The 121896-nt window shown below is 51.8% G+C and overlaps 1 protein-coding gene across 6 annotated transcripts; it reads right to left on the reverse strand.

Annotated features, from left to right (window-relative positions):
- Positions 1-25504: 25504 nt before the first annotated feature.
- Positions 25505-121672, reverse strand: GFRA2 (GDNF family receptor alpha 2). 6 transcript variants are annotated; one of them, XM_032635654.1, is made up of 10 exons: positions 120711-120942; positions 119850-119942; positions 114452-114766; positions 108546-108629; positions 79679-80033; positions 40565-40674; positions 39718-39858; positions 37677-37849; positions 27754-27807; positions 25505-26849 (listed from the first exon to the last, which is right to left on the reverse strand). In XM_032635654.1, exons 2-10 carry the CDS (start codon positions 119887-119889, stop codon positions 26727-26729), a joined length of 1395 nt encoding a protein of 464 aa, XP_032491545.1. In that variant the 5' UTR covers positions 119890-119942; positions 120711-120942; the 3' UTR covers positions 25505-26726. The 6 variants fall into 6 exon arrangements, 5 of the variants coding, with proteins under 5 accessions (XP_032491545.1, XP_032491544.1, XP_032491542.1 ...); XM_032635653.1 differs by lacking the exon at positions 120711-120942 and adding an exon at positions 120393-120602; XM_032635651.1 differs by lacking the exon at positions 120711-120942 and adding an exon at positions 120369-120602.
- Positions 121673-121896: the final 224 nt, after the last annotated feature.

Below are 121896 nucleotides of genomic sequence, written 5' to 3' on the forward strand. Positions count from 1 at the left end.
ACCAGCCAGCCAGCTCCCCAGAGAGTTCTCTCCCAGGCAAGAGCAGCCTGACTGCATTTTCACCCAGGTTCTAGCCACAAGTCCCCCACCCCCCCCCCCACAGTATTCCTCATGTTAGACCCCTCCCCACTCCCACCAGGACTCATTCATCCCAACTGAGCCCTGTGTCTTGGCAGCCCCAGTGCCAATCTGCTGTCTCCACGAGCAAGAGCCACGCCTTGCCAACAGCCTGCCAATCAGCTGGCGCAGGCTTCCCATGGGTGCCATGACCTTAGCCACCCACGTCGTCCCACAAAGCGCATCGGGCAACCCATGATCCTGTCCAGGGAGCCCAGTCAAGCCCCCCAGGGGCTGCCCCGCCTCTCTCCGGACCTTATTGTGTAGCTCTAACTATCTAACAAGTGCGGTGTAATTACATTTCCCCCCCACCCCAACCCCTTCCAAGCTGCCTGCCTAGCAGCTACCAGGGAATTATGCGCTACTTAAGGGGAAAACGTCGCTAATAGAAAACAGTAGATGAACAAGAGCTGTTGCGGGCACCTCACTTCCCTTCCTTAATTTACAACAAACCTCTGTTTATTGAGCCAGTAACATATTTGAACACTGACTCATAAGAGGCCCTTCTCGCAGACACTGTATACGTGGCAAATAATTCCCCGGGACACTTAAGCCGCAGGCCAGACTGCTCGCAGCTGCGGGTGTGCCCGGCCCAGAGGATCCGCCCTGGAGCAGGGACTCCACTCCCCACCCACAGGCCACTCCGGAAGGCCCGCTGTTTTCCCGCTGGCGTAGGGAAGCAGGAGCAGAGGGTGCACCTGCCGTTTCTGTGGGACCATCTCGTTGCTAATGTTTCTGTGCCTGCTCTCTCCTTCCTTCCTCTACCAACTCCGTGAAGAAAGCCAGGCAGACGCTATCGCATCCATTTTACAGACGGGGAAACAGAGGCCCAGAAAGCAGAAATTGAGAGTGGCTCCAGTTCACATAGCTTTCCGTTCATCATCTGTTCCACGCCCCCAGGAGGACAGCCATAGCTCCCTTCTCCTGACAGGACAGGGAGGAAAGAAGGGGACAGCTGTGCCCCTCGCACTCCCTGCAGCTGGCAGGAGATGTAGCAAGGTGTCCATGGCTGGTCTCGAGAGAGACAACTGGCCATTAACGGTGAAGATGCAGCGACAAAAGGCATCTGATTGGTGTTAGAGTGAGTTATGACAGATAGGATTAGAAACCAGCTTCTCTCCACTGCTTTTGGTCTTCAAAGCCTTTGAAAAACAGATGGTACTTAAACCTCATTACGAGGGTAAAAGGACACCCTCCTCCCCAGCCCCACCCCCTCTACACACACACACACACACACACACACAGAGCTCTCCAGAGGAGAAACTAAAGGCTCCCAAGGTTGTCCCATGTTCAGGGATATGACTATGGGGCCCAGGCTAGCCCAAGGAGCGGCCTTGCTCACAGGTGTCTCCCAGAGTCAGCCCCAGTCACCCCCAAGCCACAGCATCCCAGGGAGGCAACAGGATGAAGCACAAAGAGTGTGGAACCAGAGTTCAAAGTCACTTGCTAACTTCATGACCTGGGTGAATTGTTTAAACTCTCTGAGCTTCAGTTTCCTCAACTCTAGAATGGAAAGCTTAGCAATCATACAGGTTTTTTTGAGGATTAGGTGACATATTAGACATTTGACCCAGTGCTGGGCATACAGTAGGTGCTTAATAACTGTTCAACTGCGTCTCCTTCCTCATCACTCTCCCTTCCTTTGCTAGCTCGTTATCTCCAGAAAGTTCCCCACCCCAAAGTCGAGCTCCCCAGAAACAGACCCTGATGTTTGCAGCCAAGATTCACATGGGAGTGACTTCCTAAGGAAGTGCTCCCCGGAGGAAGCTATAAAGGAGAGGGAGCATGAATGGGGCTTCAGGCCAAGTCCCAGGAAGGTAACCTCAGCAGATGCCTCCGGGCTCGGTTACACATCCGAGTTATCCTGATGGGGAGACCAGGAGCCAGAACGTACACTCCTGTATCCCAGGTCACAGACAGAACCAAGGTGGGGGGGGACAGTTCCCAGGCAGCTTCCGGACCCCAGGGTATCCTCCTCAGGGGCAAGTGTTGGAAGTAAAGCTCACTGGAGCCAGGAAGAGATTCCCAGAAGGGTTCACAGGAGGGGATCCGAAGGGATGTGGGCAGAGAGAGCCCCAGCTCCTATTCGGTTCCAACCTGCCGGATGGCTCGAGACCTGTGTTACAGAGCATACCAGGATGAGCAAGCCTGATCCTTAGCCTTCAGAGAGCACCTTGTCAAATGTTGGTAAAACACCCACACAGGCACTCTCTAATCCTCTCCCAGCAGCACTTCCGTGAAATAGGGCAGATAGCATTGTCTTCTTTTACAAAGAAAGTGGGGTCCAGAGATGCATGATGAATCAGCCCTGGTCACAAAGCTAATTAGTAGCAATCTAAATCCAGGCTTCTGCCCTCCCAGCGCCGGCCTCCTTCCAAAAATTGTATTCAAACACACGCACGCATACACACCATATGTTGATTGTCTATATGAGATTTTGGCCGCTTTTCAGAAGCAAGGTACAGGTTGAAGATTTGGAGAAAAAAAGGACAGTAGTCGAAGGCCAGAGGTCCTTCCCTGCAGGACACACAATTCTCGAGTTAGGTTAACAAGCTCCTTTGTGTGGGGTGGAAGTAATCCTGGAGAGAATGAATCCATTGATTTGCTCTCCTCCCAACTTCAGGACACTGTGGGAAGATGAGCTTGGTGGGAAAGGAGAGAATGGGTAGCCTTCCTGGACGCTATGGACTGTGTACAAAACCTGTGGCATTCATCGCTTTATTAATGGTCTTTTTTATTACTGAAGTATAGTTGATTTACAATGTTGTGGTAGTTTCTGGTGTACAGCAAAGTGATTCAGTTTTATACCGTATATTCAGTTATATATATACATATATGTGTGTGTGTGTGTGTATTTTTTTTTTCCAGATTTTTTCCGTTATAGGTTATTACAAAACATTGGCTATAGTTCCCTATGCTATACATTAGGTCCATGTTTATCTATTTTATACATAGTAGTGTGCGTCTGTCAATCCCAAACTTCTAATTCATCCCTCCCCCGCTTTCCCCTCCGGTAGCCTTAAGTTTGTTTTCTATGTCTGTGAGTCTATGTCTGTTTTGTAAATAAGTTCATTTGTATCATTTTTTTAGATTCCACATATAAGTGAGATCATATATTTGTCTTTCTCTGTCTGACTTACTCCACTTATAATAATCTCTAGGTCCATCCACGATGCTGTAAATGGCATCACTTCATTCTTTTTTACGGTAACAATTTTTTCCTCCACTTGACCATCAGCTCCTCAAAGGCAGCGTGCCTGCTCCTTCCTGGCTGTGTCCCCCTGGCACATAGAGGCACTCAGTCACCGTGCCTGGAAAGAATCAATGAGCACATGGCATTTGGGAGGAGGGCTCTGGCGGGGGTGGGGTGTGGTGCTCAGAAAACAGGGGGCTTACGTCAACAGGTGTGAGAGGTCAAGACGGTGTCAGAGAGAGAGAGGAGACCCTAAGAGGTTAGGAGAGGGACTCCAAGGAAAGTAGGAATGTTCCAAAGGCATCCTTCCTTGGCTGCCACGAGATCCTCCCTGTGAGCAGTTCCCTCCAAACAGCTTTCACGCGTGCCAGTCCATTTATGATCTCAGAACCTTCTGTGCCCCAGTAAATATGAGAACTTTCCCAACAGCTCCTACCTCTGTGGAGGCTCTCCAGACATCCCTCCCTGACCCACCGGAGCTCATAAAGCTGAAGGAAGGGAAGGGAAGAAGGGATGGACGTGGTGAGCCCCCTCCAAGGCAGGGCCCCTGGAGAGCAACTGCCCAGCTTGTCAGCCTGGATCCCCTCCCTCTAGTGCTTTGGCTTCAGTATCTGGGAGAACAGGCCAAGAGAGAGTGACAGGGTAGCAGGAAATGGGGCCTGAACTCCTGCCCCAATTTAAAGAAAAGAGAGCAGGAAAGAAGTCTGCTTCCAGATGGGGTTGTTTATTCTCCCTCTGAGTTGGGGGAGCAGAGCCTCAGGGAGAACAGACCCGTGGAGGGAGTGCTGGGACGGGTCTCCCTGCAAGCATTCCGCTGTCAGTCTGGGATGCTGGACCTTCCTCTTAGCCTCGCTGGCACCCATCTTTGCTCCGGCGATGCAAACAAAACCGCCTGGCACCACCATGGTAGCAAGTCCAGCAAAAGCTGCTCTGTCCTCTAGGGCAAGGGGCCAAGAGATGCTGCCTCTCAAACGGGGCTTCCCTTCACCCCAAATTCCCTGCAAAGAGGTGCCAGCACAGGGCAGGTGCCGGGCAGGAATGTCAGTTCCAGCTGGGAAGCGCTCTGGAGATGACCCGGAGCAGCCCCCTCCCCTGGCCCCATTTCACTGGGGAGGAAACAGAGGCCAGCAGAGGGGCACCCCCCTTCTCACAGTCACTTTCCCTCCTACGTGCAGCCAAGGGGGTGCGAGGGTCACAGGCGGATCCAGGCAGAGCGAGGTGTTGGGGACACGGGGGTGGGGATGCAGTGCTCCTGCCAGCACCTCCTACCCAGTACCTATCACAGGCCCCATCTAATCTCTGGCGCACAAGTCTTTGTTGTTAGCATAGCAAAGACCTCAAGTTTTTCCAAGATGTGCTTTCCTTAGTGCTTGGGGACTACAGTGAGAAACAGTAAGGAGACAGACATTTTCCTCCTGATGCCAAAAACTCCAAGCTAGAAAACAGTGGCCAGGAGAGGGTGGGATAAAGGACCAGGCTTCGGAGGGCCATGGCTGTCCTTGTGGGCGGCTGGCCACTGCCACTGAAAGCCCAGCTCTCAACATTTTGCCCCTATGGCTGTGGGACCACAGAGAGCCCAGCTGGAAGGCTACTCAGCCTGAGCCTTCCTGGGTCCTCCCAGCAGCATCTTCAGCAGGCTGAGGGATTTAAGGAGCCCACACTGCACACAGGTTCTCCACAAACATCTCCCTAACTTCCAGATAGCATCTCAGAGCCTCAGAACTGTCACCTGAGGACTAAGACCACGGTCCCGACTCCCCAGACTCTGTACCGCCTGCATGGTCACTAGTTGGGTTCCTCCTTTCTACTCCCCCATGAAGGTTAGCAGTAAACCCCCCAGAAGAAAAGGGCCTGTGTGCCTAGACCCAGAGTCAGCAAGGAAGTGAGGCAGTCAAGGTGGCCTGCCTATGAGACACACAGCCCGTGGGACAGGGAGGAGAGCTCCAGGAGAGAAAAGGGAGATGGCCGGGGGCCAAGAAATATCCCCAAGGCCACCTATCAGGACTGCGGTCTCCCTCTGCATTATCTCCTCTACCAAAGTGGAGAGAGTGGTTCCTGGAGGGAGAGAAAGGACCAGAGGGATATTTTTTAAGCATCTTCTGTCCGTTTTTCTTGAACAAGGTTTAGGAGATGGGTGAGGGACATCTCTGGCTGGGTAGATAGGAATATCCATCAGAGCTCTCAGAATTCCCTGGGGCACTGGGAAGGGTGGGGTGTAGTTTGAAAATGTATATTCAAGGGCATAATAATTTCATATTTTAAAACAAAAATAAATGCCTGTCATTTTCATAATGCAAACTGTGGAAAAGAAAATCCAACAACATGTTTTTGATTGTTGGACCCGGACATCAAAGTGTGCCATGATTCTCCACGGGATGGGAGGACCAGCCCTGTGGTGGAGGAGAGCAGGATCCCCAGGGGAAGGAGCGAGATTTTCATGCTCATCAGATTTGGACCTGGGTTTTCAAGTTTGAGAACGGTGGCACTGCGTCAGGACCTTCACGGGGACAGTTTCGTCTGATTGGCTCTTTGTGGCCAAGGATGAGATTCAGCACTTTCCCAAACCTCCCGCTCGAAGGAAAACCCAGGGCTAATGGGGAAACACACATTCCCGGTGCCCACCACAGACAGGGGCCTGGGATCTGAATTAATTTTAACAAGTAATCCATAGGATTCTTAAATCAAGCTGGATTAGGACATTCAGGCTTCCAGGACAAGTCAGGTAAATACACCTGTATTCATCAAAAGCCCTAGCTAAATAAAAGGATACACCCAGAGAAGGCTTTCTCCATACCTCCCCTATTTTCCACCACAGAGAGCACTTTGATTCCTTTCTCATTTATTTTTCCAGTGTTTCTTTATGTAAATATAAGCACAAATGAATATATATTTTCTTCTTTCCTCCCAGTGTTTCACAAAAGATATACTATTTACATGTTCAGTACCTAGCTTTTGTCACTTAACAAAAATATTCTGGAAATCTCTACATGTCTGTATATGGAGGTTTTCCTCTTTCTTTCTTACCACTGCATAGCTTTCCAATAGGTAGACGTACGAAAATTTATTCATCCAGTCCCCTGTGTCCAGTCTTTTGCTATCATAAACAATGCTGCAATAAGTAATTTTGTACATAGGTGATTCCATACTCACACAGGTGTATCTGTAGGAGAGATTTCCAGAAGTGGGATTGCTGTGACATTTGTAGACATTCCCAGTGTTCCTTGCATAGAATTACTCCACGTTACACTCTGCCAGCAATGGAGTGACTGCACGCTTCCCCACAACTTTGCCAACACTGTATTTTGTCAAGATTTCGGATTTTTGCTAAATCTGAGAGATGAGAAACGGCATCTCTCAGTGTAGTTTTAATTTGCAACTCTCTCTTTATGAACAGGTTGCTCATCTATTCAAAGGGCAAAGGACCTTTTGCATTTCTTTTTGTGAACTCAGTGTTCGTGTCCTTGCCCCATTTTCTCTTGGGTTATGGATCTTCTTGATTTCTAATTATTTTTACCTTAGAGGGCTTAGCTCTTTGGGATATGTATTACAAACAGTTTTTTCTCAGTTTGTCATTTGCCTTTTGATTCTGCATATGGTGTTTGGGGCATGTGTGTAAACTTTTTAATTTTTATGTAGTCAAACCTATCCACCTTTTCTTTGGCTTCTAGATTTTGAATCATGGTTAGGAAAGCTATCCCTATCAAAGCTGATCCCTGTGGTTCCTGAAAGCATTTTTATGTTTGTGTTTAACATTTAAATCTCTGCTCCATACACTTTCTTCTCAAGTGCACATGGAATATTCTCCAGGATAGATCACATCTTGGTTCACAAATCAAGCCTCGGTAAATTTAAGAAAATTGAAATTGTATCAAGCATCTTTTCCTACCATAATGCTATGAGACTAGATATCAATTATGGGGAAAAAACTGTAAAAAATACAAACACATAGAGGCTAAACAATACATTACTAAACAACTAAGATATCAAAGATGAAATCAAAAAATACCTAGAAACAAATGACAATGAAAACCCGACAACCCAAAACCAATGGGATGCAGCAAAAGGAGTTCTGATAGGTAAGTTTATAGCAGTACAATCCTACCTCAAGAAACAAGAAAAATCTCAAATAAACAACCGAACCTTACTCCTAAACCAATTAGAGAAACAAGAACCAAAAAACCCCGCAGTTAGCAGAAGGAAAGAAATCATAAAGATTAGATCAAAAATAAATGAAAAAGAAATAAAGGAAACAATCAATAAAATCAATAAAACTAAAAGTTGGTTCTTTGAGAAGACAAACAAAATTGATAAACCATTAGCCAGACTCATCAGGATAAAAACGGAGAATACTCGAATCAACAGAATTAGAAATGAAAAAGGAGATGTAACAACTGACATAGCAGAAATACAAGATCATGAGAGACTACTACAAGCAACTATATGCCAATAAAATGGACAACCTGGAAGAAATGGACAAATTCTTAGAAAAGTACAACCTTCCAAGACTGAACCAGGAAGAAAAAGAAAACATGAACAGATGAATTACAAGCACTGAAATTGAAACTGTGATTAAAAATCTTCCAACAAACAAAAGTCCAGGACCAGATGGCTTCACAGGAGAATTCTAATAAACATTTAGAGAAGTTCTAACACCTATCCTTCTCAAACTCTTCCAAGATGTAGCAGAGGGAGGAACACTCCCAAACTCATTCTATGAGGCCAGCATCACCTTGATACCAAAACCAGACAAAGATGTCACAAAAAAAGAAAATTACAGGCCAATATAACTGATGAACATAGATGCAAAAATCCTCAACAAAATACTAGCAGACAGAATCCAACAGCACAGTAAAAGGATCATACACCATGATCAAGTGGGTTTTAATCCCAGGAATGCAAGGATTTTTCAATATACGCAAATCAATCTATGTGATACACCATATGAACAAATTGAAGGATAAAAACTATATGATCATCTCAATAGATGCAGGGAAAGCTTTTGACAAAATTCAACACCCACTTATGAAAAAAACTCTCCAGAAAGTGGGCTAGAGGGAAACTACCTCAACATAATAAAGGCCATATACAACAAACCCACAGCAAACATCATTCTCAATGGTGAAAAACTGAAAGCATTTCCTCTAAGGAGCAAGACAAGGGTGCCCACTCTCACCACTATTATTCAACATAGTTTTGGAAGTTTTAGCCACAGCAATCAGAGAAGAAAAAGAAATAAAAGGAATTCAAACTGGAAAAGAAGAAGTAAAACTATCACTGTTTGTAGATGACATGACACTATACATAGAGAACCCTAAAGATGCCACCAGAACACTACCAGAGCTAATCAATGAATTTGGTAAAGTAGCAGGATACAAAATTAATGCACAGAAATCTCTTGCATTCCTATACACTAACAATGAAAACTCAGAAAGAGAAATTAAGGAAACACTCCCATTTACCACTGCAACAAAAAGAAAAAAATACCTAGGAATTAACCTATCTAAGGAGGCAAAAGACCTGTATGCAAAAACTATGACACTGATGAAAGAAATCAAAGACGATACAAGCAGATGGAAAGATATATCATGTTCTTGGATTGGAAGAGTCAACACTGTGAAAATGACTATACTACCCAAAGCAATCTACAGATTCAGTGCAATCCCTATCAAATTACCAATGGCATTTTTCACAGAACTAGGACAAAAATTTTTACAATTTGTATGGAAACACAAAAGACCCCAAATAGCAAAAGCAATCTTGAGAAAGAAAAATGGAGCTAGAGGAATCAGTCTCCCCGACTTCAGACTATACTACAAAGTGACAGTAATCAACACAATATGGTACTGGCACAAAAACAGAAATATAGATCAATGGAACAGAATAGAAAGCCCAGAGATAAACCCACACACATATGGTCACCTTATCTTTGACAAAGCAGGCAAAAATACACAATGGAGAAAAGACAGCCTCTTCAATAAGTGGTGCAGGGAAAATTGGACAGCTGTAAAAGAATGAAGTTAGAACACTTCCTAACACCCTACACAAAAACTCAAAATGGATCAAAGACCTAAATGTAAGGCTAGACACTATAAAACTCTTAGAGGAAAGCATAGGCAGAACACTCTTTGACATAAATCACAGAAAGATCCTTTTCGACCCACCTCCTAGAGTAATGGAAATAAAATCAAAAATAAACAAATGGGACCTAATGAAACTTAAAAGCATTTGCACAGCAAAGGAAACCATAAACAAGACGAAAAGAGAGCCCACAGAATGGGAGAAAATATTTGCAAACAAACCAACTGATAAAGGATTAATCTCCCAAATTTACAAGCAGCTCATGCAGCTCAATATCAGATTGGATATTTGCACAATCCAAAACTGGGCAGAAGACATAACTAGACATTTTCCCAATGTAGACATACAGATTGCCAACAAACACATGAAAAGATGCTCAACATCACTAATCGTTAGAGAAATGCAAATCAAAAGCACAATAAGGTATCACCTCACACCGGTCAGAATGGCCATCATCAAAAAAATCTACAAGCAATAAATGCTGGAGAGGGTGTGGAGAAAAGGGAACCCTCCTGCACTGTTGGTGGGAATGTAAATTGATACAGCCACTATGGAGAACAGTATGGAGGTTCCTTAAAATACTAAAAATAGAACGACCATATGACCCAGCAATCCCACTACTGGGCATATACCCTGAGAAAACCATAATTCAAAAAGATACATGTACCACAATGTTCATTGCAGCACTATTTACATTAGCCAGGTCATGGAAGCAACCTAAATGTCCATCGACTGATGAATGGATAAAGAAGATGTGGCATATATATATACAATGGAATATTACTCAGCCATAAAAAAGGATGAAATTGAGTTATTTGTAATGAGGTGGATGGACCTAGAGTCTGTCATACAGAGTGAAGTCAGTCAGAAAGAGAAAAAAAAATAACGTATGCTAATGCACAATTACGCTATCTAAAAAAAATGGTGCTGATGAACCTAGTGGCAGGGCAGGAATAAAGACGCAGACGTAGAGAACAGACTTGAGGACACAGTGGGGGAAGGGGAAGCCGGGACGAAGTGAGAGCCTAGCATGGACATATATACACGACCAAATGTAAAATAGATGGCTAGTGGGAAGCTGCTGCATAGCACAGGGAGGTCAGCTCGTTGCTTTATGACCACCTAGAGGGGTGGGATAGGGAAGGTTGGAGGGAGGCTCAAGAGGGAGGGGATATGAGGATATATGTATACATATAGCTGATTCACTTTGTTGTACAGCAGAAACTAACACAACATTGTCAAGTAATTATATTCCAATAAAGATATAAAAAAAAAAATCTCTGCTCCACTTGGAGATTTTTCCAATGCATGGAGTGAAGTACAGAGCCATATCTGTCTTTTCCCCAAAATGGCTATTCTGTTGTCCCAATATCCTTTAACTAAACTTCATCTCTACCATATTGATTTGAGATGCCACCTGTATCATTTACTAATTTCTTATGTATGTTCTGAGCTATCTTGGGACTGTTCTGTTTCGTTGGTCTGTATATCTCTTCCAGTGCCACACGGTTTTCATTACTGAAGCTGTGGAGTATTTTCAAATTCCCTGGTAGGGCTAATCTCTTATTGTTCTTTTTCTTTTTTAAGTTATTTCTCAGGTTTTTTTGTTTATTTATTTTTCTATATAAACTTTAGAGCACCTTGTCTAGTTCCAGGGGGAAAGAAAAATTTGCTGGTATATTATTGGGATTGTATTAAACATATAAATGAACCTAGGAACTATTGACCTATTCATGATATCGAATGTTCACGTCCAAGAGCCTGGCAGGGGCTGGGGTGAGGCGAGAGAATGAGTTCCAGCTGCAGGGTCTTGAGGCAGGTGTGTGATGGGTAATAAGCGTGGTGAGGGTCAAGTCTGAATTTACCGTGTTCCCCCAGCCATTCCTGCTGTGATAGTTTTGGAGCCAAAGTTCACCCCCATTGTTCCTAGTTCACTCCTATTACCTGAGATTTTATGAGAGGACATAAGAGGTACTGAAGAACTTTAGCAGGACACGATAAACATGTGATCTAATTTCAATCATCTCCTGAATATCCAATTTAGAATTGCTCAAGTGTCACTGTGGGGAGGAAAAACACAGGAAGACAAGTTACAAGATTAGTGGGTGCTTCCTACCTACTAAGACTGGGGAGTGGGCTTTACAAGGAGGGATAGGTTCCCAGACACCCCAGAGCATGCAGCTGTGTTCAACAGCTTGTAACTGCTTAATACAGGGGCTGGGGTCCTATGGCACTGACACCAAAGGGAACGTGCAATAGGGGTTTTAAGTTTTCAAGTTTAGAGAGAAGAGCCTTTATGGATAGTAGAGCGGGGCCTCAGCAAGACATTGAGATCCATGAAATTGCCCCTTGTCTTTCAGGTAGGCCCTTCCCTCCATCCATCTGAGACTTCCTGCAGACATATGAACCCCCTGCTGGTGTTGGGCAGGTCATATTCCAGCCACACCAAACAACGCAAAATGCTCAGAGGCAGCAATGGATCTCATCTCTCTGTGCCTCTGCACACGCTGTTTTTTCTCCTGGGTTACCCTTTTCCCCTTGGCTGCCTAGCATCTCTTGTCCATTCTTCCAGACTCAGCTCAAGCAACCCGTCACCTCCATGAGGCCACCCTGACCCTTTCCTGTACACCAACAGTCATTAATGCTCTGCCACCCTCCTGGGAGTGCTGTGTGCTCTGCACATCCTCTACTTGCTACGCTCAGTGGTATGCTTCCAAGAAGTCCTCCCCATTAGACCCTGAGCTTCACCAGGGTGAGGACTTCCTTCACATTTCAATGCTGGACACATAGAAAACAAACAATATCTGTTTGTGAAAATGGACAAGCTAACAAAGCAATAAGCAGGAGGCCCCGGGTTCAGATCCCAAGCCTCCACCACCACCACCTACCACAACTAAGTGACCTTGGGCAAGGTATTAAACCTCTGTTAACCTCAGTTTCCATGCCTGTAAAATGGAGCAAATAATAACACCTTCTCATAGGATTGTTATTAGGATTAAGGAAGATAACCCATGGAAAAAGCCTGAAAGGAGCATAACTAAAATTAGCCACTATCATTGCCGTTAATGAGATTTTAGTAAACAAGGTTTGAAGCTTGAGTTTAGTATTAAACAAGAGGATCCAGGGCCGGGCTCGGGGTCGCATTTCCTGTAGGAGAGCTCTTTCCAGCTCTTCCAATAAATGTTCCTGCTGCAGCTGAGGCCAGAGTCGGTGTGCTCGGCCCCGCCAACGCAGATGGACTCAGAGTTTCCCAGGTTGAGTGTCCTTCGGAGAGGCTGCCACAGTGACAGAGAGCTCCTGAGCTCACCACAAAGGCTGGGTTGGCGTCCCGGTGACACACGGGACCCAGCAGGGCGGAAGCACAATTATAGCTCCGTGGGCCTTCCGGAGCATTCAACAGAAATGCTTGCTGAACAGCAAATCCCAACTTTACATACAGTCCCATTGGAAAACCGCTGACAAAGGCGTGGTTATGTAACTGAGATAGCAAATAATTAGCACAAATGCTCCCCAGCAGAAGCAGAAGAAACATCCTCTAAGGCCCGAGTCATTCTCCAGAAGGAGACTGCAGAGAAAGTGGCTTGCCTGGCCCAAGTATTCGGAAAGGACTTTCCTCCCGAGAACAGACTTAATTGAAAACCTTTGGAGGACACCCTGCCGAACCGAAGGCCTGGGGATCTACCCGGGGTGGGTGGGGGAGAAGGGGTAACAAGTCTTTCTTCACTTCCTGGGAAGGTGTGGGGAGAGGACAGGGGACAGGAGTTTATGGGCACCAGGCACCCGCACACAGAAAGGGGACGCCCGTACTGCTGGCTGGCCCATCGGGCACTTTTTAAGGCAGGTCCTCCTTGGGCTCCCCGTGGTCAGCACATAGCTGGCTCTGGATAAATGGCGTAGAATGAATACATTTTTCCTGCGTCTCAGGCTCCAGGCCCTCAGGGATTTGCAGAGGACTAGGGGAAGATGTGGGTCATCAGGGCGGAGGGGAGGGTGGCAGGCAGACCGCCCCCCCCTACAAGGTCCCACCCGCCTCCTTGACTTAGTCACCACCCCTGGCTTCCTTTGTCTGAGTCCAGGAGATGTGTTTCTTCCAGCTAAGGGTTAACCCCCAGCTCTCAGCCATGTGGAGTGAGTTCCCGCACAGATTATAAATCGGTGAGAGCTTCATAAAAAGCTGCTGAATGAATAGGCTATGCTTTAAAGGCCCTTAAATGTGAATTTAATTTTATACTGCAATTCGCATTTGGAAATTTGCTAAATGCCAATCCGTGCATGTGTACAGGTGGCCGCCCTGAATGGATGCGTGCGTTGACATGATACAGCCTCAGGGCAAACTTCAGAGGCTTAACTGTGCACACGAGCCCCCATCCCCACCCTACCGCATTATTCATGCTGTCTTTGGCAACGCTGTCTGAGTGTTTGACTTTGAACCCAGCCCAGAGACGAATCAAGACCTTCAGAGTTAACCCCGGTCTGCTCCTGATGCCATCAGCCCATGTAAGCCACGAGCAAAAGAGGCCTCACTAAAAGGCCAGGCCCCCTCAGCTTCCACAGTCTGGATTGGTTGGGATTCAGGCTCTGACATTCTTCAGAGCAAACTTCAGGGACAGTGCCAACTGCTCAACACAGCCTCTGGCGCATTTCCACCAGGCACAGTGCAAAGAACAGTGACCCAGGCTCCCAGGCTACAGCTCCTATCCCAGCCCAGTTGCTCATGGGCTGAGAGATCCCCACCCCATCACTTAACCTCTCTGGCCATCAAGCTTCTCTCAGAGAATCCAGATGAAAACCACTGCCAGCCTACTTCACAGTCCTGAGACGATGAAACAAGATCACAGCTGTGAAATAGCACTTTGGAAACACAAAGCTACATGCCTGCACCTCGGGTAACTACTGCAGCTTCAAGACAGCGCCCCAAAGCCCCATGCTCAGAGGGCCCATAACCCCAGGCCAGGTGGAGCAACATGGTGACGGGGAAGGTGTCCTTGCCTGATGTCAGAAGCCCAGGGTGCCAGCCAGCCTGGCCACCCAGCACTTGCCTAGACCCCAATTTCTCACACTGCAAAATGAAAGTCAGACCATCTGGCCTCAAAGGCCCCTCCCAGATCTCTGTGCTAAAGACACATGGAACCAGACCAGTATTTGCCTGGACACTTTTTCTAATGGTGTCAGAAGTTTATTTGGGGATTTGCAGAGCCAGTGAGCCCAGTCCCGAGCCAGGTGGTCAAGATGACCCAAGAGGAGCATCAGGCAAAGCACCTGGCTCCAGGGGCTAAAAGTCAAGTTAGAACACAGGACACATGGGGCACATTATTCACAGTACCGGAGACTTTTCTGCACTCATAAAAATTTGCTGAGCGCTTCCATCGGGCCAAGTACTCTGTTACACACTTTACTTATGTGGTCTTGTTGCATCTTCCACAACCCCACGATGGAAATTCTATGACCTCCATTTTTATGAATCAGACAACAGAAGGTTAGATGCAAAGCAACTTGCCCAAGTTCACACAGCTGTTAAGGGACAGAGCCAGAAAATGCACTTCCTGCTTCTCTCCAAAATCTATGGTCCTGAGCACAAGGCACTTGCCGGCTGGGGTTGGCAAAGAAGGCTTTGTGGAAGAGGAATGTCATTGTTTATTTGTTCATTGATTTATACCCCTCACCCTATGTAACTCCAAAAAGTTTTAAAGTTGTGTTTGTAATAAAGGTGTGCAATAATTGTAAAAGATCAAACCCCAGAGAATAGAAAGAGAAGATGATTGTATCTGACATTTGAACTAAAATGTTCTATTTAATCATGTGTTCGTTCATTCATCTCTCCATTCTATGAGCATTTATTGAGTATCTTGTAAGGTCCAGATCCGGATCCTGTGCAGGGTATACTGAGCTGAAGGACACACTCTCTGACCTCAAGGAACTTAAAGGTGATGAATGTGTGTGTGTGTGTGTGTGTGTGTGTGTGTGTGTGTGTGTGTGTGTGCGCGTGTTGAGAGAAAGGAAATGAGACAGTCAGCCTGATAATGTTCTGTAGAAGGAAAGCACGAACACCAGGAACACTGAAGTCAGCCTCTTTCCCAGACTTGGGGAGTCAGAGAAGTTTTCCTAGAAGAATGTGTAAGAAAGGTTGGCTAGTCCAAGTATTTCAGACATTAGAGCTCCTAAGCACACAATTTAGTTGAGTTTTCTGGCAACCAAAGCAGAAAGGGGAACTACAATCCGTTCCACAGTAGTCTAACATCAAGGAAGCCTTTATTTCCCTGTACTCAAGTCTAAGGTCACATGTATCCATATTTCAGGCACATGGCCTATAATGGGCAGTGTCTTCCAGAATGGGTCTGCAGACAGTGCAAACCTCCATCAAGTGGCCGTGACTTACAGCAATCTCCCAAGAGAGCCGAGAGTAGGATGCTGGAACGTCACCTGCTGCACAGAGTTAAACAGGGAATCAAACGAATGCAGTGCCCCATGTGGCTTTCCAGTTCCCAAACTTGGTGCTGCAATTGAGCAGAAGAATGTAGGAGTAGGCAGTGAGAAAACCAGGAAAGGAGAAGGGAACCTGTTTTTTAAGAGCCTGCTACGTACCAGCCCCTGCACTAGGCATTTCGTCCAATATCTCCAACTCTTCAAAGTGGCTTCCCAAGGTCACAACGCTGGAGCTTACTGTTGAAGGCCTGGAAATTGAGCTGGGCCGGGTTGAGACAGCCCATCTTCTCAAGTTGGCCACCCACAGCTCTTACCCACTCCGTTCATTCTAGATTGCCTGACACCTGGTCCAAACCACTCACCTGATGGAAGAGGAAACTGGGGCCGACAGATGCAAGTGACCTAGACCAGGAGGAGGACCGCTTGCCTGACTCCCTTATACTTTTTCCTCCCAGCCTGGCTCATCCTGGCAGATCAGCCAGGCTAGAGCCCCCACTAACTGCTACTTCTCAGTGGTGAGGAACTTTTTAGGACCCCTCTGCCCTTTGCCTGCCCTCCATCTCAAAGGCATGGCCACTTCTTACAGCTCTGAGGGCCAGACACAGAATTCTCCAAAGAAAGAATACATCCAGGACTCTATCCAAAGGAATGCAGTGTCCCAAAATCCCATCCATCTTTTATTAGGAGACAATATCCACCCAGCGCAAGGAAGCCAAGAAAAGTGAAAGGGGAAATCCTTCCACCAGCCTGCTCTGTGGATGCTTCTCTCTTCCCATGCACACTTCCTCTGACTTCTCTCTGAATTCATGTGGAAATAGCTAATGACATTTTTAAAAGGCAAATGAGGGACTTAGCTAAATTCCTCACTAGTTGCAAATTATCGCAGGCAGAATACCTTCGTGGGGGCCATGGAGGGAAATGGCACTGGGCGGGAAGGCAGGCAGACAGACAGCAGGACCCACCGGCTGAGCGGGCTTCCTGCCAGCCACCGCTAGGACAAATCGTGGTCCCCGTGGTCACCTGAGACCACAGGGAGCTGCGTGGATGGAGGGCCAGGCCAAAGAGGCAGCGTTCATACAGTCGGGTCATTTCTCTGTCCACTTCCTGTGATTTGCTAGTCAGTCAGCTTCCCACGAAGGAACTCAGGGTTTGGTTCAGAGAACTGTATAAGAGGAAAATATTCCACCCACCCTCTGTGTTCTGCCAACAAGCAACTTCTACATGTGCGCATATACATATATACCCACTTGTGTACACATATCCCAGGGGCCCTCACTGCAGAACGAGAGCATCAGAAAGAGAAAACATGTGTGACCCCGCAGTCATGAAACCGACAGAGCTGATCCACTGTGCTCCACTAAGCATCCTTTTAAGTACAAGATCGTCAGCAAATTTAGAAAACTTAAGACCCAGGGCTGGCCATTCCTGGTCCCTCCCTTTTCCTTTGTCTTCAAAAGTCAGCATCTTAACACATATATATGGAATCTAAAAAAAAAAAAAAAATGGTTCTGAAGAACCTAGGGGCAGGACAGGAATAAAGACACAGACGTAGAGAAAGGACTTGAGGACACGGGGAGGGGGAAGGATTAGCTGGGACGAAGTAAGAGAGTGGCATGGACATATATACACTACCAAATGTAAAATAGATAGCTAGTGGGAAGCAGCCCCATAGCACAGGGAGATCAGCTCGGTGCTTTGTGTCCACCTAGAGGGGTGGGATGGGGGGATGGGAGGGATACGCAAGAGGGAGGAGATATGGGGATATATGTATAGCTGATTCACTTTGTTATAAAGCAGAAACTAACACACCCTTGTAAAGCAATTATACTCCAATAAAGTTGTTAAAAAAAAAAAGTTAGCATCTTTGTGACCCCTGACCAGAGGGAGGTGGAGGAACTTTGGCCTCTGACCCCAGCCCTGGACGCTGACCAATGTTCCTCACTCTCTATCACCATTGGCCAGGGGGATGATTATCCTATAGAGGCCCTCACCCAAATGGACTTCTCATGAAGTTGTGTTTGTCCACCAGAGCACATTGGAATCTTCCCATTTTACGGTTCTCCTGAGATTGTATGTTTCCTCCCCATTTCGAGAGGCAGCTGTCGGTCTCAGTTATAATGGCTTGGTGATTTTCAACAAGCTCCCTGTCCCTCGGCTAATAGCCTTTCTCAATCACACACCTGAACAAGCAAGACTGGGTTTCCCCTTTCCGTATCAGTAGTTCCCACTTAGTAAATAACAATCCCCCCCCCACCCCACTCCCCTTTCCTCCCTCTCTAACCAGCCTCCTCCTTAACACTTCCACTCTCAGGCACGTGCCCTGGGTTGATTTTTCCTTACTAACTTCCCAGCTGATTTACCAAGACATCTGGCCACAGTGCAGAGCAAGCATGCACTCTTGGTGCAAATTCAGAAAGAGACTTGTAGAAGCCTGGCTTTTCTGCATTGGAATGTCATTTTTTTTTCCCCCCAGGAGGTTGAGGCTGGGGAAACCAGGACATGAGGTTATTTAAAGGGACAGGATACAGAAATCCAGATGACAGTCGGCTTCATTATGAGATAAGCCTCCCGCAGAGGAACTCAGCTGAACTTGTTTAAACAGATGTCCGAGTCTCTCTCCGCTACCAAGAAACTCTCCCCACAGGGTTCCCTTCAACATCCTCCGCAATTCCGACCAGGCTGAGATCCACGGTGCTTTGATGGCTGAACCAAAATTCTCTCTATTCTACACAACAGAACAGAGTTTGCTGAGCAAATTAATTCTTTTAAATGAGATTTCAGGGTATGTATGTAACCACCTAAGAGAAGAAACCAAAGGAGGATCGTACTAGGAAATAGAGTCTGGATTTCTAGCCTCAGCCTTGTTGCTGAGGACACACTGTGTGGCCTAGGATACTATATAGTCTCTGGACTTGCTTCAGCAAGGGAAAAGTTGTCCCAGGCTAGCACTCTCTGGGCTTCTGCTTCAATATACTAATTCCAGATTTCTGTTCCTCATTTTTTCTCAGTGTTCCACCTGCACACTCTCCTAGGACCCACTGAAATTCCATATCTACTTTCTTTCAGTCAATCAACAAACACTTGCTGAAGTTCCTCTCTGCCAGGCACTGTAGTAGGTGCTAAGGACATGGTGCTGAAAACACAAAAGATGGAGATCCTGCCCTCTTGGAGTTTACATTGTAGTAGAAGGAAGTAGATAATAAATACCCAACACACACTCTGCACACATATGAACATATATGTGTATGTATGGTATAGTGGATCTGAAGGTGATACATGTGACAAGCTTTGGGAAAGTGAACAAACTTGAACAAACCACAGGAGCAGAGGAGGTTGCCTAACATACTGATGTCAACCTCATAGTTTCTGCTCTCAACTCCACTCCCTGCGAAAGGGAGAGTACCCTACAAAGGGGCTGGACCAGACAATGGGGAGATGCAGATGCAATGATGGCGACAGGGAGACCAGTTCAGGGACTTTGGGTGGATGGTCCCCCGAGATGCTGCCCAGTTGGATCCAGCCTCTGAGAGGAAGAGCAGCCTGACCTGAAGCAGAAGACTTGGAGGGAGAAAGCCGCACTTCTCCAGGGTCTGCAAATGCTGAACAAAAATGCCTGCACCAGAAGGTGACGAGGGAGAAAGCCAGCCAGGCAGAAGAAGGCTCAAAAGGAAGAGGATGAAAGACAGACTTCCTGGAAGAGAATGATTCCAAGTGTGCACCAAGCTGAATTCCTAACAGGGCACAGCCATGGGGAGTCAGCTAACCTCGGGGCAGAGCCAGGGCCGTACCCAGAGCCCACACCTGTGGTCTCAGAGCCCACCTGCCAAGGAGGCTCTGGAGTCGCTTCAACAGTAAGGGAAGGTGTCTGAGGCCACAGCCCCGGCCTGACAAAGAGGATGCGTGGGTGGGGGGTGGGGATGGCAAATTCTCTGGGAGAACAGCCCCCAGGGATAGAAGTCAGAGGTCATGCAGATGATGAACAGAACCTGAGCGGGTCCCCGGGAGCACCCATCTCCCACCGGAATCAGTCACGTGATCAGTTACAGTTATTCAGATGGAGCTGGCAACCCCAGTCCTCCCACTGTCCTGAGCGTATCAAATTTTATGCTGAGGTTGTGGATTCCTGAGTCCACATGGAGATGCCCAGGACGGGGCCAGGCTGAGCTGTCTCCCTGATGCGTGGGGAAGAAAGTCCCACCCTGCTCTCTGAGTGGGGTCCCTTTCCCCCCGCAGACTCGGGGCAGGTGATGGGGTGGAGTGGAGGAAGTCCCGCTAGCCGACGCCCAAAGAGGAATGCGGTCCCCAGCGCTAGCTCAGCCCCACCTCCACTCGCAGCAGGGAGGGACCCAGCAATCGTAGCTGCTCCCCAGATTGCCCAGGATTTTTCTAGGCCTGTCCTTCCACAGCTGCCCTGGGCTGGACAGAGAGATGCATGGGTTTGGGTGAGTTTGAGGGGCTAGTGAGGGGTCATCACCATCCCCTGGGATGACAGCATCTCTGGACCATTTCCAATCATCAAAAAAGTCAAGTCTCCTCCATTTGGGAGAGAAGGTGATTTCAGCAGCCCCCCAGGTAGAAATGGTATAACTATACTTCTGGGAGGCAGGCCTTTTCATCCTTCATGTCACTGTGGCCTCACGCTCACCCAGCTTTCTAACACAGTGAGAATTAAGAGTGATTTCAGGTTACTGGGGCCCCTGAAAAAAAAGGCATTTCATCTTCCACTGAGGATAAAAGTGAAGGATGGACTGGGCCAGTGGTGTTATCCCACAAGGATTTGTTTGGCCAACCAGGCCGGACTCTCGTTTTGAAATGGAGAAGAGTGAGAGCCGCGGCCTGTATTTTAAATTGTCAAGTTCCCGCGTGTGGGTGGGCGGGGGAGGAGAGGAGAGAGGTCAGTCCACCCGGCTCAGGAAAAATCAAGGGGGAGGTTCTCCTGGAAGCCTCTCTTCTGGCTGCAAGAGCTTCAGCACCCTGAATCATGCTCACGGTGGTAACTATGCAAACTCCTCCTACGGGGACGTTAGATGAGAATTAGTCACTTCTGCCTGGCTGGTCCCAGTGGAGGAGGCTCTGTGACCTCTGACTGCCCAGCAGGATCCAGGTCAAAGTGGTGACTAGAGAGCACCCTACCCAGGGAGGGAGGCCAGGGCCGGCTCGGTGGGTGCTCCATGTGGCCGATGGGTATGAACTTTTCAGGAAACACTGTTGTCTGAAAAGAGGAAATGGGGCAAAGCATGAGCGGCACTACCGTCCGCCATACCCAGAATGAGACCCAAGGCAGCAGCCTGCAGTTCTGCATAAGACGATTGGTGAAAAATTGGAACAGCCAAGCAGGGTGGTGGTGTTTATTGAAAGAGAGATGAATTCCGCCTCCTTCCAAGTTATTCTGTGCCAGGCTGGTGAGTTCAGAAATAGCCGGCAGTCATAGAATCACAGAATCCTACTGTGGACGGGAACCTTGGAGAGCAGCATCTCTGACCCTTCCCTTTGTAGACGAGGAAAGTGGGGGCCGGCCAGGTTAAGTGACTTGCCAACAGCCACGCGGGGGCTCTCAGAGCCCCACTGCCCTGCTGGACCTTCTCTGCATTCACGTGTGAACTTCTCCCCTCACACCCCTGGAGCGGCAGCTTCCCTTGCCCTGGACCACAGGTCCTTCTGATGCCCTCCTGCAGACCAGCGAATGGCACCCCCTCCTTAGGGCTCAGGTGGATACACGGATGGATGAGTTGAGAGCAGCTGAATTGTAACCTCACATGCCCTCCCGGCTCGATGCCCCTGTACCGAGGACAGCTTCAAAATCACCCGTGCAGCCCTCGTGCTCCAGACCACACCTATGTTTGTATGGCCCACAGGCTACCTGGATTCTCCCTCACAGCCCCTGCCCAATGTGGGGCTTCTCCTCCCAGCGTCCTCTTCCACCAGCATCTGCCTTTACCTCCCTGTCGCAATGGCAACCTGCCCTCTCTCTTCCTCCGACCTGTGGATGATTTCAGCCCCACCACCCGTCATCACTTCCTGCCACCAAAGCCCTATGGTCAGAGAGCCTGGGATTGAGAGCTTGGTCTCAGAGATCATCTAGAACAGGGGGGTCAACTCCAGCCTGGGTCTGTTTTTGTAAATCCAGTTTTATTGGAACACAGCCAGGTCCCATCACTTACGTATTGCCTCTGTTTTCGAGCTACAGTGGCCAAGTTGGTAGTTGCAACCAAGACGCCATGGCCCACGAAGCCTATCGTATTTATTACCTGGCCCTTGAAAAAAAATGTTTGCCAATCCCCAATCTAGAGCAACATTTCTGAGGCTCAGGGAAGTTCAGTGACTTAGCTAGGGTCGCTAGCTGATGGGTGGCCAACCCAGAGTTTGAGCCCAGGTCCCCTGACAGCCTCTCCAGGTATACCCCAGACTTCAGGAGGAGAGAATATGGACTTGAATATGTCCTCAGACTCCCGCCTCATTGCCAGCCTTTTTTTCTATAGGGAAGTCACAGGGGAGGCGGTTCTGCTCACAAAGCATCAAGATGACTCAGAACTCATTCCCAAAAGCTTGGGTTGCGGACCTGGGGCTCCCTCCCTGCAGGGAGTCTCAAAACCCCTGGGGGTGAAGCTGCTCTGGTCTTGCCTTGGGCCCCACCAGGGATGCCACGCCAGCCTGCCTGCCCCAGCTCCCATGGCCAGTCAATGCGTCCTGGTCTCAGTTTTGAGCTGGCGCACCCACGGCAAAGGCACACCTTCTGCCTTCCCGAGTGGAGAAGGGGTGGCCACTCAGACAGCGGACTCCAGGGAGTGTGACATTTGGATATTCTGTAGCCACTGTCCTCAGTGACTTGCAGATCACATCAACTCTGCTTTACATACGGGAGGAAGTTTCCTTTTTTCCCTCACCTCCCCCCGCCGCCCTCTTAACTCCACTTGGCAATACTTCCAAGAGCAGAGTCCAGGGGCCTGATCATGTCTTGTTTCTGCCACAGGGAATCCGTGAAAACATCTCAGGACACAGAGAGGAGGAGAAAGGAGGGGGAAGCTCCAAGGGCAGACCCCAGCACAGCTCCTCCCGCTGCCAGGAGGAGGAACCCTGGCCGGCCAGGCAGGAGCTAAGAATCTACAGAGGCCCAGCGTCATGTGGCCACTGGGCGAAGGGAGGGGCGTAGCTGAGTGCCAGGCACTTGGCAGGGTATCCCATTTAATCCCAACACCGTTCTCATGAGGCAGGGCTGCCGGCCCCTTTTCACAGATGAGAAGCTGAGGCTCAGATTGGACACGGTCACCCAGCTGGTGATCAGCAGATTCGGAATTCAACGCCAGGTCTGCCTCACCCCCAAATGTACCCTCTTTCCCGCCCTGGAGCTGCCACGGCAGGGCCCAGCTGGGGCCTGGGGATGAAATCCTTGGAAGGACTCATGAGAACAGCGTTGGGCAGTCCTGGGAAACCTGTGTTGCCAAACAGGGCCTGGGGTGCAGGGAACTGAGATAACAACTCTGTGTCTTATCTCAGAACAAGGCAGGGAACCAGCCGTGCGGCCCACACACCAGGGCCACCCAGGGCCAGGGAGCGGCCCGCTGGATGCCAAGTCCTCTGAGCTCCTGAACCAGCCTCTTTGGATCCCCCACTGCCGCTGGGGGTCTCTTCTAGGCCTTTAGCCCAGTCGAGTGGTCCCAGCTTCATTGAGAGGAGGGTGGTAGGGCAAGAGCCAGGCAGGAAGCTGATGTCTGGGTTCTGGGCAGAACCACAATTGCCCCAGGCTGGAAGCTTCTCCAGGGAGGGCAGAAGTATCCCCACAGGGTTTCAGTCTTGACAATATACTAGAGCTTAGAAAACAGGATAAGACAGCCTTGCAGACAGATGCATATCCCAGATCAGCAGTCCCCATGGGGCTGGTGGCAAAAAGAAAAAGCTCATTTTACAGACTGCTGACTCTACAGTAAAGGCACAGTGGGCCTATACTTCATGTGGACGACTCTTCCCGAAAGAACGCGAAAGTAATTTCAGATCTCCGGTAGCCCCTACCAATCTTGTCTCAATTCCTTTCCTGCTTCTCTCCACTTATCTGTCCCCCCAGCCTAACTTCAAAGTGTAGGCTCAAATGCCTAAATGTTACTAAGATTCATTCAAGCCATTAAACAATTAGCATTAAGATAGTGAAACTTTATTCTTCCCAGTTTTATTTACGTATATTGAGAGGATCATGGAGAACAGAAATCATCTCAACCAAAGGAATGAATATTTAATGGTAAAATTTCAGCTATGTGATACCTGGGTGGGGAGATGTTTTAAGGCAGAGTAAAGCTGCCCAGCCTCTATTCCTCCTTCATAATGGCACCTCCATTTCCTTTGGGGGAATTTTCTCTCCCCCATGATGCAAGCCAAGGGCTTATCTCCATTAGGGATGCCAGATGTGACATACAGCCTCCTCTCCCACCCAAGTGGGGCAGGAGGTAGGCACAAGGCCCCAGCTGAGCCAGCTGGATGACAATGGTTGGTTGTCGTTCATCACAGAGACAGTGGCACGCTGACCCTGTAGATTGTTCCTTCTGTCCCTTCAAATGTCCTTTGGTTCCTGCCCGAGCCTCCCTTGGTCCTCCCATCTCCCACTGACTCTATAAGCCAACTTCTCCCAAAGCCTTCTAAGTGAATCAGTCGTTGCTCTTTGCAAAGAACATGGATTGCCAGCTGACCGCCACAGCTGCTCTACCTTGCTCTACCCACGTAAGGCCATTGGTGGCTGGGGAAGAGGGCAGGCTGTCTCACTGTCCCTCCATCAGAGGCTGGAACATAGCACACCAACCTGATCACCACCAGGGATCAATGTTCCTAGTGCGTGTGCAGCCAGGAACAAGAGCCACTGGGGGGACCCAGGATTGGGAGAGAGAAGCATCTCATCTCCCAGGGGTGACAGGATGGGATCATGTGCAGCCCTGAAGGTCATGCTGACACAAGGAACATCCCTTCTCCTGGCAGTCTTCCCTCCTCCCTGCTGCTGTGCACGTACTCACACATGCCCTGAACACACACGAGCCCACACCCGCCAGCACGCGTGCGCGCACACACACACACACTCGGCCAGCAGGCATTCCCCTAGTATTCTCTGAAGGAGAGTCTCTCCAAGAGAATATGGCAGGCCCAATGTCCGGGCACAGCCTGGGTGGCAAACGGAGAAAAAGAGAAAAAGGATGGACTACAATTGTCTTCCTTCTCTGCTGCGACCCAAGAGGCCAGGTCTCTGCCTTCACAATCACATACCTTAAAAAAAAAACCGGAGTCCCAGCAGGAAGATACCACCCACCCTACATAAGACAAACTGTGCCTCCTCACAGGGCCACCCAGGCAGCCTTCTAACAAAAACATCTGCAAGATGTGACGTCAGGTTGTCTCCACACCCCCATCCCCACGGCTACTTTCATTCTCTTCCAGTTTGGGACCAACGGGCATCCATCGGTGCTGATTGGGAAGGGAGGGAGGCGATGACAGGTGAACAGCCCGCAGGCTCAGCACAGCTGGGACCTCAGCCCCACTGTCTCCTAACAGAGTTCTATCACCCACACCGAGGACACACGACAGACACACGTGTGCCCACGCGGACACACATGCCCTTCCAAGGCCCACCAGGAGCCCCCGGGGAAGCAGCCACGAGGTTGGCACTGGGCCAAGAACAAAATAGGGGCAAAGGCACACCCAGAGTGAGGCAGAAGGGCAGACTGCTTCCTAGTACGTTTATTGGAGCCTCTGCTAAGCGTGATATAGATCAGGAACCCTCTTCCACTGCCCAGTCAACCCGACTGGGGCGGGGACACAGGGAGCCAAACTCCTTCGTTTCCCGTCATAGACAACATTATTAAAAAAAATAAACTTTACAGTAATACATTTTCGATCATCTGTTAGGGTATTATTTCATTAGTTTCGTTCCTTCAAAAAAAGGAAAGGAGGGGGAACCACACGATATATGTATACGGATGTGTATATACATATATGTTGAGAAAGGAGCCGTGTAATGTACATACAGTGTGCATACGTCTGGGAAATGAGGAAAGAGAAGAGCGAGGCAGAGAGAAAAGAGTTGGAGAGAGCCGCAGAGACCAGAGTGTGGTGCAGGTAGACGGGCCCCGGTGGTCTTCTCTGCCCCTCTCAGCGCCAGCCCCTCCCTCCCAAGGGAGAACCACCAAATGGACCCAAGAGAAACCAAGGGAGTGGACAAAAAATCATTTCTCTTTGATTTCAAAACTCCCGCCACCAAGCAGGAAGAATCAGCCTTGAGGTGGTATCCAAGTTTTGCTCCCAACCCCCAACGGGATATCCCAGGCAGGCTGGGCTCCCAAGCCCCCTGGAACTGCCCAGCCTCCCAACCTGTGCTACAGTGGAGGTCAAGGGAGCTCAGCACCACACCCCTCCACAGGTCAGATCCAGCCCTCAGAGAAGGGAGGCGAAATAACCTCCCTCCTTGAAGCCAACTGGAGGTGCCGAAGGTACCCGGCTGGACCCCTCGCTGCTCTGCTGCCCGCCGTCCCCCGCCAGCCCCCGGCAGGTCCCCAGAATGGGGAGCTTGAGAAGAGTGGCAGCCATCCTGCCCCAGCCCACGTCCCTTAGGCGGTGGGGATGTCATCCTGTTCTCTCATGTCAGCAGGGTCCAGAGAGGAAAACACCAGGAGAAAGTGAAGGGCATCTCTAGACCCTTGTGCCCTCCTCAGCACTGGGCTTCGCCTGCCAGGGGACCTCTGGGCCAGCTCTTAGGCTGCCCGCCTGCTTGTCTGTTTGGTTTAGAAAAACTTCTCCAGAGAAGAAACCTGGGAGGAGACAGGTTCAGAGACAAGGTGGGAAAAGATTTTTTTTTTTTTTTGCAAGGTGTGTGTGTGTCTGTGTGTGTTTCCATTTTGCCAGGCGGGTGTTCTCGTCCGTGTAGCTTTCGGAAATCTCCCAGAGCCTACAAGGCCAGCTTCAGCATCAGGAAGGAGACAGCGGTCAAGGCAGCCGATGGTCTGGCTCTGCGGGGGCCTGAGTTAGGTTTGACCACCCTTTTATTCCCTGGGATGATACTGGTCGTGAGCTGTGGCCAGGCAGAAGCGGGAACAGAAGCAAAGAGAAGGACAAACAAGTCAGTAGGGCTGGGATCAGGCAAAAAAAAAAAAAAGAATAAAAGACTCTGGAAGTGGAGCACTAAGGCCCCTGCCCTCCTGGTCACCCAGGGGACCCTCTTCGCAGAGCCAGGCTTCCATGGAGCTGGGCTATGCCTCAGCTGACTACTCGGGGAACAAGGCAGCAGCCCCCAGGGCAACAGGCTGCTCTCCCTGCCTGGCTGATGCAGACCAGCGAGGACGGGGATGGTACAAAAATAAAGGAAGAAAGTCCCGGGGTCCACAGGACCTGCTGCTGGAGAGAGGAAGGGAGGGGAGGCAAGGGGTGAAGAGAGAAGCTCCGTTCTCCGGGTTCCTAAGTCTGTTGGAATCCCTCCTCCACGGAGCCTGCACTGCACACCCCTGTCTGAACTCTCTCTCCTTCTGCAGACTCTTTCACTAATTTTACTTCTCCTCTAAGTTATATATATGCTATACATATACATAGTCACAGATCTACTCCTGTGCTGGGGCTCCTTCAAGGAAGGGCCCACGTCCTGTGCCATCATTCCACCTCCTCAATGTCACGGAACCAGCACAGAGCAGGCTGCTGGGAACACCTGTCTTAAAGAGTCGGGAAGGCTTGCCAGGACCTCTGCTCAGAGCAGCCTCTCGCATCTCACCCAAGAGACCAGTAAGGGCCCTGGCTGCAACATCTACACCCACCCACCCTCACCCCCAACAGAGTGAGCACCTACCCAGGTCCAGGTGGGCCAGAAGCTCAGCCAGCCCAGTCCATGCAATGGAATCTGGGAGCTTCAAGTCCAAGGCACTCCTGGAAAACAACCCACTCTGGCCCAGCCCCCGGCACTCACCCCCACTCAGGCCCTCACTCACCTCTGTGAAGCACATGCTTAACTCTTTGGAGTTATTGGCCTTCAGCCCCTGCTCCTGTGGGAGAGAAGGCGCTAGTAAGGATGGATCACCGGGGCTGGGTCTCTGGCCGGGCTTTGTCCCGTGACTCAGATGAGACGACACATTCCGTGGCCCTGCCGTCCACCCTTGACATCACAGAGTACACGCAAAGAGCGCTAGCAGCACAGAGACCTTTGCCCTTCTCTGAGAGTCTCAGTGGTTAGGGCTCTTGAGGAAGGGAGTTCTAATTCTGCTCTCCAACTTACAGCCTAATAGAGTAATAAGCCACTCCCGGGTCTGTCTACCATACTCAGAGCTCCTCTTGATGAGGCAGGGACCATGTTTTCTCTCCTCATATAACAGCAGTTCAATAAATGTTATACTCAGTTACTGTTTGTTAACCATGTTTGTTAACCATCATTCATTAACATGTCTGTGAATGAATGAATGAATGCCACAGATCACAACTAGCATCCCAGTGCCAGCTCCAGAAAAATCATGAGTCCTCATTGGGCTCATGGGGAAGAGAGCTGTGATTGATTAGTGATGTCTGCCACTGGGGCAGGTTAGGCAGACATCTGGCCATGGTGCCAGGTGTTGGCTGTTCCATCCTAAACAGTTGTGTGGCACCTGGGAGCTCTGTGGTCCAGGTGAGGAATGAGGAAGGAAAGCTGGCTTGGTGATGACTCCAGGGTTTTCCACCCCTGGCACAACCACCTGGATGAGGACCAGAGGGTATGTGTGATAAGCAGCCCTTTGCTGTCTTCATCATAATAGTGATCCATGGGAACCAGCCGGGAGATGTGATGTTTCTAAACTGGCCTCAAGTGGCTCTGGCCACCAGAAGCAACTGGGAAGCCCAAGAAATTATGCCTAAACCACTGCTCTTGGCCAGGGGTATTAATGATGCCTTGAACATCACAGGCAATCTACCACCCAGGGCATCTGGTCAGCTAAACAAGGCCCCAGCTGTCACATAGAGGCCCCAGCCAAGAGCAGAGTCACTACCTAAGGTAGAAATGTGATCATGGGGACAATGAGTGCAGCCGAGACAGGATCAGGGACTCAACCAAGGAGGATCCTGTATGAGACCTCAGCACCAGTGACTCTGGGTGCCAAGATCTAGCCCAGCCAAGCCACCAACCTGCATCCCTGCAGAAGGGTGTGTGCTCGGAGGCCCTTGTGGACCCAAGGACTGGATTCCACTGCCCAGGACCAAGTGCAGCTCCAGATAGGGCTGTGGGAGGTCACTGTCTGATGGAGCCTGCCCACCCCACCTCAGAGACTGCGCTGTCACCATTAGCTTACACCTGACTGCCCCCCACCATCCTCACTCGGTCACCTCCCTGAGCAACTCCCAGCCCCAGCTAGGTCCCCACCTATGACATCCTGTAGCCTGTCAGGGTCTGTGCCACTCAGCCCAGCACCTATATTTCCTGGCAGCCTTTCCAGCTCTAACTGTTGCAGGTACAGCAGCCGTGTCTCTGCCCCCTCCAGGGTCCCTGTCTTCTCTCTGGCGCCCCCTCCCACAGTGCTCACTAAACAGGAGGCTGTGTGGAATCACAGGCAGAGAGCTGGGGACCCTGGTCCTCCCCACTACCTCAACCAAGAAGCTCCATTTTGACTTGTTTTATATGTTGGAGTGATATACAGAATTATTTTTAAAAATAGTCTGTGGCGGGCTTCCCTGGTGGCGCAGTGGTTGAGAGTCCGCCTGCCGATGCAGGGGACATGGGGTTGTGCCCCAGTCCGGGAAGATCCCACATGCTGCGGAGTGGCTGGGCCCGTGAGCCATGGCCGCTGAGCCCGCGCGTCCGGAGCCTGTGCTCCGCAACGGGAGAGGCCACAACAGTGAGAGGCCTGCGTACCACCAAAAAAAAAAAAAAGTCTGTGGCTTAAGAATAAATAAAGTTGAGAAAATAGCTAAACTAGATGACCTCTTGGCCTGAACTTCTGTGACAGGATGCCAGCTCTCAGGGAACCCCGGGTCCTGGACACAGACCTGGACACAACTTAGCCTGGTCAACCACACAGAGAGGAGCCGTGGGGGGAGGACGTGGGATCTGAACGCTCAGCTCTGGAGCCGCCTGGGACTTGAAAGTCTCCTCTGAAGAGGGAAGACACAGGACGGGGTGTTGGCAAATATTAGATAGGAAGCAAGAGGAAGAGGAGAAGGAGGAAAGGGATAGGAGTAAGAGGAAATGAGAGGAGGGATGAAGTAGAGAAAAAGGGAAAGACAGCACCCAAGGAGACAGGAGCACCAGGTAAGGAAAAGGGGGAGGAAGGGATCATCGGGGGAGGAGAAGGAACAGGAGAGGACCCCTCATCCCATCCTCTGACCCATATTATCGCGAGAGAGGGATGCCACCTCTCAGGACCAGGGCCAAAGGAATCCGACCCACTGTGTGGTCTCTGACAGGCCACAGGGACCTGGTGGGGGAAAAGGACTGGGCTCCATGAAGATCAGGACAGGACCCCTCCCCATGCCCCTTCAGCGACCCACCTTGGATCCATCATCCACAGCACTTGCCCAAGCGCTTCTGAACCAATGGCCTTTCCATCTGGCAGGCTCCAGGGCTGACCTGCCACACACTGACCACGTGCTGAGTGGCCAGGTGACACACTGGGCTTCCTCTCACTGTCCTCAAGTACTTCCTTCAAGTGCTACAACACCCAGCTTACAGATTTTTGTCCTCAGAGACCCATCCCAGCCTTTCCTTTTTAGACTGCAGGGTCCTAAGCCTTGGTGCTCATCCCCGTGGAACAGCCCCTTGATCCAAGGAAGGACCCCAGAGGCCAGAGCCCAGGGCTCCAGTCTTGGTTCAGCCACTGACCCCCGGCAAATCCCTTCATCTACTGGCACCTCGGTTTCCTCATCTATAAAATAGCGATTGTCAAGCGAACCTCACTGATGCACCGTGAGATACATGAGACTAAAGCTCTGGACAAGTATAAACGCCCCTTAATCCCCAAGCATGATGCAGAGCGAAGCAGCGTTTGCATCCAGTAAACTCCCAGGACTGGGGCTGCAGGGTGAGACTCAGGTCAGCTGGTAGCCTGGGGCTATCCTAGCTCTACCCTGACAGCTCAGCAAGCAAAGCCAGGGAGAAGTCTGGGCCCCAGTGGACCCCTCCACCTGACTTCCAGAAAACACAGAACAGACAGCGAAGGGGTGAAGGCTGTAGTAATCTCCCCCGACAGCAAGCCCAAGACCTCTCCCCCAGTCCTGGGCACACAGAACAGTGTGGGTGTTTGCCAGTCAGCCAACCTTTTCTGAAAGTGGCAGATGGGGGAAGTGCATAGAGAAAGAGGTTCCACTACCTAATGCCCAAGCCTTAGGCTCAAATTCACCATCTCCTTCACCATTAACTCCCTCCCACACCATTCCCCTGCAGGGGGTTCCGAAGATGAATGAGTCACAGCCCTGCTCACACCCAGATGAGAGAAATAAACACCCACAAGGTCACCTCTGCCCCAGTTCAGCAAATGGGAGGGGGAAGAGGCTCTATCTTCCCCAAGCCCCCCACGGTGCAGCTGTCCTCTGAGGTCACACCCCTCCCCAAGACCACCCTTGATGCCTATCTCACCCGATTATCTCGGTGGCAGGAAGCGAGGATGGCAGCAAAGACAAGGTTCATCCTTCTAGAAATTTCTCTCAGAGGGGCCCTTTGCTCAGGAAGTTAGAAGGAAATTATCGTCTTCCTCCTCTTCCTTGCCACCTCTGTCCACACTCCCGAAACTGGGTCTGGCATGTCCAGGTGCCAGGGACAAAGTCCAGTGTTGTCTCTATGGGAAAATCCCTGGCCGGGGCTGGCAGGCCCTCTCCTGTGTCCCCTGCTTCTGTCCCCGGCCCCATCCCCAAATCTCAGTGCCCTTGGGGACCTCCGTCCTGAACACGCCCACCCCCAGTAACACACCTCGCCCTCCTCCACTCCCCACCATCCACTCGTACAACCCCTCTTTTCTTACTTCTGATGACCATCGACTATCACTGACTATTGCAAAAATCTCCTAACAGGTCCCCCAGTCACTCTCCCTCGACAAGTCTCCACCTGCTGTCAGATTAATTTCCCAAATCACACTTGTCATCAGACATCCCTGTTCAGAAGCCTTCAGCGGCCTCTCCACACTCACCAGTTCAACCTGAAAATTAGGTTTGACTCCCCACCCGCTCCTTCCCATATCAGAACCCTGCGTTCTCCCAAACACATGGCCTGTGTTCCTCTAGGTCAGGGGGAGGCAAACATTTTCTGCAAAGGGCCAGAGAGTAACAATTTTAGGCTCTGCCGGCCATCGCGTCAGTCCCAACTTAACTCTGCCTGCAGCACGTGGACAATACATAACAATAGGGTGTGGCCCGTGTTCCAATAAAACTTAATTTATTCAGGTGTGGCCCGTGTTCCAATAAAACTTAATTTATTCAAACAGTCAGCAGGCCAGATTCAGCCAGCAGGACCCGCCCCCCTCCTCAGCTGCCCTGTGCTGTCCTGACTCCCGTCTCTGCTCCCTCCTCGCCCACCCCTCCCAGTTCCACATCTCTGCATCTCCGTGTCCTCAATTCTCTCTGTTCCTCCAGGCCCAGCAGCAGGGTACACCTGGTCCATGAGTCCTGTGCTTCCACTGCCAACCCAAAGCCACCTCCCCGCTCTGCGTCCATAACGCCTTATCCAGCCCCCTGGCGCACCCATCACCTCCTGCCGCGTGCACCCTGTCCCTCCTGCTGGTATGAGGACCAAGGTACCGGCCTCATATGCTGGTCAGCCTCAGTGCCTGGAACAAGGTGACGTGCGGTAGGAATTTACGTTGAATAAATGAGGGAATGCATTGACGGATGAATAAATGAATGAGTACAAGGGAGAGCCAGAGAGAGGGAAGAAAAGAAGGAATGCATCAGCCTCTCAAAGCTTTGAAACGAGCCGAATTTGTAAATCAGAAATATATGCCTAATAGGCATACAGATACACTGACCAGCCTCTGGGTCCCGTGCTCTGACAGCTACCGGCCTGCGTGCTGAGTAAGAGACCCGTCCAGGGAACAGGCAGGGGGCTGAGGAGACGGACGTGGCTGCCGGCTGCTGAGCCTGTGGCCGGCATGTGGTGAGGAGGGCTCGTGGCAAGCCCTCCAAACTCATTTTTAATTCCCCCAGATGTGATGGGCACTAGCAAGGGTGAGAGCAGAAACTGGCCGGTGGAGACAAGGAAAGCAAAGGAGATTGCGTTACTAGGGCCCCGCAGCCCTGCAGAAGGTGATATGACAGGGTCCAGCAAACTGGCCCAGAGCCACCTGCCGGGAACACCAAGGACACTGGAAACAAACCAAGTCCAGGGAAAGTGGGAACCCACTGCCAGTCTGCCCTGCCCACACTGCACTGCCCCGGTCCAGGTCCCATCTTATGACAAAAGAGCTTTCTATCCAATCCTCCTGCATCTTCACCTTCGTTACCTACTTCTTTACCTTCATACCTCACGGCACACAGAGGGCATCAATGAGAGAGAGGGAAGCTGAATAGAGTTGCCTGCGAGCAACAAAACAGACCGTTTTCTAGAACACAGAGCAGGAAGTTCCCATCAATCCCATGATCGGGAACTCTGGGCTCTTTCTCTTGACCTGTGTGGAGCGCCCACTTGATGCCAGGCACTAAGCACACGGTTATAAGGGCTACCAAGGGGGTGATGCGGCCCCTGCCCTCCAGGGATGCTTGTCTGGTGCGGGGAGCAGAACACGTGGTGATGGGGGCTGAAGGGAGGCAAAGTGGGAGCCCTAAGCAAAGAGAAGGCAGTTCTGCCAGAGCAGAGTCAGGAGACCACCCAAGAGGTGACATCCAAGTAGGATTCAAAGGCAGAGAGCTGGAAGAGAAGGGAAGGAGTCGCTCAGAGGAACTGACGAGCACAAGGGCCAGCATATTGCTTAGCCTGGCCATCGGGCCTACACCAGGGGTACCTGATGGGCTTCAGAAACAAAGGACCTTGGATGAGGGTGCAAGACTGATGGCTTCCTGTAGATTCCTCGCTTTAGGGACCACTGGGCAGGAGGGAGGGAATTCACACAAGGGGTGTGTGTGTGTGTGTGTGTGTGTGTAGCAGGGACAGAGGGAGATACTGTTCTGCAGATTCGGCCACACTTTCTCCAAGTTCCAGAGAGCCCCAGACTGGCAGGGCCACCCGGAGAGGGAACCACAGCCAGGAACGGAAGCATATGAGAGCCAGACTCTAGAGAGCGTCAAGGACCACAGACACAGGGCCAACTCGGGGTCTGCCCAGCTCCAGGCTCCTCTCTGGTACCTAAGACACCCACATTTCTGCTCAGCAGCCCCTCGGTGGAGACAAGAGTCCCTCCAATTCCAGACCCTGTCCCACTGTGGGAAAGTCCTTTGGGGGAGCGGATTTGGAGGAAGAGTCAGCACAGCACAGCCAAAAGAAAACTGTCCAGGAGCCGGGGGCCGGGGGTGCTGTGTACAAGCCACTGTCCACACTGGCCTTCCATCCTTTGGGATTTGGGAAGGAGCTCTCAGAGAGCCCACTGATGCTAACATCCAATCACTCATGTGAGGTCCCCACCTGGCTACCATCTCTGGGTCAGTGAAGGAGGTTCCTAAGGCTTCCCCCAGGGTCCACCTGTGGATAAGAAGGAGGATAGAGGTAAGTGATCTTGCCGCTCTCTCCAGGGGTGTCTGGGGTGTGCGGCCTTCCTCTCCCTCCCTCCCTCGCTCAGCTCCCTGTCTCTGCCCTCACTCGGAGACTCCCTTCTGTGGCCATGGGTTGCTGTCATTCCCAAGGGCCCCACAAGGGCCACCACAGAGCCCTTCCAAGCTAGCAGAGCTGAGGGAGGGGGCACGGGCTGGGGAGGGACAGACCACCCACACCAGCCTCCAGCCAAGCTGAGGGCAGGGACGCAGGCTTATTCCCTCTGCACGCCCAGCACCTGGCACAGAGTAGTAGGTGCTCATTTAAAAGACCGCAATTAGGGCTTTCCTGGTGGCGCAGTGGTTGAAAGTCCGCCTGCCGATGCAGGGGACACGGGTTCGTGCCCCGGTCCGGGAAGATCCCACATGCCACAGAGCAACTAAGCCTGTGCGCCACACTACTGAAGCCCACGCGTGCTCTGCAACAAGAGAAGCCACCGCAATGAGAAGCAAGAGTAGCCCCCGCACGCCACAACTAGAGAAAGCCCGCGCACAGCAACAAAGACCCAATGCTGCCAAAAATAAAATTAAAATAAAGAAATATTTTTAAATGAAAGAATAAAAAAAATAAAAGACCGTAATTAAAACAGAATCAGAGGCCCTTTCCTTTCAGTTTCTGTGAGAAAGAACGGGAGTATGAGGGTGATGGTGGGTGGGTCCCTCTGAGGGTCTGCTTCTCTTCCATTCCTCCTGGGAGGTCCGCCCCTGCTGTCCCACCCAGAGTGACTTAGTCAACACATCTGAGTGGACGGACCCTGGGGCCAGGCCTGGGGGAGCCCCCTGCCAGACAGCCCTCCAGGATTCAAAACACCTATCATGTGTGTAAGGTTCCTCACATACGTCATCTCTCATACAGATCGTGTGTTAACCCCACTGGAATCAAACCAAGTGTAAGACAAGCCCCCAGATGGTGAGTCTGCAGAAAACCAGGCTGGGGCTGAAAGAAACCAGGCGATGGTTTAGAAAACCACTGGAGGGAAACAGCGAGGGGGCAAAAGGGAGTCAGAGTCATCAGGCACTAAGGGGGCTGCGGTGGGCATGAGACCAGGGCTTTGAACTTCTCCACGTCCACAGTGACTCTGTGGGAGTATTAGGAAGGGTCCACAGCCCCTGATGAGTGGGCATCTCCCCAGTGAGCCAGTCCCAAGGGGCTGGGGAGGAAGGTTGGCAGTGCCCAGAGAGACCACGCCAGAGCCTGGTCACCTGACAGGTGGCACAGCCCTGACCGGCCGAGCTGCCCACCACTCTAGCATGAAATTGAACTGGCAACCGTCTGTGGAGTGGCCCCCGAGCCCCGCCAGCAGCCGCTGAAGCGTGTTGAGTGTAATTAGAAGCCACCCAGGGGTGACATGGGCACCTCAGCCCAAATCAGGAGGGGCGGCCTAATGGAGGGGAGCGGGGCATGGAGGAGCCCACGCTGGGCCTGACCTGAAGGCACTTGGAGGTCAGCTGTTACAGCCCACCGGGAAGGGAAGGGGGAGTGGGCTTCCCAACCAGGACGGGCACCAGCAAGGTGTGCCCGGGGCGACCTGGACACCTCTGCCAGGCCCCATCCCTGCTCAGGTCTCATGCCAGCACTCTGAAAGCCCACTGCTCTTCATCTCTGGCTGTACTGAGGTTATATTGACCATCAAAAATTGTATCTATTTGCGAATTCTCTGGTGGTCCCGTGGTTAGGACTCTGCGCTTCCACTGCAGTTGCCCGGTTCGATCCCTGGTTGGGGAATTAAGATCCCTCAAGCCGAGCGGCACGGCCAGAAAAAAAAAAAAAAAGTATATTTTTAAGATGCACAATCCAATATACATAAATATTGTAAAATACTCACCACGAGTCAATCAACACATCCATCACTTCACACTTCTACCATCTTCTTTTTTTGCTTTTTTTTTTTTTTTTTTGCACTGAGAACACTTAAGGGCTATACAAATTTCAAGTACACAGTACAACACTGTCAACTACAGTCACATCACTGTAACCAGGTCTCCAGGACTTACTCATCTTGCAAGACTGAAACTTCATAGTGAGTGCTCACCCACGAGCCCGCCCCACTCAGACTGGCATCTTCATTGCCACATGCAGCCAGGCCTGTTCCCCCAGTCCCCAAACCTATGCTCACGTTGTGCTCTCACTGGCTGGACTCCAGACCCCACCCCTCCTTAGCAATTCCAGCCCCAATTCCTGCCTGAAACATCCCCTTATCCCCACCACCTCACCCTCACTGTTTCCCCCCTCCTCTGTTTTCCCTGATATTCTGCACAAGGTCTTCTTAGTGTGTTTATGAGTATATATGAGTGTGTGTGAGAGAGAGTGTGTATGAGTGTGGGGGGGGGCACGTTCTGATTAGAACCAACATCTTAAGCAAAGGATCTACTGTAGCAAATGGTGTGACAGCATGAGGATAGCTCAGCAGAGAGAAAGGCTGAGTGGGGAACGCTGTGATGTGTCTCCACAATGCCACCCACGTGGTCTCCTCTTGTGGCACTGACCGCAGCCCACGTCTGGTGCTTGCTGAACTGTCTGACCCTCGACAAGACCACAAGGACCACAAGACACAGGACTGCATCAGCCTCATTCACCAGTGTCTCCCTAGCATCTCACATAAGACGTCGAACACAATGCATGCATGACACACATTGGATGGATGGATGGATGGATGCATGGATGGATGCATGGACAAACAAATGAAAATCACAGGTTTTGGAATCAGATGTAGGTTTGAAATCTTATTCCACCACTAACCAGCTGTGTGACCTTGGGTGTGTCGCCTAACACCCCTGGGCTAGTTTCCTGCGTGTACAACAAGAATCCCAACAGGTCATGGTGTGAGAATCAATGAAATAGGTAGAGTCTACTAGCGCAGTACCCAGTAATTAGTACCCAGTAAACAGGTAGAGTCTACTAGCACAGTACCCAGTAATTAGTAGATGGTTAGTAAATGGTAACCATTCCATTTCTCCGGCACCCCCGTGGTATCTAGTGCAATCCTGTGACAGAACAGGTGTCTGATACTTGCAAGGTGATAGTTAGTGAATTAATCATGGAAAACTAGCCCCCATCAGCTCTTCCTGCCTCTTGGGTCCTGATCCAAAGGGAGGAACTTGCGCGCCCCGTCCCTGGTCCCCAGGCTGTAATTTCCCACCTCGCCTCTGGCATCAGGTGCTTCTCTAAGCCCTCAGACTGCCCCGGCTCCGTTTCCCCAGCGGCAGAGCTGCATCCCCTCACCTGGACAGATGTGCAGGTAGTGATGACGCTGGTCCCCAGGCTGGTGCTATCACTGAGGTCATCTGGCAAAGAAGGCGTTTTCTCTACCCGAGGGGCCTGCGTGGCCTGGAATGAGGGGTTTTTAGGGGACAGGTTCACATCTGTGCCATTGCCAAAGGCCTGGATGGCGTTCCCTGTGGGGAAAGAGAGCAGGAGACACAGAGAAATCAGGGGCCCCTCCATCACTCTGCACCTTGCCATCCCAAACTTGACCTTCCCTGTGATAGCCCAGAGCTGGAGGTGGGGTGGAACTCGTCCAAACTAACTTGGCTGAAGCTCCCTTTCAGATAGCTACCAAGGTCTCATATTGAGAGAATAAAAGAGCAGGAGGGAAGTTGAAAAAGAGAAACCGGAATAAAGGAAATGTACCGGATGTGGAATGAAGAGGAAAACAGGAGGAGAAGTGGGGTGTGGGGAGCCGGGAAGCGAGGGGCAGGCTGTGCCCAGGGCGCAAGCCCACCTTCTCTGTGGCATTCAGTATTGCAGACCACCACGCTCACGTGGACCCCCGACGTAGTCCCCTCCCCAGGTGGCCTCATCCACCCCCCACTCAGTCAGTTACACTAATCCACTCAGGACCAACTAATGGGACCTCTTGGACAAAACTGCGTCCCCAAGCCAAGAGCCTACATGAAGCTCCAAGTCCCAGGTGCACTTCAAGTTCATCATGTCACCACCGGAACTAAGCACCACTCCCTCCACTGCAACATTGCCTCCCGCTGCGTTTCCAGTCCTGACGGTGACATCTTTCTCCACCCAAGTCTCCCACGTCAGAAACCTGGGTTACTCAGGACACTTCCCTAACCACCTGCTTGCCATCAACCAAGGCCACCTCCCCACTCCACCCCCCGCCGCTGCTCTGGATCAGTGGGTGCTGTCCTTTCCCGAGAGCACCTACAACAACCTCTAGCGGACTCTGTGTTGGGTCACCTGTGCGAACCACATCCCTACCCCCACCCCCTCCACACCAGAACCAGGGAGTGAGCCTTCCGAACTCAGATCTGACCATGGCACCACCTGTCAACACCCCTTCAGCGAGCTTCACACCACCTCCGCCACCTGCAGGACCCTAAGATCCAAACGCCTTCAGATCTGCAAGGGCCCTCACCGGGAGGACTCTCTCCACCTGTCCAGGTGACCCTGGGCATCCTTATGCAGTGCGGCAAGGCTAAGTGGTCTGCAGTTCCTGAAACCCACCTCTGCCCAGAGCGGACGAGCAGGTCCTCCCTGCCCCTTCAGCTGACCGGTGGCCAGTGATCCCCAAGTGGGTCTGAGATGCCTTCAGGGCGCCCCTCCTCCAGGCTGACTTGGGCAGCCCCACCCTGGGCTTCTGCAGACCCCTCTGCAGACCTCCACCCTAACACGGTTCCTCCCCCACCGTACTGTGATGGCTGTGACGGTGCACCTCCTTCAGAGGGTGAGCTGCTCAATGACAAGCACTGTGACTTCCACCTCTAAGCCCCCCGTGCTGTCAGAAAGGCAGGATGGACAGATGGACGGAAGGAAGAAAAGAGGGCAGGAAAGCGGGAGGAGGTCTCCAGGTGGGTGTGGATACCGAGGGGGTCAGACTAGAAAGACCAGGCAGGCAGAGCTTGTGGCTGACCTTTCCTTCTCTCTAGCCTTCGGGTTAGGAGTTTGATGACACTCCAATTCCAAGGGGAAATCGATCCTTAAAGGGAAAAGTGACAGATGCTAATACCTCACCCCAGGGCTGTGTCTGAAGGAACCTGGCTGAGACTGTCAGGATCACAGACCAGAAACCTTCGGCCTTAACTCGACATAGGTGGAAGGCCTCCAGTGGCCTCCGGACAGCTCCGGGGTGAATCTCCGAGAGCACAAAACCTATGGTCTCCGCAGGCAACCCCCCTGCTTGGAGAAGCCCTGCAGGCGTCACTGGCCACTGCAAGGGGAAGGAGGGAATGGCCAGGCAGAGCTCCAGTGCCCCCTGAGATAGGAGGGGTGGGGGGTGGCTGCTGGCTGCGGAGGACGTGGCAGGACTCACGGAGGCACGGGTTCTCGGTGAAGTCCCTCAGGAACTTCTCACACTCCTCCTCCATGTTTCCGCTCCCACGACAACTGCACCAGGGGGACACCACGATGCCAGTGGGGCTGGAGTCCACGTAGTTAGGTGTTATATCAAACCCTAGGCAGGGAGAAAGGGAGGCAAAGGAGACAGGAACAGTAAGCCTTCCCCTTGGGCCCCCAGACCCCAGGCCCATCAGAGAAGAGGCTTCGGACACCCCCCTCCCTCCCATCCACCTGCCCCTCAACACGCATATATCCCAGCTCACATTCCAAACCACGGGGGTCAGCAGGGGTCATGGCATAAAGGACAGACCAGGGCGGCAGAGGGGATACCCAGGAGCACCCCCACCCCCGCACCCAAGAGCACGGCCCCTTGCTTTCTCTTTCGCCAACAAGCAGAGCATGTGTCCTCCAGTCAGGGAGGCTAAGGCTCTCTCTTGGGTTTGGATCCCAGTGCCAACGTTGACCAGCAGGGTGAACCTGCACATGTTACTTAGCTTCCCCAAGCCTCAGTTTTCCCATCTGTAAAATGGAGCCCCACCCCCTGCCTAGTAAGGGCTGCCGTGAGACTTAAATAAGACAGTCCATGTAAACTGCTTAGCACAGCGTCTGGAATGTGGCACAATGAATGTTACCCTTTCTTCTTATTTTGGAAGCTCCTAAGGCTCCAGGGGCCTCCTCCCCCATGATAAAGCTCTGGCTCCCATCACAGCAGAAAGGGGCCAGCTCAGGCTGTCCACCCGCCAGCCCTGAGCTGGGCCTCGGTCCCTAACTGAGCCTGGGGCAGCCGGGAGCCACCGAGATCCCGGGTGGGGGCAGCTTACCGATCATGCCCGCGTAGGAGCCCAGACACGCCTGGTAATTGTCGGTGGGGCAGCTGGTGAGCGTCCGGTAGGAGGCACGACAGTTGGCGTGGAAGTCCGCCAGCCGGGACCTGGGATCAAGAGAAGACCCATCGGACAGCAAGTTAGTCTGGCGGCCCTCCCGCTTCCCCGGCGGCAGAGCGGCTCCTCCACAGCCTCCCAGGGCGGGAAGAAGCCAGGAAGACAGAGAGGAGGAAGAGAGAGAGAAAGAAGCTTGGAGGGCTTTAGGCTAGGAGCTCCTTGAGGACAGGACTTCCTGGAGACCCAGGCACCCAGGTTAGGCAAGGCCTGCTCTGAATGGGTCTCTCCGTCGGAGGAACACAGAGGGAACCAGGGTGGGTTTACTGAGAATGCCTGGGACCCAGGCAGGAAGGCCAGGTCCTGCTTCCTGCTCAACCCACTCCTGGTGACCTTTCCCAAGTCCTCCAACACAGCACCACTGCCACTCACAGAATGAGTACAATAATCCCCGCCCAGCCACTTCATAGAATCCGTCTGGGGGTCAAAGGGGACAGCCCCCAGGGAGGTTAAAGAAAGAGTCCGCCTAGGACGAGACATCCCCTGGGCATTCCTGACCCATCTCTTCTGCATCAAATCAGAGCAAAGCCTCCCCTGCCGTCCCTCCACCAGCTTCCCCAATCCTGCAAGGCAGAATCAGCCTTTTCTTCCCCTGGTGATGTAATCTGTCATCACCCGTTCCTCTCTGTCAGTGCAGATAAAGCAGCTTTGGAACGACCTGCACACAGCTCTGTGCTCCCCACTCGACCATGAGCTGCCTGAAGGCATCTGCTGTCTGACCCGGTCTGTCTCCAGCCCCCAGTACATGGATGCAGCGGTCACAGGGAGCCCAGGGCACCCAAGTCCAACCTGCAGAGCAATTACCGCTCCTTCTTCCTGCCTTAGCACCCTGGCCCCAGGCTGTTACCATCAATCAGCCCAGGCCACCGCCCACCTCCCCACCCACTGGGGCTTCCTATAGGCGAGTGCCCTTTGCCACAAGGTCCTCGCCATCATATCCCAAGTGTCTTACAGCAGCTGCATGCAGCAAGTACCAAGGTCTTGTTCACTGGTGTTTTCCCAGTGATGGGCACATAGTAGGACCTCTACAATACGGGCTCGGTAAGAACTACTACAGTAGCCACAGGAAGGACCAGAACCCAGGCCATCTGCCTCCCTGCCCAAGCTCTGTCCATACCGTGAGGTACCTCACAAAGCCATCCCAAAGGTCACCCCGAATTCAGCTCCCCTGCTTCTCCACTGGAACTCTGTCCATATCAGGAAGGAGCAGATAGAGAAAAAGACAAGAAGTTGAGAGAGACCAGGATAGCCTAAGAGGAACGCTCTCAACACAGAGGCGTCTCCTTGGGTCCTACCTGGTTTCCCTGGAGGCCCCACAGTCCCGGAAGAGGGGGTTTAGGAGAACGAGGAAGCTCTCCAGAGTGATTTGACCCCAAAGAGACCTTGGGTGTCCCTGGATCCTTGCAGCCCGCAGAGGCAGCTAGGTGCTGGAGATGGAAGGTGAGCTCCCAGCTGAGAGCTGGGGGCGAGGTCTCACTTCAGCTCCGCCCCATCTTGCTGCGAGACCTCAGATGAGTCCTTGCTTCTTGGGGACCCATGTGCCTTATTTATCCAATGAATAAAAAGGACTTTCTGTACGTTTAAATATGGTGGAAACGGTCAATTTTATGTTGTGTGTAATTGACCACGATAAAAACGTGACTTAAGAAGAGGTCCTTTCACATCCACCTTTTACCAAGTAATCCTCACAGAAACTTTGCCAAGATCTGCCAAGCAGTTGTTATCACCATCCTCCTTCACAGAGGAGGAAGTTGAGCCTTAGAGAAGCTGAATAACTTCCCCAAGACCCCAGAGCTTCCGAGCAGCAGAACCAAGACTCCAGCCCAGAACCCCAACAATAAAGGCCACCCCTTCCGGCAGGTCCTCCACCCACATCCTGCTCCTCTATAAAAGTATCTTGTCCTCCATAGGAAAAGAGAAGGAAAGCTGCAGTGTCTCCGCCCTCCTTCCTGCCCGTAAATCATACCCTCTATTGCCTCACCACACAGTCCCCAAAACAGGGAAAAGCAGCATTTCCAACCAAGCCCCCAGCCCCTGCAGAATGACACTTGGGGGCTTCGCTGGTGGCGCAGTGGTTGAGAGTCCGCCTGCCAATGCAGGAGACGTGGGTTGGTGCCCCGGTCTGGGAAGATCCCACATGCCGCGGAGCGGCTGTGCCCGTGAGCCATGGACGCTGAGCCTGCGCGTCCTGAGGCTGTGCTCCGCAATGGGAGAGGCCACAGCAGTGAGAGGCCCATGTACCACAAAAAAAAAAAAAAAAAAGCAAGAATGACATTTGGTCTTGAATGGCCAGACCGGAGTCTGTCCTGCTCCATGAACTAGCAAATGAATGAAGGTCAATGAGAGATGGTCTCTGCCCACATCCCGGACCTCCAGAGACCTGTCAGGGAGCCAGGAGGGGACACAGACTTAATAGGTAAAGGAGACTGGGAGGCCAACAGACCAAAATCTCTCAGCAGCTATCGTGGGTTGAATTGTGTCACCCAAAGAGCTAGGTCCTCATCCTTGGTACCCGTGAACGTGACCTTACTCAGAAATAAGCTCTTTGCAGATGTAACCAAGATGAGGTCACGGTGGATTAGGGTGGGCCCCCAACCCAGTGTCTGGTGTCCTTATAAGAAGAAGAGAAGAGACACAGACACAGAGTGAGAATGCATGTGAAGATCAAGGAAGTATTTGGAGTGAGGCGCCTACAAGTCCAGGAACGCCAGAGATTGCCGGCAACACCAGAAGCTAAGAGGAAGGCATGGAACAGGTTCTCCCTTCAAGGCTTCACAGGGAGCACAGACCTGCCAACACCTTGATTTTGGACTTCTGGCCTCCAGAATTGTGAAAAAATCAGTGTCACCCAGTTGTGGCACTCTGTTACAGCAGCTAGGGAAATGAATACAGCACCTTCAAAGATTTCACTGTTTGTTTTGGCCAAATGTCTGCCTCCAGAAGGAGCCAAGGGGCTGTGGTCAGGCCCTGCAGTGAGGAGGACCACAGGGGTCAGCGTGAAGCCACATCCGAGCTCCTGCAGGGTATGGGGCTGCAAGATTACAAGCAGAGCTGCTGGGTACCATCTCCTCCCCACCAAAGAGACATTTTAATAGGATCTCTCAGCCAAAATACAGGAGTCCATTCTAATGTCATTTGATCACACAGAGAGCCCAAGCCCCTCCTACTACCTCCCCAATGCTCACTGTCAGTCCAGCCCGTGAAGCCCTTTCTGCCCCTCCAGCCACATGGACTTTGTCCACCTCTGTATTCCAGCTACACATATGGTCTGGACCAGTCAATTTCATACTTAATTGCATGCAGACTTACTGATATTGCCCTGTTTGCTCTCTCCAACTGGAACACACGTTCCCAAAGTGGCAGACTCTACTGATTTCTTCACCCATATCCTCCAAACCCCTTTGGGCAAGTGGTAGATATCCATTCATCTTTTCTCCAAATACGTATTGAGGCCCTGCCATGTGACTGACAGACTAAGGATGGGAATGGCACACATGTCAGTGCAATGTCAGGAAGGTAATTCCAGCTGACGGGGTCAGGGCTCCACAGAGGTCACTGCCAGCTCACCATCCCGGAGGAGCAGGCCACCTGCTGCAGCAGACCTGAGAGCCCAGCTCCATCCTCCCGGAAGCTCACCTCCCTTCTGCAAGTCTGGTTCTCCAATCACTGACATTAAGAACCTCAAGGATCTTGCTGTCCTCACCATCCATGAGGCTTCTTAAAATATCACTGGGTCCCAGGCTGGAGACGGAGGGAACGTGTGAAAATGGGAGTATGATGCCCTCAGAGACAGACAAGGTCATCCAGAGAGAAGGGGTGGGTAAAGGAAGTAAGCCAGGACACGGAAAGTGAAAGAGTTCCAACACCAGGTGCAGTGGGCCAGTGAGACCCCTCAGTGAGGAGGGGAGGGCAGATCCAGCTGCTGGGAGAGAAGGGAGCAGCTGTCACACAACCACATCCAGTCTACCACTCGCCTGCTGTGTGACCTTGGGCAGGCCGGGTGTGTCTCTGTGCTCAGTGTCCCCAGTTATCAAATGGGGTGGGCTGTGCCTGCCTACCTCCCTCACGGGATACGTGGGAGAGCTGGGGCACAGAGAGGAGACACTGTCCTTATCTTTCTTCTCTACCCAGCTGTCTCATCCGCAGCACCATGCCTGCCACAGACAAACGGGGAGTAGTTTTTCCTGTGTCTGATGTAGAAGAAAAATACCTGTTCACCCCTCCAAGGCGGGTCTGGACCCCACACAAGGCAATGTGAGCCTATTGGGGAGGGACAGCTCCCCCTCTCTACCCGCCAGGCTCCAGAGTCAACCTGCTGGACCGAGGTGAACAACGGCCTCCCTGCCCCACGTCACTCTCCATGCCACGCTGAGGACACAGGAGGAGCAGCACAGGCCCCTTTGCCAGACCTTGGGTGACCAATGGGGAAAGGCCACCTCGCTCCTGGGAGGCTACAGCCTACTTCCTTTACAGCAGCCCTGTGGCTCTCTTCAGAGCACAGGGAGTGGAGGGAGAGGAGCTAAGGGGAAGGGTGGAGGGAAGGGAAGCGGCCAGGCCTTCTGTTGCGCCATTTCTCTGTCCTCAGCATCCAGGCAGCCTTGGCAAGCCAGAGTGACAAATGGGGCCGTTTAGGAGGACGCCGTGTCCAAGCCTCCAGGAGGCCTTTGATTTCTCAAGTTCCCTCTGTCCCTTAAGTCACACCAAAGCCAATAGCAGCCGGCTCCCTCCACCGGCATGCGAGACCAGTGGGGCCAATTTCCTTCAAGCCCATGACACTCTCAACTCCAACCATGAGTGAATCAGTCCAGTCCTAGTAGGTACAGTCTCCAAGGCAAATGTTATCCTTTTCATAATGCGCGGTGAGGCAGCTGGGGATCTTGGGCCAGATGCCACTCGTCCCTGCTGACGCCATGAGGTCCCCAGTCTCTTGGACTCTGTTCTCACTTCCAGGAACAGCCTTTTCCTAGACCAGCCTCATCACTTCTCAGATTTCTGCCTTGAAGAGCCCCCATAGGAGTGATGGCATAAAAGAAAGCATGAGAGACAGACAGACAGACAAAGAGAAAAACAGAGAGCCAGCAAGAGAACCAACAATGAACACGAGTCAAGTCCATCTCAGCAAGATGGAGTAAAGACTGCCAAATGAGCTCAGGACAGCAGGTGGGTCTGTCCAAAACACACAAACCCTCTTTGGGCTTGTTTCACCAGCAGCTGTAGCCTATTCAATTACAGGAAAGTGGCAAGAGAGGCAGAGAGAGACATCTGACCCCCAGTTTTATTAAACAGTCACCAGATTAAATACAGGATGTCCATTTAATTTGAATTTCAGATAAACAATGAATTTTTTTTTAGTATAAGTACATCCCATGCAGTATCTGGGATATACTTATACCAAACAGTTTTTCAGTGTTTGTCTGGAATTCAAGTTTAACTGGGTAGCCTGTATTTTTATTAGATCTGGCAACGCTATTTGATGGACAGGTGTGTTCCTGAAAGGAAAAAAGAGGCAAAGCTGGAAGTGCCAAGGTCAACCCACATAAGCAGAATCATCTAAAACTGGGGGGCGGGGGTGGTGGTGATGGGAGAGGGTGGAATTCCTATAGCTCAGTGTTTCTTAAAGTGTGGTCCGCAGACCCACAGCATCAGTGTAAAACTGGGAACTTCTTAGAAATGCAAATTTTCCAGATCCCACCCCACATATAACAGATCTTAAATCTAGGGGCAGAACCCAGCAATCTTCATTTTAACCAGCCCTCCAGGTGATTCTGATGCAGGCAAAAGTTGGGGGATGAAGCAAATCTGCACGGGCTTCAGAGCTGGGATTGTGGGAACCCTCTAGACTCCACTCCCTGGTCTCAGCTTTAAATATACCTACGATATAGCCCAGCCCATGGAAGAAAGTAGTGTTTCAGGCTGCAGCCCAAGAAGGTTCACAGTTACAAGACTATGCATGTTTGTACACACACGCACACACACACACACACACATTCCTATCCCCACACAAACACAGTTACACTTGGGTACACACCTCTCGCTTCTTTTCTTTGGTCTTAGCCAAGAAAGTACAGGTACCTGTTATCAACAAATCCCTCCCTTGGTGCAGATTGTAAACACCTTCCCAAGCACAAAGACTCTTCTCAAATCTGTCTGGCCTAGAATAATACTACAGTAAATTGCTCCCCCGAAGCCCAAAACGTTCCAATGCTGGCCAATACATGGCTTTAGGGTCTGAAGCTCTTGGCCAAGTTCCCGTTTATCAGGTTATACCTGTTATGCTGCTGCCACAGAAACCCATGGGTTTCTACTGGTTTAGAATCGGAGGAGGAGTAAAGGAAGCTAATATTTACTGAGGATACACCATGTGCCGTCGTGGTCATCACATTTAACTTTCTGAACAGTCCCGCAAAGTAGACATATTTCACAGCGAGGACACGGCAGCTCCAAGAGGTAGGTCGCACGGTCACACACCCTACAGCCAGCAAAGTAGGGCCAGGCAGGTGAGGACAGCGTCTTTCTCTGGCTCTGCTGCCATGACCCGCCCCCACTAACAATGCTTCCAGACGGCTGCCACCAGCACTGCTGCATGCTGATGAACAGGGCACTTGAATACCTTATGGAGGAGAAAAAGGGTTTCCAAGAAATGCAAATTACTCGTGGTGGTCTTCAGAGAATTTAGGGGAACGCAGAGGAAATGGCTTTCATAGACCCAAGAGCCTCTGGAATGGCTTTCCGAGGTCCCCTCCGGTGGTGCAGGGCACGGTTAAGTAGGCTCAATGTTACGTGACACTGAGAAAGGGGAAAATGGATTTCCCCCACGTGCCTGTTTTCTGACGCCTCCAGGGCTCACTGTGGACAGCCTGAGCCCCCGTCCTTTCCTGCCTGTTCCCGAGGACTACCTCCACCTGTCTCATGAAATCAAGAATCCACTTGGCTTCCTTCCCTCCTGTTTATTCTTTAAGTGTACATGGATACTTATTCTTTCTGCCTAGAACAGCAGCTCCCCTTAGCGGGTGGGTTGCGGACTTCCTCCTCTGGCCAGGTAGTTCTTACAGGCTGTTAACCGTGGCAGTCCACCGTCCGGAGCCACAGGTGGACACGTGACCCAGGCTTGGCCCACCACACAGCTCTCTTCCTGGCCACACTGACTAGTCTAGGTATAAGGAAGTAACACAAGCCAGGCCAAGCAGAGCCCTGCCCAGAGACTTTCCTCATGGAGCAAAGAAGAACATTCTTTTCTTTCTGGCTATAAGACACTATGGATGTGAGCCCAGATAAATTGGGACCATAGATCTAGCCTCTTGGTCACAGTAAGGATACGCATGCAGCCAACCTGCAGAGAAACAGAAACTAGAGACAAGGAGAGAGAGAGGGAGACCTATTTGCATGAGTCCTGGAATACACTCCTGCCCTTTCTATATTTTACTGGAAGCCAACAGATTCCTTTTTAATTTTTCTTAAGGTAGTTGGGTCTCTGTCACTTAAAACAGAAAAATTCTTGGGAATTCCCTGGCGGTCCAGTGGTTAGAACTCCGCACTTCCAATGCAGGGGGCCCAGGTTCTATCCCTGATCAGGGAACTAAGATCCTGCAAGCCACACAGCACGGCCAAAAAGGAAAAAGAAAAAAAGAAAAATTCTTCACTACTGCTTAGCTTTGCTCTCTGATTTTATCTGATCTTCTTTGTCCAAGTTCAAAGCAAATAAAAAAGGCACACACTGAAAGGGACACACACCAAAAACCAAACCCACAAAGGGTCTATCTAATCCACGTGAAAGAGGCAGGATCACAGGAACACTTCACTGGGAGTAACTTGGAAAACAGATGATGGTACAATTCATGAAGGAAGACAGACCTGGCCTTGGATTCTTTCCTAGAGAGGAATGGTTCAGATGGGTAAGCCACAGAAAGCCGCATCGCTATTGAAAATGACAAGGACGTAGAGGATACCAACATGTGAAAATTTAAACATGAAATCATGTTAAGGGATAAAATGCAGGAGACAATATACTTTATGCACCCTGGTTACGAACAGGGGAACATGGTGAGTGTGTGAACTGACACGATCCAGAATTAAATTTCAAAAGATGCTAATAGAATACACTGTTTATTATGTGCTCTTTTAATAAAGCTGCTTTAAGATGGTAATTATTTCCAAGGCCACATCCTTCTTCTAGACACCACCATTGGATATAGCCCTACGGGTTCTCTGAAAACACAGGCAGATGGGCAGATGCGCTTTTCCCCAATTTCCCCCCAATCCCTTCACCTAAGTTCCAAACCTATTATTACCTGGTAAGAGGAGAAAAGAATTAAACGTATGCATCATTTGATTTTAATTGAAGGACTGTTCTATTTCATTGAACTGCTAAGCTGAACAAGAGATTGTGTTTACACAAGCAAACCCAGAGTCACTATAGACTTGCTGTCACGTTAAGTCAATACTTATGAAGGCTCTCTATTTAATTATTCAGTGAGGATTGTGTTAAGAGTGTAGTTAGCCTTGAGCTAGGTAGCCATCCAGCTGAAAGATTTCTTTCAACTTTCTCTAAATGCTGATATGGTTCCTGCTGGTGAGATGAGGTTAGTTTCTTCTCTCTCTCCCTCCCCACTGCCACCCTCCCTCCTGCTCCAGAGCAAAAAGCTCCAGGTCCACCTCCTTTAAGTCAGGGGTAGCAGGTGATCCTGTGGTGGCCAGGGAGCAGGTAAGATCCCCATGGCCAGTGGTCGGTCTCTCACGTGATCTTCCTAACCCCAGGGATTAGTCCTGAGATTCTGACACTTGAAGTCTCATGAGCTAAGTTCAAGCACTTTCAACCTTTATTCTTCCCATTCCAGAAGCTGAAGACCTCCCACTCAAAGACCCAGATCACTCCCCACCTTTGCAATTCCCCTCTCTCCCACCTCCACAGAGTGTTTCTCAACCTTCACAATCCAACCAAACCCTATGATTCCGCGGCATGTTGTTACAGAGATTCAGATAGGCTCTGACATCAAATCATATTTCGTAAAACGTAACATACAGAGGAACATCCAGTCTAAACTACAGACCAGCACGAGGGGCACAGTGACTAAAAGCAAAATCCCAGGCCTCAAACAACCTGGGTTCGAGCCCCAGTTCTGCAAATCACAAAGGGGACAGCTTGGGCAAGTTACCCCACTGTGAGAATCCTCAACCAGAAAAAAGGTCTAGTCATTTCTGGGAAGTGTCACCGAGATTCCCGTACAGCACCGAGAACTTGTGCCCAGCACGCTGGCCTCAGCTTTTTGAGGGACTTATTCTGACTCTGGTGACTATGGCCCCACTAATGCCCCCAAAGGAGGACTTCCTGGGTTTCAAGAGCCCATCATTTGCCACCCTGACCCTCACCCATAATCGGGACCGTGATGACCTCTCCATCTCATTTCTCCCCCTCCTCCTTCTCTCTCTCGCCCAAACCCTCGTAGCAATAGCAAATGGCACGAGATCCCCAACCGTGATGCTCCACAGAGCCTTACCCCACAGGCTCCTCCTGCCAGGACTGCCTTCCCCCAACCAAACGCTCCTTATCTCCTCTTCCAGTTCACCCTTCCAAACCCAGTTCAGGAGGTGTCGGCGCTTCCAGAAAACTTTCTGAGAATGATGCCTTGCCCCAGCTCTGAACGTGTTTCACAAACACCAGTTATTATGTTTTCCCCACCAATCATATCATAATTTATATTTTTTGTATCTGTTTCTCCCATTAAAGTATCAATTCTTTCAGAACAGAAATGACTTTATTCATGTTTGAATCCTCAGTGCCCAGAGTAGTGCCTGACACTGAATACAGAGCCTTTTGGATGGAAGGGGAAAGGGAGGGAGGGAAGAAAGAATGGATGGATGGATGGATGGATGGATGGATGGATGGATGAGTGGATGGATGGATGAGTGGATGGATGGATGGATGGATGGATGAGTGGATGGATGGATGGATGGATGGATGGATGGATGGATGGATGGATGAGTGGATGGATGGATGAGTGGATGGATGGATGGATGGATGGATGGATGGATGGATGGATGAGTGGATGGATGGATGAGTGGATGGATGGATGGATGGATGGATGAGTGGATGGATGGATGGATGGATGGATGGATGGATGGATGAGTGGATGGATGGATGAGTGGATGGATGGATGGATGGATGGATGGATGGATGGATGAGTGGATGGATGGATGGATGTGTGGATAGATGGATGGGTGGATGGATGGATGGATGGATGGATGGATGGATGAATAGATGGATGGATGGATAAGTGGATGGATGGATGAGTGGATGGATGAGTGGATGGATGGATGGATGGGGACTCTATCTGGAGGCACAGAAGATTTTCCGCTAAGCAGGAAAAGAATTAAGAACTCTCCAAGCACCTCCCCTTGAAAAATGAAATTACAAGCACATTTCCAGGTGGCAGCAGGGCAAAATGCATCAGGGTCAAAATAACTTTGGCACTAAGATAGGTCAGCCCCCCAAAATGCCCTTGGGTGGGTCTGTCTCCCTCCCCTCCTCAGACACTGCCTGGTGGTTGTTAGGAACTTGGAAAAGTATCTTTGCTATCTCTGATACCAGCCATTTGCTAAAGGAGGCCCCAGTGGCCTGCAAGAATTAACACACATGCTTAAGCACCACTTTTAACATGAACAAGTGCCTTGGGGACCCACAGAGGAAAATCCAATGGGTCCCTGTGGAGAAAGGCTGGGTAAACTGTCCATTCTCAAACAAGCAGAAGGGCAAAAGGAATCAGTGTCAGGGTGGAGTATTTGGATCAAAACACCCGCTGCTTATAAGCCGTAAACCCTGGAAACATCACGGTAACTCTTAGTGCCTAAATGGCTCTGACACCTACACAGAAGAGTGTGGAAATGAAACCACATATGCAAAAGTAAACAGTGAAATCACATACGCAAAAGTACCTCCGAAAGATAGAATTCACTCTGTACATGTTTATTCTTTTTCTCCCTAGGAATGATGAAAAGAGAATGAATGCAGGGGGCCAGAGCAAGGACAGGAGGCTGGTGTGGCAGAGAGGGAGAGAAGCCTGTATACCGCGGCCCGGCCCAGCAGGACGCAGGAAGGACCGGGAGTCCGGGTCTGCTCTCACAGAGGACTGGGAGAACACACACTCCCTCGGGGCCACAGAGGCTGCAGGGGACCTTGGGCCCTCAGCCTGGCCCCCCGGCGTCCTTCATCCAGGCCTTCTAGAGCCCACTGCGTAGACAAATATTTTTCCATTCAGGCAAATATCTGGGCAGCTATGCCACCACTAGGAGTATTTCTCATTATATAGACTAATGAGAATGCTGTGCTTCCTGGGAGCTATTTATCAAGGCAATATCCATTATAAATGACATTTTTCCTCAACTAACAAAGGATATGAGGCTGGGGAAGCTGGTTAAAAGGAAATGTTTAGCTGATTCCAGAAACCATTCAGAAATTAATGACCCACCCCCTTGCTGGCCGGTGCTCCCCTCTGTGCTCTGCCTTCCACTTGGATCCCTGCCCCTGGCCCCCACCGGAGCCAGCAGGTTGGGGAAGGGGAGTGACGCTGGCTCCAAGGAATATACTGCCTTAGGAGGAGAGCCGAGTCTTAAGCAGCAGCGTCACTGAAGCATATAAGACCAGATTATTTGTGGTCCCAACTTGCTGATGCAAGATGAAAAATACAGCAAACTACAGCTGCTGAACTCAGCTTTTTTCCTTTCCCTTCTTTCTCCTTCGCTGAGGTTAGTGTTTTACGAAAAAGGCTTTAAAAATAAAATCTATAAACTGAGGGACTCCAACCTGTTAGCTTAAGGTCAGGCACACAGAACACAGCATCCAGAGAGGAAAGAACTGAATCCGGGCCGTCTGTCTCACCTGCGAGCAGGGTGCTCACTCACACGTGTCCCCACAGGCGCGCCCATGTGAAGGCCCTGCCACCCTGACAGACGCAGCACACGCAAGGCCACACACACCTCCAGGCAGAAAGTCCTCGTCCCTCCCAATCACAGGCCCTTCCCCTAGGCCCTGATTCTTGGGCAGGTCCTTCCTGCTTCTACCCTCCACTTCCACAACAGGTGACAACTCCAGGATGACACCAGAGGGCTGGGAGCCATGCCCCTCCCGTGTGGGTGGTTCTTGCACCAACGCTGATTACAGGGAGCTGTGGTCCTGCGATGGGTCCAGTGCCTCCCGTGAGGAGTGGGCTGGATGGAAATCAGAGGGGACATGGCAAACCACTCAGGGAGAGCAAGTGGTCACCAGGTCCCAGTGGATTTGTCACCAGCTCTCTGAAAACTTCTACTGTCAATCAATGAAACATCAGAAACTTGGAGCTTCTGAGATTTGAACCAGAGTTTGGCTTCATCCAAGAAGACAAAGTGTGAAGGAAGACTGTTCCATGTGGCAGAAAAAAGATGGTGACTTCTACGTGAAGACATAACACCAGGCAAGGAGTGAGAAGAATCTTAAGTGCTCATCAAGTGTTTGAATGCATTTATCTCAGAATAAGCAGTTCCTCACTGCTTCCACTGAATCTCCCACGCACACCCCAAAGGGCTCTGCTAAGGCCGAGGTTCAAGAGACAGGAGACGGGGCTTCCCTGGTGGCGCAGCAGTTGGGAGTCCACCTGCCGAGGCAGGGGACACGGATTCGTGCCCCGGTCCGGGAAGATCCCACATGCCGCAGAGCTGTGCCCGTGAGCCACGGCCGCTGAGCCTGCGCGTCCGGAGCCTGGGCTCCGCAACGGGAGAGGCCACAACAGTGAGAGGCCCACGTACCGCAAAAAAAAAAAAAAAAAAAAAGATAGGAGACAGAACACAGGAGTACAAGGTACAAAGGGAAGAAAAGCCTGTAAGTGGAAATCGAGACACAGGGAGGAGCAGACCCAGGAAGAGAGGAAAAGCCATCATGGCAACAGTGCAACAGAGAGGGAAGTGGACCCAGCAATGGGAAAGGATGAATGAGTAGGTTCTTGAGGCAGAAACAAGAGTAGCATTTGTTCTGGATGCAATGAACAGAAGCCTTTCCAGGACACCTGGGCAGCCCTGGGCAAAAAGATTCCCCTGAGGGGCCTGCTATAGACTGAACGTTTGGTCTCCACAAAATTTATATATTGAAACGCAGTCCCAAATATGATGGTTTTAGGAGGTGGGGCCTTTGGGAGGTGATTAGGTCATGATGCAAGAGCCCTCGTGAATAGGATTAGTGCCCTTATAAAAGAGATCCAGAGAGCTTGCCCCTTCCACTTTTGTTGTTATACCCCCAAGTATATGGTATTTCTGTTATAGCAGCTCAAATGGGCTAAGACAGGGTTCACCACCAAGCCCTCATTCTCTCCAATGAGTACAAGGGGCAGGGCTCCCCAGGAGAATTCTGAAGTGAAGGTAGGTTCCCCCCAACTGCTCACTCTGTCCTCTTCCCAGTCGGCTGGAAAGTGGGTTGGCCATAACACCACTGGACATCCAGCACTTCCTGTAAAACACACTCCAGTTCCTGCATCCTGCTCCTGTGATAGGCATCTGGGGTCAAGGTAGGAGGCAACATCTCCGTGTGTCAGCCAAGGTGGATCCACACGGCAGCTGGCAGACGGCAGGGGTGACTCGACAGGTATGGCCCCAGTGCAGGGAGTCAAACAGGGCAGGAGAAATGGATGCTGATGGGCACAGTGGGTAGAAAGCTGCAAACCACAGACCTACCGGGACACAACAGGGGCCACGTGCCATCAGGGTCTGCTCAGAGAAAGCCACCAGAGGACACCCCAAGAGGCACAGAGCCTGAAGACATCAGTCAATCAGGCTGATGATGTCTGAGTCCAGACCCCAGGGAGCGGTCCTCCAGCTTCTGGTACGGGAAGGTAATGTGTCCCAGCAAGACAGCCTGACAGTGTCCCCCCATAGATGGTCTTCCACGGGGGCCTGGCATTTTGCGGTGGTCCTTCTCGTTGCCCCTTGGCCTACTAGACGCGTACTGGATGTCCTTACAGGCAACGTGAATTTCGTCTGGGTATTGCCGGTGGTGATGTTCGTGTTCAAAGGAAAGAGTAGAACCTACCATTGCACTGAAATGGGGTACAGTGGGTTTTAATATATGGAAATGATTGTGGCAAGAGGAAAGTAGACCAGTTGTATAGCTGATAGGAAGGCCATCCCTTGAATACCCAGCTGCACTCCTCTGCAGTAGTAGGTCTGCAAATACTAGGTAGATAGACAGGCTGTTGGAAGGGCTTAAGCAGAGCCCTTCCAAACCAGGAGGCAAACTGGGAATGGCAGTTAGAGATCAGGTGGCTGGTGATCTGCAGGGAAAGGATCTGTAACGGATGATGAATGACATTTTAATTAAGGTATCCAGGACCCCAAGACAATGGTAAGTCCATGTGCATAGAACCGAACAGAAATGAAATAAAAAATAACTATGTTCCAGTAGACATTCAGAAGTTGGCAGAGGATGCCCCTGACCCACTCTCTAGGCTCAAATCCAAGTAGCACACATAATGGCATCACACGGAGTGTCATTCCTGGTGGAAGTCTCTGTGGGACACACTCAGTGTGTTGACCAGGCTACAATGGCCCACTGCAAAGGAGCCGCAGCCCAGGTACAATCTCTGGACACCAGCCTTCCAGGCTAGGACTTTCTCCCACTCACCCTCATACAGCTGACCTTCTCAAAACCCATCACTTTTGACCCCTCCTGCTCTAAAAGGAAGCAGAGGGAGGCAGCAACAGCCATGAGAGAACACAGGATGCCACCCAAGCTTCCACATTCAGGGCAGAGCCAGCCAGCTCGGAGAAGTTGGGGAGTCAACGATTAATATCAGTTAGTTCATCCCAAAGGAGGTTTCTGAGTTTCTCCCAAAACTGAGACCTCAGAGCTGAGTCACTCCAATCCAGCTCCTGACAAAGAACAAGACCTGCAGCCTCGCTCCCACCACCAGGAAACAGGCTGCTGCCACCAGCAAGGACACACTCAAGAGGCCGAGAGGCTCCAAGGCAGGCGGCCAGGTAGAAACCTTCACGGAATTCCGATGCCCAGCCCGGGGACAGCCACAAGGATGCTGAGCCAGCCCAGACACTCGGGATCTGAAATCTGCACCATGGAAACCTGGTTTTTTTTTATGCAGTTTATGTTTCCTGTATTTTTATGCAGTTTATGTTTGCTATAATTATTTCTATTTCAGTCCTGTCTTTGCAATTACTGAGACCTACCAAACTAATAATAAGTAATAATAGCTAACAATTTTGAGCATTTGCTGTGTGTCCGCTAAGCACCTCTAAAAGCATTAACGTGTTTAATCCTCACAAAATCCCCCACCAGACAGAGAAGGAAACCGAGGCTTGGAGAAATGACTGTGGCATGCCTGGGAAGTGCTGCAGCTGGGACTTGAACACTGGCCTGTCTGGGGTGCAAGCCCAAGGCTGCCAGTCCCCTCAGAGCGGCAGAGGGGCCCAGGCCACTGCTCCCATGTGGGAGGGACATCGCCCTCTGGGGTTGGGTACGATGGCGGCAGCAGAATGTAAGAAAGAGGCCCCAAGGTGCGGCCACAGCCACCAGGGCAGAGCCAGTGCTGCCTGAAACACGCTCTGCCATTTTTTCCTTCCCCCTCAAGAGTCACTGGGCTTTGTTGCCACGAGGAAGGGTCGCCCCTTACAGGCCTACAGCACATCTGCTTTTCTTTTCTTTTTTTTTTTTTTTTTTAATTTTTATTTCTGGCTGCATTGGGTCCTCGTTGCTGCGTGCGAGCTTTCTCTAGTTGCGGCGAGCAGGGGCTACTCTTCGTTGCGGTGCACGGGCTTCTCATTGCGGTGGCTTCTCTTGTTGTGGAGCACGGGCTCTAGGCACGCGGGCTCAGTAGTTGCGGCTCCTGGGCTCAGTAGTTGTGGCTTGCAGGCTCTAGAGCGCAGGCTCAGTAGTCGTGGTGCACGGGCTTAGTTGTTCCACGGCATGTGGGATCTTCCCGGACCAGGGCTCGAACCCGTGTCCCCTGCATTGGCAGGTGGATTCTTAACCACTGCACCACCAGGGAAGTCCCACACCTGCTTTTCTTGATCTCTGCCCTCAAAATCATATCTTTCCCCAGCTCCTCTCTCTGCCTAGGAAACCATAGAACCCCTCACTCACACCAGAACAGACCCCAGCCCATCCTCTCCCAACCAAGTGCCCTGGTACCCACCATCTTATGCCCTCTCCCCTTCCTCAGAAAGCCCCCTTCCCTTAGCATTTTCCCACCTTTCCAAGCAGCACCTGCCCATTTGAGGTCCCTCCTACCCGCCTCTCATGGGAAATCAACTGTCATGAACTTTGCCAGGGCCCACCAGCCTTGGGGGTCACAGTCTTTCTCTAGCTAGGGACGGCCCTGGAGAAGTGTGGGAGACCCTGCCTTGGTGTGTTCGTGTCCCATGGCCCCCACGGCAAGTCACCACAAATCGAGGGGCTTAATATAAGAGAAATTAATTCTCTCTCAGTTCTGGAAGCTAGAAGCCTGAGACCAAGGTATCAGCAGGGACGTGCTCGCTCTGAAGGCAGCAGGAACGAAGCCTTCCTCGCCTCTTCCCACTGCTGGTGGCTCCAGGCAATCCTCAGCGTGTTTTGGCCCGAAGCTGCGTCACTCCATCCTCTCTGCCTCTGTTTTCCTCCCTGTATGTCTATGTCTGCTCTCTCCTTCTTATGAGGACACCAGTCATCGCATTTAGGGCCCACTCTAATCCAGCATGGCCTCATCTTAACTAATTACATCTGCCAAGACCCTATTCAAATAAGGCCACATTCTGGGGTTCCAGGTGGACCTTCTGGAATTTGGGAAGGGAGGCTATTTAACCCACTTGCACTCATCAATCCCCTTCCCCTTATAGCCAGCACTTGACCTTGCCGCCCCCGACCCCAGCTTGGTTCAGATGCAGGCTGAGACCCTCTGTGTCTGGCTTGAGTAGCCACTCCTCCAGGACCAGGCTTTTGCTCTCCAGGGTCTCAATCTCTGCACGGGAGAGAGGCAGGGCCTCCCCTGCCCATGCTGGGGGCCTTCTCTGGGTAGGTCCTGGGAGAGAGGATTGGGGCTGCTCCAGCACAGTCCCCAGGACCTGCACCGGCAGCCATGACACCCTGGGGGAGCGATTCCCACTGTGCTCTCCCCCTGGCAAGGACAGCTGTGGGGCCTGGACCTCACTTCCTCTGGTTCCCAGACTCCAAGCCTGCGTCCCCCAGGGCCAGGCTTGCCCCAGCGTGGGAGAGGGAGAGGCCATGCGGGGTGCTGCATTCGGCAGCAGACTCGCTGTGATGGGAGTCAGCCAGACCCGCGCAGGGGCGCTACCCACCCTTGTCTGGCCACAAGCACCAGCATCCACACTGGGCCGAACCCCATCTTCAAGGCTCAGGCCCACCCGTGCATTCCATTCCCACCACAGTGGTCTCTCTGCACTGGTATCCCACTTCCAGCGACTGTGTGGATTCACGGCAAATACTTTGATTGTTTTCCAAAGGATAAACAGACAGGGGTCATTTTAATAGTAAAAACACGCCAGCTGGATATTAAAGCAGAAGTTTTTAGATGCTCCACACAAGCCAGTGGCAGATGAATCTGGGCAACTCTCCGGCCCAGGCACACTCCTTCCACCATCGGGAGAATTCTAGAGAACACGGAGAAGTAGAAGACACCAGCAAATAAGCTCCTACTCACAGGTGAACCTAAAGAGTGGATTTGTTTGGCAGGCCGCACATCCAGGACCTTCTCTGCAGGCCCCCGTACCAAGCCGACTCCAGGCATGGGCCCCAGCAGCGGACCTGGCGCCCGGGTGCCTGCAGGTGTCAGTTCTCAACTTTCACAGTGAAGAAAATCATCCAGGGAGCTTTGGAAATTGGATTCCTAGGGCCCCAAACCCAGGAAGCTGCCTCAATAGGTTTTAGGGAGAACCTGGGAATCGGGATTTTAATAAGGGCCGCCATTGATGGAGATGGGGGCCCACGGGCCACATCTGGAGACACTGCAGAATAACTGTGAAAACACAGCCTCTGGAGCCAGCCCTGCTTCAAGTTCCATCCTATAAGCTGTACAGTCTTGGGCAAGTCACTTAAAATCTCCGGCCCGCAGTGCTCTTATCTGAGCATAGAGAAATAATAGTAGGCTTGTAAAGAGAACTTGAGGCTGAGTGTGACAATTCCTCATAGTGACAGGTACCTAACACACAAGCACTCCATCAGTGTCACCTGCCTTGGAAGGCCACATCCTTCTGGGCAAGCCTGGTCTCCCTAGGGAATGGCATTCCCAGCATCAGCTACAAAGGCAAGGGAAAGGTCCCCTCCAGCAGCCTTGCCCTCTGGGATCTGGACAACAAGGAGTCAGGCCTATGCCCAGGGAAGCAGATGCCAAATGGTGCCTACCACACGGGCAGCCCAAGACCAGGGTACGATGGGGATGGGGATGGGTAGCCACAGAGAGCGTGGCAGGCCTCGGAAAAACAGATAACCTGGGCTCCGGGTACCCTCCGTGCCTACCTCCCTATGTCTCCCTTTATTTAAGTGTCATTAACAGCTGATCCCGGCTGTGTGTGAGGTTTTAGAAAGTGGAGAGGCATCTCCACGGGAGCCTGAGTGTTAAAGGGGAGCAGGCCTGGCCCACCCCTTCACACTCGGGAAGTGGCAGTGGTCATCCCTGAGAGAGCCCCAAGGGAAGGGGCCCCAGGAGAGGACAGTGGAGCCCAGGAGATTTCCCCCTTTTCCTGTGGAGAGCCTGGGTTTCGTTATTATTAAAGCAGATGGCAATTTCTTTACAGCAGTAGCACCTACAGTGCAGAGACACTTTGAGGGAGCGTGCTGATAAAATCCACAAACCACCCCTAGAACATCCCTCTCCCATAGGGACACACACTTTCATTCACTCAAGCACCCTCCTCTGAGTACATACTCATCCCCCAAAGAACACACACGCTTGCATCAGCCTTCCTCCCACTGCCATCACCAAAGGGCATCCTCTGGGTGGAATCACCAGAGAATGACTCTCTCCTCTTTGCTCTTCCAGCCACCAGAATTAGGAGGACCCTGATCTGCCTGGCGCCCATGTTTCTGAGCCTGGGAAGCCCAAATGCCACACAGCACAGCCCACGGGCCTATGGACCAGCTCTCAGACCTGGAAAGCCTAGAACTAGAGATGCAGCACCCAGGATGCTCTGGAGAGCTGATCTGACATCTGCACCCCAACCAGAGAATCCAAGGAGGGGATGGGCCATTGGGCAGAACTCCCCACGTCCTCCCTTGCCAGGAAGAGGGGAGACTGTAAAGCGTTTCTCTGGTTCTCAGTGTTTTGGGTGAAGAGGGACCTTCGAGACCAGTGAGCCCAACCGCCTCACTCCAGAAATGAGGAAGCTGCTGTCCAGAGGCCCCTGTTTCAGCTTCTACCTGCACGGCAGAGAGGCAAGAGTCTGGCCTTGCACAGGCATCGAAGTGGAACGCCCTTCCTCCAACAGCTCCACTGGTCAAGCTGCGCTTCCCTCGGTATTTCTGTCCCCAGGCCACACACACACCGCCTGCATCTTCTCCTGCAAACTTACGAATCATAAGACAAAGACAGTTTTGACCTCACTGGGTGGCAGGAAGTTTATTGATGCCCTGAGCCCACGGTTCTCCTCTGTCACATACTCCCTCCTCGCCTGCCCAAATCCCAGAAATAAGGCAAGCCACAGTTGATGAAGCATAGAAGTTGGGATATCATTTCCTTCACTCCCTTTGCTTTCAGATAAAGGAGCCAAGGCTGAGAGGGTACAGAGCATCTCTGAGGTTTCCCAGACAGATGGGGCCGGTTTGGGGGCAGGACCCAGGAATTCTGGTACAGATTCGTCCCTTCCATCAAGCTGCTGACACCACCCCAGCTCCCACGTCCCTCGTATCTGAAAAGAGGCCCTCACGAATATAAATTGGTTCAGCTACTATGGAAAACAGTATGGAGGTTTCCTAAAAAGCTAAAAATAGAGTTGCCATATGATCCAGCAATCCCACTCCTGGGCATAAACCTGGAGAAAACTCTAATTTGAAAAGATACATGCACCCCAGGGTTCATTACTGCACTGTTTACAACAGCCAGGACATAGAGGCAAACTAAGTGTCCATCGACAGATGAATGGATAAAGAAGATATGGTGTATACACACAATGGAATATTACTCAGCCATAAAAAAGAATGAAATAATGCCATTTGCAGCAACATGGATGGGCCTAGAGATTACCATACTAAGTGAAGTAAGTCAGAAAAAGACAAATATCATACGATATCGCCTATACGTAGAATCTAAAATATGACACAGATGAACCCATTTACAAAACAGAAACAGACTCACAGACATAGAAAACAAACTTACGATTACCAAAGGGGAAAAGAGGGGAGGGATAAATTAGGAGTTTGGGAGTAACATATACACACTACTAGATCTAAAATAGATAACCAAGAAGAACCTACTGTACACAGAGGGAACTATAGTCAGTATCCTGTGATGAACCATAATGGAAAAGAATATGAAAAAGAATATGCGTATACATATTCTGTGTACACCAGAAACTAACACAGCCTTGTAAATCAACTATATTTCAATTAAATTTTTTTTTTAATTTCTGAAAAGAGGCCCTCACCGTGCACTCTCTCGACCTGGTCCACACAGCACCCTAACTGGGTCAGGCCTTACTGTCTCCACCGCTGACTCGGGTGCTTGCAGTGAGACACAGTGCAGAGGCGACAGCTCCAGGATGAGACGATATCCCCTGCTGGTGTGACAACCCTCGCCCCTCCAAGGTCCAAACCTCCCTCAACCGAATCCCCAGGCCCGCCGTCAGTGATAAAAAAGGTAGAATTGTGCCGTGACCCAAGGTCCTCGGGGAAAACTACAGGTGATGAAGAGTCAGTGATATTCTTTGCAGAAAAAACAGAGTTCGCCTCTCCTTATCCATCTACGTAGCCAACTCTAATTCCAAAAGGCCTTAACATGCTCTCATGTCCCTTTTCCAAAGTCATCTTAAAATATATTTTTTTAATCTGAAAGGTCCACCATAATAACACTTTTGTAGGTCACTCCTCAGGCAGCCCGCCAAGAACAAGGAAGCCGCCTGCATGGGGAGTATGGAGTTTGTACACTAAAATAGATACTTTACTCCTAAGGAAATCCTTCATCTCTTTGCTTAAAGTCTAATGGTGCCTAGTGCAGAGATAATCTGAACACACAGGTAATCTGCTTTTCTGTTCCAGAGAAAACCAGTGAAAGAAAACGGATGACAGAGGGAAACTCCCAGGGGCAGACAGAACCTTCAGCGAGAAGTGACAGCAGACACAGTGATGGAAACAGAAATACTAGAAAAGCAAAACACAATTACTCAAGATTCACGGTGTCTGAGGCTAATTAGTGTAGGGTCCAACAGTTCTTTGTAAGTCAGTAACACCTGAAGGCATCACGGACGCCATCTGTGCGAATTAACCGGTAGTTAAGGAGAGCACTGCGTCAATAAGAAAAGGTTAAGTTACCTCCTACAATCTCTGTTTAAGGCAAGAAAGAGCATTCAAGAATCCAGCAAATGGGAGGATCCCACGTGCCGCGGAGCGGCTGCGCCCGTGAGCCACGGCCGCTGAACCTGCGCGTCCGGAGCCTGTGGTCCACAAAGGGAGAGGCTGCGACAGTGAGAGGCCCGCATACCGCAAAAAAAAAAAGAATTCAACAAGTATTTCTTGCACCCTCCACTGTGCCAGCCCTAGGCTGGGTGCAGGGGCACGTGGACAGGCCACATGGCAGCTGCATGCAGGATAACTTGGTGGAGAAGACACCGAAGAACGAGAATTGAAATGATAAAAAGTGCTTTCCCTTCCTCCCCCAACACCCATGTGTCACTTCTAGAAGGAGAACAGGATTTTGAGGCTGGGAGGCCTGAGCGTGCCTGCCGCTAAGAAGAGGCCTTATCTTCAGAAGCCCAGTGAAAGCAAGCCAAGAGCGGGAGGTGCCAGGGCTTGGTGATGGAGAGGGCAGAGAAGCCCAGTGGGGCAGGAGAGAAAACCATTCCCCAAGCTAGAGGAAACCTGGGCCCCCTGCTCTAGGGCCCACATGAGGGACCCCGGGAGCTGCTGAACAGGGAGTCCCCATGACCTTGAGGCAAGTGCCTGGTCGGCGGGCTCCCTCTGGGCACGTCTGGGGTCAGTGGAGATTACAACTGTGGGGTCTCGGGGGTGCCCAGCAGATGCTGAAGGCCCCAGCCCCACTGTAAAGCTGGCAGGGGGAGCAATGCCACAGGCGGGCAAGCAGCCTCCTCACCGCTGCAGGTTCCCATGCCCTGAGCCTGGATCCCGCATGCCACAGACAAGGGAAGCTCCATTAATGGTATTGCATTTCCTGCCGGCCAGGCTGGGGCAGGGAGAACCTGGAGCCAATTTAGAAAAAAATCAGGAAATGTGACCTGACCCCAGAGTGTGTTGTAGAGTGAAATCCACACATGTTACAACTGCAATGCATCCTAAGAAGACCTCTGACGGGGGTCGGGGCAAGCGGTGTAGGAGCACAGGGAACAGAAAACATAACCTCCAGGAAGACAGAGAAGCTTCAAAGAGATGGTGACCTCAAAAGGTCTCCTAAGATGAACAGGAACTTTCCATTTCATTAGGAGGACGGCCCAGGCAGGGGAGCTGGTCCCTGCAGGACCCCAGAGGCAGGAAAAGCAGAGGGAAGTTACCCGTCCAGGGAGGCTGGGGCACAGGCGCCTGGAAGGAGGGCCAGGAGAGGAGGCTGCAGGTGGGGGTCCGAGGCAGGCGGTCTCAGATCCCAGATTCTTCTGGAACCAGAGGCGGGAGGGCCCTGGGGTTTGAGTGCTTTGAAAAGTTCATTCTGAGGACTTATCTGATGGCTGCTCACTGCCGAGCTATTTGCTTGCAAAATCCATTTCCAAATGGCCTGTTCATCTGTGAGAAGCTACAGGGACTATATATCAGGAGCAGCCATCCTCCCGATGGTCCGCAGCTGTCTCGCAGCTTCCTTAGGCTGCAGCCCCTCCTATTCCACCAGACCCAGCCTGCGGGCCCTCACACCCACACCTCGAATCACCAGGCACCTACCCCGAGCCCAGCCTCAGGCCTGCCCGCAGCCCGAGATCAGCAGAGAAGGGTCACTTCTCGTTAGAATGAGCAGACTACAACCCCTGCATTTATGCACGGCCCCTGGTCAGAACCAAGGGAAGAAGCCCACAGTCCCACCACCGCGGCGCCCCCGCCCCAGCATCCCACACCTGAGGATGAGCCCTTTCAATCCTAGGAGAGAGGAGACAAAGGAAGAGAAAGCCCCGGCCCCTCCCCCATTTCAACCACCACCTGGCAGGTTCTCCCGGGCCCAGCAGGACTCACAGCTGCTGAGTTGGGGACCCACTGAAAACCCTGCTCTGGTTAAAATACATCTGCAGCATTCAGAAAATAGCTATCTACAGTATTGCTTTCAGCTATAATGGAAAACTGATGGCTTTTATCTCCCCAACTTTATGACTATTGATGGGATAGAGGCTGAGGTTTGATGACCATTTAATAGCCGACCCTGTGCAGTTAGGAGAGCATCAGAAAACAATGAAAGCGCTGAGATGATTGTCTGGCAGAGAATTCTCCGCTGAGGTCCAGGAAGCAAAACAACCACCCTCCCCAGGCTCCGACAGGAGAAGAAAATCAGTCATCATCATTTCTGTTCCTCCCCCCTCCTTTTTGCCATTGACCTCTGAGAGGTTGATCCGGGCAGGGGGGGGGTGCAGGGAGGGCAGTGGGGGACAGGAGCAATGCAGGTGTGAGCCCTTATGGAGAAAGGGAGGGTGGGAGAGGGGCTCTGGACTGCGGACTCCCAAGATGGGCACCCCACACCCCGCCCCTTCCAACCCAGCCTTCACTGCGCCATGGACAAACCAAATGGGATTCTCGCGGAACAACAGGGGCTCAGGACTGTCTAACGAGCTTCCGGCAAAGAGCTGGAAGGAGAAGGAAGGAAGCAGAGGTCCGGTCTAGCCCGTGATCCAAGTGGTCTTAGACCTCCTGTCCACGGCCAGAAGCCAAAAGCCACCTCCAGGGCTACTGCATGGACTCAAGCATCAAGCCTTCCCTGACAGTCCGTCCCTTCCCCCTGTGTGGGGACCTACCCATCGCTGCCCGCCTCCCTTTCCATGGTACAGGCCAGGACAGTTTTAAACATGGTGGGGAGGGGTGTAGGGGAGGGGGATTCTTTGCAGCATTCCAAGTACCGTCACGGCGCTTCTCTCATTTTCTGTTCTACGACAGCCCCATGAAGTGGACAGGACAGATTTGATTCTGTTCTTTTTTTTTTTTTTTTTTGGCAGTACGCGGGCCTCTCACTGTTATGGCCTCTCCCGTTGCGGAGCACAGGCTCCGGACGCGCAGGCTCAGCGGCCATGGCTCACGGGCCCAGCCGCTCCGCGGCATGTGGGATCTTCCCGGACCGGGGCACGAACCCGTGTCCCCTGCATCGGCAGGCGGACTCTCAACCACTGCGCCACCAGGGAAGCCCCTGTCTGTTCTTTAAATAAGGAAACTCAGAGATGTTTCAAGTCCTGAGTCTGGGACCCCGGTGTCTGACCCCCTGTCCAGTTAGCCCTCCACTATGCCAAGCCTCCTCGCAGGACAGGACACTGCCCAGGGAGGCCAGACCTGACCTCTTGCCTGAGTCCTGCCACTCCCTAGCTGTGTGACTGTGGGCAAATAACTCCACCTCTCTGGGCCTCAGCTTCTTCATCTCTAAAATGAAATTCTGTGGGAATGAGCTTCAAGCCTGCCTCTAGCTCTGTTTTGAGGTGGAATCATGGATCCCCCAGGCTCCACCCAGAAACATTTTCAGACACAACGCTGTCCTGTTCTGCCCACAGCTGCCACCTCCTCAGACAGCACACTTTCCTCCCATCATGAATCAGCCTGAGGCACACTACAGACAGAGCAACCAAGGCCCCCCCTCACCGCTGCCTGTGCCCCCTGTTACACATCCTCGAACTAGGGGCCCTCCAAGCCACGCCTCCTTCAAGCAGTGCAGGAGGCAGGGTGCTCAGGCCAGTGGGCGGGGATCTCCAGGGCCCTCTCTTCCCCATCTAGGACCAGTGCAGGTGTTCTGGTTGGTTCTCTTCTGAGGCCCCTTTACCAGCTCAACCTCCTTAAAGACACAGGCCCTAATTAAAGCACCTCGAATACAATTGAGCCTGCAAAAGGAGAAACAGGCAGAAGAGAGGTAGCCAAGAGGTGGCCAAAGTGCCTCCTCCCGCCTGGGCGTCTGTGGATGAGTTCCCAGCAGGGGAAAGGAGGAGGCGGGGGTTCCCGAGACCTGTGCGCCTGCCCAGCTTTCTTCCCGCCCTGTGCATCTTCCGGGAGGTAAGAGCCCACCTCTGCTCCAAGCACAGCTCTCCACCTCCTTCCGAGAACAGCAGGGAGAGCTGGCCCCTTAATGACCTCTGCTGCTGCAGCCTCCATCTTCTGAGCTCACTGGTTACCACCTGGTAGCTACTAATTTTTGATTTCTTAGGGATTTCCAATCATCTTTGCTGTAACTAGGGGAGGATTAACAAGTTGCCGGCAATGATCCTTGCTTGGTTTACTTAAAACTCCCCCAGAGACACAAACACTTAGGAAAACCGAACGGAGAAAATACGTCACCACCCCAGGCCCACCTTCCTTCCAGGCTTGGCCCACCAACCCTCTCCAGCCCTCTCCAACGTGGCCTGCAGCCCTGCTCTTGACATTACCAGCCAGCTTATTCTTTTATGATGCCGACACACATACAGATTCCTAAAACGTTCCACTTTGGGCATCATCTTTCCTTGTCTTTGGATGGCTGCTAAAGAGGCCTCTGCTTTTTCCGTTCTCAAATTCAATGCTTGGTACAGTCCTCACCCTGCACACCGCCCTGAGAAGTCAGAGGAAATAGACTATCCTCTCCTGAGTGGTCCCTCAGTGGAGAACAACCCAAACCCACAAATGGCAACTACCCAGAAACACGCCCACCCACTGTGAAGATCCCACTTCAATCCAGTCCCCTGTCCTCCCCTTCACCTCGAGGAAGGCCCAAGTCGGGGATCCCAGAGCTCTCTTGGTGCCTAAGTACTCCCTTCCCTCTGAGGGCCCAGAATATCTGTCCCCCACCACGTGGCAGGCTCAGATCCAAACATGAGTTTCTTACATGACAGAGTGGATGTACATGTGTAACGATAGCAAGCTCTGCGTGTCACCCACGGGGGAAACGAAACCACCACCAAAACCAGTAAACCTGCGTGTGCGGAGACGTTAAGATTGAAACATTCATATATTTAGAGGAAAAAGAGCTAACAAAACAGCACGTACTGCATGACATCATTGTTGTTAAAAATATGTGTATGCATATTTTAAAAGCCTGGAAGTCTACATTCTCCTAAACGTTCACTTATTTCAGGGTTATTTCAGGGTGTTAGGGCTGCGGATGATCTCTACTTTCTTGAGGTGACCTTCCTGTCTCGGCAGAATTATGTTTTATAGCGAGCACATACAGCTTTTGTCATCAGCAAAAGCAGGAAAGTGATTTTCATTTTGAAAATCAGGAGAAAAAGAAAGGGGAAGGAGAGGAGGTGGGGGGGCAGAGGGAGCCTCCTGGTACCCATAATCCACTCCCTTCACGTGACCCCAAGAGACAGGAGGTTCACGTTACAGCAGCTCAGAAGGGACCTGCAAAGTCCCAAACCTGACACTCATCTGAGGTCTGGCAAGAGGCCTCCAGCCTCTGCTCCATACCTCTTAGGATGGGGAATTCCATACCTAACAAGGTGACTCATTCCAGTTGGCAACAAGATCACAGAGTTAGTTACAGGCCGAGGTAGTACTAGGACTGCTGCAGTATTAGGATGTAGTATGACTCCTAATCCGGGACTCTTTTCACATGCCTCTATTTCTTCCACTTATTGAGCAACAAGTTTGGAGGACCCAGAGTCTGCTGGAATTGGCGACCAACAGGTGGGAGGCTGGGACAGGTCGTCCCTATCTGCCCAGTGTCTCCCCAGGGCATCTCAAAGCTCCAATCTCTCTCCCTCTCTCTCTCACACACACACACATATACACACACAAACACACACATATACACACACATACACACACAAACACACATACACACACATAAATACACACACACACACACACACACATTCCTCCCACCACTGGCACCTGTGCTGCGAGCAGAACATCCCTCTCTCCTGGGAGTAGCCGTGCCCAGCCCTGCTTCCCCCTCCTGCCCCCTTCTGGAAGCCTCCTTCCCTCCCCAGCTGCGGGACCCCAACTCCACACCGCCTTCCGTGGCTCTTCTGGCCACACCGCTCCCCTTTTCTGAATGGCTGCAGCACACAGTATAATCCTTACAACACTTAATTAAGCAGGGCCTCCTCATCATGTTAAATGTTTCCACAGGTGTGAGCCTCGTCTCCGCAAATAAGCTTACAAGCTCTCTGAAGGAACTAATGTTTACCGTGCACCTGTGTGCCCAGCCCTAGGCTCACTGCTTTTCCTGCTTTATTTCACTTAACCCCATAATCTCAATCTCAAGCTCCGGCCTCTCTCCCAAACTCCCACATACACAATTCCACTTGCCTGTTCCAAAGGCTTCCCAACAAACAAGTTCGAAACCCAAGCATCTCCCCTCTATGCCCAGACCCCCTCCTCCCTTCCCTCAGGTAACGGCTTCACCAGCCAGCCGGCCACCAAGCCAGAGACTGCAGTGTCCGCCTGGACTCCTCCCCCCTCCCTCACTGTCCATGTTCAGCAAGTCCCTGGGAACCGACCTCTGAAAGTCTCAGACCCAGCCCCTCCCCACCCACCCTCTGCCTCAGCCTCCTTATCTCAGGCCCCATCACAGTGGGTCCCCAGCAGGCCCCCCGGTCTCCAGCCACTCCCTCCTCTGACCCATTGTACGCACAGTGGCCAGAGGGATCTTTCTAAAGCACTAACTACTGTGTCACTCTATTGCCTAAAACACTTCATGGCTCCCATTGTCTTCTGGAGAAAATCAGACTCCTTGGCAAAATGCACAAAGGTTTTAGGAGCTGATTCACCCTTGCCTGGCCCCCCGTTTCAAGACACACATTCCCCCTGCGAGGACCAGAAGGGCTGCCTGCTAGAACAGGCCTGCCTACTCCTCCTTCAAGCTCGGCTCAGATACCTCCTCCAAGCCACCTTGCCCGACAGCCCCTGCCAGCCTCAGGGGCCAGCCCTCCCCCTCCCAGCCGGCACAGCCTGGGGGCTGCTTGGGCAGGCCAGCAGTTTATCTCAGCATCCGGGCTGCCGAGCACCTGGAAATGGAGCTCCATGGAAGTCCTGGGGAATGGGGGACCAAGCTTCCATGTGGGCGTAACCATCCTGATTTTGACAAGGAGCACAGAGGCTGCGTGACGTTAAAGAACAAGGCTGAGGTCTCAGAACTGCCTACGCAAGGATCTGAAGCCGGGGCTGCGACTCAAGCCCCTCTGAAGAACGTTCTGGGGAATCTTTTCTTGAGCACGTCGCAGTGCGCAGAGACCACCCCCAGCCCACCAAAGGCTGAGTGATGGAGAACTCGCACACTCAGGAGGACTCCTGTTGGACCAGCGCAATGCATCTTGGGCCAGGCAGGGTCTGAGCAGCTCTCCCCAAATTTCCCTCTCGCTCTGTTTGAGGATCTTACTGTTCCTTGGTGCTTAATTCAACGTCCTGGTTCTACTCTAGGTGGGAGGACGCCCATGGTGCTCCGCTATGCTTACCCATCTCAGAGACCCCTGGGATAACAGAGGCATGTGCAGGTCTCCGAGCATTCCAAGAGAGCCCCCAAAAGGGCCCTGAGGAGGACAGCTGGCCCCAGAATACCAGGCTAATGCTACTTAAGAAGAAACAGGGCAGGATTCCTCACCCCTGTGGGTACCGCCCCGGGAGGTCAAAGACCACGTCCTGGCTGGCTACAGGAGAGGTCACATCCCACAGCCAGCACGGAGAGGAGGTCCAGTGCAGGGAGCCTGGGGGCACCTCTCAGGCACTGCTCAGCCTGTTCTAGGAATCTCCTCAATGAAGAAGGCTGAAAAAGCAAGGGTCCTCCTGGCAGCCCCAGAGCCTTCTTCTCTGAGAGGGCGGGCCAGCTAGGTTGCTCAGAAGAGCCCAGAGCTTAGAGAAAGGTCTCTTCCCACATTGTAAAGAGTCTTTCGGCCATGGCTGGAGAAACTGAGTCTGCAGTATCCATATCGTGGTCCCTGAGAGCCCAGGGAGGACATGGGAGGAGGGGATGCTGAGGTCCTAATCCCACTGCAGGGTATGCACTAGCATCCAAGACCCTCAGGCACGTGTGGCCCACGCTACGGGCTGTCCCCAGGCTGCACGGCCTCAGGATCCAGACTGACCCTGGCCGAGGCTGTGCTCCCAGGACCTGCAGAGTGCCATGACGGAGCCCCTGGGTGGCCCATGCTGGCAGGACCCCCAGCCCACACTTCCCAAAGCCAAGCCAGTGTTGAGTTTTCCTCAGCTATCTCTCCACTGAAGGGACAGATGAGCAACTTCCCCACATTGGATGGGTTCCCTTTCCATGAGGATATTTCCCAGGAAGTTCTGACCAACCAACTTACAAACACTTCTTTAGCTCTGATCGGGTTTCTTTTTTTTTTTTCGGGTCACCAACGCCTTCCACTTTCCCAAATCCAACAGTTACCTGGTGTCTTTACCTTTCCAGACCTCTCAACAGCGTCGGGCACAGCTGTCCAAGCCTTCTTTTTCAAAAATCTTCTTTGACTCCTGGGGCGCCATAACAACACCCCCAAACCCTTACCGGGCATTTACAGGGGAGCCAGGCACATTCTCAGGGCCTCCTCTCGTGCTGGCCTCTCCCTAGGAGAACCTACTTATTCCCCTGGCCTTAACCACCATAAATATGTTAATGACCCCCAGAATTTATAACTCCAGTCAAGCTCCAGATAGGAATGTCTCAAAGGCATCTCAGAATTAACATGCCTAGAATGGAACTCCTGATTTATCTCCCCCTCCAAGCCTTCATCATCTCAGGAAGTGGCACCATTGCCCACCAAGTGGCTCAAGCCAGAAGTCTGTGAGCTCTCCTCGAGTTCCTCTGTCTCCCTCGCTGCTACATCAAGGTAGATCATGTCCATCTCCAAAATATCTCAAATTTACTCACTTATCTCACTCCACACGGCCAATCCCCTGGCCTGGGCTGCCGTCATCTCTGATCTAGTATACTAAAATAACCTCCTCCCTGGTCTCTCCGAGGTCATTCTTGCCTTCTCCCTTAATTCTCCACCCGGTAGCCAGAGTCATCTTTTTATGTCACAACTTCGATAATGTCACTAGCTGGCTTCTAAGTGTACGCAGAAGAAATCCAAACTCCTTGCCCCGGGCCACACGGTCCCGTGTGACCTGGCTCTGCCTGCATGTCTCTCCCGAGTCCCCTCTGCTCCAGCCACGCCAGCCCCGTCAATGCCAACGCCAATGCCAAGCTCCTCTCCTCCCCCCGACTCTTGCACATGCTACTGCCTCTGAGTGAGATGTTCTTTCTTCTACCTGGCTTACTTCCGGCTCCTCGTTCTCCAGGTCTCAGTTTAAATGTCGTCTCCTCAGGTACGCTTTTCCTGACTGCTCTGCCCAAAGAGGTCCTCCCTCCTTCCCCCGTTATACTCTCTTTCTACATCCTGCTCATGTCAAAGATGTTAACCATGTACTTGTCTGTTTGCTTGATTACTGTCTACCTCCCCCATCAGACTATAAGATCCAAGGGGGCAAGGACCATTTCTACTGTGTTCTCCAGTAAGTATTTATATCCAGTGTCTAGCACAGTGTCTGGTACACGATAAGTATCCGTTAAATAAGTTAATCAACATTATACATATATATGGCAGTACATACACATATTATATACATATAAGAATATTAAAAACAGAGACCTAGTTGGGAAGATAAAGTATCAAAGGAAAGCCACATGGTTAGTGCCACAGGAAGGATGCAGATGAGTTCTAGAAAGCATCATTGGAAGGAGAGGCTAAGAAAGGGCTCAGGGAGATGAGAACCAAGCAGGCTTTGTTACAAACTGAATGTGTCCCCCTACTCCAAATTGATATGTTGAAACCCCATCCCCCAATGCAATGGTATTTGGAGGTGGAGTCTTTGAGAAGTAATTAGGTCATGAGGGTAGAGCCCCCGTGATGGGATTCGTGCCCTCATGAAAAGAGGAAGGGACACCCAATCCCTCTTGGCACGCATACAACAAGGAAGCCACGTGAGGAAATTACCCCAAAGAGGGCCCTTGCTGAGAACCCAACCATGCTGGCACCCTGATCTTGGACTACCAGCCTCCAGAATTGTGAGAATAACATGTTTGTTGGTTAAGCCCTCTGGTCTATGGTATCTTGTCAAAGCAGCTCCAGGGGACACAGACAGTAGCAAAGAGAAAGCCCAGGTCACTGAATGGAAGCAGAAATAATCAGGAAGCCTGGTGAACGAAGTAACATCTGGGTAGCTGAGAGCACGCCCCGCCCTGTGTGAGCAAAAACACACCCAACCCTGACCAACTTGTACTCTGATTCTCTCTGCATAAGCAGCATCCCCACGATGGGTCATTCCTCCTTCCAATCAGCCAGGGATGGAGTGGGTTCTCACACAGAACTCCACCAATGGGAGCCTTGGCTAGGCAAGGGTGCACCTCATCTCTCTGGGGTGTGAGCTTTATGGAGCCCAGGTGCCCAGAGAGCAGCCCGGGTGGTAAAAGGTAAAGGCACTCTACCCAGCCGTGCTGACCTCCCTGTAGCAGCCAGAGCAGAAAGCCGTATAAACCCTATCTTGCAAACTAACTATCTAGGTTGCAGCTTCTCTCTGTGTTTATTCTCCCAGAGCTTTTAGTAATGTTCAACATTCCAGCCTTGTGTCAATTTGCCACAGGAAATTCCAAGAGGAAAAATCTAGGCACCCTTGGCACAGAGTTCAAGGGTAAACAGGGCCTCTACTGAGGCTAGTAGCAGAAGCCAACATGGGATCCTCAAGGGGAAGATGGGTCTCAGGGTCTCTGGCAGGGTCGAGGATCCCATGTCCCTCCCCACAGAGTCTCCCCCCACTGCAACCTGGTTAAGTCTTCTTCAGGAGGATGTGAATTCTTTACCCCATGGCACTCCTGGGCACAGCTCTGCTCTGAAGACAGATAGGCCTGCTGGGTTCTGAGCTCTGTTCGAGGCCAGACGGGCCCCTGAACAAAGTTCATCTGTCTGTGGCTCATCTCCCCCAAGAAATAGCTGCTCTCTGAGCCACCAGAGTGACCCAGAGAAGGCCTGGTAGGGAGCGGAGCAGAACTGGGATTTCAAGAGAACTTGAATGGAAATGCTATCATCTGGTTCATTGTGTGGTTCCATTCCCATTGCAGAGGCAATCACCACAGTGTCCAGTCACTGGACTGTGAGTCCCCTGAGGGCAAGGGCCTCTGCCTACTTCATTAACTCTCTAATCTCAACACGAGGCCTGGCCCACAGTGGATAATCAACAAACAGTGGCCAAATGAATAAAGGAATGGCCCCAAGACCCCCATTCCTCCTGCTACTGGTGAACCACTGCTCCCAGGAATGACTAGCTGGGTTCTAGCGGGGCACCCATTCTGCCCCTTCCATGCCAGTGGCAGACATCACTAATCAATCACAGCTCTCTTTGCTATTGAGCCAGGAGGCAGATTCACAATCCTTCAGACAGCCAATCCAAGTTGGCCATCTAGAGATGGCAGAGATTCTTAAGTTTGGGGAGGTCAAAGAATCCTTCAAGAATCTAATGAAAGCAACGAGTTTTTCTCTTTAGAATATACACGCAAAACTTTACATCTGATTTCGAGATATTCAAGATCCGCTCCTTTAAAAGAAGTCAAGGCATGGAAGCCCCAAGCCTGTACTCAAATAATCATTTGTTGCCATTTAGAGAAAATCTGCTGAAAACATCAGCCAACAGATTCTAGAGCCCAAAAGAAGCTGAGGGACAGCCCCCAGGAGCCAAGAATCAAACCCAGCCCTGTCCACCCACACTGCCTACAGACACCAGACACGCACCAAGCTAGGCAAGGGTGGGGAGGGGGCTTGCTGAAGGGATGCCTCCCCGCTCCCTGCAGACAGTTGCCTTCCCAGCAATCCTCTCCGACAAGGACAGTGTCCATGGCACAAAGGAGCCCAGGCAGCCAGGGTAGTCCCAGGCTGGAATCTATTTATGCACATCCTCGGCACCCAAAGGTTAACATACAGCCCGAGATATGGCATAGGGCCAGCACCGAGTTATTTATATCCTCTTGGCCGACCAAGAGGAACAGGGCATTTTAGCGGGCCTCTCCAAACGAGGCCTGGAGGGACACAGTTTACAATACAACACAATCATCACACACACACACACACACACAATCTGGACCATCCTTGCAATGAGTGGAAGCTGAGAAAGTATAAACCAAAAGATTACGTTTAAAAAAGAAGTAGGTCATGGCTCACTGCGGGGCTGGGGTGCGAGAAATTAGCCAAATTCCATGGAACCATTCCAAGAGATTCTCCAGGCTTTCCAGACTCCATATCAGAAGGCTTTTAAAGGAAAAGCTTCTCCTGGTCCTAAATCCACAGCCCTAAAGGCCCGTGGGATGTGAACCAGACAAAGGCAGAAGGCAGGGCGTGGGCTCCCGGAGTGCAACTTCAAGAAGAATCGGACCCACGGCTTGAGCAGGAAGCTTCCACGCTCAGAGGTTCCCTGCCTTGGTCACTGACCCCAAACTGATCCTGGTCCAAAGAGCAGGAAGAGGGTTCGGAAATGCTCCCAATACCCACAAGCACCCCCAAAAAATACCCTTCAAACCCCTCTGCAAACCCCTCTGCTTTGTGCCTAGTAACATTCGTAAGACAGCACAGCAGAGCCTGGTAAATATCACACGGGGCGGTACAAGGCCTGCCGCTAGGTGCGCTGCACAGCACGTCAATGGGCTTGCTTTAATGTAGTGCTGTGTGGCGGGAGTCTGGCAGAGCTGTCCCCCAAGGAGTCCTGGGCCAAGATTCATTCGGGGAGAAGCCTGGGCATAGCCGGGCCAACTCCCCAAGCTGAAGGGCAAGGGGGCCAGGCAGGCCCAGTGAGGTGCAAACTGGGCACTATAGCCCTGGAGCGTGGAGCGTGTTCTAGGAGATGCCTGCAGATAAGGGCCTCATTCTCAAAGAATCAGCCCAGAGAGGCTCTCCTGTGACCCCCATCAAGGCCAGCTCCATCCACTAAAGTATCCAGGACAGGAAGACTTGGGGGGTCCCCCGTTCCTGCTCCAAACACCATGGCACTGGGTCGTCCCATTTTCACAGACAAGATTTCCACCTGTGGTGGCCACCCTGGTAGGCAGAAACCTGGAGGAAACCAAGGCCAGGAGGGAAGGGAGAGCGCCCCTTCCTGGGCATAGTGGAGAACTGCCTGTTCTCCAGAGGCCCCCTCCCCAGCCACCCATCACCTCCCGGGCTCCTCCATAGACCACAGAGACAGGGTCCAGGCGTCAGTAAGTCAAGCCCACAAGAGCATGGAAGGAAGTCGGCTCCTCTCCATCAAAGCTGCCCTTCCACATCATCTACCTTGACGAGGGATCTCTGGTCATTTCCTCTTGTAGCAAGGGTAATATGGGAGCAAGTGGACGCGCAGGGGAAGAAGGCAGATGGGAAAGCTGCTTGTGATAGACTCAGATTCAAAGACCGGGAAGGGTCCTTGGAAAATGGGGAGCATCCTTGTTTGATCAGTGAAGAAGCAGCCCGGGCACGCAGAATGAAATGATCCATCCAGGATCACGCGGAAGACCAGGGGCAGGATGAACACAGAAGGCAGGTCTTGCAGCTGCAGGGTTACCATGGCAAACACCTCCACCCACCTCCCACTCTGCATCACAGGCAGAGCTTCCCAAGGACACTTGGCCACACTGTAACAAACCCCCAGGTCCTGCCAGACTCACCCTACACTCGGGTTCTGCCCTCACCCCTCGTCTTCCCACTTGCAGGACCATACTTTAAATCTGCATGGGGATGGGAGCTGGGTGGGATGGGAGTTGGGGGAGATGCATTAGAGGAACGCCCTGGTTCTAGACCAGGAGCTCAGCCGGCCACATCCAGGATCACCTGGAACTTCCTATGCGAGACCCAACTCAATAATCCAGACACAGCACTGTCCTTGAGTCCCATGGTTGCTGTTATTTTTTTTTTTAAGATTTTTTTTGGTGTGGACCAATTTTAAAGACTTTATTGAATTTGTTACAATATTGCTTCTGTTTTATGTTTTGGTTTTTTTGGCCGCTAGGCATGTGGGGTCTTAGCTCCCCAACCAGGGATCAAACCCGCACCCCCTGCATTAGAAGGTGAAGTCTTAACCACTGGACCACCAGGGAAGTCCCACTGTTGTTTAAATTTATATCAGGATGCATGGTACTCACAGGCTTGGCTCGGTGCCTCTCAGAAAACTATCAGCCCTTAGGTCCTGGGACGCCTCATTCTTGACGCTCCCAATACTTAGTTTTGTTTAAACACCTCTGGTTCTACCACATGAAGCTTCTGCCCCAGCTCTCCTGTTCCTAACTCCCCCCATCTCCAAACAAACAAAAACCCCTCTGGCTCTTTGAACAGACACAGATGTTCTACAGGCCACCAAAGCCACCCTGCTCCACGCTCTCCAATCTCTTTAGGAGCTGCACATGTTGTCCTCCCTTAAAACACCACTAATAAAGGGTGTTCACAAGGCTGCTCTGCTCAGGACCCCTGCAGAGACGTCCACCTGAGGTTTGAAGCCGGGCAGTGGTGCACCTGGCCTTGGTCCTGACTTGTGGTCACTGAGCCTGGACTCAGGCTGGCCCTCCAGCCCCTACAGTCCCTCGTCCATCCTGTCACCCCACATACACCGTTTGTTGTGCAGCCTGACCAGGTCAGTTTAGCATTTAGGACAAGGAGAAATGCATTTCCATCCAAGAATTAATAGGCTCCTTCCGTCACATTTGGGGAGTAACATGGCCCATCCCGTCTTGGCTTTCTCTCAGCTCTCGGGAAGCTGAGCCCCAGCCCAACAGACTCCTGACTTCCTTTTTTGTGCCCTCAGTTTCTAATATTTTTTTGCCTTTTTCTTTTGGCTGCGTTGGGACTTCACTGCTGCATTCAGGCTTTCTCTAGTTGCGGCGAGTGGGGGCCACTCTTCGTTGCAGTGCACGGGCTTCTCATTGCAGTGGCTTATCTTTGTCGCGGAGCACAGGCTCTAGGCAAGCAGGCTTCAATAGTTGCAGCTTGCAGGCTCAGTAGTTGCGGCACGTGGGCTCAGTAGTTGTGGCACGCGGGCTCTAGAGCGCAGGCTCAGTAGTTGTGGCGCACGGGCTTAGCTGCTCCACGGCATGTGGGATCTTCCCGGACTAGGGCTCGAACCCGTGTCCCTGGCAGACGGATTCTTAACCACGGCGCCACCAGGGAAGTCCCTCGGTTTCTACTTTTAACCATCCTCTTGTAGTGTGCATATTTTATTTGAAATCGCTCCCATTGTTTTTGTAAGCAATAAGGTATATTTCTTTAAGTAAGCAAAAGAGAAAAGCCCACTTTCTTCAGGCTTTCCCAGCCCTGCAGGGATCAGCCCTTCTCCGAACTCCAGCTCATTTTTCAAACCAAGGTAGTGCCTCCTCTTCAGCCACACAGGCCCTGAGCTCCCTTCCCTCTGCAGCCCCATCCTCCAATCCTCGCCACAACCCCCAACCCCATTTCTCCACTCCAACCTCTTTACTGAGCTCCAGGCCCACAGGTCCAAATGCCCCAGACATTGCAACGGGGGTGGCAATGGTCCCCCCCGCACCACCATCTCAGATGCTGCGCACCCCCAGTGCTGAATGATCCATCGCCCCAGAATTATTCACCCGGTAAACATGGTGGCCACCATTCATGTATCCATTCAAGTAATGTTCATGGAGCGCTCGCCATGCGTCAGGCTCTATGTGCAGGACCAAGTGCGGAGTAAACAAAACAGAAATGCCTCTCCCTCCAGGGAACTTTCAACCAGTCCCCAGTCCTGTCAAGTCTACTTACCAATCATCTCTGAACTGATACACTTCTCCCCATGCCCACAGCCACTATCTTAGTCCAAGCCAGTGTGCTACACTGGGAGGAAAGCACTGGAGATTGGATCCAGCTCTCAAATGCATGAGCTGTGTGACCTTGGGCAATTTACTTTCTACGACCCTGATCATTTGACAGATAAAGACGATAACAGTACCTACCTCGTAGCCTTGTTGCAAGGATTAATGAGATAAACCATATAATAGACCAGTGTCTGGGGTACAGTAAGCAATCCCTGTCTCCCTAGCAGCCTCACCTCTGGCCTTCCCACCCCGTGGCCCACACTCCACGTGCACCCACCACCTGCAGGTGCCCATAACCACAGGCTCTCTCCTACCCTCCAGCCTTTGCATATTCTTTCCCCATATACAAATAACACAACAAATAATTCTGTGCAAAAGATGTTTCTCCCTCATCCATACATCCATCTAACAGCTGCCCACCAACAACATGTGGCCCCATTACATGTTCCTTTTATTTGCATGCCAGACTCATCCCCTGGCTTTCTCCTTCTCATGTTCCGAGGTTCAGCTCCAGGCCCCGTCCTCTGGAGCCCCAGGTCGAGGCAGATGCCCTTCTCCTGTGCACCCTCCTCTGGGAGCCCACAGCCCTCAGCCCACTGCATTGGGATCCCAGCTCCCCCTGTCTGTCTCCCTTCTGGGTGCTCCTTGGAGAGTATCGTGTTCACCTCTGCGTGCCTGAGCCTCAGAACCATGCACTGGATGCAAGAGAGGTTCAATAAACGGTTAATAACAAACGAGAAAAACGGAAGAATCACAGAGGCAAATTTCAACTCACTGTAACAAAACAAACCTTCCAAGTAATTAGACACTTATTAAGCAATTCCTTTATGCCAAACTCTGCACTAAGCTTTAACACACATGTCATCTAATCCTCACAATAATGCTGTGTCTTGGGCATGTTTATTCCCATTCCATGGGTGAAGGGATGGACACTCAGGACATTTAAAAATCCTGCTCCAAATCACACAGCTAGTAAGTGGAAAAGTCAGGATTCAAACCCAGGACCGTCAGAGTCCCCATGCTCCACCCAGCACTAGACGAGCTCAGCTGTCAGTGTGGAAGGAGCTGCCTCTGGGATGTGCAAGAGCCCTTCCATGACGGCCACAGGACCTCACTGGGATAATGGGTGGGCTTCCTTTAGAAGTGGACCTAAAGTCACTGAAGGTCCCTTCTTACTCCAGGCTCTAGGGTCTATGATGTTAAATTAGGAGCTCCTAGGGTGGTTCATCTTGGTTTCCCCCATGGTGCTTAGCCTGAAGCTGGGCACACAGCAGGCAAATGATAAACCTGTGCTGAATAAATGAATGGACAGATGAATGAACGGATGAATAGATGGATGGATGAATAGATGGATGGATGGATGGATGGATGGATGGATGGATGGATGGATGAATGGATGGATGGATGGATGGATGGATGAGTGGATGGATGGATGGATGGACGGATGAATGGATGGATGAATGGATGGATGGATGGATGGATGGACGGATGAATAGATGGATGGATGAATGGATGGATGAATGGATGGATGAATGGATGGATGGATGAATGGATGGATGAATGGATGGATGAATGGATGGAGGGATGAATGGATGGATGAATGGATGGATGGATGGATGGATGGACGGATGAATAGATGGACGGATGAATGGATGGATGAATGGATGGATGAATGGATGGACGGATGAATGGATGGATGAATGGATGGATGAATGGATGGAGGGATGGATGGATGGATGGACGGATGGATGAAGGAAGGAAGGGAAGGACGAATGAATGAATGAATGACAATTTGTTTTGCACATGTCCGAGCCACCCTCTCTTCTGGGCTCCAGATCCTAACCCAGCGAACTCGGGAATGTCGAGCAGGCAGAGCACCCCAGCCGACTCCCCTCAGAGCTGCAGCGGCCCCTACCTGCAGAGGTGGTCCGTCCGGCACAGGCTGCGGAGGTCCAAGCAGTTGGGCTTCTCCTTGTCCTCGTAGGAGCAGCTGGGCAGGATGGTCTGGCGGCGGCGCTCGGCGCACGCCGGGTCCTGGCAGGAGCAGAAGAGCATGCGGTAGGTATACTCGCCGGGCACGCGGTCAAAGAACTGGCGCAGGGCCTTGTGGCACTTGCGGCGGTTGCAGCGCTCAGTGGGCGAGATCTCGCGGTTGCAGATGGAGATGTAGGAGGAGCGCAGCTTCTTGCAGTTGTCGTTCAGGTTGCAGGCTTTGGCGGCATCCAGGCAGTGGTTGCTCTTGGCGCTGACTGCCGGGTCTGCCCCTGTCCCTGGAGGGAAGGAAGGAGGCAGTCAGCCAATGCTGGGGACACCCCCCAGGGTCACTGTGCTCTTGGACTCGGCTTGCTCATCTGTGAGATGGGGATCACTTAGCAGCCCTCCCGCCTAAGGCTGTGATGAAGATCAAGTGAGTTAATATGCGGGTCCACTGAGCAAGCTGTACGTACGGTGCGCTTTTAGGATGACAGCTATTAAACCAAAGTCTCATTTAAAACTTATTTCAAAAACAGTATGAAGATTCCTTTAAAAAGCTAAAAATAGAGCTACCAAATGATCCAACTATCCCACTCCTGGGCATATAACCAGAGAAGATGAAAACTCTAATTTGAAAAGATACATGCACCCTAATGTTCATAGCAGCGCTATTTACAATAGCCAAGACATGGAAACAACCTAAGTGTCCATCAACAGATGAATGGATAAAGAAGATGTGGTACATATATACAATGGAATACTACTCAGCCATAAAAAAGAATGAAATAATGCCATTTGCAGCAACATGGATGGACCTACAGATTATCATACTAAGTGATGAAAGTCAGAGGAAGACAAATATTATATGATATCACTTATATGTGGAATCTAAAAAAGAATACAAATGAATCTGTACACAAAACAGAAACAGACTCACAGACACAGAAGACAAACAAGACCAGAGGGAAAAGGGGAGGCAGAGGGATAAATTAGGGGTATGGGATTAACAGACACAAACTACTATACATAAAATAGATAAGCAACAAGGATTTACTATATAGCACAGGGAACTATATTCAGTATCTTGTAATAACCTATAATGGAAAAGAATCTGAAAAAATATATCTGTGTATATAACTGAATCACTTTGCTGTACACCTGAAACATTGTGAATCAACTATACTTTGATTTTAAAAAAAATTATCACAAGATGAAAAAGCAAGCAACTAGGCGTTCGTGGCCCTGTTCACAAAAGTGGGAAATGGGGAAACAAAGGGACTGGCTCAAGAGCACACAACTGGATGGCCATTGATGCAAGATGTGTCCCCGGGTCCCTGGGCACCCAAGGTCACACATGTGAGCAGGGCTTCCGGTCAGGGAGCACTGCTGGCCCTTAGGAAGTTCCCACTATGGGATCTTCAGCAGCCAGGGTACCAACAGCACCATAGCCACCATCCTCACCCCCACCACTGTGACCACTGAAACTGTCCCCACACATTTCAAAAGACCCCATGGGGTGGGACTGCTACTGCAGACACTTAGTGCAGCCGGGACCACTGAAAGCAAGCGCTGGGCTGGGAGCCCGGCAGTGTGAGGAGGAGGCTGAAGGCCAGCCTCAGGCTCTAGCAGGGCTGAGCCCTTAATCAAGCAAAGCGCAGATGAGCTGGAGGCTGGGACCTTGGCATCAGAGCCGTGGCTGTGAGCTTCATGCCATTGCCTGTGGAGCAAAACACCTCGGTGATCCCGGGAACTGTCAGGTTCCTTCTGTGGTGTCTGCCCCAACCCCCAAGTCTCAGCTGTTCTGAGGGGAACAAGTGGCACAGGGACCCCCCCCCCAGCCACCAGCCTACTCCCACCTGCAGAGCACCTCTTGTCCATCCTGATGACAGACAGAGTAGGGAGGCAGGAATTCAGTCTGTACAGACCCCTCACCCGCCACCCTATGACATTCTGGTGAGAGCTGGATGGGAGATCTTCTAGCACACTGGCAGCAAACCAGAGCAGGAGCCCAGATCTGGCCAGCACCGTGGTATACCAGGGAGAGCCACCAGCTTAGGTCCTAGGATGGATGCGCCATGGTCTCTCATTCATTCCTCATCCACCCAACAAATGCTTTTCAGTATTTCTTGAGCACTACCCTAGCCACGTGAGGCCCTGCCCCACAGAGGGTGGGAAAGAGTAGGGTGTGGCCACATCTACCCTCCCATGACACTTCCAGCACAGGTCCCAGTGTTCCGATCACCTGGTCATTAATGATCTATCAAGTCCCACCTCTGCACAGCCCTCTCCCTGCCAGGTGCTGGAATGGACCCGTACATGTAAGAGGAGCTCCTTCTCAAAGACCTCACAAATCTAGCTAGGAAACGAAGAGGCAGAACAGCGGAATGATTAAGACTGGGCATCCTAAAACTGAGGCATCTGCATCGATTACTCATCCTGCTGCTTATCAGCTGTGTGGCCTTGGGCAAGTGGCTGGACCTTCCTTCGCCTCAGTCTCCCTGTCTGGAAAATACTACCTACTTCATAGCGCTGCTGTGAGTATGAATGAGCTCATTTTTCTCTCTCTCTCCCTCGTCTACTAGATCATCCCCATCTGCTATTACAGTGCCCGTCTTTAAGGGAAAAAAAGAACTTCTCATGACCACACGCCCACTGCTAAGCTACCACCCTATCTTTCTGCTCCTCTTTAAAGCAAAACCCCTCAAACGAGTCATCTATACCAGTAGTCACTTTCTCCCCTCCCGTTCTCTCCTGGACCCACGGCAGCCTGGCATTTGCCTCCTTCCTTGGCAGTGATCAGAGACCCTGGGGGTTCCTCCTCCCCTGCCCATCGGCACACTGGACACAACTGGTGGCTCCCTCAGCCTCCCTTTTCTCACAGCCTTCCTGCTGCCTCCCTGTGCTCTCCCTCCAGGCCTGCTTCGCTGGTTCCATCTTCTCCACCAGGGCTCAGCCCCCTTTCCTCTATATGCACCCACTCCCCAGGGCCCTCCACTCATGCATGGCCTTACACACCATCAATACGCTGTCAACTCCCAAATTTATATCCCCAGCCAGGGCAGGGACCTCCACTCTGAACCCCAGACTCATATGTCCAGCTGCCTGCCCATCAACTCTACCCGAAAGGCTATCACCCGCATCTCAAACCACACCCCACGTTCCCCCAAGGCTGCCCCCAACCCCGGGTCTTCCTCATCCCTCTGAAAACAACTCCAGCCTTCCAGTAGCTCAGGCCAAAATTCTTGGCCCTCCCTTGACTGCTCTCTTATCCACAGCAGAAAGACCTAGAAGAACATACCCAGAATCCAGCCACTCTCACCACCACCACCATCCCCACCTCGGTCCAAACCACTGTCACTGTGTACTGGTAAAGGTCTCCTTCCCAGTCTCCCTGCTCTGTCCTTTTGCCTCCCACCCCACAGCAATCTTCTCTCATCACAGCTGGAGTGAACCTTCTAGAACCTAAGGCAGAGATAATGCTCCTGGGCCCCAAAGCTTCCAGTGGCTTCCCCATCTCATTCAGAGGCCTTGGCAGGGTCCACAAGGCTCTAAATGTGTGCTGTCCAATATGGCAGCCAATACCTCATGTGGCCATTGAACTTGAAATGGAGCTAGCCCGAAAAGAGGTGTGCACAACAGATTTTGAAATCTTAATGAGAAAAAATAATAATGTAAAGCATTTCATTTCAAACAATGTTTTACCTGATTACATGTTGAAGTGATAATATTTTGGATATATTGTGTTAAACAAAAGTATTTATTAATTTAACTTGCTTCTTTTTAACTTTTTTAATGTACCTATCAGAAATTTTAGAATTGGTGGGAGGGATAAATTGAGAGACTGGTATTGACCTATACACACTACTATATATAAAATAGATAACTAATAAGGACCTACTGTGTAGCACAGGGAACTCTGCTCAGTAGTCTCTAATGACTGATATGGGACAAGAATCTAAAAAAGAGTATGAGATTAGTTCAAGATGGAGGAGTAGAAGGACGTGCACTCACTCCCTCTTGCGAGAGCACTGGAATCACAACTAACTGCTGAACAATCATTGACAGGAAGGAAGACACTGGAACTCACCAGAAAAGATACCCCACATCCAAAGACAAAAGAGAAGCCACAATGAGATGGTAGGAGGGGCGCAATCACAATAAAATCAAATCCCATAACTGCTGGGTGGGTGACTCACAAACTGGAGAACACTTATACCACAGAAGTCCACCCACTGGAGTGAAGGTTCTGAGCCCCATGTTAGGCTTCCCAACCTGGGGGTCCGGCAATGGGAGGAGGAATTCCTAGAAAATCAGACTTTGAAGGCTAGCAGGATTTGATTGCAGGACTCTGACAGGACTGGGGCAAACAGAGACTCCACTCTTGGAGGGCACACATAAAGTAGTGTGTGCACTGGGACCCAGGGGAAGGAGCAGTGACCCCATAGGAGACTGAACCAGACCTACCTACTAGTGTTGGAGGGTCTCCTGCAGAGGCAGGCGGTGGCTGTGTTTCACCGTAAGGACAAGGACACTGGCAGCAGAAAGTCTCGGAAGTACTCCTTGGCAGGAGCTCTCCCAGAGTCCGCCATTAGCCCCACCAAAGAGCCTGGGTAGGCTCCAGTGTTGGGTTGCCTCAGGCCAAACAACCAACAGGGAGGGAACCCAGCCCCAACCATCAGCAGACAAGCAGATTAAAGTTTTACTGAGCTCTGCCCGCCAGAGCAACACCTAGCTCTACCCACCACCAGTCACTCCCATCAGGAAACTTGCACAAACCTCTTAGATAGCCTCACCCACCAGAGGGAAGACAGCAGAAACAAGAAGAACTACAATCCTGCAGCCTGTGGAACAAAAATCACATTTACAGAAAGATAGACAAGATGAAAAGGCAGAGGACTATGCACCTCTGGCCAAGGAACAAGATGAAGGAACAAGATAAAGGAACAAGATAAAAGGAGGAACAAGATAAAACCCCAGAAAAACAACTAAATGAAGCAGAGATAGGCAACCTTCCAGAAAAAGAATTCAGAATAATGGTAGTGAAGATGATCCAGGACCTCAGAAAAAGAATGGAGGCAAAGATCGAGAAGATGCAAGAAATGTTTAACAAAGATCTAGAAGAATTAAAGAACAAACAAACAGAGATGAACAATACAATAACTGAAATGAAAAATACACTAGAAGGAATCAACAACAGAATAACTGAGGCAGAAGAATGGATAAGTGACCTGGAAGACAGAATGGTGGAATTCATTGCCACAGAACAGAATAAAGAAAAAAGAATGAAAAGAAATGAAGACAGCCTAAGAGACCTCTGGGACAACATTAAACACAACAACATTCGCATTATAGGGGTCCCAGAAGGAGAAGAGAGAGAGAAAGGACCTGAGAAAATATTATAAGAGATTATAGTCAAAAACTTCCCTAACATGGGAAAGGAAATAGCCACCCAAGTCCAGGAAGCACAGAGAGTCCCATACAGGATAAACCCAAGGAAAAACACGCCGAGACACATGGTAATCAAATTGACAAAACTTAAAGACAAAGAAAAATTATTGAAAGCAACAAGGGAAAAATGACAAATAACACACAAGGGAACTCCCATAAGGTTAACAGCTGATTTCTCAGTAGACACTCTACAAGCCAGAAGGGAGTGGCATGATATATTTAAAGTGATGAAAGGGTAGAACCTACAATCAAGATTACTCTATCCGGCAAGGATCTCATTCAGATTCGATGGAGAAATCAGAAGCTTTACAGATGAGCAAAAGCTAAGAGAATTCAGCACCACCAAACCAGCTCTTCAACAAATGCTAAAGGAACTTCTCTAAGTGGGAAACACAAGAGAAGAAAAGGACTTACAAAAACAAACCCAAGGGCTTCCCTGGTGGCGCAGTGGTTGGGAGCCCGCCTGCCGATGCAGGGGACGCGGGTTCGTGCCCCGGTCCGGGAGGATCCCACATGCCGCGGAGCGGCTGGGCCCGTGACCCATGGCCACTGGGCCTGCGCGTCCGGAGCCTGTGCTCCGCAACAGGAGAGGCCGCAACAATGAGAGGCCCGCGTACCACACACACAAAAAAAACAAAAAACAAAAACAAACCCAAAGCAATTCAGAAAATGGTAATAGGAACATATGTATTGATAATTACCTTAAACATTAATGGATTAAATACTCCATTCAGGCTCGCTGAATGGATACAAAAACAAGACCCATATATATGCTGTCTACAAGAGACCCACTTCAGACCTAGGGACACATACAGACTGAAAGTGAGGCGATGGAAAAAGATATTCCATGCAAATAGAAATCAAAAGAAAGCTGGAGTAGCAATACTCGTATCAGATAAAATAGAGAATAAAGAATGTTAAATGTTTAAAATAAAGAATGTTACAAGAGACAAGGAAGGACACTACATAATGATCAAGGGATCAATCCAAGAAGAGGATATAACAATTATAAGTATATATGAACCCAACATAGGAGTACCTCGATACATAAGGCAACAGCTATAAAAGAGGAAATCAACAGTAACACAATAATAGTGGGGGACTTTAACACCTCACTTACACCAATGGACAGATCATCCAAACAGAAAATTAATAAGGAAACACAAGCTTTAAATGACACCATAGACCAGATAGATTTAATTGATATTCATAAGACATTCCATCCAAAAACAGCAGATTACACTTTCTTCTCAAGTGCACACAGAACATTCTCCAGGGTAGATCACATCTTGGGTTACAAATCAAGCCTCAGTAAATTTAAGAAGTTGAGATCAAATCAAGCATCTTTTCTGACCACAATGCTATGAGACTAGAAATCAATTACAGGGGGAAAAAACGTAAAAAACACAAACACATGGAGGCTAAACAATACGTTACTAAATAACCAAGAGATCACTGAAGAAATCAAAGAGGCAATCAAAAAATATCTTGAGACTAATTACAACAAAAACACAATGATCCAAAACCTATGGGATGCAGCAAAAGCAGTTCTAAGAGGAACGTTTATAGCAATACAAGTCTACCTCAAGAAACAAGAAAAATCTCAAATAAACAATCAAACCTTATACCTAAAGGAACTAGAGAAAGAAGAACAAACAAAACCCAAAGTTGGTACACAGAAAGAAATTATAAAGATCAGAGCAGAAATAAATGAAATAGAAACAAAGAAAACAATAGCAAAGATCAATAAAACTAAAAACTGGTTCTTTGAGAAGATAAACAAAATTGATAAACCATTAGCCAAACTCATCAAGAAAAAGAGGGAGAGGACTCAAATCAATAAAATTAGAAAAGAAAAAGAAGTTACAGCAGACACCACAGAAATACAAAGCATCCTAAGAGACTACTACAAGCAACTCTATGCCAATAAAATGGACAACCTGGAAGAAATGGAAGAATTCTTAGAAAGGTATAACCTTACAAGACTGAACCAGGAAGAAACAGAAAATATGAACAGACCAATCACAAGTATTGAAATTGAAACTGTGATTAAAGATCTTCCAACAAACAAAAGTCCAGGACCAGATGGCTTCACAGGAGAATTCTATCAAACATTTAGAGAAGAGCTAACACCCATCCTTCGCAAACTCTTCCAAAAAATTGCAGAGGAAGGAACACTCCCAAACTCATTCTATGAGGCCACCATCACCCTGATACCAAAACCAGACAAAGACACTACAAAAAAAGAAAATTACAGACCAATATCACTGATGAATATAGATGCAAAATTCCTCAACAAAATACTACAAACAGAATCCAACAACACATTAAAAGGATCATACACCGTGATCAAGTGGGATTTATCCCAGGGATGCAAGGATTCTTCAATATAGGCAAATCAATCAACGTGATACACCATGTTAACAAACTGAAGAATAAAAACCATATGAGCATCTCAATAGATGCAGTAAAAGCTTTTGACAAAATTCAACACCCATTTATGAAAAAGACTCTCCAGAAAGTGGGCATAGAGGGAACCTACCTCAACATAATAAAGGCCATATATGACAAACCCACAGTAAACATCATTCTCAACAGTGAAAAACTGAAAGCATTTCCTCTAAGATCAGGAACAAGACAAGGATGTCCACTCTCACCACTATTATTCAACATAGTTTTGGAAGTCCTAGCCACAGCAATCAGAGAAGAAAAAGAAATTAAAGGAATCCAAATCTGAAAAGAAGAAGTAAAGCTGTCACTGTTTGCAGATGACATGATACTATACACAGAGAATCCTAAAGATGCCACCAGAAAACTACTAGGGCTAATCAGTGAATTTGGTAAAGTTGCAGGATACAAAATTAATGCACAAAAATCTCTTGCATTCCTATACACTAATGATGACAAATCTGAAAGAGAAATTAAGGAAACACTCCCATTTACCATTGCAACAGAAATACCTAGGAATAAACCTACCTAGGGAGACAAAAGACATGTATGCAGAAAACTATAAGACACTGTTGAAAGAAATTAAAGATGATACAAACAGATGGAGAGAGATACCATGTTCTTGGATTGGAATAATCAATATTGTGAAAATGACTATACTACCCAAAGCAATCTACAGATTCAATGCAATCCCTATCAAATTACCAATGGCATTCTTTACAGAACTAGAACAAAAAATCTTAAAATTTGTATGGAGACACAAAAGACCCTGAATAACCAAAGCAGTCTTGAGGGAAAAAAACGGAGCTGGAGGAATCAGACTTCCTGACTTCACACACTATACTACAAAGCTACAGTAAACAAGACAATATGGTACTGGCACAAAAACAGAAAAATAGATCAATGGAACAGGATAGAAAGCCCAGAGATAAACCCACGCACCTATGGTCAACTAATCTATGACAAAGGAGGCAAGGATATACAATGGAGAAAAGACAGTCTCTTCAATAAGTGGTGCTGGGAAAACTGGACAGCTACATGTAAAAGAATGAAATTAGAACATGCCCTCACACCATACACAAAAATAAACTCAAAATGGATTAGAGACCTAACTGTAAGACCGGATACTATAAAACTCTTCGAGGAAAACATAGGAAGAACACTCTTTGACATAAATCACAGCAAGATATTTTTTGATCCACCTCCTAGAGTAATGGAAATAAAAACAAAAATAAACAAATGGGACCTAATGAAACTTAAAAGTTTTTGCAAAGCAAAGGAAACTACAAAGAAGACAAATAGACAACCCTCAGAATGGGGGAAAATATTCGTAAATGAATCAACGGATAAAGGATTAATCTCCAAAATATATAAACAGCTCATGTAGCTCAATACTAAAAAAATAAACAACCCAATCCAAAAATGGACAGAAGACCTAAATAGACATTTCTCCAAAGAAGACATACAGGTGGCCAAGAAGCACATGAAAAGCTGCTTAACCTCACTAATTATTAGAGAAATGCAAATCAAAACTACAATGAGGTATCACCTCACACTAGTGAGAATGGGCATCATCAGAAAATCAACAAATGCTGGAGAGGTTGTGGAGAAAAGGGAACCCTCTTGCACTGTTGGTGGGAATGTAAATTGATACAGCCACTATGGAGAACAGTATGGAGGTTCCTTAAAAAACTAAAAATAGAACTACCGTATGACCCAGCAATCCCACTACTGGGTATATACCCAGAGAAAAACCATAATTCAAAAAGAGACATGCACCCCAATGTTCATTGCAGCACTATTTACAATAGCCAGGTCATGGAAGCAACCTAAATGCCCATCGACAGATGAATGGATAAAGAAGATGCGATATATATATATATATATATATATATATATATATATATATATATACAATGGAATTACTCAGCCATAAAAAGGAACAAAATTGGGTCATTTGTAGAGATGTGGATGAATCTAGAGACTGTCATACAGAGTGAAGTAATTCAGAAAGAGGAAAAACAAATATCATATATTAACGCATATATGTGGAACCTAGAAAAATGGTACAGATGAACCGCTTTGCAGGGCAGCAATAGAGACACAGATGTAGAGAAAAAAACGTATGGACACCAAGGGGGAAAATTGGCGGGGGAGCGGGGGTGGTGTGATGAGTTGGGAGATAGGGATTGACATACAGACACTAATATGTATAAAATGGATAACTAATAAGAACCTGCTGTATAAAACAATAAGATTCCAAAATTCAAAAAAAATAAAATAAAAAAGGGTAGATTCATGTATATGTATAACTGATTCACTTTGCAGTATACCTGAAACTAACGCAACACTGTAAATCAACTCTAATAAAAATTTTAAAAAAGGAAAGAAATTTTAGAATTGCATGTATGTGACTCATAACATACTTCCATTAGCCAGCACTGCCATATACGACCTCACTTCCTACTCATCCCCCCTGTTCACTTACTCCCTTCCAGCCACACTGGCCTCCTTACTCTCCCTGGAGCATGCCAATCATGACCCAACCTCTGGGCCTTTGCACTTGCTGATTTCTGCCTGGAAAGCTCTCCCCCACCCCCATGACCACACAGCTCCTTTCCTCAACTTCTTTCAGGTCTCTGCTCAATGTTACCTTAGCTGTGAGTCCTTCCTGACCACCCTACACATAATAACAAGTCACTCCCTTCACCGCCTACTCTGATCTCTTTTCCCCAGATTACACATCACCATCTGCCATCGTATACACTTATTTAGTCATTTGTATTTTTCTACCAAATGTTAGCTCCATGAAACAGGGGTTTTTTCAGTTGTACTCACTGCTGATTCCATAGGTGCCAGTTTCTGGTACATAATGAATGCTGTATCCGTATTTGATGAGTGAAAAAATAAATGTATTTAGTACAGTATCTAGTTCATAATAAGTGTTCAAAAAATGTTGGCTAATATTATTACGGAAGCCAAAAATGACACAGGGCCAGCAACATCAGTCAGTACAAGACCAGGTGCAGTCAAGCGTCAATGCGGGGTCCAGCCTGGAAGTGTTCAGAAGTGAAACTAGGAGGGTGATCATCGAAGACTGAACCATCACCCCAATACCCCACCCAGACAACAACAGCCCTATGAAGGCAGAAAGAGAAAAGTTCCCTACCTTCTTGTAAAAAATAAAAGGGGAATTAGGGCAGAAAGGGAATCAAGGTTCGTTTTCCTACCCATTCAATTAACAAATCTTTGAGGGTCCACCGTGTGCCAGGCACTTCCCCAGACACGTGGCTGGGGTCAAGGCTGAGGTGATGCTGATGTGCTGGGGAGGTCAGGGCACTGCCTGTAGGAGCCAAGGGGAAAGCATCCTGCCCAGACCAGGGGGTCCCAGAAGCAGCAACAGCTCTCCTGCAACCTACATGATGAGGGAGAGGAAGCAAAAAGAGTGGAAAGGGGGTCCCAGGCAGAGAGAAAAACAGCAAGGTCAGAGGCTGGAAGGAGCCCACAGCAATCCAGCGTGCCTGGAGATGCAGCCTGGAAGAGGGACCACCAGAGACAATGCTGGGGAGCCATGCAAGAGCTTTCAGCCATGGGGCAGGGTTGGGGGGCGAGTCTCTGAGCAGCTGCCAAGCCACTCTGCCCGGGCCAGGCGAGGACGCAAGGACACCTGTCTACATGAAGGCCATTCTGGGGCACCACTTCCATGGGAGGGCTCTCCCGGACCAGCCAGGGTGTTCTTTCCCATTCAGTGCACCTGTCAGGACGCTGGCTGGTGGAAGCGAACTGTCAAGCAGCCTGGGGCTGAGGTGGAGGAGAGCAAGGACCTGAGGGGCCCCAGAGAGGAGCAGGGTGACAACCGCCAATGAACAGCAGCTAATTTAGGCCCACGGCGGCCCTCAGGTTCCCAGGTGCACCTTCCTGCTCCCCTCCGTATGTTCCCGAGCTAACGTGGTGTAATTACAGCCTCAGCGGCTTCCATTTGGAACTTGAATAGTGAAAGCTTTTGCTAAGGGGGTGGGAAATGTAAACCCCTGGGCCAAAACTTGGTAAATTTCCTAGGAAATACACACGCACACGCGCACACACGCGCACACACACACAAAGGGTGGCGAAAGTAACAGCAATTGCCTAGTTACCAGGAAGATGCCCCTTCTGATCCTCCCTGAGTGGGTAGAGAGGCCAGTGGGCCGATGATGGGGCCCCGCTCCACCGTGGAGAAAGGCCCAGGACTGGCCTGCTCTGGCTCGCCCAGTAAGTGAGGAAGCCCGTGCTGGGGCAGGCAGACCTGGGACAGCCTCTTCCCAGCCCATCCACTGCCTCTGCATCTGCACTAAGGCGCCTCTCCCTCGGGTCCAGAAGCCTTTGTTATCCTTTTCAAGAGACCCCACTGGGGAGGAAGAAGGATGTGCTGGATTGCAAACACCAGCCCAGTGTGGGCCACAGCCCCTGAACTGAAATATCCAAACGGCAGGGAGGGAGGTCCCTGCTAGCCCACCACCACCCTGCCCCATCCCTACACAGACCACACAGGACCTTTGAGGGATTCAGGAGCAAGGAATTCCTCCCAGGCCTGGGCCAGCCCGCTCTCCAGGCCTGCTGAGAAGAGCGCAGATGGGCCAAGGAGTAAATGGGAACAGCTGCTCGAAGGAGAGGGAGGTGGGATTTAACCGTGCTTGGCACTTCCCAAAACCTCCGTGGACTCATCCTCCCAGCTCCAGACCCTGGGGACAGCTGTAGAGGGACTGCCTCACCCCAGCCAAGCTTCACCCACCTCCCCGCTTCCCTCCTGGGGTGCCGCCCCAAGCCAATGACCATCTGTCTTTAAATCTTCAAAATGATATCCTTGAATATTTTCTTTTATAGAGCTAGGTTTACCAAACCGCAGTCACCCGGGTACCACCCATATCGTTTGGGCCATGTTACCAGTACCACCTGTGCCAATATTTAATTAATTTTTTCTTTAAATCCCTTAATTCTTATATTAAATGAAATGTTTAAATTTCTTCAACAGACTCACTTTTTAAATTTTTCAATACCTACCTAGATTTGTCCTGGATGATAACATCCATGTTAGTTCTGAATTTTTCCAAGACGTGTTAAAATGCATTACTATTCAAATTCAAATATTTATTCCTATGCCCATCTCCCATTCTGGCAATGGTGTACATGCCCTTGAAGGGAAGTAACTGATTTAGACGTGAAGTTCTTAAACTTTGGTGCATTTGTGACTCGCTCCAACTGCCTGTTACCCACAGATGCTCAGTCCCACCCAGACCCTCCCAGTCGAGAGCTCTGTGGCTGGCACCCAGGAATCTGGATTTCACAAGCTCCCCATGATTCTGAGGGTGCCTTCCAAAGCTGGAGAACCAGAGGCTCAGAGGAGAAGCAGAGGTGCCCCTGGCCTGGTCCCCCAACATGCACACACCCCATCCAGCCCACAATCAATCGACCAAGCCCATCCTCAGCAGAAGGGAGTTGATGGGCCTCTGCTGTCACCAGAGCAGGTCCCCTGGGGGCTTCACTACCCCACCGCCCACCCCGAACTGAAAGGCCCATCAAGGTAGACCTTCCAACCACAGAGCAGGCCTTTCCCTGGAGGAGCAAAAATAAGATGCTTACCTTTCCACAAAGCTTCCAAAGCAATAGGACTTGAATTTTTCATCTCTTCCTTCTGGCCTTCCAGGAAACTGCCACGCTTGTCGCTTGTCCCTAATCCTGCTTCTGGCCATGTCCACCCTCAAGCTGACCCTGGGCCCCTAGGCCATGCTCTGCAGCTTGGCCACTAAAGTGGAAGTCAGAAACCTGGGCCCTAATTCTGTCTCTATCTCTCCCAAGTGTGTGAAACCCCCAACAAAGACTGACCCTCTCTGGGTCTCATTTCCTCACCTGAAAAATGACAAGTTTTTTTTTTTTTTAATAAATTTATTTATTTTATTTATTTATTTTTGGCTACGTTGGGTCTTCGTTGCTGTGCACAGGCTTTCTCTAGTTGTGGCGAGCGGGGGCTACTCTTCATTGTGGTGCGTGGGCTTCTCATTGCAGTAGCTTGTCTTGTTGCAGAGCACGGGCTCTAGGCACGTGGGCTTCAGTAGTTGTGGCACGTGGGCTCAGTAGTTGTGGCTCATGGGCTCCAGAGCACAGGCTCAGTAGTTGTGGCACGTGGGCTCAGTAGTTGTGGCATGCGGGCTCTAGAGCACAGGCTCAGTAGTTGTGGCACACGGGCTTAGTTGCTCCACGGCACGTGGGATCTTCCTGGACCAGGGCTCGAACCCGTGTCCCCTCATTGGCAGGCGGATTCTTAACCACTGCACCACCAGGGAAGCCCAAAATGACAGGTTTTGAACTATACGGCTTTCTAGGAAGTTCTGTGACTCTCCTGTCTACTTCCATCCCCCCACATGCCACTGCAGGACTCTGCGAGCTGGAGGGAATAAGGGAGCTCCCCTGTCCCACCCTACAAACTCAACAGCGCATGTGCACACCTCAACACGCACACACACACCAGGGCTCACAAGGCACAGCTCCACATCCCAGTAGGTCAAACAGCTGTCAGCCAACGGCTGTTTTCACGTGCTGACCACATGCCCCAGAAATCCAGCCGTGAGCTGAAAAGATGGAGTCCCTGCTCTCCAGAGGCCTTTATTCTATTGAGAGGAAGACTGGTAACAAACACACAAACAAATAAATAAGGCAATGTAAAGCGCTATGAAGAAAATCAAATAAGCAGAATTCAGAAGAGAATGCAGGATGAGGGAGGGCCTGTCCTAGGAGGTGACATCCAAGCTGAGAAAGAATGAAGGGCAGAAGTGAAACATGCAAATAAAAAAATCCAAGGTAAGGGAATCCCAAGCAAAAGGAAGAGCAGGTACAGAGGTCCTGAGACAGACATGAGCTCGGTGTGTTTATAGGCAAAAGGAAGGGAAAGTGGCTGGAGTTTCCGAAACGAAATGAAAGTAAGAGGAAGAGGAAGCCAGAGGGACAGTCAGCAGAGATCATGTGGGACCTTGCAGAGCAGGGTAAGAACTTCAGATTTTATTCTAAGATGCAAAGCACTTAGAGGGTTTTAAGGATGGGAGTCACCCGACCTCATGTACTTTGGCTGACAGATGGAAGACCGAGTTCCCATGAAGGGGAGGGGGCTAAAAAGGAGACCAGTTACAGGCTGTTGCCGTAGCAGGCTTGGGGAGAATGGTGACTGCAAAGATGTCAAAAAACGAGCGTATTCTGCATATAATTTAGAGATAAAGCCAACAGGATGGGAAGAAGGAGAGAAATCACGGAAAACGCCTAGGTTTTTGGCCTGAGCACCCAGCGGATGGTGGAATCATTTGGTGAAACAGGAAAAACTTAGAGAGAAGAAGGAGGGACAGAACAGAATGTTTTCAACTGAAGTTTGAGATGCCTGTGAGATGTCCACATGGACATGTTGAAAGGCAAGAGGATAAATGAGTCTGGAGTTCAGAAAAGAGGTCTGAGCTAGTGATAAAACTGAGCATGACTGACATTGGAGGCTATTTAAAGCCACATAACTACATGAATTAGCTGAGGTTGAGGATGAAAATGAAGAAGAGGAAGTGGGTCAGGACAGAGCTCCAGGTGCCATCATTTAGTGGAGGTTGGGGAGGAGCGGACCATGAGGTGATGGACAATCTGGAGATGCTGGTGTCATGGAAACCAAGACAAGAGTTTCAAAAAGGAGGACAGTCAACTGAGTTCAGATAATTAGGGGCACAACGGTGAGCAGAGAGGCACTCAACAATGAGATGTAGACTAAACAAACTCTAAACAGGGCTGGATGGAAGGCGGGAAGGGTGAGGAGGAAGAGGGAGGGGCACGGAGAAGAGATTCCACGTGGGGGCCCCGTCTTCCCTGCTGGGTTGCAGCCACCCTGAGCATTACCTCCATGCTTCTTGCCCTGTGGGGCCACCCATGACCAGCTCTCCCTCAAGATTCATTAACTTTTACAACAGTCAATTACTGAGCACCCACTACATGCGGAACACTGCTGGAGAAATGAACAAAACTGACAAAACTCCTCTGGTTCTAGAGCTTACATTCTGGTGTGAACATGAGATTATAAACAAGTTAACAAACGGAAACTTTCCCTTTGGCCTGAGGCTTACCCTGCAGGCTTCACGAGCATCCCTGCCCATCCTGCTTGGGGCTGCACTGGTGATTAAGAGCAGGGACTCCCAGCCACATCTGGGGAGTTAGAGGACCCGACTGGGCCACTGACTAGCAGAGCAAGTGTGCACAGGTAACACAACCTCTTTCAGCCTCATTTTACTCATCTGCAAAATGAAGATACGACACCCACCCTGCCTACACACAGGACTGCACTAAAGATTACACGGGATAATGTGGACACAAATGCCACAAGCGGTTTCCAGCCTATAGCACACGTGCAATAAATGTTTGTTTAAGAATGTGGTCCCTGCTGTTGGTGGGAATGTAAATTGGTGCAGCCACTGTGGACAATAGTATGGAGGTTTCTCAAAAAATTAAAAATAGAACTACCATATGATCCAGCAATTCCACTCCTGGGTATACATCCAAAAAAAAAGTAAAAACGCTAATTCAAAAAGATATATATACCAATGTTCATAGCAGCATTGTTTATAATTTATGGAAGCAACCTAAGTGTCCATCGACATACGAGTGGCTAAAGAAGACGTGGTGTGTGTGTGTGTGTGTGTGTGTATGCATACATACATACAATGGAATACTACTCAGCCATAAAAAAGAATGAAATTTTGCCATTTGCAGTAACATGGATGGACTTGGAGGACATTAAGCCAAGTGAAATAAGTCAGACAGAGAAAGACAAACACTGTATAATATCACTTATATGTGGAATCTTAAAAATACAGCCAACTATGAATATAACAAATAAGCAGACTCACAGATATAGAGAACAAACTAGTGGTTATGGAGGGAGAGGGGCAATAGAAGGATAGGGGAGTGAGAGGTACAAACTGTTGTGTATAAGATAGGCTCAAGGGCTTCCCTGGTGGCGCAGTGGTTGAGAGTCCACCTGCCGATGCAGGGGACACGGGTTCGTGCCCTGGTTCGGGAAGATCCCACATGCCGCGGAGCGGCTGGGCCCGTGAGCCATGGCCGCTGAGCCTGCGCGTCCCGAGCCTGTGCTCCACAACGGGAGAGGCCACAACAGTGAGAGGCCCATGTACCGCCAAAAAAAAAAAAAAAAAAAAAAAAAGATAGGCTCAAGAATGTATTGTACACCATGGGGAATATAGCCAATATTATATAATAACTGTAAATGGAAAGTAACCTTTAAAATTTGTACAAAAATATTTTTTTAAAAGAATGTGTTCCCTGGCTAGAAAAACCCTCCCCTCCATCTCTCCGTTTTCACGCGGCCCTGCTAGAACTGGCCTGTCCCATGTGCCTGTCACTCCAGCCACGCGCATCACATACCAAGAGCCAAAAGTGTTCCCAGTCTCCCTGTCGGTGAGCAAGAGAAGGGCTTCAGAGATCCCTCTGCTTACCCAAGAAGCCTAAGAGAGCAGGACCTCAAAGATCTTTCTCACTTCTGGGCCCCCGCACCACCAGGAGCTGTGACTGGTGGCCGGGAGCCCCACGCCATCCAGCATAAGGTGAAAGCTCAACTTCCCCAAGAGATGACCGGCCAAGCCCAAAATGCCCTCCTGCCAGGGTTCTGCTGTCACTCAGGGCCCATGGACCCAGTGGGAGCCCAGCCCTTATCCTCACTGCTCTGGTGCCTGCCCTCTTCAAACCGGCCCCAGCAGTCTTAGTCCAGGCTCCCTAACGTCCTCAACTTTCTGTCAGAACTTTCCCCTCACCTTCACCTCACATAGCACGCGGCCACCCCAGCGCTCTCCGGGGCCCCTGCATTTTTGGAAGCAGGCCAACCCACCAAAAGTCAGTTTGATGAATGGCAAATTCACTGCAAATCAATTCAAAAAAAATCGATTGCTGGGCTTCCCTGGTGGCGCGGTGTTTGAGAGTCCGCCTGCCAATGCAGGGGACACGGGTTCATGCCCCGGTCCCGGAAGATCCCACATGCCACGGAGCGGCAGGGCCCGTGAGCCATGGCCGCTGAGCCTGCGTGTCCGGAGCCTGTGCTCCGCAACAGGAGAGGCCACAGCAGTGAGAGGCCCGCATACCGCAAAAAAAAAAAAAAAAAAAAAAAAAAAAAAAAAAAAAAACAATTGCTTTTGAATATCATTTTATATTTTGACAAATTTTAAGCACTGTCAGAATTTTCTCCAATTCCGCAAAAGGCATATGCGTCTTGATTTTGTGTTTCTAGCAATTAAAAATTAAAACTTCATTCAATATTTCACGTTTGAAGGGACTTTGTAAGCCACTTTTGAAGGCTCTCTGTCCTTTTAAATATAGTCTTGGCGTGATTTTTTTTTTTTAATATTTAAGATTTTTACCATTCTCATACCAATTCCCACAATGGCTTATCAGCTTTAATTCTGAATTTATAACAATTAAAAACCAAAATTGAGGCATTTCATATTGATGTGGTTCACCTTAATCCTTCGTCAGCCTTTTTTTTTTTTTGTCATGAATAAAGGTAGGACTGGAAGCACCAATCGTAAGCTAAATTTTTTTTACTGATTATGAAATATACTTTATTGCTCTAAGAAGTCTACATCAACTCCTGATGCTTAAATTCCAGAAAACTGCATATATCTTAAAACACAGCAGTGAAGACCATTTGCAAGAATCTTCAGAAGCCATGAAAACCATATTCAAATGTGAATTTCTAAAAGTTTTACAAATGATGAAAGGAAACAAGTTTTGGCAGATTCATAAATCCGGTAAAATCAGAGATTTGGTCATTTAGCACACTGATTTGGGAAGAAGTGACCATTGGGCAGCTCCGGGCCCAGAGGTGGTGGGAGTCCTGCTTCCTCCGCAGGGTCATTTCCGGGCCATTTCTCCTCCTGTGGGACTCCTGACACCAGTCCACCCCCTACTCCTCCTTGGCACTGTCATCTACGGACCCCATTGTTCCCCGTTGCCCTCTCTCAAGAATGATCTCCCATCAAGCTCACTGTCCTCCCTTCCTCTTCCCAAGCATCCCGTCCAGGGGCTCCCCTTCCACACTCGTCTCCCTGCCTGCGGAGCTCCCCTCCACCCACCCACCCCCGCCACTTGGCTCCCCTTTCCTCACTGGCCCTGGTCTCAGCCCCCTTTGCTAGCGCTTCCTCTCTGCGTGAAGAGCCCCAGCCTCCCTCTCTGTCTATACTCTCCCTAGGTGACCTCATGGTTCCACAGCTGTACATACCATCTATATGCTAACGATTCTCAACCTATATATCAACCCTGACCTCTCCCAGGGCTCCAGACTTACATCCGACTGCCTACCTGGCATTTCCAGGTGGAGATCTAACTAGCATCTCAACACCCACGTGGTTGAAAGAGAACACTGGAGCTCAGCTCCCACCCCCAACCTGCTCCTTCCCTCATCTTCTCCATCCTAGTAAACAGTGGCACCATTGTGTTCAAGCCTAAATTAGCAGAGTCATCCTTAACTCCAGCCCCACAACAGATCCCAGCTCCTCACGTCCTCTCCTCTCCTGCCGTCATAGGACATGGTCCACTGTCACAGTTCTTAGCCACTCTCCCGGCCCCTGATCCGCTCCCCCACAGCACAAGAGCAATCTTTTCCAAAACATAAATCACACAGTGCTACTCTAGTATCTAAAATCCTCAAAGGTTTCTCATTACTCTTAAAAAGAAACCCAAACTCCTTAAGTCGCCTGCAGCATCTCAGGGATCTGGCCCCTGCCTTCCTCTGTGGCCACCTCCCAAATCACCTCCACCTCATCACTGTCCCAGCCTGTGGCCTTCCCTAAGCCCTGCCCTCCACCACCCGCATCCCCACCTAAGGACCTTTCCCCAGCTGTTCCCTCTGCCATTCCCAGGCCTTCCCAGGGCTGGATACTTCCCGGGAGTCATCCTTTGGCATTTCCAATCCAGAGTAGCCACCAGGCACCTCTGCCCATCATGCTATTTTAATCCTTGCTTAGCATTCATCACTATCTTACTTTTTATTTTTGAGTAGTTGTTGGCTTGTTTGGTTTTTCTGTCTTAGGCTAATCGAACGTAAGCTCCACTAGAGCAAAAAGACTCCTCTGTCTTGTCCACTGGGGTATCCTCAGCACCTAGATCAGGGGATGGCATGCAAGGGATGCCTCGTGAATCCGAGGGATGGACTCACACACACGCCGTTTCTGCAGAGAGAGGACCTAAGCATCCAGAGTCCAATGACATAACCTCCAGGCTGCAGAAGGCCGAGAAACACACACATAAGGTTCAGTCTGCTAACTTTTGTTGATCAGAAGGATGGCCTTCCATTCCTCAGGATTCACCCTGACCACTGTTCCCAGGGCTTCCCGAAGAGGTCCGAAAGAGGCCAGGGGCAGCGCTTGTTCCCCAAGGGAAAGGCCACACACACCCCACTTTCCCACTCAGGCCTCTCCATCCCTGCCTCCTTCCCCTCCTTCCCTCTCCACATGCAGAAGGAGGCCACTGCCAAAAACCCATAAACACACATCACCCGACACACACACACCACACACACCACACACACACATCACCCCACACACACATATAACACTCCACACACACACACCACACACATACACACACCACACACACACATACATACCACCCATGTGCGTACCACACATACTTATGCTCCCCACCTACACACTACACACACATACACACTTGAGCCCATTCGGATCTGTTCCTTTCTCTACACACTCATGGGCTTAAAAGAACACATTGACAGAAAGAGAAAAATAAATACCGTATGCTAACACATATATATGGAATCTAAAAAAAAAAAAAGGTTTTGAAGAACCTAGGGGCAGGACAGGAATAAAGACGCAGACGTAGAGAATGGACTTCAGGACACGGGGAGGGGGAAGGGTTAGCTGGGATGAAGTGAGAGAGTGGCATTGACATATATACACTACCAAATGTAAAATAGATAGCTAGTGGGAAGTAGCTGCATAGCACAGAGAGATCAGCTAGGTGCTTTGTGACCACATAGAAGGGTGGGATAGGGAGGGTGGGAGGGATACGCAAGAGGGAGGAGATATGGGGATATATGTATACATATAGCTGATTCACTTTGTTATACAGCAGAAACTAACACACCATTGTAAAGCAATTATACTCCAATAAAGATGTTAAAAAAAAAAAAAGAACACGTTGACAGATCGGTTGGGAGGAGCATTCCCAGAACAGTTACTCAAATCCTACATTCCACCCAGATAAATAAGGTGAGCATGGCTCAGGGTAAGCCCGAGGAGCATGCCTGGGGCAGGGCCGGGGTTGGGTGGGGCCGGGGTGGGGCGGGCGGACCAGAGCCCTGCAGAGCCACCTCAGGAGCCATGAAAGAGCTGGCAGACCCAGCCCAGAACTGCCCACACACACACATAGACCCCCGATGCTGGCAGAGCCTGTCTATCCGCCCAAGGGGAAGCAAGTAGGTGCCCTTAGAAGATGCTATTTTTTTTCTCTTTGTTTTTCTTTTTTTTTTTTTTTACATCTTTATTGGAGTATAATTGCTTTACAATGGTGTATTAGTTTCTGCTTTATAACAAAGTGAATCAGTTATACGTATACATATGTTCCCATATCTCTTCCCACGCAAGAGGGAAGATGCTATTTGAAGGGAACCAGAAATACCTTTCCCCCCCTCCAAGACCTCACCCCAACCGTGGCACCTGAACTTCTACCATTAAAAAGCCTCTCTTTGGGGTTAAATTTTGTTCTCTCCTGGTTGTTGTTGTTTTTTTTAATCGCAATTTCTTCCTTGGACATGAAGACAACTAAACATGAAGCCACCGACACCCTGCTCACGCCTTCTGCGAGCAAATCCTTCTCCTGGCTGGGGGAGCCTGAGGAGGGGGGCACAGAGAAGAGGAAATGAAAGGGAAGAGGGGAAGCGCTTGGCGCCCCTGATGGAGTAACTGGCATCCTCCTTTGGGTCCCAACTGCTGACCAGCGCGGCCAGGGTCACGGGTCACCTGGCCCTCCCTCCCCACTTCTCCCTGTTCCCATAGTCCCTCCTCCCGCCCCACACCCTCTCCTGGGCCATCAGACATTTCCTCCCTGAAAGGGGGGGATGTAAGAGGTGACAGAGCTGCATCTAAGGCCCAATTTTCATTGACACTCAGAGTCTCTGACAGCTGTTAGAAGAAGAATGTGATTTTGAAATTTAAATAACATGCTTCTGCATTCAGCTCAAGGAGACAACCTGAGGATAAGCAGTTTATCGCCCGAGCCACCATGCAGGTGGCAGGGAGACAGGCTGCCTGCTTCCTCCTCTCCTCCCCTGCCCTCTGTCCCCAAAGCCCCACCGCCTCCTCACAGGGGCCGCCTCAGAGTGGGGTCTCTGAGAGGCACCAGCCGACCTGCTGGACCTTGCTCGCCATCTTCTGCTCAGCGACCCCAGGGAAGGAGGGGCTGGGGGCACAAAGGCTCGGCAGCCCCTCAGCGGAGCCAGGGAAGGGAGGGGGGAGCTCCCCGGGCATCCAGCGGAGTTAAACCAAGCCCGACCCTCTCCCGGCCCCTACATGGCTACTCAGGCAACCTTCACAGGGGACTGACTCTTGAGCCGGGGGATAAGCTCCTCCCCGACCCAAGGGCAGCTCAGCCCCGCTCCACAGACCCAGCCCCAGAGCCAAGCTGTCACACTGAGCTCTGTCCCGGAGACTTCCTGGACAGGAGTCCCAAGGGAGGAGACCCCAGAGACGCCGATCTCCCATCTGCCACCAGGTCTCTAGTCACTGTCATCTGAGCCCACCAGGCCCAGAAGGTATGCGGTTCCTGCTGAGCCTGGCCATGATGCTATGATGCTGCTGGGAATGTCGTTCCCAGATCCCAGTCTCTCCTCTTCCGAGACTCTGCTGATTTTCCCCAGGCACCGCCTATTGCGGCCTCCCTTGGGCTCTCAGGGTTACTCTACCACCACTGACAAACCACCCAGTGGGCGTCTAAGTGGTGTCCGCCTGCCCCACAAGCCAGTAAGGACACGGTCTGGTGCCTTTCAAAGCAGCATCTTAGGTAGCGTCTGCACCACACGGAGATCCGGCCCCAGCCCTACCTCTTCCACGAAGCCCTCATGGGCTTTCCTTTCCTTCCCTAAACCTCAGGGCCACCTGACAGGCGGCCCACACGGGACGCCTCAGACTTGCCTGGACCTCTTAGCCACCCTCCCTTGTGCAGCGCTTACGGCTCACACTAAACCACTAGCTCCCCCAGCCCCTGACAGCGTCACCTGTGGCCACCACCTAGGGTGCTCCTGGGCTCCGGCGCCCTGTGGGGAGCCGCGCACACGTCATCACCCATCCTTGCAGGGCTCCATTTTACAGATGAGAAAAATGAGGTTCAGAGTCAAGTGACCCACCCTGTGGTCAACCAGCTGGTAGGGCAGGACCAGGATTCAAACTAGGACCAGCAGGCCTCCAAGTCCACAACCGCCCTCTAGTCCAGGATCCTCCATGGATGGGGTCAGGAGCACAGCACAGCACTAGACACCCAGGGGAACACAGAGAGAGGCGTGGGTGCAGTGACACAGAGACCAACGCCCACAATCAGAGGGTGAGCGCTGTAATAAGAGCCAAGTGCAAGGGCACAGAGTGGGAGGGTGGTGTCCCTCAGGGGCCATCTGCAAGGCTTCTTGGCAGGGGTAGGGTTCCCTCCTCTCCTGATCCCCCAAAAAGGGGACCACTGGAGCCTCCAACTAGAACATCCCCGGGCCTCTCCTGGCTCCATCCAAGCAAGATGGCCCACCCCAGAGGCTTGCGGCCAGCTGAGGCTGTCGCCACCCATCGCTTCTTCCTCCAACCCACAAAAGGCCCGAGCCCAGGCCTCTCGCCAGCCTCCCTGTGTCCCCACCCAGTCACAATGCAGCTAAGGCCACAGAGGCTCAGCAGTAGCCCCAGGGACCTACTGTCCCCTGCAAATCGCCCCGTCACCTCCCACTGCAGCCCCCACCCAGCACTAGCATGGGTGGAAGGCAGCCTCACGTCGCCAAAAGCCATGCAACCATCTCCCAGATGCAGGCTCCAGGCCGGCCCTACCCCAGCCGGCCAATGGCCTTTGGAGAAATCACTCCACAGTCAGTTCTAAGAAGCTACGTGTTTTAGTGCAACGTGCCAGGCACCAGACCAGGCACCTACCTGCAAGTTCTCATTTAGTCCTTACAAAACCAGAGCAGGTAGGTTTTGCTATCGGTCCCGTGTTGTGTAAGAAGAAACCCGGGCTTAGAGGTGAGGCCCCTGCCTGAGGTACGCACTGGGCAGGGATAGAAGCAGGACTGAATTCTGGTCTAGTCCATCCCTTCCCTTGGGGCCTCAGTTTCCCTTTTTGTCAGGTAAGGGGTGAGCTTAGATGATCTCCAAGTTCCCCTCCAGCTATAGAAAAGACAAGATGTGTTTGCATAAATATGCTCCATACCCATGTATCTCCAATGTCTGCATCGGATGCCCAAGGCCCCGGAGGCCCCCAGCCTCACCAGAAATGCAGAGGCAGCGCTCGCTGACAGCCCGGCCCACACCACCTGCCTGCCGCTTCTCCCGGTCCCTGAGGCACAGCCCAGCGGTGAGGGAAACCACTCTCTGGCCCTCCCAGGCCTTTCATCCTCACTCTGATGGTTTCACCCCAAGTGGATGGAGCAGTTCCCTTCCCTCACTGTCCGCATCACCCCTCACAACCTCTCTCTGCCTGAACCATCTCTTCTTTCCCTAAGAAGCCTTTCTCTCCTCTCTCCACTTCGTTCCATCCTCTCCTGCCTCCCAGATGGGACCAGCTGGGATTCAGTATTCACGGGGTCACAGGCGCTTGGGGAGGGAGGGGCTCCACCCAAGGGACCCCTCTAGAGGAGCATCCTCGGCAGAGAGGATGGCTGTCACTTTGCCCGCATCCATCCTCATGGACTCCTCTGTATCGACCAGAGCAGTAGCCATCCCCTTCTCATTTTACAAATGTCAGCACTATAGCTCAAAAAGGGCCAACAAGGCCTCCAGAAACACTCCGTTTCCTGTTTCCAAGGGCAGTTTAAATTGCTAGAAACAGGACAAACCTCATTACAAACTTCATTTCTTCTCCGTGAAATCTCCCTTCCCGTCTACAAGGCTAGGGCAGGACATCTGGATCCCTCCAACAGCCCTGTCCCCACTGTTCAGGGCAGAGCCAGACTGCTCCCCTCCCGGCCTTGGACTTGGGATTAACTGGACACTAGGAATCCCAGACCCAGTCACTGATCCCAGCACCTGTCTCTGAACTGAGCAGACAAGAGGGGAGGACTTGCCCTTCCCCCAGGGCCTCAGCATCAGAGAGTGTTGTGGGAGTCCCAGCAGCTTTCTTTGCCAACAGAATCCCAGCTGGGCTTTCGAAGAAGCCCAACAGAGAGAGCAGGCCAGCGGGAAAGAAGAAAACACGTTCCAGGAGGTCCCGAATTCTCAGATGGTAGCAACGCGGCCCCAAAGATACAAGAGCACCCTTCTCCAAGTCCCTGGGCCCCGACTGGGGGAAGTGCGACCTAGAGGAGCCTCCATGGCCCACACCGCAGCCTCTCCACACAGAGATGGCGGCGGGGGGTGGGGGCGGACATCATACAGCCACATGTAAGTTTGTAGAAGTGGGGAGGGACTCCATACAATCCTGCAGGGCAGATTGCTATCATCCTGGAGCATCAGTGCAGGATCTGGGGTCCCCAGACCAGGCTTTCCCAGGCAGCGAGCCACAGGTGGGTGGGTGATACATGTGCCCAGATATTGACCCCTCAGCCCGCAGGGCAGCCAGGCAAGGGCCTGTGACCACCAGAGCTCCAAGCTCCTCTGCTCTTCCTAGATACCAAACAACACTGCCGTTGTCTGTGCGCCTCGATGGGGAAAAGGCTGCTCTAAGCTCACCTCCTCCTTCTTCAGAAAAGAAATGTAAGGTCCGGAGCAGGGAAGTGAACTGCCCAAGACCATCAGCTCATCTGTGGCAGAGAATAAGCTGGAATCAGGGTCCCGGCTCCCCATCCAGCCTTCTTTCAGCTGCGTGCTCCCCACCATGGCCCACTTGGTTTCTTGGTGGCTGGGCCAGGGCCTCCCCACCCAGCTATGTACCAGAGTTTCCCCAGATAGAGCCGCCTGTGCAGCAACTCGAGGGCTGCTCTGGGTGGAGCGGGGTCAGCAGGGGCAATGAGGGGGAGCCTTGCCCTCACTGTGGGGAGTGGTCCCCAGAGCCCAGGGTTCTACAGTCGTGTGGGGCCCAGTTCCATCTGAGCAGCAGGTAAAGGATGCTGATTCAGTGGGCTGCAGACCAGCAATCTCCTCATTTGTCTTGTCAACATCCTTGTCCCACAGAGTGTCAAGTCCATTACGGAAAGATTTTCTGCCGGGAAGATACTTAGTGTCAGTCCAGGAAGCAGCAGGGGCCTGAGCTCAGGTGCTGACCTCTGACCTTCAACCTTCAGGGGGCAAAAGCCAAAGCCATTTCTTCACTGGAGGTAAACCCAGTGGCTCCCGCCCAGGCAGTAGCACCTGAGCCCACAGTAGGGTGGGAAATGGGTATGTCGGGCCGCTGGGATTTCCCCATCACAGCGTCCACGCGCAAACCATCTCCTCAATCTGCTGGAGCCCCCTAGCACTGTCTCAAAAGGAGTAGCCCAAAACTAACCAGGAAATGTGAGAATCAGAATGTCTGTGCTAGGAGGGGCCTCAGTCAGTCCATCACCCAGTTCAGCCCTGTGGGGTGGGCAAGGCTTGTCACTGCGTCATCACAGCGCCACAGGCAGAGGCAGGATAGGAACCTCGGCCATCACCCCACTGCGGGGTACGATGACGAGAGCCCAGGGCAGGCCACTCAATGCACAGACCATCTTCGAAGTCACCATACCATCCACCACTAACCCTGCCCACCACCAGGGCCCAAGGGTACCTCCAGATGGTCACCCTTTGGCCAGTGCCTCCCTTCTCATGGGGCCCAGGATTTCTCCCACCAGTACATGTGTATCGTCCTATCTCAACCCCTTAGAGCATGCTTTCTCAATGGGAGAGGAGGGTATCACCCCCAAGGGAGCAAAAACGGGCTCCTGGGTAGGCAAAAAAAAGGTAGATATAACAATGGTTTGTGGCCCTCCAAACCTCAACCCTACCTGACAAAACTTTAATACTTGGCATTTACTATGGACTAAATTGTGTCCCCTCCCCAAACTCATATGCTGAAGCCCTAAATCCCCAATGTGACTGTATTTGAAGATAGGGCTTTTAGATAGGACCTGCTGGTAATTAAGGTTAAATGAGGTCATAAGGGTGGAGCCATAATCCAGTAGGACTAGTGTCCTTATAAGAAGAGGAAGAGACCTTTCTCTCTCTCTCTCTCTCTCTCTCTCTCTCTCTCCACGTCCCTCTCTCTTCTCTCTCTTCTCTCTATCTCCCCACTCCAATCCCCCACTTCCTTCCCACCTACTCCCACCCATTCCCACCCCTACCCTGTGAGGACACAGTGAGAAGGCTGATGTCTGCAAACCAGGAAGAGAGCCCTCACCAGAAACCAAACCTGCCAGACCTTGATCTTGGACTCCAGAACCGTGAGATAATAGACTTCTGTCATTTAAGCCATCCAGTCTACGGTATTTTGTTATGGCAGCCCAAGCAGACTAAGACAGTATTTCTCTAGTTAGAGAGAATTAACTTTTCTCCTTAGATGGGCAACAATGAAGACAAAGAAAAAGTTTGAGAAACATTGTCCTAGAGAGTTCTTCATTTGAAAGGGCTTAGGGTCTCACTGCAGAATCTTTCGTTTCACAGTCTAGAGTAGCTGTGCCCCCAGGGGACATTTGGCAGTGTCTGGAGACACACTGGGCTGTCACATCTTGGGGGACTGCTACTAGTGTCCAGTAGGTAGAGGCCAGGGATGCTGCTAAACACCTCATTGTGCACAGGACGGCTCCTGCCACGGAGAGAATTACCCAGGTCAATGTCGATAATGTTGCTGTTGAAAAACCCTGGCTTAGAGCAAAAGAAACTTCGGAAGGTTTTACATATTGCCACAAAGTGCCTGGAAGCCTGAGGACTGGGGCCCGCGAGCAAGCCCACCCTGGCCCCCTTTAAGCAGCACTGGTGACTCCAGGAAGCTCATCCCAGCCCCAAGAGTTCCCCAAACCGGAAGGTCCTCCCTAGTGTCCGAGCAGGGGCAGGCTGCCCTGGGTCACCTGGGTCACCCAAAGGCCAGAGGGAACAAGGCCAAGAAGAAAGAACCAAAAAACTCACTAGGCTCCTATACACAGACCACGGCAAGCAAAGCTAGAGCTCAAATGGGTCTTCTCACTCCCCAGGCAGGCCAAGGCAGGAGTGGCCAGAGAGCAGAGGCTCTCCTCAGCAGAGCCCCCAGGGGTGAGGGGAATTTCAGAGCAGAATGGACGATGATGATAGGAACGCCGACAACCACGGCTAATGGCTCCCACGCACTCGGCAGCATGCAGAGCCCTGGACAGCCATTGGTTCACTCTGACCTCATGACCATCCAACGAGGTAGGTACTCTCCCCTCTGCACCAGAGAGGAAACTGAGGCATAGAGAGGTCGAGTAACTTGCCCAGAGTAGAACAGCTGGAAAGGACCCAGCCAGGCAGGACAGGTGACGAAATGGGAGAGCAATACCACGTTTCAGATTCAAGATCTGCTGCACGGCAAGCTCACTCTAGGCAATTCCCTAAATGCTTTATGCCACACACAACCTCGTGGGTGGGTGGTACGGTTCCCTCTTTACAGATGAAGACCCCAGGCTCAGAGGCGTTCGGGGACCTGCTGGCAAGCCGACACCTGAGCCAAGTCCCGAGGCCCGATCCACCACCCACGGGGACCGGAGCAGGTCTGGCGAGGCCCGGGATGAGCCCACTCACCTGAGAAGATGGAGGCAAGCCTGAAGATGTCCGAGAGGCGGGCGGTCGCTGGCTCGTAGGGTGAGGCTTCATAAAACTCCTCACCTGGAAGAGAGAACCGTGTCAGGCCCAGGCTCACATCCTGTCCCAGGTGCTGCACAGGGCGGGTTAGGAATGAAATGCTTCACGTTTCACACGAGCAAGGTACTTCTCTCCAACCAGCGCAGGTCAGAACTGCCTAATACATCTCCCTCGTGACCTCTCTGCATGTCCCGGCCTCTTCTAAGGACTTCCGAATGCTTCTGGAAAGAAGGCACAGGGGACCTGGAACCCTGTGGAAGGCCAGGTACAAATCCCAGGATCTGAAGCCAAAGGACCCTCCACAGTCATTGAGTACAACTTCCTCATTTCACAGGGGAGGGCTCTGAGGTGGCCCAGAGAGGCGAAGCAACCTGCCTGAGATCACACAGCTACTCATGGCGGAGCTTGAGCTGGTCTCCAGCCTCACACCAGCATTCTCTCCCATCACACCAGGCTGGCTCTGCCCAGACTCAAGGGGACAGGATTTCCCCTTTGCTTCCCACCATGCCACCAGGAGAATCTGACTGGCTGAAGGTCCACTGGGTGGAGGCCTGACTGCGGCTCCTGTCTTGACTGACTCCCGACCCGTCTTCCCCTCCACCTGCTGCTTCTCAGCCCTCTCCTCCAGGCTGCGGGGTGCACCAGAGGCTCGGGGAACAGACAAGCAAGCGAGTGACAGGAGATAAATGACACGAGGCTGCCCTGGAGACCCACCACCACCTCAGCGGGACTCCAGCCCCCCCTGCCAATGCCTCGGCAGCAAAGGAAGTATCCTCTTGAGACATGACGGCGAGGAGAAATCAATGGATAATCACTCAGGCTGTGTGTGTGTGTGCTGAGCGGGCGGGGGAGACAGATGATGACCACAGCCTCACACACTGATTGCCCGTCCACCCGGGACCCAGCGCCACGGGCAAGTACCCCCGCCTAAAGAGCAGCACGTGGGGCAGCACCCCTGGGGGCCACCTGCAGGAAGGAGCCGGCCCCCAGAAGAGGAGCCTTGGAATCTGCTTGCAAGGGGCTCGTTCAGCCAGGCCCCCAAAGTCACCCACGGGCTAGCCCTCAAGGCTTAACCAGCCCTCCGCTGGTCCACGGACCAGGCATCTGTCTGCTATACCAGGCAGACCCCCCAGAGAAGGGTACAGACCCCCCAGAGGACGTGGAGGAAGAGCACGCCCCCTGGAGAAGCAGCCCCGCCCTTCACTGTACCTCACAGGAGCACCTTGGGCCCTGCCACACCCAGCACACAGGGCACCTTACGCACAGGGTGTGCCCACTGGTACCGGCCAACGGACCTAATCCAAAGGTTACCCTTTCCTTCAGGCCTGTCTCCGATCCCACCTACCCCCGGGGCACGCAGCGTCCTGGCAGGCCTGCATGATCTCAGCATCCTCCACTCTACCCACCGGCACTGGAGAAACTCCCTGTGGTGGGGTTACCAGCCATGCTCTCGGCTGCGGCCAAACAGCACAAGCGTTTAGGAAGCATTTTGTAATAACGATGATGTTGTATCGTGCTGCCTTCGTGCCAGCCCTATCAGAAGCGCTTCAGATGTACTAACTCATTTAATCCTCTTAATTTCTCTAGGGGGTAGGCACTATTATGCTCCCTATTTTACTGATAAGGAACCGGGGCACAGAGACACTGAGGTACTTGCTCGAGGTCACACAGCTGGTAAGTGGCAGAGCCTAGTTTCAAACCCAGGAAGTTGGCTCCAGAGTCCAAGTTCTTAACCATTATGAATACTGTCTCCAAAAATAAAAAGTGTTATGGAAACCAAATTGCTCTTAAACAAGTACTACTGTTGCTTAACTTTTCACAGAGCAACCTTCTGTGGGCTGGACTGCTCCCCCAGAGCAGGGTCTGTCTGTCCCTATAGCATCTGGCATAGCACGTGCCTGGGTATGGCTAGTACGATTAACTAGGAGGGGACAGGGGATGGATCTCTGGGGGAAGAGAGCCTCTTCCGTGACCGCGTGGGAGGGGGCCGTCCTATTTAACTCAACTTCCATCTCCTGCTCCTGCAGCGGAATTCACCAGCAGGAAACCTGAGACCTGCCTGGCAGCCAGACTGAAGCCAAATCCAGGATGTCAGATTCCAGGGCCACGACCTGGGAGATGACAAGTAGGAGAAGCCTCGGCGCTTCACGTTTGCAGGACCAGGATGACCCTGAACTTCAGCATCACCTTTGGAGAAGGCAAGAAGCCTGGTCCCCTGTGCAGCCAACAGTGACAGCCCCACCGTGTAAATACTGGTGGTTACGGGGGTGGTGATGGCAGAGGGGAAGACGGGCCCAAGTCCACAGCTCTCCCCCAGGGCAGCGGAAAGGGGTCCGGATAAGGAGTCAGGGGCCTGGTCCCACCAGCTGCTTGCTGTGTGCCCTGGGAAGCCCCCGACTCGCCTCCCTGCATCTCAGCTTCCCCGCCAGAATGATCCCGAGGCCCTTTGCGGTTGGGACTGTCTAGGAGCTTGGCAGAGGCCACAATCCTGCCACCGCCAGCTCTGCCCACACGCTGAGAGCCTCAGTCTGCACAGCGAGCTCAGCCTCAGGTAGAGGCAGTAGGTGGAGCTGAGTCTCCGGGGAATCGCAGCAGGAGAAGCCAGAATCTAAGTGCAAACCCACATGGGTCTCTCCTCTCCGTGATCCCCCCACCCCGGCCCAAGCCAAGTTATTAAGAGTCTTAAGGAATAGGGAGGGTGTGCCTGTGGCCTCCCCAGGAGACCAGTCACCCCACACCAGGAATAGCCCCCTCTCAGGATGATCCTGTCCCTCAGAGGAACACCACCTGCTGTTAAAAAGCCTCTGGGTTCCTCCGGTCAGCCCTGGATGGAAACCACCTCTAGCCCCAAGACCCAGCGGGGGGGTCTGTGCAATCTGCAAGGGGTGGGGGCCAGGGCTCTGAGGAAGGAGAAGAGCAGGGGTTTGCCTTTCTAGAGTGGGACCAGGGGAAGGGTCCCCCAGCCAGTACACGCCAGCACAGGGACCACGGCTTCCGCAGTGCTTTCACCCTCTGAAGCACACAGCAGGTGCTTAACAGATGTTTGTTGAGTAAAGGAACCAACAAGCCATCTCAAGCCTTGGAACGGGGAGAGTTTACAGTCAGGCCCTCCTGGGTTGAAAGGGCCTTGAAGACACAGCAGGAGGCAGCATAAAATACACATTATGCTTCTTGTTATCATCAAACTGCCTCATCGTCCCGGCTCCGAGCAAGGTCCCAGGAGCCCTGATGCGGTGATGCCCACGGAGCCAGTCCGATGGGAAGGTTCTCAGGCGGCCCGCCCAACTCTCTAGCCGGCAGCTCTTCCATCCCTTTCCTGTCCATCCTGCACCCACAGCAAGCCCACCCACCTTCTGCCCAATCCCCCTCGGGTTGAAACTGAAGGCTGTCGGAAAGAAAGCAAAAACCTAAACAACCCAGCTGGCTGAATCGGGGTCTTTAATGTTCTGGGCACGGAGTCAGCTGGTGTGCCGGGAGGGGACACGGCTCCTTGTCTCATGGAGAACAGACTGCCCGTCTCCGTGGCCGGCTCCCTCTCTTTGCTAACTTCTAGTTCTAGGACTCCAGCATTGCTAGCAACGGAAGAAGTGACCACCCAATTCATGAGGAATTACTTTGTTACTAATGGTGGTAATACTATTAATAATTCCATGCCCGCTTATTCCTATTTTCAGGGCACATTTGAACCCTCGGGGCCACTGCTCAGGAACCTCTCGATATCCAGGCCCCACCCCTGGGCCCAGTTTCCTCCTCCCCCTCCAACAGCTGGAGGCGGTGCTGCCCCTCAGATCCTAGGCTGACGCCTCCCCGCCCCCAAGGGCACAGATCCACAGAGCACCCCTCTCTCTTCTTCACCTCAGCCTCTCCATCACTACGATCCTACCTTAGAATTTAAACTGCTCGACTCTCTCGCATCTTTAAAAAAAAAGTCATCCTTTGTTCTTCTCCCATCTTCACACCAAAATTCAAGAAGTTGGCCACAGTCATCACTCCCCTCTCCCCGGCTCCCAGGCACCCCCTAAGCAGGCTTCTGCTCCCAGCAGCCCCCTAAGGCACTCACCCCAAGGGCATCAGGGACCTTTTCCGAAAACCCCTCTCCTGCTGGGCCTAAAGTCTTAGAGGCTGGTGACCCTCCTTCCTCTGAGAGTGAGCCCCTCCCGAGGTATCCTACTGTCCCTCTTACCTCACCCCCAGAGCCTCCTTAGTCATCCTTGCAGCCCATCTTTAAATGGCAGTGGTCCTGGGGGCTCTGTCCCTGACCTCCTCCCAATGTGACTGCACCCACTCCCTCGGCCCCAGTTACCACCTGCAGTCTGCTGGCGACTTCTAAATCCCTACGTCCAGTCGCTCTTCCTCACGTGACCCCCAGCCCTGCGTGCCCAGCTGTCTGTAGGGCGGGGCCGATGAGAGGCACACACCCCAGAACAAATTCACATCTCCCAGCCCTCCCCCCACTCAAGACCTTCACTGTGATCAGCCACATCACCCACCCAGCTGCCCAAGACCGAAAACTGGGGGCCCTCCTGACTCCTCTGACCCTTCACCAAGACCTGTTGATTCTACCTCCCGGACAGCTCTTAGATCCTTCTTTCCTGCCACTGTCCTCATTCAGCCGCCATCATTCCTGGCCTGTATCACAGCAGTGGCCTCCGAACAGTCTCTCCAATCTACTCTCTTCATTGGAACCACATGAACTTTGTCCTGAAGCACATATCCATCGTGTAAAACCTTCCAGGGGTGCTGCCCACCAGATCCGTACCCCTCCCATCTCTCCTCCCCCATCCCCACTTCCACCTGCCTCTACCACACTGAGTTACCTGAAGGTCTGTAAGCGAGTTCCACTAACCTGAGTTACCCGCAGGCCTTTGCCCAAGCTCTCCCTCCGCCTCCCATACTCTCCCCATACACCTTCACCAGGTAACTGCAGCTCATTCTTGAATCTCAGCTTGGAGGCTGCCTCTTCCAGGAAGGCGCTTTAGATTTTGTAAGAAGGGGTCTGATGCCCCTGCTCAGTGATGCCACAGCACCCAGTGCTTTCCACTCACATCACCAAATAACTTCTCTGCTTCCCCCCTACTAAGAGCTCCACGAAGGCAGAGGCCGCCTCAGCTGTTCTCAACTGTTGCCACAATGCCTAGCAGCTGGTAAACTCTCAATAAACAGTTGCTGAATTACTAAGTGAATGCCTGACCCCAGTGGCCAGCAAATCCTCCACACCCCAGTCTGGAGGGGGAGGAAATGGGGAAGGTGGCTGTCCGGGGAAAGGCTTACAGGTTCTGCCTTGGGCCTTGGAGGCAGGCTTGCCCAGGGCTGTGGGACCTGCTGCCTTCACGCCGCTCAGAGCTCTGTTGAAGGTGCCTAGGCCAGGCCCGGGGTCAGGAAGCCACCTGAAGGGCAGGCCTCCTGGGAGCAGGAAGGCAGGAGGGGGGCAGCAGAGAGCGGCAAGGGCTGGTTTGCTCTCGTGCAGACCTCACAGCTCCACCTTCACGCCACCTACCCCTTCTTGCTCCTCTGTCCCCACTTGTCCATCCACCTGGGTACCCTTGCCTCACCTTCTCTCGTCACCACTGCACACGGCCGTCCAACCAGCCCCGGTTCACTTCCCCTCCCACCACCCCACCGTCTCTCCTCCCCACCTCCTCCTTCGTCTGTCTCTCCAACAACAGCTGCCCTCCTAGGCTGGGCAGCTACCTGCTCTGGGTTCTAGGTTCCCTGGAAGGTGGAGAGAGAGAGAGAGCTGTGGCCACTCTGCCCCGTTACCAGGCCCTCTCGCTGAACCTGGGCCCCAGGAGGCCCTCCCATCACCCCATCCCCAGCGTGCCTCCCATCGAGGCGGGCGGACTTACCCTCGGTCAGCCCCAGGTGGATGCTCCAGTAGATCTGCAAGCACTGCAGCTCCTTCTTCATGCCCCGCTTGCAGCGGCAGTCGTACAGCGGGCTCTCCTGCAGCACCTCCAGGGCCGCCTGGCACTCCTTGTTGGCCAGCATGGTGTTGCGGTCCCGGCCGGCCAGGCACTGGCGCAGCGTGCGGTAGCGGGAGCTGCAGTTGGATTCGGCCGCGCACAGCTCATTGGCCCGGACACAGTCCACTGGGGGGCGCCAGCCTTGAAGCTCGGGGCCCTGCGGGGAGGAAGGGCTGGCCAAAGAGCGGAGGGTCTCGTCTGGGTGGTGGGGAGGGAAGACAAGCACGAATGAGGGCCGCAGTCTCCGACCCCAGAGGCAGGCCTGGGGGCTTGGGCCCTTCTGGGAAAGTCACACCCATTCTACTCGGCACAGCAAGGCCGGCTCAAGGCTGCCTTCCCCAACAGACAGCAGGTCGGAGGAAGGGTTGCTAAAGGGTCCCAAGAGTCCACCAGCTCTCCTCAGACCCAAAGGAGAAAAGCTGCCCTCTGCCCTGGTCCTACCAGACTCTCTTCTGGTTCCACTCCGTGACCCTGGGCCCAGGAGCACAGAAAAGCCAGAGGCCCCAGCAAGACCACAGACAGTCTAAGATGCCAGGAAGCCAGAGAAGGATGCCACAGCCTCAGCAGAGAGCTGGCGGCTGCAGGGCCTCCTGGGGTGGGCCGAGGGGGCATCTCACTTTCAGAGCACCCAGACCTCCTCCCAGCAACCTCGGGTCCAGCCAGAGGTCCATCCACCACAGCCTCTTAGAGGCCGGAGTCAGCCCCTGCATTCTACCCTGGGGAAACTGAGGCCCAAAGAAGGGAGATGACAACTCAAGGTCACACGCAGGCCGAAAAGGCCCCTCTAACCCCCCAGTCTACCCATTCTGAGTCCCCAGACTTCCCGAGGAGACAGGAGGAGACAAGCATGACCCCATGGTCTGAGCCCAGAAGGAGACGCTCCTCCAGCGGGGCTCAGCCCTCCACACCTTCCTGTCCCACAGTGCAGCCAGAGACAGAAAACGTACCCTGCGGACAAGTTCCACCCCAGGCCCCGCCAAAGAAAATGCTGCAGACCCAGCAACTCCATCCCACCACACCTCCCACCCACACACACCTCCCTCTCTCCCTCTCTCCATCGGGCTGTCTCTCTCCCTTTCTCTCCCCTATTTCTTTTTCTCTTTCTTGCCTCTCCTCCCCACCCTCCCCTGAAACCCTCTCCCCTCTGTCTCCCCTTTTTTTTCTTCTTTCCAGAAGCCAAATAACAAGTCAACTGCAAGCTGACCCTGGCCTCGCACACAGCCCCTCGCCTCCCCAACGATGAACAAGCAGGAATCAGTCCACCCTCCTCATCCACGGCCTCGAGTGTCCAAACCCACGGTCCTCGGAAGGGAAGAGGTCAAGTAAGGAGATTCGGACGGGAAGGGCAGCGAAAGAAAGGGCCGCTTGGTCCTTTCAAAAGCAAGCTCCCAGAACGGCTTCCTCTGGACACAGATCTCCTCCCGGTCTCCGGGTCCTCTCCAAGCCCCTCACTCAGATCCTGCCCCACAGAAAACCATACCATGGCCCAAAGCCAACACTGGCTTTTCCAAGACCCAAGGAGTGATCTGGGGGCAGGTTCCTCCACTCCATCCTGCCCCAAAACATAAAAAGATCCTAGGGAGAAGTCCCTCACCCCCACCCGCTGTCCCGAATCCCACAGAATCCCCTCCATCTCTACCCAGAACCGCCACTTCTCATTCTTTTCCCCAAGGAGGCCCGGCTCAGGGGGCAGCTACCACAGGGAGACAGCGACACCTAGAGGCAGAGTGCTGCACCGCGAGCCTGTTACTCCCGACTGAGTGCCAAGGGGAAAGGAATCAAGGAATGGGCTCCTGGAGGGCCCCCCCACTAGGAGAGCAAGGGGTGGGCTTGGGTTGGAGAAGCCCTCAGGGTCCAGAGCAAAAGAATTCCCTTCTCCTCCTGACCACACCTCTGCCTCAGGACAGGAGGAGCTGAAGGCTGTGGCCAGGCTGGGACAAGACCATTGAAGAAACCAGCATGGAATGTTGTCATGGACAGTGGGGCATCTGCCCAGGTGTGGGTGGAGAAGTGTCCTCCGCCCGAGCCCAGGAAGCAGCTTTACTGCCCGGCTTCAGCAAATTCCTGGGTCTCTGAGCAGGACCCAGCTGTATCTGGGCCACCCAGGAGCAGCTGTGTTGACCCAGCCTCACTGGTACCTGCTGCCCCACCTAGCCAGCCAGGTAGCCAGCCTGCTGGAGCCTCAAGACCGGCCCAGCCCTGGGCCTTCCACTGACTCCGCTCACCCCAGCATCCCAGCAGGCATCTTCCCTCCCCCGTTGGTGTCACCTGAGGCTGCACTGTCAGAGGTAAAATGAGAAAGGGGCATCCTACCCAGGCTTAAAGGTCAGGACCTTAGCCTAGGGAACTGGGGCAATAAGGAGCCTTCCTCCCTGCCCTACAGGTGAGGTCTAGAGCCCCAAGGGGTGATCCTTATAGAAACCTGGGCTTCCCTCATCCTGCCAGCTCCCAGGCAGGGAAATGCTCTGTAGGAGGGCCAGTGCATCTTCCGACCAAACTCCCTGACTCTTCTAGTCGGAGTCATGACCCCCAGAACCAATCAAGCCCAGCCAGAGAAAGAAGTCATGGCAACTCGGTGCCTTTGGCCAAGAATTCTAGGAGAGTAAAGGTTGGAAGGTATCCTGGTGATGTTTCCAAATTCTAGATCAGGAGAAAACTCAGAGCCCTCAAGGAAAGCAAAGACATGTAGAAGAGCTTTTAAAGACACAGAAGGACTGAGAGGCCACACGGAACTACAGCCACCCTCGTGCATCAAATGCCCCACAAGAGCTAGAATGCCAGTGAGAGGTGGGCCCTCTGACCAGCCCCGATCCCCACCCCCAGCTCATTTTCTCCCTGAGCTTGTCAACACTGGAGGTCAGGCAGGCTGGGCCAGAAAGGCCTCTCCAGACGCAGACCTCACTAGAACCTTGGAGGGGCACACCAAAGGCCCCTGCTCCTGGGAACATACTTCACTCTACCCACCCCCCCGCACTGAAAATGCCCACCACCTCTCAAGCTCCAGAAAAGCCTCTCCCCCAAGTGGAATTTCCAACGAACTCCCAACTATGGGTTCCTTGCCAGGAAAGGGCCCTGGTGCTGAAATGTCCTTAGCACCAACGTATCCCTTGTTCTCGACTGGCCTAACCCAGAGCCTTTCAATGCCCTGTGGTCACTCAGTTAACCCCACACCCCAGCTTCGGAAAGCGGCTTCTCATGGGAAGGGAACTGAAAGGCTGTGACCAAAGAGGATGCCGACAGCACCGTGCTCTTTTCCTGCTCTCAACTCCCCACACACTAGGGTCACAGACACCTGGGAGGACATCTCTGAACGGGCCCCCTACACATGTACAGGAGAACAGTCTCTCCTCAGGCTCCTCAGCTGGAACAAGCCTGCCTGCAGCCTGGGGGGCTGGGCCTGGAGGTGACTGACGGGCCGGCCCTGCTCTCCTCCACCTGGGGACGGAGACCTCAGAAGGCGCCCACATCTGGAAGACCTGCCGGCCCAGGGTGTGCGCAGCTCAGGAGCAAGCAATCTGACTGCTTTTCCTGAAATACAATTTTCTTTTCTTCTTGGCCCTGCTCATTCTTGGCCCCAAAAAGCTGCGTTTTTTAACCAGCAGTAGGAGAAAAGGTCAGGTTTCGTAATAGCCCCTTCAGAGAGAGAGGATTGCCGGGAAAGGCCGCAGGAGCACAGTAGGCCAGGAGCACCGACCCAGCCTCCTCCCTCAGCCCCTCCCACCCCGAGAAAGCTGCCCGGAGAAAAGCCACCTCTGGCTCGGGAGGCTGGACAGTGAAGGCCACAACCTAGAGCTCAGCCTGGCCCCCTGGGGAACTCATGCCTGTGGGAGGGGGAAGAGGAGGGAACTGGCAAAGGGCCCAGGCCCCAACCAACATCGATGGGACTGGAAGCCCCCGTCCTAGTCAGGATACTTCTTAGACACCCCCCAGCAAGTGTTTCCGGGATCTGCACCTACCTCCCCAGGCCTTCCCCTCTCCCCTCCTCCAGGAGGGAAAGGGTGCCCTCGTGACCCATCTGGGCAACCTGGCTCACCGCTGGCTACACAGCAGCCCAGGGTGGCAGGAACAGTACCCACAATGAAGCAGATGTGTGCTCCTTCAGAGCGCGCGCCCACACACACACACACACACCGTTAGCCTGCTCCCTCTCTGGAGCACCTACTGGGGCAGCAGCCTTGCCTGGGACTCCTGGTTAGCACACAGCCTTGCAAACACCCACTTTTCTTCACCTCCACCCCCAAGAATGCTCCCTCTATACCCCTGTTTCCCAAGCAGCTGAGATTTTGTGTAGCATAAAAAGGGGATGAGGAGTTGGTAATTCGGGGTGCAAAAGACACTGCTGGGGTTCAGGGGCACCAGGCAGCCCCTGCTCGCTGCCCTTAGGGGAGTGGGCTTACAGAATGATCAGTGGTCTTTGTTCAGTCCAGGATTCTCCCCTCACCCCTCTCCTTCTTCACCCAAGGAAGCAAACTTTGGCCTCCCTCCCATCTCTTCCCACCAGCTACGGGGTCCCCTGCCCCAGAGGTGGCAAAGGGAACGCACTGAACAGCGGCTAGAAACACTCCACTCCCGCCCACCCACCTGGCTCGGGTCTGGGCGGGAGGGAGGGCAAACGGTGGGGAGAAACTTGAAAAGTGTTCCAGGGAGTGGAGCCGCTAGGAAGGGGTTCGGAGAGTGGGAAGCTGGGTGCATTTTCCAGAGGTTGATTGGCAGGTGGGGGATGGCTGCCAGGGCTGCCCCCACAGATGTCCAACCGGGAGCTCCTGGAGAAACCCATGTCCTCCACCACGATCGACTCAGGGAACCGCCGGGAAAGGTGGGACTGGCATGATTTTCCTTTCCACGATACTGAGCCTCTCACCTCCCTTCTCTCTTCCAGATCAAGAGTTGGATTTTATTTTTTTTCCTTAAGTTGCCGCAATTTGAACCCATTATTTTGAGGGAAATGAGCGCTATCACTGCGTGTGAGTGAGCGAGTGTGTGTCTGCGTGCGTGTGCGCGGGGATGGTCTGGGTGTTATAAGTCTCCTTGCCAATCCCCCGCGTAACCAGCCAGCCGCGGCTCCCGTCCCTCCGCCCGCATCCTCGCCGCCGGCCCTGCTCGGTTCCCCTACGCCCGGGCCCGGCTCGCCCCGCCGCGCGCTCTCCCCGCCGGTCCGTCCCCCGCCAGCGCCCCGCTCGCCCCCCGCGTTCCCAGCTGCTCGCCAGCGCTCTAACGCACTGCCCGCGTAGCCCCCGAGGCTCCGGCGGACACGCTGCCCTCGCCACCCGCAGATACTCACCTAAAAAGAAGAAGAGGCAGAAGGCGTTTGCCAAGATCATGTTAAATAAATCCCACAGTTTGTTTTGTTTTGTTTTGTTTTTAGTCTTTCTCCCTTGGATTAAAAAATAACAACAACAATAATAATAATCAAGCAGTGATAATCAGCCCCAAATCCAATGCGGAGATCCCAGCTAGTCCACCCGATGAAGATCCTGAGCCCTGCGATTCTCGCCTCTGGCTGGAGGGGGTAGTGAAACGGAGGGCGGTGGGCGGCCTCTCGACGCCCCCCTTGCCCACTAAAATCAAATATACACGTATTCGGATGTATGTCTGCTTTCCAAGCCGACAGCCGGTCCTCAAGTCTGCCCTCCCCTCAGCTCATCCGGGAAGGCGCGAGTCCCCACGGGTCCGATTCCCCTGCGCTTCCCGGGAGGGGACTGGGGAGGTGGGGGAGAAGCGATCTGAGAGCGAAGGGCTGGAAGGAAGCGGCGAGGGTAGGGGTCAGAATAAAGCGCAAATAAGAAAGAAATCCACCGACGGGTGTAAGCGCCTAGGAACAAACCAGCGGGAGCTTCGAGGACCAGAGACCGGAGTCGCTTCTTTCTCACAAGACGACGGAAAGATTTAAAAAAATCTTCTCCCGCTAACCCTTGCTCGTGTCACTTTTTTCTAATATAATTCCAGTGACCGTGTGTCTCTGCGTGTGTCTCTGCGTGCGTGTGTCTTTCTCTCTCCTCCCCCTCTCCCCAGCTCTCGCTCTTTGCTCCCGCTCTCTCCGGCTCTCCCTCGCTCTCCTCTCCCTCCCCCTTCTCCCTCTCCCTGCTCCTCCCTCCGCCCGCCCTCTTCCCCCTTCTCGGCTCCTTCGCCGGGGCTGTCGCACCCAAGCCCCTCTCCTCCGCCCGGGGCTCGGCGCTCGGGCTCCCAGGCGCTGGCGGCGCGAGGCGCGGGCGCGCAGCGGAGCAGCGACACTCTGCAGCGGCGGCGGCGGCGACAAGGCGGCGGCGGTGGCGCCGGGGAACGTGGGCCGAGAGGAGAGCTCCGCCGCTGTCTCCCTCTGGTCTGCCGCCCGCCCTTCCCCGGATTGACCTGCAGCCTTGCCGGAAACTGACCGGCTCCCCCGGCAAAGGCTCGGGCTCCAACCCAAACCCACCAAAGCCTCCGCACCCTCCTCCTCCCCCGCCGCGCGCCAATTCCCCCACTGCCCCCGCCCCCGCGCCCCGGCCACCGGCTCACTGAGGCCTGGGGAGGCTCAGCGGAGGCCCAAGGGCGTGGAGTGCCGGGCACCCGAGCCATCCCGGGGCCGTGGGGGGAAGGGCGCTAGAAGAAACACCCTGCTTGGTGGCTGGGGTCTGGGCAGGGGGCTGCACTATCCGCGGGCGGATGCGTCCTTCGGCCAGCGAGCCGAGGCAGAGCGTCTTCCCGAAGGTGCTAGGGAGAAGAAGGATCCCCTCCAGAGCCAGCCCCCAGCGTCCCCGCGCAGCCTGCCTGCCCCGGTCGAGCCCCGCGTACGCATACACGTGTGCTCTCCGGGCGGAGCTCGAGAACTTTCCCCGCACGTCCGCGGCGCGCTCGCCTCCTATACGCCCCAGCGTCGCAGCCCTTCGAGACTGCCCTTCCCCACTTGTCTCCCTCCTCCGGTGCGGGAAGAAGTCTGCCGAGCCGTGACGGCCTGACCCCCTCATCGGAGGCCAGCGAACCTCCCCGAGCTGCGCTGGAGGGATCGGGGAAGGGGACTCGCACCCCACCCCGGCGGGAGCGCCCCGGGACCGACCCGGGCCAGGTCCCCGCGCCAGGCTCGGCGGCCGGCGCTAGACTGCGAGCTGGGCTCCGGGGGGCTCTCCCAAGGCAGCAGGCAGCTCCCCGCTTCCTAGGCTCTGGGTGGGGTCCCCTCCCCCTTCCGGGAAGGGGGCGATTGATCCATCTGTCAACGGGCCGGGCTCACCAGCGTGCGTTAGTCATGGCATTTACAGTAAACGCTCAGAAGCACCAAAAAGGAAGCGTCTGGCTGGGATAGGGCTGAAGGAGAGGTGAGACTGCTGACACGTTCCGACAAGAGGGGGCGAGAC

Source organism: Phocoena sinus, chromosome 6 (genome assembly GCF_008692025.1).
Source record: "Phocoena sinus isolate mPhoSin1 chromosome 6, mPhoSin1.pri, whole genome shotgun sequence".
NCBI classification, from domain to species: Eukaryota; Metazoa; Chordata; class Mammalia; order Artiodactyla; family Phocoenidae; genus Phocoena; species Phocoena sinus.

Coding starts and splice junctions, on each gene's coding strand:
- GFRA2 (XM_032635654.1), bottom strand. CDS start 119,889: ATGATCTTGGCAAACGCCTTCTGCCTCTTCTTCTTTTTAG. Junction 114,767..119,849: donor CTGCCTCTTCTTCTTTTTAG/GTGAGTATCTGC, acceptor CCCACCACCCAG/ACGAGACCCTCCGCTCTTTG. Junction 39,859..40,564: donor CTCCTACGCGGGCATGATCG/GTAAGCTGCCCC, acceptor CTCCCTGCCTAG/GGTTTGATATAACACCTAAC.